This window comes from Dromiciops gliroides, chromosome 6, assembly GCF_019393635.1.
Source record: "Dromiciops gliroides isolate mDroGli1 chromosome 6, mDroGli1.pri, whole genome shotgun sequence".
NCBI classification, from domain to species: domain Eukaryota; kingdom Metazoa; phylum Chordata; class Mammalia; order Microbiotheria; family Microbiotheriidae; genus Dromiciops; species Dromiciops gliroides.
Window position 1 is genome coordinate 265,063,179 of NC_057866.1, and position 137,640 is coordinate 265,200,818.

The 137,640-nt window shown below is 43.1% G+C and overlaps 1 protein-coding gene across 2 annotated transcripts; it reads right to left on the bottom strand.

Annotated features, from left to right (window-relative positions):
- Window positions 1-3,784: 3,784 nt before the first annotated feature.
- Window positions 3,785-88,068, bottom strand: INTU (inturned planar cell polarity protein). 2 transcript variants are annotated; one of them, XM_043973136.1, is made up of 17 exons: window positions 87,841-88,068; window positions 70,790-71,316; window positions 65,209-65,294; window positions 54,397-54,600; window positions 44,239-44,357; window positions 38,434-38,523; window positions 35,946-36,023; window positions 34,534-34,717; window positions 30,599-30,652; window positions 28,376-28,438; window positions 25,642-25,863; window positions 19,745-20,236; window positions 17,892-17,989; window positions 14,998-15,187; window positions 13,732-13,734; window positions 7,916-8,073; window positions 3,785-6,160 (listed from the first exon to the last, which is right to left on the bottom strand). In XM_043973136.1, the coding sequence occupies exons 1-17, from the start codon at window positions 88,044-88,046 to the stop codon at window positions 6,049-6,051; spliced, it is 2,886 nt and encodes a 961-aa protein (XP_043829071.1). In that variant the 5' UTR covers window positions 88,047-88,068; the 3' UTR covers window positions 3,785-6,048. The 2 variants fall into 2 exon arrangements, with proteins under 2 accessions (XP_043829071.1, XP_043829073.1); XM_043973138.1 differs by lacking the exon at window positions 13,732-13,734.
- Between the last annotated feature and the right edge of the window lie 49,572 nt (window positions 88,069-137,640).

Below are 137,640 nucleotides of genomic sequence, written 5' to 3' on the forward strand. Positions count from 1 at the left end.
ATGAGAGGGCTTAATTCCAAGCAAACAAACTCTAAGGATTTATAAAAATATTTATACCCCTTTTTTGAGGTGGCCAAAATGGGTATCTGAGGGGATGTGTGCTCATAAATTGGGGAAACAAGGAATAAGTTATGGTATGTAAATGTAGTGGAATATTATTGTGTTGAATTCCTATCAGTATAATGACCAACTAGGATCCCATGGGGCTAATGATAAAACATGCCACCCACCTCTTCTTGACAGGTAAAGCACTCAGTGCAAAATGAGACAAAATTGTTTTTGGCATGGTCAGTGTAGAAAGTTGTTTGACTATACATGTTTGTAATAGGTTTAGTTTTTCTTGTAATGGGGGGGAGAGATTAGAATGGGAAGGAAAGGAGAATTTTGGCTGATTAAAAACAAAATATATTTTAAATAATTTTTGAAAAAATTTATAACATAAATTAACAATATAAATAAACTATAAATACACAAATTATTTATTAAGCATCTATTATTTAATTCTATTCATTTTAATCCTACAAACATTTATTAAGTGCCTATTATTTGCCCATTAGGGCACATTACCAGGTGCCCTCCTTGCGAGTGGCTTATTCTTTTAAACTCCAGAACACTTAGTCGGGAGGAAGAATCCACAGACAGAAACAGTGGAACATAGATAATATTAATCTGTGGTTTTCTAAGTCAATGTGCCAACAAAGGAACCCTTAAGTAATGCTTCGTGGCCCCCAGTTTCTGTGTGCATTTGACATCACTGGCTTGGGATGCTCTCTCCCTTAGCACCTTATTTGTGTAAATATATAGCAGGTGAATTATGAACCCAGAACAGGCATTAGAACAAGGAGACATAGGGGCGGCTAGGTGGTGCAGTGGATAGAGCACTAGCCCTGAATTCAGGAGGACCTGAGTTCAAAGCCAGCCTCAGACACTTAACACTTACTAGCTGTGTGTCCCTGGGCAAGTCATTTAACCCCAATTGCCTCACCTGGAAAAAAAAAAAAAAGAACAAGGAGACATGTCTCATTTTGACAGATACTACACACTAAAAATGGGGTGGGGCAGTAGAAAGATTAAAAAGTGTGAAACCCACTACTTTATTTAGAAATACGGTTGACTATTTGTTCATAGTGCTCTAAGATTTGCAAAATGCTTTCTACAAATATGATCTCATTTGATCCTCACAATACCCTCAGGAGTCAGGAGCAATATAATCCTAATTTTACAGTTGAGGAAACCGAGGCAGAGAGAGGTGAAGTAACTTGCTCAGGGTCCTGCAACTACTATGTATCTGAGGCTACATTTGAACTCAGGTCTTCCTGTCTCCAGGCCCAGTGCTCTATCCACTGAGCCACCTGATTGTCCCCCTTATAGCTTCACATGAGTTAGTTTTTGTTGCTTATAGAAATGTGCCCAAACTGTTGCCTTGCAAGCTGAAAAAAAAACTGTAGTAAAGGAAACATTTGATGAAGATCACATAAAATTAAATTCAAGCAAATGCATTTTTTTTGATGAACAAATCTCTGACTTTATTAAAAACAACTGAGAAAATATAAAAATAGCTTTTTATACAGGTTAGAGAAATAGAGCTATGCAAAATTAAATTATTTCACACACAGAAAGACATGGTTTAGAGGTAACAATTTATAATAACTTCTTCAAAATGCCACTTTTCTATTAAATATACATGAAAATATCAAAGTGGTTATGTTTTCTTCTTTTTAAAAAGTTAACCTTAGGGGCAGCTAGGTAGCTCAGTGGACAGAGCACCGGCCCTGGAGTCAGGAGTACCTGAGTTCAAATCCAGCCTCAGACACTTAACACTTACTAGCTGTGTGACTCTGGGCAAGTCACTTAACCCCAATTGCCTCACTAAAAAAAAAAAAGTTAACCTTATGGTTAAATTCCACATCATTTGTAGGTACTGAGGATAAAAGAGAAACAGTCCTTCACTTGTTCCCATCTTTTGGTGGTACAAGAAATCCAAGAACCAGCGGGCCTGACTCCTTGAATTTTAACTAGGGCCCAGGGAGCCAGAGGCCCTTACGTCAGTGACAAACAAGTGATTAACCACACCTGTCACTTCTGTACCTGCCAAAGAAATGGTACCAGCTTTTAGGCTTGGCCTCATTCTTTTCTACATTGTTCTAGGATGGAAAAACACTAACGCTGGGCTCATTTCTAGGCTCCTACATATTTATCAGTCTTCCCAAAGCCCAAATAAAACACAAGGACCTGCCTGGTTCAGGGTTGATCACTTTCCAGGGAGCAGCTCAGAGACAGGGGTAAAGAAGTAAATTACTTATGATTCTTAGATGGAAAAATCCTGATCTACGCTTAGCACTGCCCGATACACAAAGCTGCATGATACACAAAAACGAATGTCATGCAGTGTGTTTCTATGCAGTCACCTCCTTGGAGGTCCAAGCACCTGCTGGGGTGTCTAATATCTCAGTCTGAGAAGGTTTTCACATTGCCCAAAGGAACCACATGTCTCTCTTTCCAGCTAGAATGCACACTGCCAAACTGACCCTTTTTTTCCCTTGGATGAAGTGCCAGGTCAGCCAGAGCTGTAGCCTGGTTGTGACTGTCAAAGAGTTTTTGGTTTCAGGGGTCAATATGGGCAATCCATCTTCAGTGCTGGATACCCGGCAAGTAACCCTTTCACTGGCCCCTGGGAATCAAAAACTGAAATGATGCTGCCCTCACATACTGGTCTTCACTTGGATGCACTTGGGGATCCTTTTTTTTTTTTTCCTTTTTGCTTCCAAAAGCCATTGTGAAGAACAAAACTGCATTAAATAAATTTTTTAAGAAAAGGATTCTCATTGATACAATTAGAATGATTATAATTGTTGATCTTTATTTAGGTCTCTTCAGGGCACAAAACCCTTTACAAACATTATTTCATTTGATGCTCATAATTGCCCAGTGAGGTCCCTACTCCTGTTTATAGAAGAGGAAACAGGAGGCAGAGCCAAGATGGTGGAGGAGAGGCTGTGACTCCCACAAGCTCCAGATAAACCCATCCACTCACTCCCAAATAATGCGGTTAAAACAAAAAACCCAAAAAACCCCAAACCCAGAGCAGCCTAATGCGCACAAGAACAGAGTGAGACTATTTTTCAGCAAAAAAGGGCAACTGCGATCACCTACTGATCAGGCTGAACAGCTCAGTGCACAGTCCAGACCCAGCCAGGAACAGACAGGGCTTCTAGCGCCTGTCAGCGTCTTCAGCGCCAGCAGCTTCTGAGGCTTTGATCACAGACTTTCTTTGAGGGGGTTCGGCGGTAGGCCGGGGTGAAGAGGAGGCAGTCTCTGCTGGAGTTGGGGTGAAGTGCTCTGGTTCTGAACCAGTGGGCTGAATCGAGTGGTGGTGGCCCAGTGGGGGAGGGGCACAGGCACGTCAAGCTTTTGACCATAGAGAATCAGAGTTCAATCAAACTTCTGTTTCCGGGTCAAAGAGAAAGTGCAGTGGTTACTCACAGGCCAGGCAGGCTGAGAAGAAGCCCAATCACCCCCTGGGCTACCCTGTAGCTTGAAACTGTGTCTTGGAAGCAGCGCTACACTTTAAGGAGTTAAAAGCCAAGAAATAGTAAGCCAGGATGAACAGGCAGAGAAAGCAGCAGACCATCAAAAACTTCTTTGGGGGAAAGGTAGATCAGAATACACCCTCAGAAGAAGAAGATAATAGGGTCAAAGCTCCAAAATCCAAAGCTTCCAAGAAAAATATGAATTGGTCTCAGGCCATGGCAGCTCTCAAAAGGGACTTTGAAGAGAAACTAGGAGAGGCAGAAGGAAGATTTAGAGAGATGGAGGAAAGAATGGAAAGAGAAATAAGAGCAATGCAGGAAAGTCATGAGAAAAAAGCCAACAGTTTGAAAAGAGAAGAGAAAACAAGCTCATAGCAATACTGTCTATGGTCATATGCAGCCAATGTGTGTGTGTACACAGTCACCTGTGTACACGTGTGTGCATACACATATGTGCTCTGCATAGACACGCATAAATGACTGGCGTGCATAGACATACTGTAATGTGCATATATGTGTATACATGTGTGTATATGCACGCACAAACACATGCGGTGCATTTATACACGGATACTTATATGGTGTGTAATACACATGTGGTACGCACACAATGCACACACGTGTACATGTGTGTGTGTAACTCAAGTGGATCTCTTCTGCCCCCAAGGCCAGGACTCCCCCTCTACTTGACACTTTCCCATGGCCCGAGCTCTGCATGAGCTCAGACACGCGTCCGTGCCGTGCAGTTTGCTGCGGGCTGCATTCATCTGAAGGAAGACCCTGATCCTGACCCTGGCCAGCTAGTGGCCTCAGACAACTTCCTTAGGCCTCTGCGGTGTCTACCTTCCCCATCAATCCATCAGCAAGCACATGTGAAGTTCCTACTATGCACCAGGCACTAAGGATCCAAATATACGAAACAATCTGAATACACGGATATAATAGATCATCTCCAGGCTTTACTCCCCAGCTAATGAAACCCCATGGCCTGAGGTTCTGGAAGAGAAGCAGAGGGAGCTGCTGGAGATATGCGGCCCAGCGTGGGGGTCTTGGTAGCCCTTCTCTAGTTCCAGGCTATGAGGAAACCCAACTGGAGTCCCGCCCTGCGCCCCAAGGGGGCTGCGCACAGGCCACACAGCCATGCAGGGCTGCCACCTTTGCTAGGCTTCTTTACTGCCCCCCACACAGCTTTCTCAGTTAGGGGAAATTCTAGCATCAAGATTTCTTAATATTCTTTTCTACTAAAGGCTAAGATGAATCCTATAATACCATAAGAGTGTCTTAATTAAAGAAAACCACGTTGGAAACTTGCAAGACAGATGAATCAAAGGTGGATGCTTTTTTTTTTTTAAACCAACGGGATTAACTTTGCCCATGGGATTCCTATAACTGGGAATCATATTGTGTGTAATAAAGAACTTGGTTTTCAGAAAGCTGATCTATATGTGGCTTTTCAGGAAGGTGTCTACTGTGTAAAAACAGGATACATCTACTCAGGAAACAGAAAAAATCCTGCTCCTAGCAGGCAGTTTTAAAACCCAATGACTGGAGGGGTGAAGACTACGTGGTTTTTGTTCTGACCCTTTCCTGATTGTAGGGAAAAGGAGATTTGAACTGGTGAGGTTTTTTTAAGTGAGGCAATTGGGGTTAAGTGACTTGCCCAAGGTCACACAGCTAGTAAGTGTTAAGTGTCTGAGGCCGGATTTGAACTCAGGTCCTCCTGAATCCAGGGCCGGTGCTCTATCCACTGCGCCACCTAGCTGCCCCATTGGTGAGGTTTTAATACCTGCCTCGGAAAGAAGACTGGACAGAAATTACCAATATTCAAGCTTATGGGGAAACAGAGGCCCAGAAGGCTGCAAGGCGCATTAGAATCCAGTTAGTCCAATCCTGTGATTTACTCTCATGATAACAGCGCCTCAGGGTCTTGTGTGGAGACCTACTACTGCTCGGAGAAAAGCTGGGACCAGAGCACAGGCCGCCTGGCTCCTGGTCCTGCACCCGTCTTATCAATATTAGCCACAAGGCAAAGATAACATGATTTTGGAGATTTTCCATGATATTTTCTTCCCAAAGGCAATTTGATATTAAATTTTATAAACATTATTTCTTTTCTTTTCTTTTTTTTTTTTGGTGAGGCAATTGGGGTTAAGTGACTTGCCCAGGTTCACACAGCTCATAAGTGTCAAGTGTCTGAGGCCAGATTTGAACTCAGGTCCTTCTGACTCCAGGGTGGGTACTCTATCCACTGCACCACCTAGCTGCCCCATACACATTATTTCAAAATATACAACAAAACAACACATATAATACAATGACAATAAATTAACAACTCCATCTTCCTATACACATGAAGTATCCTTTCAAGCGTCCTGCATTTAATGAGAATGGCGAGTACCTTCCGGGACCATTTAAAGTTGTTTCCAGGACACATTAAAGATGCTGCCATCTCAGGGTAGGTGTCGGTGTTTCTGCTGATGGCTGCTCCGAGGCGTGCCTGGAGGACCGGGAAGGCGCATCACGTGGCCAAGCCGAAGGACAGTTTAAATGCCAATTCGACGGCGATTTCAGTGACCGAGTCATGAAAACACACATAGAGTTCTTGAGGTTTGGGCTCTAAGAAGAGTCTCCTGTGAGGAAAAAGAAGCCCAGGCTAACTCAGGAAGGACACATGATTTACTTTCACTCGTCTCAGTCTGTGCTTGGAAGGATTTATCACAGCTCAAAAGCTGCTACGAAACAAGAGGAAGGGGCAGGGGCCAGCAGACTTCCCTGAGACCATCCATTTCTATATTGGCTCAATGCTCTTCATCGCTCTGGAGGGGAAGGGACCCATTTTTACTGATATTTATTACTTATCCCCTTGGTTTTCTTTAAAGCATTAAACACGTAGCATGATTTCCCTTGTAGTAAAAATGATGAGTTGAGCTTCCCCCTCCAAGCTTCATCATATTAATTGGGGAATTTGTGTGACACTCCCTCGCTCGGGGCCGCGTTCTTGGCCTTCACTGTACAGTATCAGCCAAGTTCAATAATGTGGCCGGTTTATTCTCAGTTTTATGGTAGGAGGGAGGTTAACATTTTATTTGGATTTCTTTAAAGACCACCAATGAAAACCAGGACTTTCATCGCTCTAGCTGTAACAAGAGGTTCAGTCACAGATAAATTCAGAGCCCTGGGCTCCTCCAGTCCATTCCTTTGATTTATATGGCGGGGGGGGGGGGGGGGGCAAGGCCCTGAGAGCCTGAGGGACGTGTCTGAGGCCACCAAGGCCAGGTTTGGCTTTGGGTCTTTTTTTTTTCAGGCAATGGGGGTTAAGTGACTTGCCCAGGGTCACACAGCTAATAAGTGTCAAGTGTCTGAGGCCGGATTTGAACTCAGGTACTCCTGAATCCAGGGCTGGCGCTTTAACCACTGCGCCATCTAGCTGCCCTGGCTTGGGGTCTTTAAAGCCAGAGCTCTCTCTCTCCATCAAAGGACTTTGTCCTGGTTTGAAGGCCTCTGTTCTGCCTCCCTCTCAGACAGATGATTGGGTAACTCTCATCCAAGAAGCCTTTCTCTTACTTCCCTTCTGGGCTAGGGGCACAACTTCCTAGAGTTCTCCTGCCTCCTCTTCACACAGAACCTATCTGTGTCATGTCCTTACTCAAAAGTTTGGTACAAAATGACTAATATGGTAATGTTTTACAGGACTGCACATGTATAACCTATATCTAATTGCTTGCTGCCTCGGGGAGGGAGGGGAGGGAGGATAGAATTTGCGACTCAAAACTTTAAATAAAAATGTTTATTATTTTTTTTTAAAAAAGGAGTGTGCTGGAGTCAGCTTAGACGGATGGTTTAATTTCCAGCATGAACAATTACACTTTGGAAGTCAGTGAACACTACAAATCAAGGGTTTATTTCTCATTTTGTGGATTGCCTAGATTTTAAAAAGTGATAGGAAAATGTTAAAAAAAAAGTCTATGTTGGCTCATCCCTGCTGACAGGGAGGTGCCAGCACCAACAGCTACACCCAGGACTACTCTGGTAGAGGGAACAGCAAGGTAGGAATCTCTTTCTACCCATGGCTGGTTTGTAGCACATTCTCCGTACAGTCTAAACACTTGTCCCCTGGAGCACTGAGAGGTCACATCATTTGCCTAGGATCACATAGCCTACTGGCAGAGTTGGTCTCCTCTGTCCCTTCCCCTTCCTTTTCTTTCCTTCTTGACTTTGAATCTGGCTCTCCATTCATCCTGCCTCTCAAGTTGGGGTTTACACCCCCCACAAATTGCCCACTCTGGTAGACATGGGACGAGTCTCCTTTGTTCCAATTCATGTGCGTCCCCAAGCACCCCAAACCAGTTTCTAAATAGTTTTCCCAAGACATCATCTCCACTTACCCTACAACCCAGTAAGCCATAACTGGAGGTGGTTTTTTCTGATCTGTCCAGTTTTCAGGGGAACATTCGAATAAGACGCCATGTTCTTTCACAGGATTGAGGGAGGATGCAGCATGAGTAGACTCTGAATTATCTTTAACACTAAGGGCCTTCTTCTTCTGTAAGTCAATGGGAGAAGCATTTATTCATAAAAAGCAAATTATCCGCCCATGTACAGGGATGTTTAATGAATGAACAGGACTCACAGGACAAACGAGTGGCCAAATATTTCACAGAAGCAACTTCAAGAGGCTGATTCTCTAGGACATTTGAAGATCTAGCACTCTGAACATTATTCTCGTTTTCTCTCCCAAATGTTATTTCCAAGTTTCACTTTTTGAAGCCTGTTTGAAATAACACTTCATTTCAACCTTGGAGTGAATGCATGGTTTTAAACCCAACTTTCCTCTAAAGTACATACCAGAAACAGAGAAGGGAAACAGAAGGGAGGGTTGAGAAAACCAGCCATTTAGTTGTGTCTGATCAAGAAACAAAACAGATAAATCTGGTGAATTGCCACAGAACCAGAGAGGGGCCAAGGACACGTATATCCTGCAAGGGCTCTGTGTTAAGAGGCGGCGAGAGTGGAGGCATCCTGTGGGAAAGCTTGAGAATGGTCACAAAGTGCCAGGGAAAGAAAAGGCAAAGCTGACCATGCCACCCAGGAGCAGAACTGAGGAGAGACCACATGGGCCTGGAATAAACCCTCAGTCTGGAGGGGGGCATGAAGGAGAAGGGAATAAGCATTTATTCAACACCTACTATCTGGCCAGGCACTGTGTTAAGTGCTTTATAAATATTATCCCTGGGAGGCAGGTGCTACTACTATCCCCATTTCATGGTTGAGGAAACTGAGGCACATAGCATCGCACAGCTAGTAAGCATCTGAGGTTGGGTTGAAACTTTGGTCTCCTTGACTCCAGGCCCAGTGCTCTACACATTGTGTCACCTAGCTGTTTTAGAAGGTAAATAAATCAAAGAAAGTATTAACCAATATAAAAATTATAGTATATAATGAGCTTCCCCCAAAATAATTTTGTTGTAAAGACTCAAACAAAAAATACTGATTTTTCCTCAAAGACTACATGAATAGCTAGAATAAAGGAAGCAAGACATAAAAAAATGAAATAGAAGTTCTGGAGGAAAGAGGTAGAAGGAAAATAAAGACCAGAAGAGAAAGTGGCAAATCTTGCCCAAGAAATGGACTCTCTGAAAATTAGAATAAATCAAACAAAAATCAAAGACTCCATGAGACAACAGAAACTATCAGAATAAAAGAAAAAAGCTGAAAATACAGATGAAAAATTTTAAGATAGCTGATGTAAAAAACTGACCTACAAAGCATGACAAAGAGAGATGATTTATGAATCACTGGATTCCTTTTAAACTATGATTTTAAAGAAGCCTGTCTCCCATATTTCAAGAAATCATAAAAGAACCCAATTCTATTAGAACCAGAGAGCAAAGTAAAGAAAAACTCTACTAATTTATGCCTCCAGAAAGGAAACCCCAAAAGAAAAGTCCCAGGAATACCTATAACTAAAATCTAGAGCTCTTACATAAAAAAAATTACCATAAGCATCCTGAAATAAACAGTTCTAATACCAAGGAACTGTATTTAGGCTCACAAAGAATTTAGGAGCTTCTAGTAAAAACCAAAAGAGATCTTGGAAAGGCAAAAGTGATAGACTTCCCCTTTCCTTTTTTTTTTTTTTTGTTGTTGTTGTCGCAATATGGCTAATGTGGAAATATATTTTGCATGACTTCACATCTACAATGAGTATTATATTTCTTGCCTTTTCAATGGATGAGGGAGGGGGTGGAGGAAGGAAAAGAATCTGGAACTGAAAATAAAAAGAAAAAAATGATAGTCTCAGAATGAATACTAACTTAGTCTGCACAACTCGATAAAACCTTATAGGGAGAAAGTAGATTTTTAATGCAATAGAGTTCACTTTCAAACCTTCCTGCTGAAAAGACTAACTCTGAATAGGAACTCTGAAATTCAAACAGAAGAGCCAATGGAAACTGGGAAGGATAAATTGATCTGAGTAACTAGAAGGAGCTTGTGTGATGATGTGGTGCTAACAGTCTAATCGGGGGTGGGAAGAAGAAACACGTGTCCTGTCATACCTTTCATGTCTTCAAAGGGTACTGAGAGAGTTAACTAAGGCTGGGGGGAGGATTGGTTCTGCTTGGAGTGTTTGTAGATGAGAAAAAGAAGGGACAATAAAAGGAGGAATACGCTAGTGTAGATAGATGGAAGAAGAGGGTGGCACTTGGCTACTTGTCATAACTGGGGTGTGGAGAACATTAAAACAAGGAGAGGGAAGCAGGGACTGGGAATTAGGTGAACCTCCCTCTCATCTGAAGTGGTTGGACAGACTCTGATGTCCCCATACAAATATACAAAACTCATCAGGGAAATGTATGTAGGGGGTATGGAGGAGGGGGTAGTGATTAAAAGGGAAGATAAAACCGGGGAGGGAATAGTCACTATCAGAACACATAAATTTTTTTTAATTTGGTGAGGCAATGGGGGTTAAGTGACTTGCCCAGGGTCACACAGCTAATAACTGTCAAGTGTCTGAGGCCGGATTTAAACTCAGGTCCTCCTGAATCCAGGGCGGGTCTATCCACCCCCCCACCTGGCTGCCCCGGAACACATTTTTTGATCCCGAAGGAATCCCATTCTAAGAAAGAACTAGGATGTAAGGTGGGGAATACCTTAGATGACCTTTTTGAGAATTGGGAATGGCTGAATAAACTGTGGTTTATAAATGTAATATTATTGTTCTGTAAGAAAGGATCAAAGAGGCAATTTCAGAGAATCCTAGGCGATAGGAATTGATGCATAATGAAGGGAATAGATCAAGGAGAAGGGTTTATACAAGGGAAACAACGAGGCAAAGAAAACAGCTTTGAAAACCTTGGTGTCTTCAGCAGGAGTAATGTCAAAAAAAGTGATCCAATGAAAGAATGCACGGAGGAGAACAGAAGGAAATTCAGAAGGAAGTACAGAGGAGCAGCACAGGTTTGAGGCAAACGTGCATTTATTATCTACTATTTTTTTGTTTGTTTGTTTTTGCAGGGCAATGAGAGTTAAGTGACTTGCCCAGGGTCACACAGCTAGTGTCAAGTGTCTGAGGCCACATTCGAACTCAGGTCCTCCTGAATCCAGGGCTGGTGCTTTATCCACTGCGCCACCTAGCTGCCCCTGTTATCTACTATTTAAAAAAGCAAGAGGCATGAAATGGAGATTTATAGTTTCATACAGAATCCTCTTTGGGTCTCTGTCTTATGTTCAGTATATATACTCTGTCTTAGGTATTTAAGTTCAAAATTTAAAACATGAAAGAAAATAACCCTAAAACCCAAAAAAGTGTTTCTAAACAAACCCTGAAATTCTATGCACTGAATCTTAGAGCATTTGTTTAAAATAGTTATTATGCTCTTGCTAAATAGAAATGGGGCTTATGAGTAACAATGGAAATAATGTGACTTTAGACTTTTTTTTTGGCAGGGCAGTGGGGGTTAAGTGACTTGCCCAGGGTCACACAGCTAGTAAGTGTCAAGTGTCTGAGGCCGGATTTGAACTCAGGTACTCCTGAATTCAGGGCCAGTGCTTTATCCACTGCACCCTAGCCGCCCCCCGCCCCCGACTTTAGACTTTTAAGGGGGATTGGGGATGAGTTAAGGATGGTTAGGGACATTAATTACCTTGCCCAAAGTCACACAGTGAGTTAGGGACAAAATCAAGGCTAGTGCCCAAGTCTCCCTATTTCCCCGGATCTGGGAATTAGGACCACATTGCTCCAGGAGAGCCAATGAGCTGAGCTTGGCACTGCTTATACATATGCGCGCGCGCACACACACACACACACACACACACACACACACACACACACACACACACAGAGCATTGCACATAGGTTTAACTTTCCTTCTTGGGAGGCCAGACTCACTGTGTGTACATAGCCAGTCACAAAAGAACCTTTGGCTGTTTATCCTTTGTAAGCCGCAGAGGGCTGTTCTTGGCTCCGTTCATTGTCATTTAATAGCACTGTAAACAGCGCTGCAATTGCAGAGATGGCTTAGAAAGTGCTCCCATCCGGAGGGGCCAGAGACCCAGGCCTCAGTGGATTTGGATTTAAAGGCTTTATTTTGAAGCATGGCTCTGCCATTTCCTAACTCTGTGACCTTAGGTGAGTCTACACTCTTTCCCTTTCTGGCTCTCAGTGCTGTGGAGTGAGGGGGATGGCCTTCATGACCTCTGAGGTCACTTACAGCTCCTGCCCTCCCGCCAAACAGGCAGCAGGGCCTCGCTCACTTGTGGGTCAGACACAGTCTGGACAATGTGTTCCTTTCACACAAAGCATCCCGTTGTTGGGAGCGTGCTGCAGGCTGCCAGTGCCCAGCATGGGCGCTTCTGTCCACCTTTGGGCTCTCTGTCATTTCTATTCTTCCAGGACTCTTCTTTTATTGACTCCTTGGGAAGCCCCCTTTCAGTCTGCTGCCAGTCCTCACTATTTGGAAGGCAAGTATACGGTGCCTGTCTACAATCTCTAGCCACGTGACACCCATTTTTGGTGACTTATTTATTCAGGGTCCATTTCCCAGACGCTGCCGACCCCATCTCTTTCTCAGGGCAGTCAGCTTGAATGACTGTTAGATTTTTAGCTTGAGCATTTACACCTTGGAAATCAGCCAAAACTACAGATCAGAGCAGCTAGGTGGCACAGGATAGACTGCCAGGCCTGAAGTCAAGAAGACTCATCTTCATGAGTTCAAATCCAGCCTCAGACACTTACTAGCTGTGTGACCCTGAACAAACCACTTAACCTTGTCTGCCTCAGTTTTCTCATCTCTAAAATGAGCTGGAAAAGGAAATGGCAAACAGTCCAGTATCTCTGCCCAGAAAACCCCAAATGGGGTCACAGAATCTGACACCACTGAACAACAACACAAATCAGGGCTTGATTTATCTTTTTGTTGATTGTCTAGACTTATGAAAGTGATGGAAAACACGTTAAGGATGCTGATTAAACTTAGAAGTATATCCTACATACATTTTCTCCTCTGGAGCATTGATAATGAAGCACTTACCAACACACCACTATTCCTTCTACTTATTTCTGGACCCAATTTACTGCCCAGCTGTAGTGCCTGTATAAGATACTGACTGATAGAATAATGTGATGGACTACAGTCTTATGCCTGGTGACCTGTCTTTTTTAGTCCTCCTTGTTCTTAGTAAAGCTTGGATGGTTAAACCAATCTTTTAGGCATTGCTGTAGAAAAAGCTATTTATAGCATCTGGGATCAGAACAATTTATACTATGTTATTTTAGAAAAAAACAGATTTAACATTTTATTTGTAGGGTGGAATCCTTTGGTGGCCTGGGGAAGCCTAGTTCTCAGAACTTTTTTAATGGATAAAATAAAATATATAGAATTACAAAGGAAATAAATCATATTGCAGTAAAGATGTATTCTTTTTTTCTTGTCCAAGTTCACAGGAATCTGTGGACATTGGGTTAAAAATTTCTGAAATAAAGTACTAGACCTTCTCACCACTAATGGGGAATCCTTTTGTTTGGCTATTACCTAAAATGCCGTAAGGACATTCAGTGATGACTTGTTGTTAGTACTCAGCTGATCACTGAACAAAGTGCTCTGTGGTCCCGTCTGTCAGGAGAGAATGTTCGGGGCTACACTGCATTCCAGACAGCCTAATGCTATTCTAAAATCAGTGGGTGAACCTTCCTGGCTCTTACCTTCTCTACACATCTCTTCCTTAGGCACAAGCAGGTACATCTCACTCACTCACTCATATGGGGTGCAACCCCATATTGGGTCACCATGTAACTGAATGTGGGGGCCATGAAAAACTTGGCACCAGGACAAGGTTATGCATACCTATTTTATATACCCATATGCCCGGGATCACATACAAATTTCTCAGCAAAAAGGGGTTGTGAGTGGGAAAAGCTTAAGAAGCCCTGCCATAGAAAATCACCAGTGGAAGCCTGTTGGCCTCATCTTTCTTTAAGATTTTATAGAAATAAGAAAAAAAGGCATGTGCTGCAGAGGCTGCCGCATTCTTCTCCACTGTATTTTTGGGTATGATTTTCTTCATTCTTCTGGCATCTTCTTTTTGTGCTGTCTAGAGAACAGATCCCCCTGTGCTTTTAAAATCGTGTTGCCTCCAGCAGAGGGGCTTCTGCCCATGTGTGGACTTAGGTTCTGGCCTTCATCACTTTCTGGTGCCTCCCCATGCTATGCGCCTGATTCTCCGGGACTTTCTCTAAGTATGCCTTCAAGGGGGCACCTTCATCTCTTCCCCTCCCTCACCCACAGCTTCCTTTGATGTGTTGTCTTTCCCCCAGAGAATGAAAGGTCCTTGAGGGCAGAAGCTGTCTTCCTTCCTACTTGTATTTGTATTTCTAGCACTTAGGCCAGTGCCTGAATCAAATGAAATATTTAATAAATGTTCACTGACCAGCTGACCTTTCTCAGGTACTGAAGGGGATAGGTCCATACAGAGCGGTTGTAGTTTGCTACAAATGATGAAAGGTCACTATCAAAATTTCAGCAGATCTGTTCCACTTCGGGTCTGTTTGTTGTCCACTTTTTGTTTTGTCCACAAATGTTCTTGGTTTAATTTGTCTTGGTTTAGCCCATTTGCAGGCTCGTTTTCTCTTCAACTGCCTTTCACTATCTAGTAATATAATTCTATTTCTAGTCTTCTTTTATACATAAGGACAATGGAGACTGATTAAAGTACAACTGGATTTGACAATTGGGGGTCACTGATAATCTCAAGAGAGCATTTTCTTTACAGTGATGAGGACAGAAACCAGGGTGTATCTATACCACTTTTTCAGAGTTTGATAGTGAAAGTGGGACCGGGGATAGGGCACAAGGAGGAGGGGGAAGGAGAGGACAATCAATTCCTGCTCTTGGAGCATGTTGAAAAGGGAGAATATTGTGAGCTCTGAGAATCAAAGGTTAACTATGGTCACAAACAAGCATTAACATACCTCATGCATCAAGGACTGCTGGAAGATTGTACGAATGGAAAGACAGCATCGATGGAAATTCTTTATTAGTTGAGGGTGGATAGAACCATTGAGCTGTGCCACCTCTTCATGAGTTGGAGTGACAAAGATTCCTTGTACTGTTTCTAAGGCAACGTAATGAAAAAGTGTGTTCTCAGTGCCAGATGTCAACCTTGGAAAATAAAAAAAGAGGAAACAAGTGTATTTCTTAGAATCAGACAGTTAATTCTCTCTTCCCCTTTAATTGATGTTGCTTGATTTATCAGGTCATTTTAATCATGCAAGAACCTAAGGTTTAGTCTACAGTACGGGAAATTGTACTGGTGTCATTTGACATTGATTTGATATCTCTATCAAACAATACAAGTTGGTTAAATACTTTTTTTCCTACCACAGTTCTAATTAAAGATTTGCTTGAGCCATATTTACCTCTACTACCTATGAGACTACAGTGACTATAAGAAGAAAAGAAATCAATAAGCATTTGGCTAAGTACTACGTAGTGCCAGGGATGTATTGATGTCTGGGATGCTAGACAAAAATGAAAGTCTTTACTCTTAAGTATTGGAGGAAACAACAAGTAAACCTATATGTATACTTCTGTGTCTATATGAAGAAACAAATAAACATAACTGTAATATATGTGCATGCTCTGATTGTGGTTCCTTGGCACTTGAGCCTTTCTTTAAGGCTACTTTCACTATTCATCTTTGATCCAAAAGTTCTGGATTTTGTTTATGATGTTTCCTAAGGGTTTTCAGTTTGTGGTTTCTTTTAGGATTTTTCTCTCCTATTTTTCACTTTGCCCTCTGAGTCTAATAGTAGTTTTCTTTTATAATTTCCTGAAATATGATATCTTGTTTTCTTGTTTGGTCATCGAAGGTCTGATTATTCTTAAATTATCTTTCCTTGACTTGTTTTCCAGGTGAATTTTTGATAGTAGACAGCTTACATTTTCTCCTGTCCTCTGGAGTCATTAAGCTCTGTCTGCTCCATTCTAATTTTCAGAGAGTTCACTGCTTAGACTTGCATCTTTTGTTCTAAGTTGTTTATTACTTCCAATTTTTCCTCCAGAGACCTTATTTCCCTTTCATTTTTGATCTCTCACTTCATTTTTTCCAGACTTTCTTGCAGTCATTAAGGCTAAACCATTTTCCTCCTCTGTGGCTTGGCTTGCTATGAAATGACTGTCTTTGGGTTCACCTCTTGAGCTTCTCTCAGCCATATTATTCCTTCACTGTGCTTGGTGTTTTTTTCTGTCTACTCATATTTTTCCTTCATGGGCTTTTCTCGTGCTTATTGGGTACAGGTCCTTTTACTGAGGTTTGTACTTGTTTCCCTTGTGAACCCCTTTTCTTGGTCTCCTTTCTCTTATGGACATCTTTCAGTACAGTTCTGGTCTTGGGGTGTGTGTGTGTGTGTGTGTGTGTGTGTGAGAGAGAGAGAGAGAGAGAGAGAGGGGCAGAAAGAGCACGCACGAGAGTGAGCTGGGTTGCTCCACAGCTTTTAAGGTCACCAGCTTTATCGGAGCTATGAGATAAATGACTGTTAGTCTACAAAGTGTGTGCTTTAGGGAAAAAGGCCAGACACTTGGGCCTTGGTCATCTGACTGAAGCTCCAGGCATGTTTGGAGGGCGGCAGGTGGTGGATTAGGAGGAGGGTCCAGCAGGGCTGGCTCCTCTGGGCTGGCCATGAGGTCAGAGCGTGGAAGAGGGGGTGCCTGCCACGGATCCCTCCTCTGGGATTGGCCACAGCTGCTCCCAATAGAACCACAAACCTGGAGTTCTGCTACCCCAAACACATAGCAAAGCACTGATCATCTCCGGGTATCTTCTCTAGGTCCTGTCCTGTTTCCATCCCTCCAAACTGATTGTATTAAAAGGTTCAGAGGGCTGCTGTGTGAATGCCAAACTTCATGTGGACACCTGATCCACACAGTCCTGTATTGCGGTGGTTCAGAACTCCCAAGACCAAGAAACCTCAGCCTCCCCTACAAGGCGTGCGGTCCCTGCCCATCTGACTGATCCCTTGTTTTGTCCCTTTTGGGGCTCCATATCGCCTCTCTGAAAAAATACAAACTCCTCTTTGGGTTTTACCCTCCTTTATGATCGGCCCCAGCCTTTCTCCATGTACCCTCCTGGGGTACTTGCTGTTCCCTGTCTGGGATGCTCCCTCGCTAGGCCTCTGCACTAATGGCCCCCATGTCTGGGGTCCTCTTCCCCTTCTCCTCTGACTTACAGATTCCCTGGCTTCATTTAAAGCTCAGCTCAATGGCTGCCTCTTACAGGAAACCCGTCCTGATGCCCTCAACTGCTGGTGCCCTCCTCCTCCTCCTCCTCCTCCTCCTCCTCCCAAATGCTGCATCTACTCTGTACACATTGTCTATGTCTGTTTCTTCTTACAACCTAATAGAATGAATGTAAGCTTCCTGAAGGCAAGGGCCATTTGTTTTTTTTGTTTGTTTGTTTTTGTTTTTTTAGTGAGGCAACTGGGGTTAAGTGACTTGCCCAGGGTCACACAGCTAGTAACTGTTAAGTGTCTGAGGCCGGATTTGAACTCAGGTACTCCTGACTCCACTGCGCCACCTAGCTGCCCCCGGACCATTTGGCTTTCATTTGGTATTCTCCTCAGTGAAGGGTCACATACTTGGCAAGTGCTTAATGCTTGCTTGTTAAATGAATATTATGGATAGGATGATATGCTTGGTGGTGGGATACAATAAATTATTTCTCAAAGATTACCTTATTTTCTATCATCAATCATAGATACTGAAAAAAGCTAGACATTCTTCTGAATTCTGCTTTCTCAATTAGGAATTTTCTCACTCAAAGAAAGCAAAAAACTTAATGAAAATGAATAGTAAACATGTTTCTTACTTCGTGGCATCAAATAGTTCCATTTCTTTTTCTGAAAGGTCCTTTTTGAGCTTTCCTAAATGAAAAGGATTGGGAAGGGTAGCCTTCTTTTTAGTGGCCTGGAAAACAAACAATATTCCCAAATTTAATTGCTTCCTCTAGTGAACAGAATCAAACAGCCACCTCTTCATCACAAAGACAGCCCATCATACTCATACTGAACAACAACAACAAAAGAAAACACTCGTTAATTTGCAATAGGTATCTGAAAGTGAATGAGGTTTTTTTTAAAAAAAAGGCTATAATTTAAAATTGAGTGACTCGGTTTATTCTAAGCTAAAATAACTGCAGTACAGCCACAGGAAGTCAGACATCCACGAACATGCATTTGACTCAGTATTCCAATGCCAACTAAGAAGCTATGGAGCAGGCCAGGTACCAAGCCATGGCAAGGCAAGGCTGTTTCTCCAAAATCAGCCTTAAGGCTGGCCATTGCTTTTCTTAGGAGCCACATGGCTTTGTAACCCATGAATTGGTACAAATCCTTTTGGAACCTATTTGATTTGCTGCTGCTACTACAAGTTACATGAAGGAGTTCACCAAATCATGAAATATTAGGAGGGGGTGGGGGTGGGGGTGGGGTGGGAGGGGAAGGAGGAGGCTGAGACTTAGGATCGCAGCATTCCAGAGATCAAGGTATCCTTCTCTGTGCTAAACCTATCCACTGGCCTTAAGGCCAGATGACCTCCCCAACTCTGAGAGTCTCGTTCTGGGCTTCTGGAGATAACTCTGGTATCCTGGGATTTGGTGAGGAAATTCACATGCACTTCTTGCCTATAATTTATGGTTTTCTTTTTTTTTTTTTTTTTGGTGAGGCAATCAGGGTTAAGTGACTTGCCCAGGGTCACACAGCTAGTAAGTGTTAAGTGTCTGAGGATGGATTTGAACTCAAGTCCTCCTGACTCCAGGGCTGGTGCTCTATCCACTGCCCCACCTAGCTGCCCAATTTATGGTTTTCTGATGCTATTCCTGGGCCCTAGCTACAACATTTCTGAGCCTGTCCTTGTACGGCCCTCAGTTTTGGACCTTCCTGCCATGCCGGAGGAACCATTCCTTGCCTTCCTCTTTTTTATTTTTCACTCTTCCATTAACCTCCTCACATTAACTATGGCTTCTGGAAGGTGAGGCCAAACACCAATGTGGAAAAGTGTTTCCCAAATGGAAAGATTTCAGGCAGGGCCCAGGTGATAATGGGCCTCTTATCCCTGGACGGTGTCCGTGGGAACCAAATCCTGCCTGCACCTTTGCCACAGTGAGTCACTGGAAGCTTCATGCTGCCCTGCTGCTTTCTGAAACTTCAGCCTTGACAAAGCAGCCATGGGTGGGTCATTCTGGGAACCAGGCAGAGTTCCAGGAGCCATGCTTGTCTCGACTGGGCCGGCTCTCTTCTAGAGCTCCCTACCTTCCCTGGCCCTTCCTTTGCCTGTTCCACAACGCTGGGCTGAACAGATCAAGGAGAGGTTCAGCCAAGGCTCACTGCTCCTGGAGCACCCAGGAAGGCCACGGACCCTCTGAACTGCTAGCATTTCTTTTTCTTTTCTTTTTTTGGCGGGGCAATGGGGGTTAAGTGACTTGCCCAGGGTCACACAGCTGGTGTCACGTGTTTGAGGCTGGATTTGAACTCAGGTCCTCCTGAATCCAGGGCAGGTGCTTTATCCACTGTGCCACCTAGTTGCCCCTGCTAGCATTTCTTGCTAACAATACCATGGTGAACTTCCCCACCCACCCCCGGCCCCACCTTAAATGAGGTGTGCTCTACTGTTGCAAACCTCTGTGGTCACTGGGGAGGGAGAGCCTCGAGTGACCACCTTTACCTTGAGCAGGGCGCCGCTGGCTTGTGGCCCTCCCGGACTCTGAGCTTCTTCCGCTCCCTGCTTGCGGAGCGGATCTGGGGTTGTGAGCGGGCTGGGGCCACCCCCGTCCCCAGGACCTTCGATGCCCTTGTCGGAGCCCCCACTGCTTCTGGAAGGACTGAGCTTACGCGTCTTCAGCGAGTGGTCGCTGAACAGCCGCCGTCGGCTGGAAGGAGAGGTGATGGCTCTGGAGGTGTGTTGGAGCTTGGTGAGGAGAGGGGAGGAGGTCAAGCTTTCTAGCTTATCCCGGGAGGAGGGAAGGAACCAGTCCGCACAAGACAAACAGGGCTTGGAAGGAGAGGCCAGCCTCGCTTCTAGGCTGGCCTCTACTCCCTCCAGCCGCAGGAGAGTAGCTTTGACTTGGTCCACATAGATGCAATCTGGTCCGGGATGCCCAACTGCTTTGGAGGTGCACCCTCCAGCCTCTAGCAGCACACACAGCAAGTAATGCTTCTGTAGAAAAACAATTAGTGAGGCCAGTTATACTAGAGTGTGAGGGACTACTGGAAAAACATCTTTAGTAGAATGGCATTGTCTAATGTCACAAAATCTTGGAGCTGGAAATGCGTTTTGATTAGATTTGCAAGACTCACCAGGCAAAGACAGTCTGGAGCCGCCTTTGTGAGGGGCACTCCATAATTGGGTTAGGAATAACCTATAATCCCTATTTTATAAACCTTGGTCCTGAAGTCCAAATCCCTTTCTCTCATAACATTTACTTGACTTTTGGATCCTGACTATTAGGTGATATTATGTAATGTGGCAGCTTGTGTCATGGAAAAACCTACAAGCATTTTCTCTGGCTTCGTCCAAGTTGTTGAGAGAAATGTCAAATGACCCCAGGGCCAAGGACGGGCCCGGGAGCACTTCACCAAAAAACTCCCTCCAACCTGCCTTTGACCCAGTGGGGTCTAGTCTTTGGGACTGAGCATTTCTTCAGTTCCAAGTCTATTTTGCGGTCCTCTCCTTTACCCACTTTTCTCTCCATGTGGTCCACAAGGACAGCAGGAGAGATTTTGCTGAAATCTGGGCATGTCAATAGTATTCCCTTTATCTACCAGTCTAGAAACTGTAAGAAAAGTGAATGGATGCAGCCTGGCAGGACTGATTCTTGATCAGGCTGTGCTTGCTTTTAGTAGCCACTGACTAGTTTTTTCTAATTTTCACAAACTGTCTGTTTAGTCATGGTTCTAGGATGTTACCAACTTCAAACCCCTGTGTCCAGAGGCAGCGAGAACAGAGGACTCCCCTGAGGAAAGTGCAGAATGGTCAGAAAGCCCCAGGTTGGGGACTCTGGAGGTGATAAGGAATGGTGGCAGTGACCAGCCTGCCCAGATTGTGATGAGACTGGGACATCTCAGGCCCACAGGTCTCTTGGCATCTCAGCCCTGAGAGGCCGGCACTTAGAAATGTGAAGATCCGTAGGGGCCCAAGCATGGAAGGTGGAGGCCAGTTAAAGAGCCCAGGTATCTTGGGGCAGGCAATGCCAAGCAGTGCCAACCACCCACATCCCAAGGTACAGCAGGGGACAGAGACTGGTCCTGGAACAAAGCCCCAATTCAGGAATGAAAGCAGGAGAGAGAGGAGTGAATCAGAGAGATGAGAAGAGAAAAACTTAAAAAAACATCAACAGTAACAAAGAATTATTGCAAATATGTAGATCTCCTAAAGAAGGAAAGAACAATATAACAACTGCAAGGAGAGGCTCTAAGGGGGAAAAGAATGAGTTTTCCACAAGGACCACATAAATACTTGGAAGAAATGAAGCAAGAAATAAACAAGGAAATAAAAGCTCTGGAGGAAAGAACTAAAAGGAGAATAGATAGTTTAGAGGAGAAAGTGGGAAACCTTGCCCAAGAAATGAACTCCCTGAATAACAGAAAAGGCCAAAGAGAAATCAATGACTATGAGACATTAAGAAATATTAGAAGCAGATCAAAAGATTGAAAAAACAGAAGAAAACAGAAGATATCTATGACCAAAAAGTGACCTAGAAGAAAGGTCAAGAAGAGAGTAATTAAACATCCCTGGACTTCTTGAAAAGTATGATTTTTTAAAAAGCTTGGACATTTAAAATTTAAGACTTTTTAATTTAAGAAATCACAAATGAAAACTGCCCAGATCTATTAGAACCAGAGGGAAAGTGAAGATTCAGAGATCCACTCATTATCTCCTGAAAGAAACCCCAAATGGAAAAGTCCCCAGAAAGTCATAGCTCAAATCCAGAGCTTCCATTTCAAAGAAAAAATACTGGAAGCATCCAGAAAGAAGAGTTTCAAGTATCAAGGGGCCACAATGAGGACCACACAAGACCCGGCAGCTTCTAACCTAAATAAGAGGAGATCTCGGAATACGATATACCACAAGGAAAGAATAGGCTAGCAACAAAGAAGAGTTTACTCCTGACTCCAGGCCTACGGCTCCACCCACTGTGCCACCAACTGCCTCAGTACTATAAGACCTTTTTCTCTTTCTTTAATTTTTTTGGGGGTATAGTGCTATCACTTGTCAAAGGGCAAAGGCAACTTAATAACTTTGGGGGCATAGATCCAAATAGCTTCTCAGAATGACTGGAATAATTCACAGCTTAACCAACTGTGCATCCACACAGCTGTTTCCCCACAGCCTCTGAAAATTTGGCATCTTTCTTTCTGGCCAATTTTTCCAATCTGATGGATGTGTGGTAGAACCTGCATTTCTCTAATTATGGATTATTTGCAATCCTCTCCCCGAAATTCTTCCTTTGAAAACTGCTTTTCAAATACCACAGGGGGCGCCTCAGTAATCACACCTGCTAGAATGTTGTTCACCCAGGTGAGGTGACTTGAATCCATAGAGAGCTCGGTATGTTGTTGCTATCTCCTCAATCAATATTCTGATTCAACTCCCTGTTTTATTCTATAGTTGTTTTTTTTTTTTCTAGTTGGAGGCAACTAAGTGTCACAGTGGACACCGTGACTGGGCTTGGCATCAAGAAGATCTGAGGTCAAATTTGGCCTCAGACACTAGCTGTGTGACCCTGGGCAAGTCATTTAACCCTGTTTGCCTCAGTTTCCTCATCTGTAAAATGGGCTGGAGAAGGAAATGGCAAACCACTCCAGTAACTTTACTAAGAAAACCCCAAATGGGATAAAAAAAGAGTTGAACACGACTGAAAAACAACTGAACAACAATAACATGAATTCTCTGAGCAGTTGTCCCCTTTTCTCTTGTTCAGAATCATTGTACGTTGGTGTCTTTGGAATTTAATCCTGAGTGCTCTCATTCCTTCTTGGGCCCACTGCTTCTACACAGTATCCAATCACTGGGTCCTACCTGTTCTTTTTCTGAACCCTTGAAATCTGCTCTCCCCAAGTGTAGAGCATATGCCACACAACCAATCCACAAATATTTATTAAGTACAGCTTAAGTGTCAGGAAAGGGGCAACATGGGGCAGTGGATTCAAGTCCTGCTTTGTCAGGTACTGGCTATGGGATCCTGGGGAACCTTCTGTAACTGCCTGATCCTCTGAGAGGCAGCTCTCTAAATGGCATGGGTGCAGGGCAGTGGTCAATATGCATTGGTAGAATCCCTAGGCTGAGGATATCACAGGAATAGACCCCTACTCACCTTCCCTACTTGCCCAGAAAATTGATGCCAGGTAGTGTTTATGCCTGACTTTTCTTTCTTCCTGTGGCAGAGTGGTGACCCACCTCCAAAGTTTGGGTCATTTTAATGCCAGCAATTGATTCCTCCCCTTTGTCCGGAATCAGGTTGAGGGCAGCAGTTTCTCTCATAATCTCCTTTACCTTTTAAATAATGATCAGTAAGGTAGGACACAAAATCTATTGGACAGCTGAAGGGAGCCATCGCCATACCATGCCTCCTGTATCATGTTTCCTATCCAATTTATGAATCCATCAAATGATTCCTCCCTTTCTTCCTCCCTCCCTCCCTTCCTTCCTTCCTTCCTCCCTTTCTCCCTCCCTCCCTCCCTCCCTTCCTTCTTTCCTTCCTCCCTTCCTCCCTTCCTTCCTCCCTTCCTTCCTTTCTTCCTTCCTCCCTTCCTTCCTTCCTTCTTTCTTTCCTTCCTTCCTGAGTTCATTTACTCCCACAGTATTGCCTCTGCTCTGTGATCTCAATTCTACAAACTGACTCTGGCCACCAAGGCTCTGTCCTGAGTCTTCTTCTCTCCTGTCTTTACACTCTTTTGCTTGGTGACCTCACCAGTGTCTGTGGCTTCAATGATATCTCTATGCCGCTGATTCTTTATTTCCATTTCTTTACATGCAGCTCTAGGATCTCTCTAGTCCTGCACCAACTGATGACTGGATATTCCGAATGGCTGAATTATCCTAACTCAACATGTTTAAGACAGAATTTATTATCTTACCCCCCAAAATCATCGCTCTTCTGACCTTCCCTGTTTCTGTCAAAGGCATCACTTCTTGCCCCCTCTCCTCCTAACATACCCAGTAAGTTGCCAGATTCTGCTTCTACCTGCCTCTCCTTTATTGGCCAGAAGGGTAGGGGATCATTCAGACCCCCTCCCTTTGGCCAAAAGCGGAAACGACAAAATATTAGGAGACCTCCTGTTTTATAGAGCTAAGGCCCAGCGAGCAAGCTGTGTCCTGAGTTTGGCAAAACAACAATCCTTTGCACCCACCCTCTGGATGATCTCACCCTCTGGCAGAATCACATAATTAACCAGGTGTTCTCTGAGCTCGGATAAGCACTTGACAAACTTGGAAAGTCCTGCAATGAATCAAACTTGTCACACTCTTGCTGTTACCCCTCATTGTCGGGGCTACAGCTCACGGTGCAGCTACAAATGTAAGCACTGAGATCTCCCCACACTGCCTTGGGCCCCAACACATCTGTCCTTGCTTGCAAGCCATTTTCCTCACTTTGAAAATTAAAATTAAACTTCCCTTTGATTGCTGATTCTCCTGTCTCTAGCCCGCTGTGTCTGGCTCTGGCCATTCACAGGTTAGAGGCCGGTTCTGTCCAGCTGACAATACAAAAGGCTCATGGCTATAAAAGTGTCCTATTCATGTGAATAACAATAATTTTTCTTCCCTTTCCCTTCTAGACCCCACCAAGTACCTTTGGTTACTATTAGAAAACAATCCCAACCCAGCCCTGCCCTGACAGCGCTACAGGTCACCCAGCAAGACAACATGGTAGGGCAGTACCAGCCGGTGGCTTGGGTCCACCTCCTGGCTCTGCTATTCAACCCCTGTGTGACCAGGAGAAAGTCGTGTGACTTTGGAGTTTCCTTATCGGCACAATGAGGAGATCGGGCCAGATGGATCTAAGGTCTATCTGAGGACCCTCTTTGGAAGCCCAGTGAAGGCCTATGGACCCTTTCTCGACATGTTTTAGAAAAATAATCGAAGTAAATACTACATTTCAATCAGAAGTTAGTGAAAATCAAGATGTAATTTTTTTTCCCAAGCCAAAGTCATGGACTCCAGGTTTAGAACCCAAGATCTAGTCACTTGGGAACTTCACACAAATCTAACAAGAATTCTGAATCCCTTCAGCCATCTTCCAGACTCCTTACTTTGTGGTGGCATCCCCCATTTTCTGCTCTCCTGCACTTCCCCTCTTCTCGTGGCTCTCTTTACTGCCCAAAGGGAAAGAAGGTGTAGCTGGGGGACAGCTGCTAAGCAGACTCTAACGGGTCTGCCCCTCCACTTCACCAGGGTTCCCTAATGTTCATTGGAAGGCACGCAGTGACCATGTTTGTCAGTACTGAGCCTTTGGTCCGGTGAACATTCTGCATTTTCCTTTATGCTTAACCATCTGTTCAGAAGGGCAGACACCAGGAGGGGATGAGGGAGGTGATTCTAAGAGGAATGGAGGCATAGCTTACCAAACCAACGATTAATAAAAAATATCTTCCCTCGGGCTCTTGAAAGACTTGGGGATCTGGTTCGGAGGGAGGCTGAAGATGGTGCCTTGGGAACACTTCTCTCCATATGACCAAGTGACCGATCCTTTGTTCTGACACTAATGGGAGCAGGCAATAATGCCGACAGTACGTGGCAATATCAAGAAGGTCATCCTTTGGCAAGTGGCTGCAGACCAAATACCCCTGAAAGGGAAGCATGGAGGGGGAAAGTCACCTCAAGTGATGTCTCTCGAGCTGTCTCCTAGGTTGTGGACAATAGAGTTCAATCTTTTTTCTTTTTTCTTTGGTGAGGCAATTGGGGTCAAGTGACTTGCCCAGGGTCACACAGCTAGTAAGTGTCAAGTGTCTGAGGCCGGATTTGAACTCAGGTCCTCCTGAATCTAGCGCTGGTGCTCTATCCACTGCACCACCCAGCTGCTCCAGCTCAATCTCTTTTAAAGAACGGAGTCGGTGGTGGCTAGGTGGTGCAGTGGATAAAGCACTGGCCCTGGATTCGGGAGGACCTGAGTTCAAATCCAGCCTCAGACACTTGACACTTACTAGCTATGTGACCCTGGGCAAGTCACTTAACCCTCATTGCACCGACCCCCCCCCCCAAAAAAAAATGAACATGACTAAACAACAAATAAGGTCTATTTAGTTTGTAACTTTGTAACTCTTGGGGCCTACACTGGGTTGAACACCTACATAAAGTAATTTGACAGACTAGGAGTAAGTCCTCTCAAAGTTTCCTAGGCTGTTTTCCAGGCAAGGGTCCATTTTGTGGAGGTGTTTGTTAGATTTTCGTAATAATCTGTTTCCCTAGAGGCGGCTTGGTTTTAGCCAGAGGAAGTAGTCTTGCAGTCCAAAGAGCCTCGCATGCTCAGTAGTGGTGCGATGATGGGCAATCTACTCTGTCCCTTTCTGGAATGGTGGACTACCCACCTCACAAAGTTGTGAATCACGAGACAAAATACAAATGTGAGTTGTTCTTTAGTCCCTGCTATAGCCTGCCGGGTGGGGGCCTTCGGGCAACACCCAGGACCTGGTGTTTGGTCCTGGAGAAATAACATACCCTTTTCATGTCACGTTAATCATCATAATAGCCAACCTTTATATCGCCCTTTGAGGTAAGCGCACGGATATTTCTGGTCTCATCTCGTAGATGAAGAAACTGAGAGTGGGGAAGATTAAATGATTTGGCCTGAGTCACTGTAGGAAGCAAGATTAAACAAGCCTCCACCTCCTGGCAAAGACCACAGCTCCCTGCCCCGAGATACCAAAGCTCTGCTTGTTCTCAAGTCACCATAAGAAGGTTGTACGGCTAGGACACCTCCAGAAAATGGACCCTTGCCTGGAAAACAGCCTAGGAAACTCTGAGATGACTTACTCCTACCTAGTCTGTCAACCCAGTGCAAGCCCCGAGAGAAGTCTGACTGCAGAGTTCCTTAGGACGCCAAGTTTAGGGCTTTCCCCGCCGCCTGCTTATAATTAATAAATAAAAGCTTCCCTTGATAGCTCCTGTCCTGAATATAACGTGAGAATCGTTTCATTAGCAGACACATAGATCGGTAGTGTCCGAGGTAGCCCCAGCATCCTCTCTACTTTACCACACTAGTCCCCGTTTATTAATCTTATAAAATGTTGTGAAGTCCTTTTTTAAAATTTCTGTTAATGGCCTCCTCCTCTCCCTGCCCCTCCTCTCCCCTCCTCCTCCCCCTTCCCTCCTCCCCTTCCTCCCCCCTCTCTTTCCTCCTCCTTGTCTTCTAGCCCCAAAATCTCAGGGTCGTTTTTCTTCCTTCTTCAGTTCCCACATACAATCGTTTCCACCTTACTAGAATCTATCCTCTTCTTTCCATTCTCAGCACTGGTGCCCGGGTAGGTCTGGGCCCCTTAACCCAGACTCTGACATCGCCTCCTGCCTGGTCTCCCAGCCACCTTTCTCCCTCCAGTCTCTCCTCCACACCATTAGCACAATCAGCTTCCTAAAGCACAGTTCTCATCATGTTACTCCCCTTCTCCAAAGCCTTCAAAGGCTGTCCACCCCTTTTTGTTATTGTTCAGTCATTTCAGTCATGTCTGATTCTGGGGTTTTCTTGGCAGAGTCAGGAGTGCTCTGCCATTTCCTCATCCAGCCCATTTTACTGAGGAAACTGAGGTAAACAGAGTTAAGTGACTTGCCCAGGGTCACACAGCTAGTAAGTGTCTGAGGGTGTTTTTGAACTTGGGTCTTCCTGACTCCAGGCTTGAGCTCTGTGTACTGTGCCACTAAATATACCTTAATGATACCTCAATTTGCTTTACTTAGAATATCACTGTTTTATTTTGATTTAATATTTTTTTTTCAATTTTAAAACAAAATAATGAATACTAGCAGTCTGTCCTATCATGCTAAAAGATTCAGGTTCAAGGCTTTGCACTTTTGCACAAAAGAGCAGTTTCACACACACTCAGCTCTTTCAAATCACAGACCTTCCCCATCTTCTACTTAGTTCTGATTTTTCAGAATAAGAAAAAATATAAACCATTGATTACTGTCTATATGCGTATAGCTACTAATACTTCATTTTACTAACATTGTACCGATGTTAAATGAAAAGGATGAAATAATTTACAAATGTGACAAATTCTGGTAAAAGTTATTTCAGGTTTGTCTTAAGATAAAAACTATGACATGTTACAAAAATTTCCAGTTTTAATCCCGCAGTTTTCTCACCTTATAAAAGAGAGAACACCCCAGTATTGTGTACAGACGCCTCATGTCGTAGTAATCTTCAGACTGAAAACAAGACAACACACCATTGCAGTCAATTTAAGGTTTTGAGCAGTTCTTTGTCTCTTCCTGCGTCTTACATTGATGCCTCAATGGTGTGGAGACAGCTCTGGCCTCAAGAAGGCTTAGCACATAGCCGGCACTTCATGTCTACTGACATTGGATGGGGAGCAGAGGAAGCGGGTGGAAGGTATAGTCCAGGGCTGGGGTTTAGCAAGGGATATGGTCCTAAGACTGGGGGGCCAGAGGATTGAGATTAGAACTCAGTTTAAGAGTTGAGCTGGTAGGGGCAGCTAGGTGGCACAGTGGATAAAGCATGGGCCTTGGATTCAGGAGGACCTGAGTTCAAATCCAGCCTCAGACACTTGACACGTACTAGCTGTGTGACCTTGGGCAAGTCACTTAACCCCAATTGCCTCACCAAAAAAAGAAAAAAAAAAGCTGAGCTGGTTAGCTACAGGGCGAAGGCTGAAGGGTAGAGAGCCCTCCCAATAAGGAAGAAGAATACATTTGGAAGGAGTGGGGCCTGGAGAGACGAGATGATAGGAGGGGATGGCGTCAGATGATAGGAGCGTCAGAGGGACCCACGACAGAGCCGCCCCACATGTGGATGGATGTGGAATGGAGGAGGACATGGTGAAGAGGAGCCTGAGGAAGTGGAAGGCCAGGGTGCGTGAGGGGACAGTGAAACCCCTGGTGCAGGGGCAGGAGACGGGACGAGGGGGTGCTGGGCCCCCTGAGAAAGGAGAGAGAATGACCCCCTCTGACCTCAGAGGGACTGGTCCTTCTCTGAGACACTTCACGCATTCCAGTTTGTGTTGAATTGACTTTAGCACATACCCTCTCCTCTCTGTCAGCATCTAAGTCCTGTGAGGGAGAAGAATGTTTCACTGATCCGTGGACCCTGAGGGCTTAGCACTTTGTATTTATTTCATGGGTTCTTCAGGCCTGAAGAACCCTCATTCTTCTGGTGCTACTCAGCCGGTCTGCCTCTCCAGTCTTCATGCTCTGGCAAGCAGGCTGACAGCGTGGGCCCTGAGGCCCTGAGGGAGCTGCCCTCCCTGCCCCTGCCTCCTGCAGAGACTCCATGGGCACTCCCAAACCCTGTCCACCTCCTCAACTCTGCCCAGGCCTGCCATGAGGAGGAAGACACCAAACACCAAGCACCATTTCAAAGCCGGTCCTCAAAATGGGAAGAAATCTCTGGAGCACATTTCTCTTATAAAAGTCTAATTTCTTTTCTTTTCTTTTCTTTGCAATGGCGGTTAAGTGACTTTCCCAGGGTCACACAGCTAGTAAGTGTCAAGTGTCTGAGACAGAATTTGAACTCAGGTCCTACTGACTCCAGGGCCGGTGCTTTATCCACTGAGCCACCTAGCTGCCCTCAAAAGTCTAATTTCTAAAACAGAATGCCCAATTCTGAAGAAAAAGACGACTCTGATAAATGGTTAAAGGATTGGATAGAGTGCTAGATCTGGATTCAGGGAGAAACTTATCTTCCTTTCTTTGAATGTTACAGAGATGATGAGAGGAGGGGGCTTCAGGGAAACCTGGGAAGACCTGGATGAATCAATGCAGAGGGAAGTGAGCAGAACAACTTAAACAGTAACAAGTCTTGTCAAGACAACAGCTTTTAAAGACTTAAGGTTTTTTTGTTTTGTTTTGTTTTCCAGAGCAATCAGGGTTAAGTGACTTGCCCAGGGTCACATAGCTAGTAAGTGTCAAGTGTCTGAGGCCAGATTTGAACTCAGGCCCCCTGAATCCAGCACCACCTTGCTGCCCCCAGATTTAAGATTAATGAAGTAATCAACCGTGATTCCAGAGGACTCAAGATGAAACAGGAATCCCACCTCTCAGCAGGGAGGTGAGAGACTCAGGGCACATACACACAGGCATATGTGTATACATGTTTGCACATATGAGCACAAGCATACATATAAACACATATAGGATATGACTGATGGGGGTATTTGTTTTCCTTGAAGATATACATATTTATGTACATACACATAGATTTGTTATAAGGGTTTTGTTTTTCTTTCTTTTTCAGTGGGGATGGGGGTGGTGGGAGGGAGAAAAGGTGGGTTTTCATTAACTGGAAAAAATAAAATGAAAATGGAAAAAAACCCAACAACTCCATGAAATTGTGTCAATTTCTTCTCTCACCAGTTCTGCAAAGTCTGCCGCCTCGAAATCATTTAGTGCCATGTCAATTTCCATCTGAAAAAAGAGCATAATATAAACAGAACCCGAAATTATTATAAATACATTCACTGGCAAAATCGCTGAGGAGGGAGGTCAGAATGAATCGGTATTTTCCCCTCTCCATTACTTGTGGAGAAATACTACACCCCTTTCCTTTTGGTAATTATAAAACAATTACTGGGTAGTCTTTAAAATACAGGCACCATCAATAAAATACTAATTAGGAGAAGTAGGTTTCAACCTGCATTCAACGCAAAGCAGTCTAACCTGCTCATGGAGTTCTAAATAAACATGTTTTTTTTAAAACATTTTAACAATGTTCTTAAGAGCAAACAATCCTTCAATCTGAATCGCCTCAAAGGCCAAGCAAAAATGTTAAATTTCTATGTAATTTTCCATAGTGTAGATTTTTTTTAAAGGTAAAACACCAATGTCCCCATGACTGCCCCTTCCGCAGAGCGTTTGGTACAAAAACCACGCTGAATGGAGGAAGAAGAGAATGAAGCTCCCTGGGGATCTGGCACAGGATGACGATACAACTAAGCCACTGGGAACTCTGCCGTCATGTAGGATTTAGGTTTTGTTGCTATAGAAATGTTCCGGAGTGTCTGACTCATTCTCAGAGGCGTCCAAACTGCAAGGAGAGCTCAGGAGGAGTTTTATTTTTGTTACACGAATTTAAACCGACTGAGAGGCTAGGAATGAGGTTGGTTGACAAATGTGCTGCGTGTTGGGCGGCAACACTTCTTAAAAAGCCAAGACATTCATTCCCTGCAGAGCTAAGGGAAACACAATGTTGGCCAATATGATAGAATCTTCTGAAACATTAGTTTCAGCTCTTAACACGTCCACACTCATGGATGACCCATAGTTCTCACCATCTAGCACAGACTCTGTAGGTGTGTGTGTGTGTGTGTGTGTGTGTGTGTGAAGGAGAGTCCTGGTTTCAGACACTGGCTAGTGGGTGTGCTGCCCCAATTACTGAGCTATGGCACAATGCCCCGGCATTTCTCTGGTTGGCCTTTGATGTCTTTTAAGAAACAACGTGATGGGGGGCAGCTAGATGGCAGCTAGATGGATAGAGCACCAGCCCTGGAGTCAGGAGGACCTAAGTTCAAATCCGGCCTCACACTTAACACTCACTAGCTGTGTGACCCTGGGCAAGTCACTTAACCCCAATTGCCTCGAAGAAGAAGAAGAAGAAGAAGAAGAAGAAGAAGAAGAAGAGAAAAGAAAAGAAAAGAAACAATGTGATGGGGGCAGTTAGGTGGTGCAGTGGATAAAGCACTGGCCCGGCAGTCAGGAGGACCTGAGTTCAAATCTGCCCTCAGACACTTGACAATTACTAGCTGTGTGACCCTGGGCAAGTCACTTAACCCTCAATGACCTGCAAAAGAAAAAAAAAAGAAAAGAAAGAAACAATGTAATGTTAATGTTGGGTTAATGTTTCTTCTCCAATCTACTCCAGCATATCCCAAGGGGGGAAAAAAAAATCAAAGTAAAACATTTACATGATTGGTGAAAAGTGCCTATGCCTCACTCATCCAGATCAGAGTAACAGGTCTCAATTCTGAAGGACGTAGGATGAAGGTGCTGTCCATCTCCAGAGAAAGAACTGGTGGAACCCGAATGCGGATTGAGAATACTTTTTCTTAACTTTCTTTATTTTCCTTGTGGTTTTTTTGGGGGGATCTGTTTTCTTTCATAGCCTGACTTACATGGGAACGTGTTTGGCATGACTACCCATGTCAAACTGAATGCCTTCCCAATGAGGGAGGGATTGGAGGAGGGGAGAGAATTTGGAATTCAAAATTTGAAAAAAAGGATATTAAAAGTATTTTTACATAGAATCAGGAAAAAAGAAAATATTAAATTAAGAGTAACAGGTATAAAGGTTAGCCCCCAGGTCATCTGGGTCTAGACAACACGTGAACACAAGTATTTATACAGAATTGCTTTTTTTTTTTGGTGAGGCAATGGGGGTTAAGTGACTTGCCCAGGGTCACACAGCTAGTAAATGTCAAGTGTCTGAGGCTGGATTTGAACTCAGGTCCTCCTGACTCCAGAGCCAGTGTTCTATCCAACTGTACCATGTAGCTGCCCCTAGAATTTCTTTCTTTCTTTCTTTTTTTTTGGTGTGAGGCAATGGGGGTTAAGTGACTTGCCCAGGGTCATACAGCTAGTAAGTGTCAAATGTCTGAGGTCGGATTTGAACCCAGGTCCTCCTGACTCCAGGGCTGGTGCTCTATCCACTGCGCCACCTAGCTGCCCCTAGAATTGCTTTCTTAAAACAGGAAGCTGTAGAGCTGGTATAGCCCTACTGTCTAACATAGCCAGAGCGGGAAAAATCAGTTTTTTTAAAAGTAAACAAAAATCAGGGGCGGGTGTGTCTATGGCCTTTAGCTTTTAACTTCTTTGTGGGGAATTTCAAGACATCCTGTCAGAAGATAAATAAGAGTCGCTGTTTAAAGGAGAAAATACTATACCTGCTTATCTTGTCCCCCATACTTGAAGACTTGGCCCTACATCTTCTTTATTATTTGCCATAGGATCAATCCAATCCAATAAGCATTTATTAAGCACCTACGGAGTTCCAGCCACCGGATCGCTGGGGGTACAATTAGTAAAAAGACAGGAGCTGGAAGGGACCCTGGAGTCCAGCACTGGCATCTCAAAGGTGAGGAAACTGGGGCCCACACAGAGCATAAGTGTTGGAGCCTTCCTTGAGTCCCGAGTCCACTTTCTCCTGACGCCCCATCTTGCCTCCCTCACCAGATCTAGAAGTTTCTAGAGGGTAAGGTTCTCCTGTTCCCCACCCCCTTAGCATCTGATATAGTGATGAGCTGGTGGCACAGTCAGGAATTTTCCCGACAGGGAAAGAGCCAAGGCGTCTTGTAGACGTGAGTTCCATGACAGAGCAAGACGTGCGGCCGGACTTACGGAATTCCCAGCGCACGGCCCTGTTGATACATAGCCCTCGAAGTATGAAAAGTTACAACCTCTCATAGGGAAAGACCAGTTAAGTGTATAAGATGAAACTCTGAAATGAACTGGCTAAATCCAGACATGTCTGTTATCACGAGTTAGCTCGGCACTGAGCAGCTCCACTCGTAGAGGGTAAATAGGGGCTGACTCCAAAGAGGCCACAGCCTACGAAGAGCGCACCTGAGCCCTGAGTTCCAGGGAGGGGCTTTCACCCAGACACAGGGTCAGGGAACGGTGACTGTCTTCAGGAGGGATGTGTCAGGACTAAGGTGACCGGCCTTACTGTTATTGGTCCTACTGTATCTCTGGGTGGAAGAATGAGGCCTGAGTCAGGCAGGTGTCTAACCTGGACAGACACCAGGAATCCTCCCGTTTCAGGAGTAAGGCCGTTAATAAATGCCGTGGTTTAGAACAGGGTGATGGTGAAGGCTAAACCAAGTAAAGCAAGTTCTGTTTAATTTCCTTCTTCTTTGTAGCTAAGATAGTGCTTTAAGGAAGGACCTTCCTCAGGCTGTCTCCTTTTCCTAGTTAGCAGCACAATGCGTCATAAACCCCCAAGCTCCCACAATGTTTTGCTCCCCCGTAATGTATTTGCATAATGCAGTAGTAAGCCTGGCCACAGAAGTACAACCTCATTTGAAAAGTCTAAATGACAACCTAGAACGATAAAGCCAGAGTCAGTCGCTCGTTGTCCGATTCTTCCCTCTTCCCTGATGGAATGTCAGTGAGAAAGGGTTGCTTCTTTCCCTGAACTAATGTTCCCCTGCTCCCAGCTCAGTGTCCAGCACAGAGAAGGTGCTTAAGAAAACACTCCCTGGCTAACTGATTGATCTCACCCTCCTACCCATAACTGCCTGAGGAGAGAAGACGGACTGGTCATGTTCTTGACTATTTGGGGAGCCCAAGGTTACCTGCGTTTCCTGTGGAAGGGTGAGCCACTGGACACCAGGCAGAGTGTCGATGAACAGGGAGCTGGAGGCATCGTAGGACTGAGCGCCAGTCCTGGAGTAAAGCAGCTCAGGCTGAATCGCTCTTTGGAAGAACAGGTTGAAAAAGTGATCCAAACGAGCGACGTTCTCGGCCTCACTGAAGGCGCTGCAGAAATGTGAATGTGAAGTCAGAACGACACTGTCTGTTACGTGACACTGAAGTCAGCAAGCTCGATCTCTCGCTTGAATTTCATTTCCCCTATGATACAGGTGACTTCTGGTCTTCCCTGAGTGGCAGGGACTGAACACATGGGATCTACCACCATCCCTTTTTAAAAGGCTTGTATAAAATTCTGCTGGAAGGAGGCTTACACTATGAAGGTTACAATGATGTTATGGCCAATTTTCAAGGGTCTATAAATGCATGATGCTGAAAAGTAGGGGAGAGGGAAGGAATAAGCATTTATTAAGCACCTATTAAGTGCTTTACAATAATTATCTCATTTGATCCTCACAACAACCCTGCAAGAGAGGTGCCTTATCCCCATTTGACAGGAGGGGAAACTGGGGCAAATAGAGGCTAAGTGACTTGTCCCAGTGTGTGAAGCTGAATTTGAACATAAGACTTCCTGACTCCAGCTGAGACACCAGCTGCCTAGGTACACAGAGGACCTTTTCTTTGATTTCTTTAGGTGTACAGGGGTATCACTGGATCAAAGGGTACAAACAGGCTAGTAACCTGGGGATCAGGAACTTAAATTTTTTTTTTTGGATAACTGCATTTCTTTTTGTTGTTGTTTTGGTTTTGTTTTGTTTTTTTGGTGAGGCAATTAGGGTTAAGTGACTTGCCCAGGGTCACACAGCTAGTAAGTGTTAAGTGTCTGAGGCCGGATTTGAACTCAGGTACTCCTGACTCCAGGGCTGGTGCTCTATCCACTGTGCCACCTAGCTGCCCCTTGCCCCTGCATTTTTTTTTTTTTTAGTGAGGCAATTGGGGCTAAGTGACTTGCCCAGGGTCACACAGCTAGCAAGTGTTAAGTGTCTGAGGCCGGATTTGAACTCAGGTACTCCTGACTCCAGGGCCGGTGCTCTATCCACTGCGCCACCTAGCTGCCCCGCCCCTGCATTTTTAAACCTCTTTTTTTTTCTTTTTAGAAATTAAGAAGTGAAGTTTTTTCCCCCAGGTTAGTAAAGGCAAATATTGATAATAATGACAATTTTGGCATGGGGTTGGGAGTAGAAACGATTCAACTACAAGCAGAAACAAGGAAGGACACTAAGCCTTGCCACATAAGTTCAGTGTTATCTCTAATATACCTTTTTGCCTTTCAAGGGCAAAGAGTGATCTGGTAAAAAAGTCACAAAGTTAATTATTCAACGCATACAGTATTTACCTGTTTAAAGAACCATACATAAACTTTAAGGTTTGGGCAACATCTTCTATCATGTTCCGTAGCTGAGGAAGAGGAACCCTAGAAAAGCAAACAGTATTTATTCATTCACAGGTCTATGTCCGGTTTTTTTTTTTTTCAGCCCCTTAGGTTCCTGGGGGAGCAGGATCTTAATGTCCTAAGCCAGAAGACCACCTGCTTTGCTCTTTCCTGCAGTTATTTGCATTTGGGGTGACTGTGAGCACCATGGGGGGGGGGGCTGTGTCTGATGTAATCTCTGTATCTCCCCCGGACCCTGCACACAGACCTCTGCACAAAGCGTATGCTTAATTGGGGTGGCCTGCAGGCAGCTGACCACCAACTTGGCTTTTGCTGAGGAGCCTCCACTCCATCTCTGAGTAGAGACCCTCCTCTAAGATCTGCTCTTGCTACATTTCCTTCCTCTGGGCTTGGCTTCATTTCCTCTGTTTTGGTCCTGCTCAGTGGGCTATTTATCCCAGTCCATTCACTCCGGACCAACTCCCACTGGCCTTCATTCGGTTCTTTCTGAATCCACAATTTCACTAAAGAGCACTTTGCTTCTTCACAATTTCAGCAACCAGAACCCTCCTGGGCAGTCCAGGTGGTGGGAAGACCTGCCACAATCCCTGGGTTCATTCCCCCTGCCTTCTGCCCTTGTCCAGGGTGCTGAAGTGCCTCCACTGCTTGGGTGAGATGGAGGTCCTCCCAGCCTGCCAGCTCCCTTTCCTCTACTGCCCCCCAGACCCCTCAGCCCTGTCATCTTACCAACTAATGTGATCTGAGCACCCCTGGGCCTGTAGGACTACCAGAAGCTGGACTCAGATTAGAGCGTGGCTCCTGGCGAGCCAGGCACCTCAATTTTCCTTTTTATGTGCCAGGCTCTGCGCAAAGGCTTTTTACAAATGGCAACTCATTTGATCCTTAACTACTGGGGATGTGTGTGTGTATGTGCTATTATTTCCCGTTTTACAGTGGAAGAAATGAAGAAAACAGAGGCTAAATGACATGCCCAGGGTCACACAGCTAGGAAGTATCTGAGGCCAGATTTGAACTCAGGTTTTTCTGACTCCAGGCTTCATTAGCATTGATGTGAGCTTGGACAGAGTAAGCCACCATTTTTCCTGGGAGGTTTCAGCAATGCCTTTCCTCAAACAGTTTAAAATATTTACCACCCCCCCACTCCCACATATTTATATTTTATCACATCCATCTTTTGTCTCCCCTCTCTGAAGTTACTCTTTGATCACTTTTTTGCAGAAGGGACGCTTTCCCCAAAACCTCCTCTGGGAATCTTGCTATGTGATGAAAGCTTTGTGATCAACAAGGTCTCTGTCATCTCTGAATAATTAACAGAAAAGAACTCTAATCTCACCTGCATTATCAAAACTAGGCTAAAAATGCAGCAATCGCCACTTTGGCCAACCTTTCTCACCTAAACACTTGGTAGAGTAGAGAGTAGAACATTTATCTGTCAATTGGGTTCTCAAAAACTGTATTACTTGCATAAAATCCCCATTTCTGTGTGTCTCTGATCACCCTCTGGAAGATGAGAGGTGATAAGGTTTCTGAGGCTGGGCTGCTAGAGGGAACTAGAGATCAGCATTAATGGGGGTGGCTAAACCCACTTCTCTGGGATTACTCTCAACACCCCAACTCCTCTGGCTTCCCATTTTCTTTTTCTTTTTTTAGTGAGGCAGTTGAGGTTAAGTGACTTGCCCAGGGTCACACAGCTAGTAAGTGTTAAGTGTCTGAGGCTGGATTTGAACTCAGGTCCTCTTGAATCCAGGGCTGGTGTTCTATCCACTGCACCACCTAGCTGCCCCTGGCTTCCTATTTTCAATGCTGTTGTAAATTATATAACAGAAATACAAAATACCTTAGTTAAGCACAAAGAGGGTACATACCCAAATATTAAGGAATAGTCTCAATTTGAAAGGAAAGGATAAGATGATGTGATGACTCATGGCGTTATTGCTGTTGCTGATACACATCTGGACAAGCCAGTCCATGGGCAAAGGGAGTCTTCATCCTTCGAAGATGTCGAAGGCCAATATGACATGATACGGCCTCTGCATTTTACTGCCTCCCCACCCCCATATAGAAGAGAATTTAAAGAGGAAAGAATTGGGGGAGAATTAGGACTAGTCAAGATGCTGAATTCACATAACAAATAATGTTTGACAAGAGGATTAGTAGGGGTCCAGGTTGTGGCTGGGGAAATCCCTGCAATGGGGTTATCTTTGAAAAAGCAAGTCATGCCAGGCTTAATAACTAAAACATGGATTGTCTTAGTCGGGGTATACCTAGTATGTTCTAACAAAACCACATGCAATCTTGCGGCCTCTTTGCCCTCTGCACAATACCCTTCGACACCACGCAGTTTAGCTTTCGAATGAAAACTGAATATTTCAAATGAAATGTCTTTTGCAACCGATTTCAAAGCATAAAAGAAAAGAAACACCCAACTCACTCTTCAGCAGGAAGTCCAATTAATAACAATTTGTCATCTTCCTTCCAGTAAGCCACATGTACTAATTTGTCATTTAAAGAAAGTGATGAGCTAGAAAAATCAAGCCAGAAGGTCATAAAGATTATGAGGTGATAAACAAGTTATCTTACTCATCTAATATTACGTATGGTGTGTTTTGTGGGTTACGCGATGAATGAGCAGATTCCCTAAAATATGACTGTGACACAGGAGAAATGAGATATTGGATGTGAATAAAAATGTATGAAAATACATTATAAATTTTTTCAGAAATACATTTTAATAACAGTCAGATGCCAAATAAAACTGTCGAGTGGAAGCTTCTTGTTAAGCATTTACCCAAAACATTTCTAAACAGAGAGCTTTCAGATGAGTTAACAATATTAAAATGTTGTAATGCTCTTGCTCAGAAATGGAAAAATAATACATGAGATAATTACCCTTACAACTCAAGAGGAAAAGCAGATCATATTTACTGAGCCTCTTCTGGGTGCAGAATATTGGATTAAGGTCCACAGGATTTCCAGCGAGCTGGAGCCTTGGAGATAAACTCCCTCATTTTGGGTTTTTGGAGCCCAGAGCCCAGAGCAGGCAATGATTGCAGGCAGATGCATGTGTGTTTTAATGTAAGCTGGAATTAATTAATAGCACGGCATTTGTGCAGCATCTGTTTCTTTGGACACTCTCATGCTCTGCGGTATGCGGTCATAATCTGATGCTGATGGCCTTCTTCCTACTCCACTCCTCTAGGATCAAGGCCCAGGAGCCCTCCTTGGCTTTTCTCTCCCCTCCTCCCTCTATTGCCCCTCAGCTACAAGTTTTGTTTCTCGTAGTCCCTCAACATCTCTCCATCTGTCCCCTTCTCTCAGCTCACACATAGCCTTATCCTCTAGTGCAAACCCTCAGAACCTCTTGCTGGCTCAATGGCTTTGTAGTTTGGTTTTGTCGTTGTTGTCTCTTCCTTCTTCAATCTCTCCTTGACACAGCTGCCCAAATAATATTTCTTTCTTTTTTCCTTTTTTTTTTTGGTGAGGCAATTGGGGTTAAGTGTCTTGCCCAGGGTCACACAGCTAGTAAGTGTTAAGTGTCTGAGGCTGGAATTGAACTCAGGTACTCCTGACTCCAGGGCCGGTGCTCTATCCACTGCACCACCTAGCTGCCCCTACTCAGTACTTTCAAGGTCCTAGCTTTAAACTTTGCGGGTAACTATTTCTACTTATACAGTAGTTTATGAGCCCCCACCAGTGTCATTTCCATGAAGAGAGTTCTTATTAATACTTAATTAGCAGTAGCAACAACAACAAAAGGTAACCAGAAAAACAGCAACCAAATGATACACAATATTTATATAACATTCTATCTATTAGCCTGAATCACCTTCCCTCTCCAATGTGTTGTGTGTGTAGCGAGAATGGTCATTACACTTAAAAGTTCTAGGGTAGTAAGTTATACATGTGGCCAGGACAACTCCCAACTTTGGACTGCAGACTTCAATACCATCTCTAAGGAACTGTCCGTAAAAGTTCCTTGATGAGACCGGCTTCTGGGTGAACAAATGTTTATGCTATTGAGATCAATCAATTACCAAGTGTTTATTAAGCACTTCCCATCGCTAGAGTGCTAGAGATACAAGTACAAAGAATTAAGTCACACACACTTGCAATGAGCTTACATTCTAACAGGGGCTTTGGGGGCGGGGTGGGAATGATTCATGCTGTGTTGGGAGCTTAACATGCTGCCACACACAGCATTTTAGCTGGATGCACAGATCTACTAGTCTGAGGCTTCTCGAATGCTCTGCTTTGCATGCTGCTCCACTTCTCAGCTGGACTTGCTCTTGGACAGCAACTCTGTAACCATCACTGCGGGCTTCAGACTTAGATGATGCCTTTGGCTGAAACAGTGTTATGAACTTTCAGGGAAAGGTAGTAAACCCTCATCCCCACACTGGCAAAGGCCTCTTTAGTTCTGCTCCTTTGGCAGGATTTGTCCTCTCCTCCACTTCTCAGCCACAACAGGCACAGTGGAGAAATGTATCTTCTGTCTTTTCTGCTTCTCTTCATCTCAGCAGCAAATTGGCAACAGAAAACAAAACATATTTTCTGCATGCTTCCTTCTTCTTAGCAAGTGGTGACAGGGAGCAAAGGATAGGCTCTCCAGCATTTCACAGGCAAATAAGCCAGGGCAGTGCCAGAACACTCAGCAGAGGTAGGCCGCAGAAAGGTGGGCATCAAAGGCCACCCATGCCACATCCTCAGACCCTGTATAAATGATACGCTCTCTCCTACCTGCAGGACACTGCACAAGGGTTACTCCGTGTCTGGAATGCATACCCTCCTCCCCTCTGTAAGGACCCTCAACCTTCTTCAAAGCTTCCTTCACAAGCCCTTTCCCGACTCCTTCCAGTTAGGATTTTCTTATTGACTATGACATTACTTTGTCTTCTATAGACTTCAGATTTACTTACTGGAGTACAAGCTGCTTTTTCCCTTAAGTTTCTTGAAGGCAGGGATTGTTTAACTTTTGGTTGCATTCTCAGTGCCTGACCCAAGGCCTTGCACTTAGTAGGTGCTTATATTGCATGTTTTTCTACTTATAAATTCAATTCCATTAAGCATTTACTAAGCACCAGCCCAGCACCAGATATTAACACATCATTAATAACTGAAGCTTGGAGTGCATCATTTCAGTTGAGGATGAGGTCAAAAGTAAGGCTTCAAGGGATTGATGTTAGTGTGAGATGAGAAAACAGAGTATATCTGTGAGGAAAGCTTTTAGTGGCTCTGAAAGAGAGGAGGGATGTAGCTTGAAGGGCTAGTAGGTAGAGAGATAAAATTTTTTAAAAAATTTATTTTTGCAGGGCAATGGGGGTTAAGTGACTTGCCCAGGGTCACACAGCTAGTAAGTGTCAAGTGTCTGAGGCCGGATTTGAACTCAGGTACTCCTGAATCCAGGGCCGGTGCCACCTAGCTGCCCCCTGATAAAACATTTCTTAAGAGTGGGCACTGTTGTAACAGGATTAATGCAGAAATAGGATTAATGTTATTATGTGTATATATATATGTGTGTGTGTATATATATGTATATGTATATGTATATGTATAGAGATATATAGATATAACCTATATCAGATTACCTGCTATCTAGGGGAGGGGGGAGGGAGGGGAGGGAGGGAGAAAAATCTGAAATTGTAAAGCATGTATAAACAAAAGTTGAGAACTATCTTTACATGTAATGGAAAAAATAAAATACCTCAAAACCTGAAAAAAAAAAAGAGTGGGCACTGTGCTGAGCACTGGAGATACAAATACAAGTAAGCAAGACAATTCCTGCCCTCTGAGAACATATATTTGAAGGTGATAAGACAATAGACAGGGGGCTAGAAAGGGGAGGAAGGAAATGCACCCCACACAGCGGCATGGACCGAGTTGCCTGGGAAGTAAGTGTCACGGAGGCCTGGTTCTAGGAAGAAATGTCAGAAGTTCACCTATCAGAGCCTGGCTTCCCAGGGGCAGAGCTAAGATTCTAGTGGGAGAGCCAAGGACGACGGCATGAGTGTGGGCAGTATGGCAAGGAGATGGTCAGACTTAAAATAAGAAGACTACCCATACTTCTTCTTTACCTTATAAGGTTCTAAAGAATGATACAGACAATTTAAAAATGATTTCTGTTCTTAATGAGGGCATGAAGCAGTGGCCCACCACAGAAAGGAACAGCTGAATAAACCAAATAGTGCCCAAGTTATGCTTTCTGGGCAATGACTTAAAATTCTCATGATAATTTGAAAATTTGGGGTCAGTATAACTTTATTAAAAATCAAGCTTTCTTCTTTATTACAAACTTGACAACCATCAACAGACACAAACATTTCCGTATTTAGAAAAAGAGGCTTTTATATGAAATTGTGTATCTCTATTGTGCATGACTTTTTTTTTTTAAGTGAGGCAATTGGGGTTAAGTGACTTGCCCAGGGTCACACAGCTAGTAAGTGTTAAGTGTCTGAGGCCGGATTTGAACTCAGGTGTTCCTGACTCCAGGGCCGGTGCTCTATCCACTGCACCATCTAGCTGCCCCTTGTGCATGACTTTTTAATAATAATAGCTAACATTTACATAGCACTTATGCTGTGCTAAGTGCTTTACAATTATTATCTCATTTGAGCCTCACACTGAGATTATTATTCTCATTTTACAGATGAGGAAACTGAGGCAAACAGAAATTAAGTGACTTGCTCTGTGTCACGTAGCTGTCTGAGGCCAGATCTGAACTCAAGTCTTCCTGACTGCAGGCCCAGAATCTATTCACTGTGCCACCAAGCTGGCTCCTGCATTGCGTGTTTGCCCGTGACCCCTTCTGGACTTCTTATTGCTTCTCTTCCGAGTTTTAAAATGTTTCAATGACGTTATTTCTCTCCTTTTTTGGCATCGCTATCTTTAGTCTATCACTTCTCCCGTCGTTAACTACTGACTCCCTACACCCTGTCCCCAAATGCCCTCCTTTGTTGGAAAAAAAGAAAAAGTATAATCAAGGAATACAAACAGATACGTTGGTCATGCTTGAAGATGTATGACTCATTCTGCCATCCATAGACCATTTACCGCTCTGACAAAAGGTGGAAAGTAGGACTGAATCACCAGTCTTCTGGGATCCTATTTGGTAACAGAAATGATCTGATTTCTTAGCCTTTCAAGGTTGTTTTCCTTTACAACATTGTAGTCATTCAGAGAGGTGATGGATTCAATAAGCAAAGTGAGACATACATGTTTGAATGCACACAATGTAGAAATGCACTTTGTCTCGCTATGCACAGGTTACAAGGACTGTATTTTTCTTTTAAGTTGGGGGAGTTGGAGAGAGACAAAGAAAACCTTCTTAATTAAAGATAAAATGAAAATTTATAAGATTGTACTCAGTGTGTAAATTGCCTTCAGGCTTTGCTCACTATATCAGTTCATAGAAATCTTTCTGGGTTTCCCTGAATCCTTTCCCTTTCATTACTTCTTATGGGTCAATAATATTCCATTACAATCTATGGCCACAGACTCCTGGCCCACTCACCCCCTCCCACTCATGAGTGTCAGGAGGTGGTTTCCAGAGCCCTCTGAAGACCCAGTAGAGGAGTCTGCACATTATCCTATAGGCAACAGGAGTCACTGGAGTTTCTGAAGAGGAAGGGGGCAGACCCGTGTGTCAGGAATATCAGTACAACAGGTGTGTGGAGGAAACACCAAGGAAGGGAGAGACAAGAAATGAGGGGCTAGTTCAGAGTGGTGTGTGGGGGGTGCTGGCACATGTGCCCGGAGGTGGGAGAAGGCAATGTGGGGGATAAGTAGAAAGTCCTGAGTCTGGAGTCAGAATCTCACCTCTGACCTTTATTCCTTATGTGACCTTTGCCAAATCACTTAGACTCTTTAGGTCTGAAATGAGGAGCTTGGACCAGGTGACCTAGTAGAAATGTTACATCCTCTGATCCGAATGGGGAAGAATGTGAAAATGAATTGGGAATGGTGGAGAGAACACTGGACCTGAGTGCAAATCGGATGAGTCATCTTCAAGTGGGCTTCTCTGCAAAATGAAGATACGCTCTGTGCGTTCTTTTGGCTAGACATCCCCTGATCCTACTTTTTAAAAGGCCTTATCGATGAAAGCTTCTTGGACAAAAAGACAGGTGCAGGTATTTTTGCTAATACAATTGTTCCTTTGCTAGCATTTTTCTCAGATCAACACTAAGAAAGACAATTTGCAAAGCAGAAAAAAAAGTACAGTTAAATACAAATGGGTTATTACCTGGTAACTTGTGTCCCAGCCACATTTTCCAGCATGTCACAGAGGGTTAGAAATATTCCTCTTACACTTTTAAGTTTCTGAGATGCTTCAGACGTTGGGTAATGGTAAAGAATCTCCTGCTGTTTAACGGACAAGAATTAAAGACGTCATCGGTGATACTTGAAATTTCTAAGCCAGTATCTCCAACTTTGTAAACGTCAAAATTTTAATAGTTCCATAGAAAAAAGTCAGTCATTTGTTTTTTATTCACATCAAACTGAGATCCAAACTTGGAAATTCAATCTTTGTTTTTTTCGTATGTTTCACTTAAGACTTTTGCTCTTAAAGGTTAGGGCAGGTCTCTAATCTAGAAAGAATCTTGAGAATGGATGACCTGGTACGTGTGGGTGTGTGCGCCCGTGAGCGCATGCACTAAGAACCAGCTTGGTTCCCTCAGGAGAGAGTCACTGGCAGGTTGGCTTCAAGGTAATAATGTTTTGGACCACAACAATTCCTCATGAACTCTACTGAGTTATGGAAGTGTTGAGATCAGGACCGGTAGGGGAAATATCCACACATCCTTTAAGTATTTCTAACAGACAAAAAAAATCCACTTGCAAATTAAGTTAAAGTCAACAAAACTGTATTATGATGGAGATGTATACTAATTAGTGATACTATATGGGAAGAATTCACATTTTAACAAGTATCATTTAAAATTTTCTTTTCTTTTTTTTTTTTGGTGAGGCAATTGGGGTTAAGTGACTTGTCTAGGGTCACACAGCTAGTAGTGTCAAGTGTCTGAGGCTGGATTTGAACTCAGGTCCTCCACACTACGGGCCTGGTAGCTGCCCCTATTTAAAATTTTCAACTCCTTTTTAAGTCTGGATGACATTCTTGACCAAAACTTTACTTTTTCTTCTTTACACTTGCATTCTCATAGAGCTGGAACTACCTTAGGGCAGTCAGGGATTTGTCTCAGATGCAGATATACTGAGAGGCATGCTTTCCACTTCCAACTCCCTGAACGGCCCCCTCCTTAACCAGGCTGGGGGCTGTCACAGCCCAGAGTCCTGTGGCCACCTTCTCAATGTGATAGTGTGATACATGCCACCCCCTGCTGCATGTGAGATCAATACCAAAGGTGACACGGCTACTATTGCCAAGCCTCCCTCCCTCCCATGGTAAACTGATCCCCTGCCTTCTCCACTTGCCATCCTCTTCGGTTCTGCCTTTCTATTGTACCCTGTGAAGAACTTCATTCAGTTGTAGTATAAAAGTCTGGCAAAACTGGCAGATTTATTGTAAAAGGACCTAATACAGGGTGGGTCGACAGTCACGAAGGGGTCTTGATATTAATAACTTCTTCACTTTTTGTTTTTAATTTCCAATACCAAAGCATCATATAGAGTCTACATAGGGAATGAATTACATTATGCATGAGTAAATAAAATCTCATAAGTGGTGAAAAATAAAGTGCACAAAATGATTTAAACATGGTGACTTTTGGCCCTCTCTGTATTTGCTCTGTTGATTCTCTGACCTGTGAGACCTTTTTGGGCCTCAGGCTCTTCACCAGTCACTGGCTAGAAACCCTCCAGGGTGCCTTCGGGGCTTAATCTATGATCTTAGATTTCTTCCTTTCACGTTCCTTTCACGTTCCTTTCATGTTCTGGGGCTCACAGAAACCCCGCTCTCCTCCTGATGACCCCACGGCATCAGAACTCCTTGGCATGCAGGCGGCACCCCCACCCCATGCCATTTGCAGACCCTTCTGCTGCTGCCCTCGCTCAGCCACCAATCTTTCTTTCAGTTCCCTCCATCCTGTCCAGATGCCTGTTGTGTTCATCTGAGGAGCCAAAGGTCAGACTCCCCTCCCCTTCCTCCCCAGTAAGCAGCTGGCAGGCTCACGGCCTTCTCCTGCCCTCCCCCCCTTCCCAAAGCACCCAAACAGCCCTCTAACAGCTCTTAGGTCTTCATCCTGAGCCTCCACGTCCTCAATAATAGACAGGAAGTCATACCTTGGATACCACCCTTCTCCTAGGGCTCAAATAATTTTGCCCCAGGTGCTGGAACTCCTGTTAACAGTCTGGATTTTCATATATAACTCCTAGAAATCATTCTGAGGGGCAGCTAGGTGGTGCAGTGGATAGAGCACCGGCCCTGGAGTCAGGAGGACCTGAGTTCAAATCTGGCCTCAGACACTTAACACTTACTAGCTGTGTGACCCTGGGCAAGTCACTTAACCCCAATTGCCTCACTAAAAAAAAAAAAAAAAGAAATCATTCTGAGGCCAAATTGGACCTCAAGGCCTCCTGACTCCAGGCCCAGTGCTCTAACCACTGTACCACCCAGCTGCTAGGCACACCACAAATATGTCACTGCATCAAAAGACCTAGAGTCTGGAGAACTGGGTTCAAAATCCCTTCTCAAACACTTAACTAGTTGTGTGACAATGGACAAGTCATTAAACCCTTGAGAGTCTTAGTTTCTTTGTAAAATGGGCATAATTCAATTCAATAAAGACTGATTAAGAGTCTATCATGGGGGCAGTTAGGGGGCACAGTGGATAAGGCACCGGCCCTGGAATCAGGAGGACCTGACTTCAAATCTGACCTCAGACACTTGATACTTACTAGCTGTGTGACCCTTATTGCCCTGCCCCAAAACTCCCCCCAAACCAAAAAAACAAACAAAAAAAGAGTCTATCATGTGCCAAGTATTGTACAAGGGGATACAAAGACAAAAAACAAGTGGTTCATGCTCTCAAGGGATCCATGTCCTGCATCATCATACTTGTATTACCTGGTTGTTGTGGGAAAGTGATTTGCCCACCTGAGAGTGATACAGAATCTGAGTCATCGTCATTCTCATCACTAGCAATAGTGGTCATACTGTGCAAGGATGCACCTGTTTTAAAAGCACAAGTACTTTTCATGAAACCAAGGTGTGAGATTTAAAATTGGATATACGAGCATTAAACTCCCCCTTTTAACTTTTCCCTTATATATCTCCCAAACCACTAAGAAAAAAGAAGCCTCTGAGTTTTAATCAGTGAGGGATTAGTTTTTATTGTTTGGGAATTAATTAGACAACAAAAGGTGATACCAACTAGGGAAATGGGAAAGTAGAAATACAAATGAATAATCTTAGATTTAAGCTTAGTCTATATTCCTTTATAAAACTCACTGAATCCCAAACTGCCCGCCAGGCCGAGAACCAGCATCAAACACCAGACGCGTGCGCCAACGGCTAAGCTGAAAAGCCAGAGAGGCCAAACTTCCGGTCTGCCTTCAGTTTTAAGCTGGCGTGCTGGAAGTTCGTCGCAGACTCCACCCCAAAAGGACGGTCCTTCAAAAGCCGCTTCAGTAGTGTGCACTCAACTCTCAAGTGATTCAGCTCAAACTTCCGCTTCTTACCACAAAGGGACGACAAACCGTACACTTACTGATCTGTTTGCATCTTGGCTGAGGAAGCAAGGGTACCTTCTTCTATCATGACAACAGTTAATAATAAGGAAAATAAACCCTTTCAGACACCCATGGGAAATCTGTTCTGCGACAGGACTTTTCCTTTTATGTTTAGAGTTCTAGGGACTGGATTTGAGATTTTCTGGCTATCAGGGACACCTGGGTGAGGAAACTTCCTCTACCAAGGCAGGTTGCTTCCTTTTGTGACTCCTAGTCTTAGACAGTCAGTCATATAGAGCATTGAGGGGTGAGTCATTTGCTTAGCATCCCACAGCCAGTGAGAGCCCAAGGGAGGACTGAACCCAGGTCTTCCTGGCTTGGAGGCCTGTTATCTATCCATTCCATCACACTATTAAATAACACTATTAAATCCACAAAAAAGTTATTGTGCTGTCCATAATTAAACAACAAAATAACCTTATTTATTTTTCGGCTAGATTTATCTAATTCTGAGAGGGGGAGCTTCAGATCCCCCACTAGTATAGTATTACTGTCTAATTCCTCTTGTAACTCGTTTAACTTCTCCTCTAAGAACTTGGATGCTATACCACTTGGCACATACATATTTAGTATTGTTATTACTTCATTATCTATAGTACCTTTCAGTAAGATGTAATTTCCTTCCTTATCTCTTCTAATGAGATCTATTTTTGCCTGCGCTTTGTCTGAGATAAGGATTGCTACCCCTGCTTTTTTTACTTTAGCTGAAGCATAATATATTCTGCTCCAGCCTTTTACCTTGACTCTGTGTGTATCTCTCTGCTTCAAATGTGTTTCTTGTAAACAGCATATTGTAGGATCCTGGCTTTTAATCCACTCTGCGATTCGCTTCTGTTTTATAGCAAAGTTCATCCCATTCATATTCACAGTTATTATTACTGTCTATTCCCTTCCATTCTATTTACCCCCTTTGTACTTTCTCCCCTTCTTTCACCCTATTCCTCCTCACCAAAGTTTTGCTTCTTACCCCTGCCTCCCCCGATCTGCCCTCCCTTTTTATCACCCCCCTCCCTTTTCTTTATCCTTTTCTCCCTTGCTTTTGCCCTCCATTCTATCAGTCCCCCCTTTCCCTTCCCCTTTTACTTCCCTAAAGAATGAGCTAAGTTTCTTTATCCAAATAAATGAATATGTTATTCCCTCTTTGAATCAAATCTGGTGAGAGTAGGGTTGAAACAATGTTCACACCTCCCTTCTTTCCCTCTATCATAATAGGTTTTTTTCACCTCTTCATATGATGTAATTCACCCCATTCCACCTCCCCTTTCCTCTTCTCCCCATATACTCCCTTTTTAACCCCTTAATTTTCTTTGTATCATCACATCAAACACAATTTATATTTATACCCTCTGTGTATAGTCCTTCTGTCTGCCCAAATACATTTACATTTCTCAAGAGTTATAAGTATTATCTTCCTGTGTAGGGATATAATCTGTTAAGGGCTAAAATTCTAGCTAATCTGTCTAAAATATTCAATGAGTGGTCTCCAATAAATTATAAGCTTTAGCAAGAGTTAGACTTTTAAGAATTTATTAAGGAGAATAAGAATTTGGTAAAGAGAGAGAAAAGACCTAGATTCCTATCTATTAAAGGGAGAGCACATTTCTAGCTCCGCTCTCCACCAGCATCCCCAGGAAAGAGCCTGAGAGCGAGCGCCAGTCTCTTCCTTCCTCCTCCCACCAGCCTGCGTCACTTCCTGACACCAAAGAAAAGACTCCTGGTCTTGCCCTCAAAGACCTTCGCTTCATGGGCAGAACTCTTCTACAGTAAGTCTCCAGCAAGTGGCATCATTCCAATCGTTACAAAACAGTTTAACCTAAATGAGTAATTTTTGTTTCCCCTCTGTTTACCTTTTTAAACTTCTCTTGAGTCTTGTATGTTAAGACTGAATTTTCTATCCAGTTCTGGTCTTTTCCTCAGGAAATCTTGAAAGTCCCCAATGTCATTGATTGTTCATCTTTTCCCCTGAAAGAAAATGCACATTTTTGCAGGGTGATAGATTCTTGGCTGCAATCCAAGCTCCTTTGCCTTCCGGAATATCATATTCCAAGCCTTGCAGTCCTTTAATGTTGAAACTGCCAGGTCCTGAGCAATCCTGACTGTGGCTCCATGATATTTAAATTGTTTCTTTCTTTCTGCTTGGAGTATTTTCTCCTTCACCTGATAATTGTAGAATTTGGCTACAATATTCCTTGGAGTTTTCCTTTTGGGGTCTCTTTCAGTGGATTTCGGTGGATTCTTTCAATGACGATTTTATCCTCTGATTCTATAATATCAGGGCAGTTCTCCTTAATAATTTCCTGGAATATGGTGTCTAGATTATTTTTCTGATCATGGCTTTCAGGCAGTCCAATGATTCTCAAATTGTCTCTCCTGGATCTGTTTTCCAGATCAGTTGTCTTTCCAATGAGGTATTTCACATTTTCTTCTATTTTTTCATTCTTTTGATTCTGCTTGACTGATTCCTGGTGTCTCATGGATTCCTTTTCTTCCAACTGTCCAATTTTAATTTTTGAGGCATTGTTTTCTTCAATGAGATTATGCACCTTTTTTTCCATTTTGCCAGATGAATTTTTTAAGGAATTGTTTTCTTCAGTCAATCTTTGTGCTTCCTTTTCCAAGCTGCTGATTCTTTTTTCATAGTTTTCTTGTTTTGCTTTCATTTCTCTCCCCATTTTTTCTTCTACCTCTCTCAATTGATTTTTGAAATCCTTTTTGAGCTCTTCTAGAAAAGCTTTTGTTCTTGAGACCAATTGACCTTCCCTTTGAGAGTATTGTCTTCATCTGAGTTTGTGTTTGCCTCTTCCCTGTTGATACAGAAGCCCTCAATGGAGAAGGCTCTTTTTTGCTTCTTGCTCATATTGCAGCTTATTTACTTATATATTTATTTATTTTTGGGGTGAGGCAATTGGGGCTAAGTGACTTACCCAGGGTCACATAGCTAGTAAGTGTTAAATGTCTGAGGCCGGATTTGAACTCAGGTCCACTTCAATCCAGGGCCAGTATTCTATTCACTACGCCACCTAGCTGCCCCTTTATTTATTTTTTAAGTTGAGGTCTGCTCTGGGGGCACCATGGTCCCTGTTTTGAGCTTCTTGTGCTGGGGTATAGGTGCTATGTCACCAGCTTTTTACACTGAGGCCTTTATGGTGTGTGGAGTTCCCCCCCCCTCCCCCCGTCCCGGACTTCCTGTCTGAGCATGCTGGGATCAGTGGGCCTAGTCGCGCCTATCCTGTTCATGGCCCTCTAGCTGGCTACCTGCCCTCTCGGCTGGTGCAGGTGGGTTTCACCACTGTCCTTCTTGGCCACCAGATTTTTGAGCCAGGATCCAGGGGCCTCAGCTGCTCAGCTGTGGCCCGCAGCCTCCTGCTGACTTACCCCGACCCCCTCAGTGCTATCCACTGCGCTGCGCCTCCCTTTTACCTGAGCCAGACCGACCTTTCCCGAAGTCTTCTAAATTATCTCTGGTTGAAAGACCGTGTCTCTCTGTCTCTTTGCAGGTTCTGTAGTTTCAGAATCCGTCCAGAGGCTTGATTTAATGTTCTTTTTGAGGGAACAGAAGGAGAGCTCAGGCAGCTTGCTGCTTCCTCTCCGCTATCTTGGCTCTGCCTCCCATTCTCCAAAATAATCTTATAACATATAGAGTCACACAATTTCTTTCAGGTTTCACTGGTTTTTTTTATTTCTCAGCTTGGTCTCTATGGACTGCAAATAACTAGATGTCATTGAGTGAATGGCCAGCCAGCTCTTACATATTTATAAAGATAAAAATGTATTTGAAACACATTTGTTTTGTTGTGGTTTTTTTGTTTGTTTGTTTTTTGGTGAGGCAATTGGGGTTAAATGACTTGTTCAAAGTCACAAGGCTAGTAAGTGTCAAGTATCAAGTGTCTGAGGCCGGATTTGAACTTAGGTCTTCCTGAATGCAGGGCCAGCACTCTATCTACTTTGCCACCTAGCTGCCCCCTTTTACCACCTAGCTGCCCCAACACATTTGTTTTGAACATGTATTAAGTATTCTCACAAGGTGATATATTTTGGATGCACATCACCAAGCCCTGCTTAATAAATGATTTCTTGGAATGCTTCTAGAATTTAAACCAGGAGTATTATAGATCAACATAAGTAAGCTGCTTTTTTTTTTTTAAACCAAATGAATGCCACCCATCTGACACCTGACTGAGAAAGAAGGATAGGCTACCGTTAGCCAGAATGCTAAAAACCAAAAGAATAGGAAAGCTACCTCCTCCTCAATGTAGCCCTGAAGAACACCTGCTGTTGATCAGTGGTCAAAGCATCCCAAGCTAAAAAGCAAAAATACTAAGAAAATTTTAGTTAGTTAGTATCCAAAATGGCCCGGTGACATTCTTTAGCAAGTAAGTCATGCCAAAGCTTAGCAAAGGTAACAAAGACAGTTAGGGAAATTCCTTCTTTCAAATGTATTTTTAAAAAGTCTCCTTACTAAAAAATTTGGCAAGTGCTATAGCCTTTAGCTCTTAGCCAATTTAATTAGCTGGGTTTTGAGGCGCTTGTTAGAAGTGTGACAATTAGTGGATTTTCCACATTCACCAATCTCAACAATGAAAAGGCGCCTCTACTCAACTCTGCTGTTGTGACAGGGCCAAGAAGAATCCTTTCTTGATCTACAAATAAAAATCTTCATGCTGTTCCTATGAGAAACATCTATAGACTTTCCCATGGAAAGACATTCAAAGATGACAAAAGATCTCAGGCACATTTTACCCACCAATGAGCTAGGAGGTTTAAGGCTGTGCTTGCCAACCCCAGCTAGAAAGTGTTTGTCTTCCTTGTGTATCTTACAATGATAGAATTGAAGGCCTTAGGTCTTGAAGCCTTCTCTTTCCCAGAACACAAAAAACCCCAGTGAAAAACAAGCATGAACAAATCTCTCCTTTATCATTTCAGTGATTAATCTCATATTGATACAAAAAACACACAGAAAAAGAAGCCTTTCTCTCTGATCAACCTAGGACTTCTGGCGAAGAAGCATCTATTAATTACTTTGTCAACTACTCAATGTAACAGAAGCAAAGAGGCACCATTGAACTCAAATTGCACCATTCCAGTGGTTTACTAAATAGCCTTTCAAAGAAAAAATGAGATCTGTCCGATAGTTATAAAATTAATACTATTATGTAATAAACTATAAGCAAATCAATTACTTGGAAGGGTGAAATTTATTTTTATTAGTTAATGCTCTAAGAGATAGGGTTGGAACTTGACTATGTCCTTATTATGCCATATTGGTAAGGTAGGCCCTTAGAGTTCCCTTTGATGGCTCACTGCGGCTGGAGGGGACCTGGGTTTTCTAAGGCTGTGCAAGTGGAGCACCTGTTTGCATGCAGGCTCAGGAATGGACTGCCATTCAGGACCACCCTAAGTTCAGAGAGATTGATGATGAGGATTGGCAACCAGACAATGAATTATTTTGGTCATAAGAACTCATTCAGGGGGCAGCTAGGTGGCACTATAATGGATAAAGCACCAGCCCTGGATTCAGGAGGACCTGAATTCAAATGTGGCCTCAGATAATTCACACTTACTAGCTGTGTGACCCTGGGCAAGTCACTTAACCCTCATTGCCCCACAAAAAAAGAAAGGAAGGAAGGAAGAAAGAAAAGAACATTCATTCCTCCCCCAAGGCACTATGGGGCTGTAATCCGAGTTGGTAAGGACCCTAGACCAATGAAATTGTGGTTCCTTTAAGTAACAACATGAGATGTGACAGGCTAAAAGGTGGCCTAGACAACTACACTTAGAATAAGAACACAGGAAAGTCCATGTCACCCTGAAGATAACTACAACCAAGGACTATCTAATTCTTCACCTAGGAACCAAGACACCTTGGAACCCAAGCACTTAGATTTATAATTGTTCTTAGCAATTAAGAACACTGCTACACTTTGGGGTTTCTATATTATCTATCAATTATTTATACTATCTCTGGCCTTTTGGTATCAAGGGGTCATTGAAAGGGAGATGTGTAATCACCCTAACCATCATGCATTAAGAAGACTAGGAAAAGATCATTGACGATAAATTAGCTGTGAAATGTAGACTCAAAGCTTCAAGTTAACTCTATGTTCCCTAATTCTCATTTATTAAATGCCCCCAAATGGGTACATTTTCTAGGCTTCACAGGCTGTTCTAGTTTTCACTCTATGCATTATCAGCTAGAAAAGAATCCAACTATTCTTTTCAAATGAGAATATAAAAGCAGAAGATTTATTCCTTCTGAAAGGAATTCATCTTTGGGGCTCTGGGATCAGTGCTAATCAGGCCCTCACACTCCCATGCTGGAGGTCATGAAAAATCAGGCTTCCAATGAGACACTCAGTGGACTATAAAGGTATTTAGGCAATTAAGAAAATGCTGTTCTGGGGCAGCTAGGTGTCGCAGTGGATAGGGCACCGGCCCTGGAGTCAGGAGTATCTGAGTTCAAATCCGGCCTCAGACACTTAACACTTACTAGCTGTGTGACCCTGGGCAAGTCACTTAACCCCAATTACCTCACTAAAAAAAAAAAAAAGAAAAAGAAAATGCAGTTCTGGTAACAGTTCTCTTCCTCCTCCTCTGTTACTGAAAATGATAAAAAAGTGAATTAGCTTCCAGCAATGACTAACTTACACCCTGGCAAGTGCCTCTTGAGAGGCTCATTATTTTCTTCCTGTACTTGCTCCAGACCACCTACCTCATCCTTCGATGTCTCCGAGTCCAGCTGGAGAGTGAGGTACATGATGATGTGAGGGGTGCTCTGGAGATTCTGCTGAAGATCCTGGACCTCTTCCCCCCAGAGTAGTCTGACTAAACCACTAGACGTTGTCTGGGCCTTCTTCTGTTTGGGCTGAACGACTTCTTTTGACCCAGAGTTTGCAATTTCAAATGTTAGTTTCACCTGTTAATTAAAATAACGTTTCAATTTTTTTGTCAGTTGTGGTTTCCAAGAACATATAGTGTATAATACAGACATGCATAATAGGAACATGTGCTGTTTATATAATGCACACAGAGCACATATAATTGATTACCGGGAGGCACAAATAGAGAAATTTTCTGTTCCTGAAAGGACCTAGGGACTCACACTTCTCCATCACACTTCTTGACTCCAAAGTAAAAAGGATCTTCTCTAAATCTATAATCTGCTAATCTAGCACATGGTCTAACAAAGGATACCACCAGATCTGGATTCAAATCCAGCTCTCCTACATATCATGAGTAATTCTGGGTAAATCCCTTAACCTCCATGGGCCTTAGTTTTCTCATTTTTCAAACCAGGAAGTTGGCTCAAATGATCTTTCTTTAAGGTCCCGTCCAGATCTTTGATTCCATTTTTGTTCAACTTCCAAGTTTATGAAAAAACATTAATTACAAATAAAAACCAATAATGAACACCTTTCAGCGCTCAGACATCTTTCTAAGATTTGCCCTTGGTAAGTGGTAGGAGAGTAGGTAAGGAGTATCCTCACCTGGGAGATACCTATGCCAGTGGATCCAGTCCCTATCCTTAATAAATTATATGTAGCAATTCAGCAGTTTTATTTTTAAAAAACAACAGAAACATAACTTTCCGTTAAGACAAAATATTTGGATGTGCCTCTCTTCTGATTTTTTATTGGTTTTTTTTTTTTTTTTTTTTGTGGGGCACTGGGGGTTAAGCGACTTGCCCAGGGTCACACAGCTAGTAAGTGTCAAGTATCTGAGACTGGATTTGAACTCAGGTCCTCCTGAATCCAGGGCTGGTGCTCTATCCACTGCGCCACCTAGATGCCCCCTCTTCATTTTTTAATGTTATGATATTAAATATTCAGCTTATGGGTCTATTTTGAATTTGTCATGAAACATGATCTAAGATGTTGGTGTAAACCCAATTTGTGCCAGACTGCTTTCTATCCGTTTCCATCAGTTTTTATTAAACAGGTAGTTCCCCCCCTCCCAAAAGACAAAATATTTGGGAATAATGAAACAGACGGCAATACTTTCATGAAAACTTAACTGGGATCAATGTAATGACCAACCACACAATTCCAGAAGGCTCGGGATGAACTGCACAAATGAATTTTTATTCATAACCAAAACCTCAGAAAGGAAGATTTTAGGGTTTTGCTTCCCCTAGTATTAATGCTTACGGACAGCTATAATCAATGCTCAATGGCTAGGGCAATAGTAGACATCTCAGAGGATTACGTTATCACTATGCAGGGCTAAACAGAATTTAGTTTAACAGCCTTTCCATTGTCAGGCCTTGATTTAGGTTCTAAAGACAAGGAAAGAAAGGGAAAAAACTGGGTTGGGACTTGTCTTCATGCAAAGTGAGGGAGAAGTGGGTCAATCCTAGCAGTAATCAATATCTAGCTGTTAACAGCTTGCTCAGGGCAGGAGAAGAGCTGGGCAGGGTGTCATGGGCTGCACAAGACACTGGGATGTGGGTTGACAGTTCTCTGAAATCTCTTTCGATCCCTAATCTCCAGCTCAGCTTTGAGTCTGCCCTGGGGCCTTTGGCTTTTAGAAAGCTTTTAAAATAATTTTAAATTAAAAATAATAAAACAGCCACATGGTGGCTGCTTCCCAGCCATCTTCAAGTCACCATGTGCCCCCCTCCCCTCAAGTCCTGTTTCTACACAGGCTCAACACTAGAGCTCCATCACTGGGCTTGTGAGTGGTGAGTATTCTCCCTTTCTAGCTTGGACCAGATCCACCATCCCCAGTCACAGCTGCGTATATACCCCTTCTTCTGTCCTATCCCACCTCTGACTTCCTTTATATGTGCTGTCATCTTCTTCTTTTTTGTTTCTTTGGGGGGGGGTGAGAGAATTGGGGTTAAGTGACTTGCCCAAGGTCACACAGCTAGTGTCAAGGGTCTGAGGCCGGATTTGAACTCAGGTCCTCCTGAATCCAGGGCCAGTGCTCTATCCACTGCGCCACCTAGCTGCCCCTGCCCTCATCTTCTGATCAAGGTATTCTTACTCCTTGAGGGCTGGGACTGTTGGCTTGTATTTGTACACCTTGTGCCTAGTAGACAGTAAGTGTTTAATAAATGCTTCTTCATCAAAGTGCTTTATTTTTTCAAATTTCCCAATACAGACCCATGAGCAGGCAGAGCTGCTTGTCTCCACATTCCACAAATGAGAAAACTGATGCTCTAGGATACACAAGGGAACAACAGGACCAGGCCTGGCACCTGCATCTCTTGATTGACAGTTCCATGCTCTTTCCAAGATCAGAACCCTGTCTTACTTATTTCAATCTAAAATCAGCGCTCTACAAGGAGGTCCAGGATCTTCTAGTCCAAAATTCCATTTTGCAGATGAGGAAACAGGCCCGGTGAAATAAATTAGCTTGCTGAAGTTCCCACGGGTAGGAAGGAGCAAAGTAGATCATACAACAACCGCCCCAAAGAGATCAAAGAAAGAGGAAAATGATCCAAAAGTACAAAAATATTTAGGACAGCTCCTTCTGTACTGGCAAAGAATCACAAATTAAAGGGGTGCCTTTAATCTCTCTGACTGAACAAAGTATATGATCTGTGAATAGGATGGCACACTGTTGTGTGAAAAGAAATGGGACGGTGATCTTAGTGAAACATGGGTTGAACTGATGCAGAGTGAAGCAAGCAGAAGAAAGAGAACCATAGGTACAAAAATAACGGCACTGTAATAACAAACAGCTGTGAAAGACCTAAAACCCTGACCCGTGCAATGACCAACAATGACTCCCAAAGACCAGTGCTATCCACCTCCTGATAAAATGAAGAAAGAGACATCCGTTTTGGGGCATGACCAAGGTAGGGATTTATTTTGTTTTTTCATTTTTGTTACAAGGATTTTGTTTTTCTTTTTCCATTGGCATGGAGGTGGGAGAGAAGTGGAGTTAGGGATAGCCTCCTCCCACCCCCGAAAATGAGTAGGGAATGACAGAAGGAGGACCAGAAGGACATCTTTAAAAGCTACATGTTGAATTTATTATGAATCTAAGAGGAAAAACAAGATCTGCATAACAGAGATTTGCGGTTTCATGTACAATCTTTTCCTTCTGTTGCACAGTGAATACTGAAATGCTCATTTTATTTGGTGCTTGTTAGGTTAAGAATGAAAAAAAAAGAAAGCAAATTGGGGAAAAGGGCAATACAGTACACAAAGAGCAACCAGCTCTAGGTTTTCTTTTCTTTTTTTTTTTTTTGATGAGGCAATTGGGGTTAAGTGACTTGCCCAGGGTCACATAGCTAGTAAGTGTCAAGTGTCTGAGGTCAGATTTGAACTCAGGTCCTCCTGACTCCAGGGCCAGTGCACCACCTAGCTGCCCCTCTAGGTTTTCTTAGAGCTTAGGGTTAGGATGGTTACAGTCGGAGGGAGAAAGGGGAAAAAGCCAACTGGGGCAAGAGCTCTGGGTTTTAAGGTAGAAAGGTATCATGGGCTAGTGATCTCTGAAATTGGAATTGCCAGGTCTGTCCCAGTTTCTTTGCTCAGTCTTTATAGGTTCAAAATTAGACTGGAGGGGCAGCTAGGTGGCGCAGTGGACAGAGCACCGGCCCTGGAGTCAGGAGTACCTGGGTTCAAATCCGGCCTCAGACACTTAACACTTACTAGCTGTGTGACCCTGGGCAAGTCACTTAACCCCAGTTGCCTCACTAAAAAAAATAAAAATAAATAAATAAATAAAATTAAATTAAGACTGGAGGCACACGAGGATGCTGGTGATAAAGTAGGGTGAGTCCTGTCTGGAAACAGGGATCTGACAAAGGAGTGCCCTGAGAACGGAGGGGATTTCTTTGATAAAATTATTTGTTTCTTTGACTCGCTAATTCTTTAGGATTACATTATTTAGTCTCCATTTAAATTTAATTCCTTTCTTTAAATGTGCTTCATTGACTATAATTTTCTCTGTTGTGGTTAATAAAGAATATGTTGAATGTTTTTGGGGGTTTGCATCTGCTTATGAGATTTTTATGCCATAGCATATGATCAATTTTTGTATAGGTGCCATGGAGAGCTGAAAAAGAGGTATGCTCTTTTTGATTCACATTCTGTAATTGCTAAGACCAATCATAACTAACTCCTCTAAAATTCTATTCAAGTCTTTAATTTCTTTATTGTTTATTTTTCTAATAGACTTGCCTAAGTCTGAAAGGGATACTGTGAAGTCCCCAACCATCTGCTGTCTGTTTTTTTCTGCAATTCAATGAAATACATGCTGTGTTAATCAATGCTCATGTGTTAAATACTGATATTATTTCATTGTCTTTACCTTTAAGTATAATGCAGTTTTCCTGTTTATTTCTTTTAACCATGTCTATTTTTATTGTTGTCATGTTGGGATCATCACTTCTATCCCTATTTTTTTTAGGTCACCTGAGGCATTTTCCTCTAGCCCCTTATTGTGTGAATATTTTATGTTTCAAATGTGTCTTAATGTTGGGTTCTGTTTTCTAGTCCATTTTGTTATCCTTTTCTGTTTTAAGGTTAAGTTCATCCCATTGTTAATTGTGTATTTTTCTCCATCCTTTTCACTCATGCATTTTCCTCTTTGCTTCTCACCTCTCATTATAAAGAAGATACTGATTACAGAGGAATGAGATTGGGGCAGCTAGGTGGCGCAGTAGATAGAGCACTGGTCCTGGATTCAGGAGGACCTGAGTTCAAATCCAGCCTCAGACACTTAACACTTACTACCTGTGTGACCCTGGGCAAGTCACTTAACCCGAACTGCCTCCCCCCCCTCCCCCCCCCAAAAGTAATAAGATTGATGCTCATGATCTATAAATGGAATGACTGGCTTCTGTTTCACTGTTCCCTTGACCAAATTCTGATCCCTAACTCTTTATCTTTTGTTTTTCTCAGTGGCAGAGTGGCCAGGGCATTGGACTTGACGTCAGGAAGAACTGACCTTTATGACCCCTGAAGACACAAAGATTCTAAGGTGAGTTTTGATTCTTCTCCTCCTATCGGGAGAGAATTACTGTACCACGGTAGAGCCCCTTCCATCTGCTCAAATACATTTATGTGGGGAGGTTTTTCCTGATGCCTGTTTGCCTCTCATGGTTTCTTCTGAGCGCAGGCTTTCAGATCAGGAATGTTTACGAGTTCTCTATCCCTTTAAAGTGCTATTTTCCCCTGTAAGTTTATACTCAGTCCTGCAGGGTAAGTTATTCTTGCTTGTAATTCTTTACCTTTTGCTTTTTGGAATATTATACTCTCCGTTCCTCTCTCTTGGTAGCTGTCAAGACTTGTATGACTGTGGTTGTTCCTCGGCACCTGAATTCTCTCTTTAGTTGATCTGTCCTCTCTATTTCCACTCTGCCCTCCACTTTGTCATTACCACCTTCTTCTTGTTTAGTGGGGTGTTTTCTATCGTGTCTGACTCTTCATGATACCTTTTGGGGTTTTCTTGGCAAAGATACTGGAGTGGTTTGCAAGTTCCTTCTCCAGCTCATTTTACAGATGAGGAAACTGAGGCAAACAAGGTTAAGAGACTTGCCTAGGGTCACACAGTCAGTAAGTGTCTGAAGTCAAATTGGAACTCAGGTCTTCTTGACTCTGGGCCCAGTACTCTATCACTGTGCCACCTAGCTGCCCCACTAACACCTACTTAGACTACTTAAAAGCCCCTTATTTTCTCACGACCGCTTGCTTTCCTCTATAACCCATCCTTCATACCACTCTCACCTGATCACATTACTTTTGTGCTCAAAACATGTACAATGGCTCTTTATAACCTACTAATAAAATTCAAACTCCTTGGTCAGACATCAAGGCCCCAGCAAGTGGATATCATTCTATCTTTCTACCCTTATCTCATCATTCTTAATCTCCTGATGCGCCCTGTGATTCAGAAAACCCGGACCTCTTGCCATCATCCGACATACATGGCTTGTATGTTTACACCACAATGTATTTACTCACTCCCTTGATAAATCTGGACCACCATCTTCCAGATCCATGTGTTTGCTCCAAGAATGAAGGCTTCACTGCTCTCCCTAACTGATAAATGATCTCTGCCTCTCCGATGTCACATTGTGATTTGTATGCATCTCTCATGCAATCAGGTACATCTTTTAATATAGTTTTCTGTACATGGGTCACATACTCCCCAAGAACACAGGAATCTTGACTTGTCTAAATTCTCTCCTTCCACTGATCCGACCATTCTGGAGAGCAGTTTGGAACCACACCCAAAAGGCTATAAACCTGTGCATATCCTTTGACCCAGCAATACCACTACTAGGTCTATATCCCAAAGAGATCATAAAAAAGGGAAAAGGACCCACATGTACAAAAATATTTATAATAGCTCTCTTTGTGGTGGCAAAGAATTGGAAATTGAGGAAATGTCCATCAATTGAGGAATGGATAAACAGGTTGTGGTATATGAATGTAATGGAATACTATTGTGCTGTAAGAAATAATAACTAGGGGGCAGCTGGATGGTGCAGTGGATAGAGCATCAACCCTGGATTCAGGAGGACCTGAGTTCAAATCCAGCTTCAGACACTTGACACTTACTAGCTGTGTGACCCTGGGCAAGTCACTTAACCCTCATTGCCCTGCAAAAAAAACAAAACAAAACAAAACAAACAAACAAAAAGAAATGATAACCAGCTAGATTTCAGAAAAACCTGCAAAGACATGAACTGATGCTGAGTTAAATGAGCAGAACCAAGAGAACATTGTACACAGTATCAACAACATTGTGTGATGATCGAGTGTGATAGACTTAACTCTTCTCAGTAATACAATGGTCCAAGACAATTCCAAAGGACTCATGATGGAAAAATACTACTTTCACTTTTGTTGCTGCTTTTTTGTTATTGTTCTTGTTTATTTTTTCTTGTGTTTTTTTTTTCCTTTTGTTCTGATTCTTCTCTTACAACATGACTAATGTGGAAATATGTTTAACGTGATTGTAATTCATAACCTATGTCAGACTGCTTGCTGTCCTCAGGAGCGGGGAGGGAAGAGGGGGTGGGAGAAAAATCTGGAACTCAAAAAAAAAACTTTATATGTAATTGGAAAAATAATTAAGATAAATAAATGAAAAAAAATAAATTCTCTCCTCCCCAGAGCTCAGCACAGTGTTCTCATAGCCCTTGATAAATATTAACCGCCCAAGTTCATAGGTTGCCAAAGACAGGACAAGGATGAGAGACAGGCCATCTGACACCTGAAAGAGTCCAGTGCTCTTTCCATTATATGGCCTTGTCTCCCTAGAACTTGTTTTTGTTTCATTATAACAACACTCCAGAGACTTTTTTATACATTTCCCTATTTCGGTATAAATTGTGAGATGATAGAGATTTAAGAGTCAGAAGATAGGTTCAATCCTGACTCAGCCAGAGTGATATTGTGCAAGTCAACTCTCATCTCTGCAGCTCAGTTTCCTCTTTTGTGATATGAGGGGTTATACTATTACACTAAAGTTTGCTAAGCTATTTATGTATATTATCTCATTCTTAGACATCTGTTTTCAAAGCTCCCAGTCAGCCCTAGATCCTACGATCCCATAACATGTAGCTATTTCCAGATCAAGATGTGAAAGGTCTATCCATGAAACCCCCCTCTACAAACCGTAGAGCTATGAATATGTCTGTCATCATCCTCACCATCACCATTATCACTTATACACAGGCACCATGTGGTTCTCCATTGCCATTAGGGTAAGAGGCAGCTTTGGTTCTCCTAAGATCATGGTGCCCCATGATCAGGAGCCAGATAACATTACCAGGAGAACGTTGGTGTTTAAAAGATGAGGCCTTACATTGGGGGAAGTACATCTACTAAATGCTAGGGTATCTGCTTGTAAGAAAGGATACAGGTGGGGCAGCTAGGTGGCACAGTGGATAAAGCACCAGCCCTGGATTCAGGAGGACCTGAGTTCAAATCCAGCCTCAGACACTTGACACTTACTAGCTGTGTGATCCTGGGCAAGTCACTTAATCCTCATCGTCCCGTTCCCCCCCCCCCCCCCAAAAAAAAAAGTAAAGGAAGGATATAGGTGATCTTTGGTGAAAAAACAAACAACAAACCACCATGGTCATATAGGTGGGGCAAGAGAATTCTCTCTACCCACCCCCACTCCTAATGCTCTTTTCCTAAGTAGCTGCTGGTCAGTGGTTGGGAGGGATGTGCTCACTGGCTTTATTTTCAGCTATAAATTTCCAGGGAGAACCATAGTAGAATTTGGACCTAATAGAAGAAAGAAGAGTACCATGAAATGGAAACAATTCTCCAAAGACAAGGCTAGAAGGTCCAAAGGTCTGTATTTGACCAGGATTACCCAAGGAAGAATTATAGGCATCCAGTTGTTGGAGGGGCTGGTACACTGAGGCATTGTTGGTGGAGTTGTGAATTGGTCCAGCCACTGTGGAAAGGATTTTGGAATGATACTCAAAAGGTCACTAAACTGGGCATATCCTTTGACTCAACAATACCACCAACTAGGCTTGTGCCTAGATCAAACTAGAAGGAAAAGGTCTCACATGGACAAAGATACTGGTAGCAGTTCTTTTCATATTGAAAAAGAACTAGAAGGTAAGGGGAAGCCCATCAATTGGAGAATGGCTGAACCAATTACAGTCTATGAATGTAATGGGATATTATTGTGACATAAGAAATTATCAGAGGGGGGTTTCGAACAAAAACTTGTATAGTGAGGTGAGCAGAACCAGGGGAACAGTGTATGGAATAACAGCAACACTATGAAAACCAACAACTTGGAACGACTTAGCACTTTACCCAATGCCACAACCAAGCAGGCATCCAGAGGACTGCAGATGAAGTGCCCTCTCTACCTCCTAACAAGAGGCCATGGGTTCAAGATACAGAATGAGAGGGTGCAGCCGATATATATTTGTCTGTTTTGCTTGATGATGCTTATTTCTCTCAAGGATCGTGCTTTTCATGGATTACTGTGCATGTGGGGTGTCAAGCCGCCATCAGGGTTGCAAAAAAAAAAAAAAAAGACAAGGAATAAAAAAGGCCATTGAAGCATTTTACAGATATGCAGAAGGGAACAGAAGGCAGCCTGGAGGGAAACAGAGACAAGCGCAATAGCTCTGGAAGGGACACAGAACATTTTTACATGATTTTTAAAAAAACGTTGCATGCAATTCGTGGTTTCCCATACTCTGGGAGGATAGCGCAGTAGAGAGCACTCCCCTTTCAGCTGGAAGCCCTGGGCTTGAATCCTGCCCCCGACACTTGCTGACTGTGTGACCCTGGGCAAGTCAGGGATGAACCTCACAGGCTTTTGTGTGGCTCAAGTAAGATCACATGGGTAAACTATTCTTCAAATCTTAAAGCACAGTAGTCAGTTATGATCGACGACTAGGTGGTGCAGTGGGCAGAGGGTCGGGCCTAGAGTCCGGAAGGCCCGAGTTCAAATCTGCTCTCAGACACTTGTTGGCTGCGTGACTCTGTTTGCCTCGGTTTCTTCATCTGTAAAATGAATTGGAGAAGGAAATGGCAAACCACTCTTATCTTTGCCAAGAAAATCCCAAATGGGTCATGGAGAGTCAGACGCGGCTGAAAAAGGGCTGTACAACAAGAAATCAGTTTTGATTGTCACTTAATGTCTCAACCATCAATTAATGTGGCACTCCAAATTATTTGGGAGGAAGATTTAGTCTACCAGCCAGTTAAAACTAAATATTTTCCTCACATCCAACCAGCTCATCAGGTACTCTTACACAAGAGGGAAGCTAAATAAATGGTCTCAGGTCTTGGTCACAGTCATCATCAGGACAAGGGACAGCAACCCCATGAAAATGGACTCTGTGACCTAAATGAGGTCACCTCTGGAGTAAAATGCCGAAGCTCAGGCAAGTGGGAACCCTGTACAAGGTATGAAAACAACAGGTACCCAAACAAAAGCCTCAAGGGTGACAACATTAAACTATGTGATAGACACCTAAGAAAACAGTAATTAGGTGGAAAAGACCCCAAGCCATCTGTTAGCATAACTGACACTGTCACTGAGAGCTTATGTCGGAAAAGAGCACCTGTGTGTGCTTGCTTAAGACGACAGTTTCTATGGATTTGGCATGACTTTAACAAGACTCTTGTGTGCAGCCATAATGGATTTATTTCCCGGTTGTCGCTTCCCTTAAGAACAGTTATATTTGTAGAAATAACACCCCTCTTCCTTTTCCAACACCACTGATAAAAAGGGAATCGTGCTACTCAACTCTGAAATTTTAAAACTTCCAGAAAGCAAAAGGTCAGAATGTGAAGGGGATATGTTGGGCTTTTTGGCATCACTGTATCTTTAAAAGACAGCTTTAAAAATAAAAATCAAGGGGGCAGCTAGGTGGTGCAGTGGATAAACCACTGGCCCTGGAGTCAGGAGGACCTGAGTTCAAATCTGGCCTCAGACACTTAACACTTACTAGCTGTGTGACCCTGGGCAAGTCACTTAACCACAATTGCCTCACTTAAAAAAAAAAATCCAAGCTCAGAATGTATGACATGTTAAGCTTTCAGAATCAGTCGCTGGACAGAAAGAAGGACGGTACCTGCATAGGACCCGGGATGCAAGATAAAACTCTCTCTATGTTCTCTGAGGTCACGTCCACATCGTTGACAGCGGCCAGGGTATCACCTAAAAACAAGAATGGGAAAGGAAATGAGGAAACCCACAGAAGTTCAGGGTCTGGAAGCTGGAAAGGACCTTGCAGGTGACTTGGTTCAGCCCTCCTCACTGTACAAAGGACAGAGAAGTTCAGGGACTCACAGCCCCCTTAGCTCCCAGGCCAGGGCCATTTTCTGGTTCGCCATGACCTCCTCACCTCCTCCCCCACCCCACCTCAGCCACACACAAAGACGGTCAGGCCCACGATCTTGTCACTCCACGTTCACAAACCCTGAGACTCTGATCTGATGACAATCTCTCGTCCCCCTCCCCACATCCTGCTCTTTATCCTCACCAGGGCTTCCGCTGCCCCCTAGCCCACACTTCTTTCCCAGGTCATCTCCCCTACACTGGCTACATTCTCCTTATGTTTCTGCCTTGATAACATCTCACATCTGAGGCCTTCTCTCCACTCACACATTTGGCCGCCATCTTAAAGACCCAAGGCTTCACTAACTCCCCATGACACGACTACAACTGCGTCTTCACTGGTCTTCCTGCAACAAGTTTCCTGCCGCCTGGTCCCTCCTACACCCTGCTGACAAAGTGAGATCTCCCCAGATCAGTCCGTTCTGGGGTCCCAATTTATTGTCTCTAGAGGATAAACACCAAGGGACCCTGCTAAGCCTTTCATTTTATCCTGTTGTGTTTTTTAAAGGGTTCGAGAGACATAATTTCTGGGTAATTTAATTACACTATTAATAATGCCAGCATTTTAATAAAAGGATGGTTGTTGGGGCAGCTAGGTGGCGCGGTGGAGAGAGGATTGGCCCTGGATTCAGGAGGTCCTGAGTTCAAATCTGGCCTCAGACACTTGACACTTACTAGCTGTGTGACCCTGGGAAAGTCACTTAACCCCAACTGCCTCACCAAAAAAAAAAAAAGAAAAAAAAAAGAAAAAAAAGGATGGTTGTTCGGTTGTCTCTCTCTTAGACCAAAGACCACCTCAGGATGGTGGGCTCACAGTTTATATGTCCTTCGAAGAGTAGGTGTTCCCCAGGTTGGTAATCAACTATGATTAGTTAATAATTAATGAGATAATGAATATTACAATGAGGGGTAGGCTATATTGTAATATATATATATTATAATATATAAAAATAGAGGGTCTTGGGGTATGTGCCTTGGATTACCCAGATCTTAGTCAAAGAGATTTATCAATTTCCATATCACCTGTCTGACAACAAGGAGAATCAACACTTCCCCCAGACCTGTCTCAGCAAAGACAATGAGCAGGAATGCATCCATTAGCCCAAAGGTAGAATTTCTTTTATTGTCTGATTAGATCTTGGCCCAGGTAAATCTCTGCCTAAGATTTCTCACACTGGTTGATTTCTGAATGAAGAAGTAGAAAAAGGAAAAAACCTTGGTTCTAATACAATAATTATTATAGTTATTCAGACCAGAGAGAAATAATGCTTTCTCACCAACCTCCAGAGCTTAATATGGTGCCTGGCACATAGTAGGTGCTCAATAAATGCTTGTTGATTGACTGATAAAGTCAAAACTCTTCTGCTTAGTTTTTGGGGTTTTTTTGGTGAGGTAATTGGGGTTAAGTGACTTGCCCAGGGTCACACAGCTAGTAAGTGTTAAGTGTCTGAGGCCGGATTTGAACTCAGATACTCCTGACTCCAGGGCCAGTGCTCTATCCACTGTACCACCTAACTGCCCCTTTCTGCTTAGTTTTTTGTTTTTTTGTTTTTATTTTTTTATTTTTTAGTGAGGCAATTGGGGTTAAGTGACTTGCCCAGGGTCACACAGCTAGTAAGTGTTAAATGTCTGAGGCCGGATTTGAACTCAGGTACTCCTGACTCCAGGGCCGGTGCTCCATCCACTGTGCCACCTAGCTGCCCCCTTTTCTGCTTAGTTTTTAAAGCCCAACACAACCTGTTCCCAACCTACCTTTCCAGCCTCCATGGGCATGACTTCCCCTCTTGCGCTCTATGAGCAAGACAAAATGAATGGCCTTCTCTTTGTTTCTCACAGAGGACATCTCCCATCTTTTTGCCTTTGCACTGGTTATCCCACATTCCTCATCCAGTCCCCCCCAGAATGAGAATGTGACCTATGACTCCACAGAAAAATGTAAGTACCTTGAGAAAATGTAAAGAGCCAAAGAAGCTCCCACTACCCCTGGGCCATCCTGGTACTGTGCCTTCCGTGCTCTGCTTCTATGTAACACCTGACCTGGCCTGGGGTTGATGCCACCCAGGACAACTGGCCCCTTGTGAGTCAACTCCCTTAGAAAACCCAACTAACCCGATTAACCTGATAAACCTATCGATAACCGAGCTGGCTCGAGACCCTCTTTCCTTGGCATCTCAGCATTCTCTTGGAGGGCATGCCACCCTACGATTGCATCATTAGGGTAGGACTGTCTGCCCCCTTCCAACCAATCACTCCAATTCCTAGGGTATCCCCTTGTAAATCAGCATAGATGTCATAACTCCTCTGTCTGGATTGGCGTTTGTTCACTTTACACTGACTCTGTTATATGTACCTGCTGTTTTCCTGTCAGCATGCAGGGACTGTCGCATTCTTTGTACTTGTATCCCCAGGGCTTAGTACACAGCAGGCACTTAATAAATGCCTGCTGATTGACTGAAAGATAAATACCACAGGGTTTCTGTCCTCAGGGAGCCCACAGTCATACAGGGAGTGGGTGAGTGTGTCCCCTGATCAATATAACACAAATTGGAATATGCTTATGACTAGCATATAAGCAAGTGGAAAATGATTTGAGACGAGATAAGGAGAAATCAAATTAATAGAATTATAAACAGCACAGAAGGCCAACAGGGTAGCAGCACCCGTGAGAATCAGGCGACTTTTAGAAATAACACCTCTCCTTGGAACTCCGTGGTTCTGAGGGACTTCACAGTCACCCTTTAAATTTAGCTTTTAATCTAATCTTCACCTCGGCTTTATGAGAAAAAAGAAAGGACAGAAAGAAGTGGAGCTCAGCTCAGCAGGGAGGAAATGAGTCATAACAAATGGCTTGTCCAAGGTTACAGACACATGGTCGGTACAATCTTATGCCACAAAAATCTGTCTTGTGCTATTCATCTATCTGGAAAAGCAAGGTGGCACAGTGGATAGAGCACCGGGCCTGGAGTCAGGAAGACTAGAGTTCAAATCTGGTATTAGATACTAGCTGTGTGACCCTGGACAAGTCACTTAACTCCGTTTACCTCAGTTTCCTAATCTGTAAAATGAACTGGAGAAGGAAATGGCAAATTGCTCTAGTATCTTTGCCAAGAAAACCCCAAATAGCATCGTGAAGAGTCAGACATGACCGAAAAACGACTGAACAACCACAAATTCATTTATTTATTCAGAGCACATTTATTAAGCCCCTGCTTTGTGCAGCCTGGTTAAGGCATGAGACTTCCTCCAGGGCAAGCCTGCAGTTCTGTTACCTAGACCCCAACCAGGATTTGGATCCTGGAAAGAAAAAAGGGACAGTAATTGTACTGTGTCCAACATAAGACCACTTAGTGCCCACTGAATTTACATTGCTGTGCCTGTGATGCTTGAAGAAGGACTCGGTACCCACAGAACTTAGGAACAGAACCCAAGGCAGACCCAGACCCCACAAGACCAAGGAGTTCTCTAGAACTGCAGAGTTCCTAGCACCAACACAAAGCTGTAAGGCTGGGAGGAGAAAATAAGAAAAGACTCCCATGAAAAAGAACTGTTAGGGTGCTTGTGTATACAAGACCCAAACCCCAAAGACGAGAATCATTGTAAAACCCTTGTAAGTGAGGGGTCAAGGAAAAAAAGCCTGACCACAGCGTCAATATGAAGGTCCAGAAGACATGAAGCAAGAGTGAAAAATATGACATGAGAGCAGCAGAGGAAAGAACTGGAAAAGAAACAAAAGTGTTAAAAAGAAAGTCTGAAAAGTGAGCAGATTGAGGAATACTCTGCTTGCTAGTTGCCAGACTGGGTAATTGTTTACTTTTCTTTTTTTTCTTCTTTTTGGCAATGTGGGTCAAGTGACTTGCCCAGGGTCACACAGCTAGTAAGTGTCAAGTCTCTGAGACCGGATTTGAACTCAGGTACTCCTGAATTTGGGGCTGGTGCTTTATCCACTGCGCCATCTAGCTGCCCCCCAGATTGAGTAATTGTTTAGAAAATCTAATCAGAAAGACTACCTAGTGTAGAATTCTGACTTCGCCCAGGAGAAAGCCAAAATGCCAACAGGGTCCACAAGGTTTCTGTTCTTCACCTGGGGCTGGTACCTGTCAGAGACAACATCACCAGAGCTCGCAGAAAAGAAACAAAAGCCAGAAACAAGCGCAAATCGCTAAGTACTTTTTAGATGTCAGAGTTCCTTCCCTCCCATCTCTGAAGCTGAGTCACTCTGTATAACTCCTCACCTTCCCAGCCCTACCATCAGGAAGAGACCTCCTTCAGCTTCTAGTGGGCAATGTGGCTTCTGCCATGATGGATGCCCGAGACTCTCCATCCATGGAGTGAGGCGAGACGATGACCATCACACGTGCTCAGAAGGGTCTGCGGATTCTTCCTTTCAATCTGGGATCAGCGGGCTTTGTTCCTCCAGACGAGCATCCTGAAAGCTAACCCGTGGCTAACACTGCTGCTACAGGGTGCGTACGACCCCTCCAAGAACTCAGTACTCACTCTAGGGCGGATGTCTAATTCAGGAGTATTTCTATTCACAAATGACACATTTTCTATTGTCTAGTACTGGGCCAACCTGAAACTTTTCCTGGCTGTTAGTGGGTTTGGCTTGTTATGTTGGTATCATAGCCAGGCTAAGATCATGGCATCTGCAGACTTGGAGAATGGCATTCCTAGTTAAATGATTCCTTGTGTGACAAATCACATGGAAATGTGCCTATACAACCCACGTGTCACACACAGGTACATGTATGTATATACATGTATGTACACACCAATATACATGATATGTATGCACGCACATAATACATACTTGTATACACACATATACATGCACACATTCACATGTAGGGTCCCGATGCCCAACATTATTCCTCACCATGGGGTGGTGGTAACCCTGGATCCCTAAAGCCTTTACCAAAGAGGTCTGACCCATGGCTCTCTACATGGTGACAGCCCCTTTGCACTGCCCAAAGACCAGCCTAATTGAGTTCTGAGAGGCATATAAACCAGAGGACATACCAGAGGCTACCCCAGCTTCTGAAGAACCACGTACCAGGCTAGGGAGGGGTTTGACTCTCTGTTGGCAGAAGCATGAGTGAGGCATGGAAACATCCATCGTTTGCACACATACCCTGTCTCTGCCATGCCTCCTCTGCTGCTTGTCTCTATTTTTGTTTCAGAAGCCAGGGCTCAGACTTGCAGGGGGCATCTCTCTTCCTGGCGCTCCCTGGTCCTGGCCCACAGAAACATTCATGCACACTGCCCAGGAGCTCTAGGAACTCCATCTTGCCCAACATCTGCAGAGGGAGACTTACCGATCAGTACTTGTCCGCTCTTCATGGCGGGGCCTCCTGGCAGTAAGCCGTGCACTACAAGTCTTGCTCCATGGGTGCCTTCGCTTTTTCTCTTCCATTTAGACTGGTGAATAATCCCCAGCAACAATTCCAGAAGTCTGAGATGTTCCTTTGCTTTCATGACTGCCGCATTTTTGGGGTTTACAAAGACAGACACGTCCTTGTACCGCTGCTGAAGAAGGACGCCCATTTTCTGAGTAGGCTGATGTTTCAGGATCGATACTGGTCCATTGCTGCTTTTTTTATTGTAACGTTTTGGCAAAAGTCTCCGACTTTTCAAAATTTTGGAAAACTTCTTAAGTCTGGGTTCACATTTTCTTCCTTCTCGGAGATAATCCTCGCCAAAGATGATTTCATTTTCACTGAACCTGACGTGGTTCACAGCTGGTGTTTCTGGAAGGAGACTTTCTTCTTCACTGTCACTCAGCTCTAGATAAAATAGCTCCCCGTATTTCTGCACACTGTTCGACCACTCAGCCTCAAGGTCGCTGCGAAAAAAAAGAAAAGATTACACCTGGAGAACATCCAAGAACAAGGAAAAAAACTTTTCCAGGTGTGTCTCGGAATCTTGCAGATTCCACTGACCCCCAGAATTCTAATTTATTGTGAACATACCTAGGATTCCCTGAAAAGGTTTTGTGTGGAACCAAGGGAAATTTTTTTCCAATTTTTTAACATTTTAATTTAAAGTTTTGGACCTCCAAATTCTAGCCCTCCCTCCTTGAAGTAGTAAGCAATCAAATATAGGTTATAGATGTGCAATTATGTAAAACATTTCCATATTAGTCATTTTGTATAAGAAGGCTCGAATAAAAGAAAAAAAATGAAAGTGAAAAATAGCATGTGTTCAGTCAATATCAGTGCTTACTCTCAAGGCAGATAGTATGCTTCATCATTAGTCCTTTGGGATCTGAACCTGGGGAAAATTTAAGAAAGGGAGAGAAACACTCCCTTCTAGGAGGTTAAGTGATTTTTTTGTAGTGTCTTAGTATTCATCCATTTCATTGAACCAGAGATGAATACACATCTCTTTCCATCCATCCAGAGGCAGCTGTTGTCACAGTGCACAGAGCCTGGAGTAAGGAAGACTTGAGTTCAAATCCTGCCTCAGATACTTACTGGCTGTATAACCCTGGGCAAGTCACTTAACCTCTGTTTGCCTCAGTTTCCTCAACTGCAAAATGGGGATAAAAATAGAAAAAGGTTGTTGGGAGGATCAAATGAAATAATGTTTATAATGCTCTTTGCACAGTGCCTGGTACATTTAAATAGCTGTAAGTTAACTGTATTAAATCATATATATATATATATATATATCTCAGCTGTATTAAATAACTATACATGCTATTCCCTTCCCTCCTCCCCCCTACAGAAATAAGGTCTCCTCCTCCTTTGGAAATCAAGCATTCATTTGAATTCATATCTGCCTTACACTCTTCAGCAATACTGTCAGTCTGATTTGATGTTTACTTGGGGCACACAAAACAATGACCCTTCAGTTAACCCCTATAAACATTAAGAAATGGCTTTTAGGGGCCGCTAGATGGCGCAGGGGATGGAGCGCCAGCCCTGGAGTCAGGAGGACCTGAGTTCAAATCCGGCCTCAGACACTTAACACTTACTAGCTGTGTGACCCTGGGCAAGTCACTTAACCCCCATTGCCCTGCAAAAAAAAAGAAAAAAAAAGAAAAGAAATGGCTTTTAGGGGCAGCTAGGTGGCGCAGTGGATAGAGCACCGGCCCTGGAGTCAGGAGGACCTGAGTTCAAATCCGGCCTCAGACACTTAACACTTACTAGCTGTGTGACCCTGGGCAAGTCACTTAACCCCAAATGCCTCACTAAAAAAACAAAACCAAAAAGAAATGGCTTTTATTGGTGAGGTGGCAGGGTGATGCAGTGGACCTGGAATCAGGAAGATCTACAACTAAATCCTGTCTCAGCCTCAGTTTCCTCATCTGCCTCACAAGGTCGCTTGTAAGGATCAAATGAGATAATTCATGTAACGTGCTTTCAAACCTGAAAAAAAAATTACATGATGTAAATCCTCTCCAAATTCCAGTTTCCTCATCCATAAAATGTGGTGGTTGAACTACTAGATGATTCCGAACGTCCCTTCCAGCTTTAAATGTATGGTTCTATGAGCCAGTTTGCCTTCACAAGAATGAGACCTATAATTTGTTAGACAGCTCTCATGGATGACGGTAGGGGGATGGTAAACCACATATTTCATAATTCATCATGTGAATCAAAATATCTTTCTGAGAAGCAAGGCAATGAAAAAAAGCATAACTTCTAGAAATACAGGGGAAAATGCTGATTTTGTAGCATCATTTAAGATGAAATCAATCTACCCAAAGCAAAATTTCCACACTGCTTTCACTTTAATAAACACTAGATATGGTAAAATCATCCAGGCAGAGTCCTTTCAGAACCATGATCAATAATATGTGGGCATGAAATGTTATACTTGGTATTCAGATCATTCAACCAGACAGAAAATATAACTACTTTCTGCATCAGCCATTAGCAATTCTACTCAAGCCCAAACAGAAACATCAAAACTTTTAAAAAAACAAAACCCATAAAGAAATCAGAGAAAGTGGTCATTTAGCCATGGTTGCCAACTACTGCAGTGGTCAGTAGTCCCATCTTTTTCGTCACACTCAGAATGCTAAGTCTGAACCTCCCAAGGCCAAAGAGTCCCCTCACCATTTCCCCTGGTCATCACTAACAAATCTTTAGCCACAGAATCTCAGCGGGAGGAGGGGAGGCTCAGTGACCGTCAGTCTAGCCCATACCTGATCACAATCCCCTTGACAACACCTGGACAAGAATTCCTCTAGTCTGTGCTGGGGCCCCTCCAGGAAGGCAAACCCACTCCCCTAATGGGGAGCTCATTCAGACTTGGGGCAGCCCTAATTTTTCATGAATTTTTCTTTGTATCAAGACTAAATTTGCTGTTCTGCAGCTTCTACTCATTTCTCGTAGTTCTGTCCTCCTGGGTCAGGCAAAATAAATCCAAGCCTTCTCCACAAGAGCCTGAAGACCAACATCCCACCCTCCTGGTGCTTCTCTTTCCCAGGCTGGCTCAACCCATCCTCATACAGCATGATGTTGAAGCCATTCACCAGCCTGCCTGACATTCTTTGGACAGGCTTCAGTTGATTTAATTCCTCCCTAAAATGTAGTCCCCAGGCCTAAACACAAGATTCTAGGTCAAAGCTTCTTTTCTTTTCTTTTCTTTCTTTCTTTCTTTTTTTTTGAGTTCCAAATCTATCCATTTTTCCTTTTCTTTCCTCTCTGTGTTCCAGGGCGGTAAGTAATCAGATATAGGTTATACACGTGCAATTATTTAAAACATTACCATATTAAGTCATTTTGTATAAGAAAACTTAATTAAAAGAAAAAACAAAAGAAAGTGAAAAAGAGCAGGCTTCAGTCTGTGTTCCATCAATATCAGTTCCTTCTTTGGAATTGGATAGTATACTTCATCAATAGTCCTTTGGGATTGTCTTAGATCACTGTATTGCTGAGAAGAGTTGTCACTCACAGTTCTTCATCAAACAGTATCTCTGTCTCTGTGTACAATGTTCTCGTGGTTCTGCTCACTTCACTCTACATCAGCTCATACAAGTCTTTCCAGGCCTTTCCGCAGTCATCCTGCTTGTCATTTCTTATAGCACAATCATATTCCATTCCCATCATATACCACAGCTTGTTTCGCCATTCTCCAACTGATGGGCATTCTTTTGATTTCCAATTTTTAGCCACCACAAAAAGAGCTGCTATAGATATTTTTGTACAAATAGGGTTTTTCCTCTTTTGGGTGATGTCTTTGGGTTATAAACCTAGCAGTGGTATTGCTGGATCAAAGGGTATGCATACTTCTATAGCCCTCTGGGCATAGTTCCAAATTGCTCTCCAGAATGACTGGATCTGCTCACAACTCCACCAACAGTGGATCAGTGTCCCAGTTTTCCTACATCCCCTCCAAGACTCAACATTTTCCTTTTCTGTTATATTTGCTACTCTGATAGGTGTAAGGTGATTAGGTCAAAGCTTCTTAAACTGTTCTCCCTGTTCCTCTCTTCTTTTAAGATCATCAAACCTCCTCCCAGGCCATCTGTCTACTTAGATTTCCTCTGTGACCCTTGATGATAGGGTTCTGAGGGGACACATAAACCAGCCCTTTACATAATATAATCAGTTATCCTTGTGTAGTCCTACTGTGGGTTCCCCTTTGTTCTGGGATTCCTGCCCTGAATGTTCCACTATGGGCTTGCGACTGAGCTGGAGGCTGGCCCTGAAGATGCTCTTGGGTCAGAAACACACAACTGTTGCTTAGTGCTGCATTTTCTTCCTTCTCATTGTACCGCCTAAGACCCTGGACCTGTAATGATTGGAATGACTCCAAGGAAAAGCCACAATGCCTCTGAGGCATTTTCCTCATGGTGGAGCTCTCCACAGCAAGTCTCCAGTAGGTGGCGTCATTCCAATCGTTACAGTCCCCCCTGTTGTTCCTCAAGAAACAAAATGTTTCCTTGACGGAACAGTAAAAACACCTCTGAGGCATTTTCCTCATGGTGGAGCTCTCCACAGCAAGTCTCCAGTAGGTGGCGTCATTCCAATCGTTACAGACCACAGGTCCCCTCCTCAGTCTACTCTGGATCTGTGACCTGAAACTGGATAGAGGCCCACAGAAGGGCCGGGCTTCATTTAACCTTTTTGCTCCTCCCTGCTCTGTGAAGCCTGTACCAGCTCAACTCCAAGCCCAGGGTCTGCCGATCTGAGCTAGAAACAGGACTCTGATTTTTTTCTTTGACAAAGAGGTGGCCCTTCTAGCCAAAGTCAACATCTCTATAAGCATCTTCAATCCTATCTTCTTCAGCAGATACCCCCTCAATCATACTCCTCTCCCCATCTATTGGTTCCTTCTCTATTGCTTTCATATATTTCTGTAACGATTGGAATGACGCCACCTGCTGGAGACTTACTGTAGAAGAGTTCCGCCCATGAAGCGAAGGTCTTTGAGGGCAAGACCAGGAGTCTTTTCTTTGGCGTCAGGAAGTGACGCGGGCTAGTGGGAGGAGGAAGGAAGAGACTGGCGCTCAGTCTCGCTCTCTTTCCTTTGGACTCTAGTGGAGAGCGGAGCTAGAAATGTGCTCTCCCTTTAATAGATAGATGAATCTAGGCCTTTCTCTCTCTCTTTACCAAATTCTTGTTTTCCTTAATAAATGCTTAAAAGCCTAACTCTTGCTAAAGCTTCTAATTTATTGGCGACCACTCATTAGATATTTTAGACAGACTAGCTAGAATTTTAGCCCTTAACATTTCCAAGTCAGTTCCACCCTTTAAAAAAAAACAACAAAAAAAACCTTTTGCTAAGCTCAACCTCACATTATTGTCCTCCACTTCCCTTCCCTTTCTCACTCAAAATCCTAGCTGTCTACACTTATTTACTCTACTTCTCCTTTCACTCACTGCAAAATCTTTGAATTCTGTTTTCCGATTCCTTTGAGACTTCTCTCTTCACACACACACACACACACACACACACACACACACACACACAGCAAAGGTGCTGTGAAGGTAGAGATACCAAGATTTGCCAACTGATTGGAATAGGGAAAAGTGAGGAGCCAAGGCTAATCCTGAAGTTGTGGAGCTGAGAGCCTAGAAAAGTGGTGTGGCTTTTACAGAGCATGGGTGTAGGTGTATGTGTGTGTATGTGTATGTGTATGTAAAATTTTCTTCACCTGTTTCTATTTATTAGTTCTTTCTCTGGATACAGAAAGCATGTATCTTCATATGTTTTTTGTAGATAATTTGTGCATTTGTAATAGTCAAAATGACTTAGTTGCTCAAAGTTGTCCTTAAAACAATATTGTTTTAACTATATATAATGTTCTCTTGGTTCTGCTCACTTCACTCTTCACCATTTCATGTAAGTCTTTCCATGCCTTTCTTTTTTTTTTCTTTTTTTTCTTTTTCATTTGTTTGTTTGTTTTTGCAGGGCAATGAGGGTTAAGTGACTTGCCCAGAGTCACACAGCTAGTTAAGTGTCAAGTGTCTGAGGCTGGATTTTCAACTCAGGTCCTCCTGAATCCAAGGCCGGTGCTTTATCCACTGTGCCACCTAGCTGCCCCCTTTCCATGACTTTCTAAGATCACTGAGCTCAATAATGATCTCTCTGTGGGCAAATCTGAAAGTCTTTTTCTCAGTCCCCAACCTTCTTGCACTCTGCTGACCCCGATCTCGTCCTAGATACTCTTGCTTCTCTGGGTTTTCATGGTACTTTTCTCTCCTGGTTCTCTCACCTCTATTGACCACTGGCCACCTTTTCCATCTCCATGTCTGTTTTACCATCCATAGCACACTCATAGTTAGAGGTTGCCTTGTCCTTGCTGTACCACTAAAATTCAAAATAATACCCAGAGCAGACCAAAAATATCCCAGGAAGATTCTGTAGCTGTGTAAGAACTGCTTAACTGAAAAATTTTTATCAAGCTAGCAATTTCCTGGTATACAGCTATTTTTATCTGGTAGTTTTCTACCACTAATGCTTCTACTTTTTTCTTTTTATATAAAAAAGCCTTTTGCCATTTACCTAGAGACTCGGGGGCAGCTAGGTGGTGCAGTAGATAAAGCACAGACCCTGGATTCAGGAGGACCTGAGTTCAAATCTGGCCTCAGACACTTGACACTTACTAGCTGTGTGACTGGTCAAGTCACTTAACCCTCACTGCCCTGCCAAAAAAACCCCCAAAAAACTAGAGACTCAGTCTGCTGGCTCTCTCTCTGTGTATGAATTATAATATATTCCTAATATGATTATTCATGCCTCCCAATAGTTCTTTGCTTTGCAGCACAGTCCCCCAAAATTTCCCTGACAACACCCCCTAATTGTGGATGCCATCCACTGTCCTAGGCACACTTCTCTCTCAGTGACCCCATTGTTCACGGTTTTAATTGGCATATAGATGATTCACAGATTCATATACCCATCCCAAGTCTATGCTTCAGGCCTGGTTTATCAATTGCCTACGGGACATTTCAAAATGGATGTCTCATAAGCATCTCAAACTCAACAGAACTTCCTTTCTGTCTATTGAACATCTCTATGTTAGTGGGAGCCACACCCTTTTTCTAGGCTCTCAGATCCACAACATCAGGGTCAGCCTCAGATCCTCACTTTCCCTCACTCCGATCTCAGCATTTCTACCTTCACGAGACCTTTGTCCACCTACTGCTTCTCTCTACTCACATGGCTGCCATCTTAGTCCAGGCACTCATTGGCTCTCAGCTAGATATCTGCAATGTACTCCTGCCTAAGGTCTCTTCTCTATCCAATCCCTTCTTCACATAGTTGACAAGAGTTTAATTAAGGGGCAGCTAGGGGGCGCAGTGGATAGAGCACCAGCCCTGGAGTCAGGAGGACCTGAGTTCAAATCCGGCCTCAGACACTTAACACTTACTAGCTGTATGACCCTGGGCAAGTCACTTAACCCCAATTGCCTCACCAAAAAAAAAAAAAAAAAAAAAGAGTTTACTTAAGAGAAGATCTGACTCTGACAGTCTCCTACCAGTAAACTCTAGCTCACTATTGCCTCTAACGCAAAATATAAATTCCTGTTTGTTTTTAAAGCCCTGTATAACTTGATCTCAATCTATCTTTCCAACCTTATTATACATTATTTCCCTGGACTTCTCTGTGTTATTTACATACAGCAGCACATCTCTCATCTCCAGGACTTTGCACTGGCTGTCCCTGATGCCTGCAATGCACCCCCTCGCCTCCCACCATTCAGTATGTCCCGCTTTCTTCATGACAAAGCCTTTCCTCATCCCCCTTCCTATGGCTGCCTCCACCTCTACCTTGTGCCTACACTGTGTGCATTCATTTTGAACATATTTATATGCCTACATGTTGTTTCCCCGATGGATTAGAGGTTCCCTGAGAGCAGTTGTTGTTTCATTTTTTGTCTTTGTATCCCTAAGTACCGAGCATAGTGACTGGTATGCAGTAGGTGCTTACTGCTTGCCATCCTCTTTTTCACTCATGTATCTCCCAGCTGACATTCCTCATTCTAGATGTTAAAATCCAGTTAATGATTTCCTTCAGACCACAAAGTACTATGAACTGCAAACCTTCTCTTGTACACATGCCCTCAGTTTTGATGACGACCATTTCTGCTCCCTGGGTACTAGATGGAGCGCTGGACGTGGAGTCGGAAAAACTGAGTTTGAGTCCGGTCTCCGTCATTAGCTTTGTGGCCACAGACATGATGCTTAATCCTTCCCAGTTCTGGCTTCTTCATCTGTAAAGTGGGGATAATTATAGCCCCTACTTCGAGGGGCTGTTCTAAGGGTCAAATGTGATCAAATGTGATGGTTGCTTTGCAAACCTTAAGACATTATATAAATGTCAGGATTTATTGTTATTGCTCTTACACCTGTGGTCAATTTGTTGGTCTGTAAATCTGGGCCCGGATGTTTGGTGATCTGGCCATCACATGCCTGTCTGCCCATCAAAAGCTCTGAAAGCTGGGTACAACATCAAGAGAATCAGTCCTCTGAACTTTTTTTTTTTTTTTTTTTAGGCAACGGGGGTTAAGTGACTTGCCCACGGTCACACAGCTAGTAAATGTCAAGTGTCTGAGGCCGGATTTGAACTCAGGTACTCCTGAGTCCAGGGCCGGTGCTTTAACCACTGCGCCATCTAGAGTCCTCTGAACTTTAATCCAGATGCACTAAAGAAACACTGATAGGCAGAAGAAAGGCATTCTAGACCCATTTTAAAATAATTTAAGATTGTTTATTCACTTTATGCTTGTCTCTGTGGGGAGTACCCAAGAGGATATAAAGGCACAGTTCTCGTGTTCTGAAAAGTTGAGGGGAAAATGGATTTGTCCGGTCTTCCCCTTAGTTTGCAATAAAGAAACAAAAACATGGCCCAATTTGGACTTTTAAGAAGTGGAAGAGTCCAATGATATTATTGAGCAGTAGGCACACACATTTCATGTGCCTGATTAAAATGCAGAAGACCAGACTGGTGGGCAGAAAAGACAGAAACAGAATCCATCAGAATGGTCACCCAGTGCTTTGGCAAACCAAAGAACCTCCAAATCACTTGGTGTGGAATTCCTTTGTTGATAGGAACTTCTGGGGAAACTGGAAAGCAGCTGGGTAGAGATTAGGCTTAAGCCACATACTTTTCATTATTAGGAGCAGGGGAGGAATTTTTATCCAAACAAGGATAGAGGACATCAGAAAAGATAAAAAGACAATCCTAGTGGATAAAGCACTGGCCCTGGATTCAGGAGGATCTGAGTTCAAATCCGGTCTCAGATACTTGACACTTACTAGCTGTATGACCCTGGGCAAATCACTTACCCTCATTGCCCCACCAAAAAAAAAAAAAAAAGAGTATATAAAAAGACAATCCTGACTATATAAAACTGGAAATTGTTTGCATGATAAAATCAAAGTTTGAATTAGAAACAAAATGGTAGAGGGGAGAAAGTATTTTTATTAATTATCACCAAGAAAAGTCTGATGTCCAAAATAATGGGAATTCATAGAAATTTAGGACATTAAGAGCCATTCCCCAATAGATAAGTGATCAAAGGATATGCATAGTTTTCAAAAGAAGAAATGTCAAACTATAAATAATTACATGAGAACAAGTTCCAAATCACTGAAAGGAAGAGAAAGGCACATTTTGGGCTCAGGTTTCATGTAGCACCCTGCCAACTGGCAGTGATGAAGATGGCAGCAGTCAATGACGGGTGGCAATGAGACAAAAAAAAAGATGAGAAAGGGATGCTCCAAGAAATTCCACTGGCATGCCCATTTCCTGGGATGCAGACAGTTCCGGTGTCCTGAGAAGTATGGGCAAGGTGTCAGAACTGGACTGCTTCTGTCCAAAACCCTCTTAAGCCACAATGTAAGGCTGCTTGGCTGAGGCTGCAAACGACAGTAACTAGAAGTTCTGGGCCACAGGGAAGGCTGCCTTGGTGATAAAAGCAGGGCAAGGGGCAAGCTCAATGGTCAGGTATCACCTTATACTTGTTTCCTAGAGTTGACACCTTTAAAAGGTCCTAGTGTGCTAGGACCCGGGTTCAAATACTGACTTGGATACTTATTCCCTATATAGCCACTGGCAAGTCCCCCAGCCTCCAGAGGCCTCAGACTCCCCATGTGTAAACTAAAGAGGTTGGACAAGAGGACGGTCCCCTGAAGAACCTGCTAACTCTATCATCTCTGATCCTAAAAGCATTAGAAGACAAGAGAGGGGCAGATAGGACCTGAGTTCAAATCCGACCTCAGACACTTAACACTCACTAGCTTTGTGACCCTGGGCAAGTCACTTAACCCCAATAGTAGGAGTAATAGTAGTAGTAGTAGTAGTAGTAGTAGTAGTAGTAGTAGTAGTAGAAGAAGAAGAAGAAGAAGAAGAAGAAGAAGAAGAAGAAGAAGAAGAAGAAGAAGAAGGAAGAGCAAAAATACCCCCAAAGAGCTGGAAACCATAGCCCCAAATTTCTTTTGTTTTCTTTTTTAAAAAAATCTTACTAGGGGCAGCTAGGTGGCTCAGTGTATAGAGCACAGGCCCTGGATTGAGGAGGACCTGAGTTCAAATATGACCTCAGACACTTAACAATTACTAGCTGTGTGACCCTGGGCAAGTCACTTAACTCCAACTGCCTCACAAAAAAAAAAATCTTAATAGTATTTTTTTTCCAGTTACATGTAAAGATAGTTTTCAACATTTGTTTTTGTAACATTTTCAGTTCCAAATTTTTATAGCCCCAAATTTCAATAGCAAACAAAATTACAAGGATTGTCAAATAGATTCCAATAAAATTTAAGACAATTTAGTATTCAATTCAAGGCAACAAGCATTTAGTAAATGCCTCCTTTATGTAAGTACTCAGAACACAAAAGGCCTAAACCAATCAGTGCATGAAAAAAAGCCCCGCAAAGTACAAGATCTCAAGGAGAAGTGCTTTAAACAAACCCCAGTGATTTAACTGGCAAAAGGACTCAGTAAGGACACCACTCTGCCAATACAGATCTGCAGCTCATCCCCTTAGAGAAATGCCCAGGATAGCATGAGGGTAAGGGACTTGGCGAGAGTCTCACTGGACCAATATGGCAGAAGTAGGATCTGAATCCAGGTCTTCCTGACCCTGGGAACACTGTACTAATGTGAAACTGCGTGTTTACTCAAATCCCAAGTAAGAAATCAGGCGATATCAGATGTATTTAAAATGTTCATGAGAGGTCAGGAGCAGAGGAGAAAGACTGAGAGCAACCCTCTTTCTATATATCCCCAAGTAAAATCTGTGCTCATGGTATGATGTAGGAAAAGGCTAAAAAATCCCCTCAATTCAGAAAGGTTTTTCGCAGAAAGGGAAAGTGGAGAAAGATTTTCCAAATGAGATGATGCCTTGATTCAGGGCCAACTACTGTTTTAGGCCTACTGGATTATACCAAAGAAGGTGGGGGTTGGGGTGTGGGGGTCTGACTTAGATGGGAGAATACATACAAGAATCCATGGATTCCCTTGTAAAAGCCTTCGAAGGCCATGAAGATGAGCAAAAGTAACCCAAAATCCATGAAGACCAAGTGGAAGATTTGTACTATGAAAACATTTAGTGAGGTAGAGGATAGAATCCTGGCCTTGGCATTGGGAAGACCTGGCTTCAAGTCAGCCTCAGACACCAGCTGTGTGACCCTGGGCAAATCATGAACCTCTCTGGGCCTGTTTACTTATCTGCAAAATGAGAGGGGGCTGGATTTGATGACCTTTAATGTTCCTTTCAGCCTTAAAGCTGGGGTCCTGTGAGTTTAATATTTGTGACAGATTTCTCTCTGTACAATTTTAGATCAGGGGCAGCTAGGTGGCACAGTGGATGAAGCATCAGTCCTGGATTCAGGAGGACCAGAGTTAAAATCTGGCCTCAGACATTTGCTGTGTGACCCTGGGCAAGTCACTTAACCCTCATTGGACTGCAAAAAAAAAATTTTTTTTTAGATCGAAAGCTTCTAAAAATGTGGGTATGATAAACAGCACCTGACGATAACGATGGCACTGCCCTGTGGTGCTCCCAACCGTCAGTGGAGAGGTACGAGGTAAGCAGAAGACACAACCAGGGACAACTTAGAGAATGAGACCTGGGGCAAAAGGCATTTTTAAGAACAGGTATGATGGGGAAAAGGTGATGGGCCAAGCTTGAGGGGAAGAATAATTCATGAGAGATGAACAGTCTAAGTCATGTTCTGGAACCCATGAAATTAATGTTAATTCTCTTAGGAAAAGCAGTGAGGGGGAAGCTAGGTGGCACCGTGGATAAAGCACTGGCCCTGGATTCAGGAGGACCTGAGTTCAAACCCAGCCTCAGATACTTGACACTTACTAGCTGTGTGACCCTGGGCAAGTCACTTAACCCTCACTGCCCCCCCCCCACACACAAAAAAGGCAGTGAGAGGAAGGTCTTTTCCTGTTAGTAGCTAACATTTACATAGGGTTGCAAAGTGTGGGGACCAATTTTTAATTGGGGAGTGTTAGCTAAGCGGCTCACCACAATATTGGGGTAAGGAAGGAGACCAGCAGTCTCCCTCAAAACAGAACAGGAAAGGGCAGCTAGGTGGTGCAGTGGATAGAGCACCGACCCTGGAGTCAGGAGTACCTGAGTTCAAATCCGGCCTCAAACACTTGACACTTACTGGCTGTGTGACCCTGGGCAAGTTACTTAATCCCAATTGCCTCACTAAATAAAACAAACAAACAAACAAACAAAACCAGAACAGGATTTATTTTAACAAGAACGAACTTAAAAAAAACAAACCACAAACAGGATCAGTAGGATCAAGGGAAAGGAAATAAAATGGGGAAAGGGAAATTATACAACCTGAAAAATACTACCACCCAGACCATCTGAGAATACACAGCAGAGCTCCTGTCACTTTCCAGCTTCCAGCTAGAATGGCGAATTCTCCCTGTTCCCAGAAACCCCACATAGCCCCCAACCAACTGTCTGGCTGCTCTGACAGTCACATGACTGCCCTCACTAGGCTTCCAATCATTATAATTTTGCCAGGCCCATGTAGGTGTCAGCGAGTGGTGATGATGTGAGGTGCCAGCACCATGGCAATGGCTACAACCAGTGGGTAGAGCCCCAGGCCAGTGTGTGCCAAGGCATAAAAACCTCAAATAACAATTAATTCTTTACAAAAGTGACTTACAAATATCTTCTTATTGGATCTTCACAACAACCCTGCAAGGTTGGTGCAATTATGAGCCTCATTTTACCTATGAGGAAACTGAGATAAACAGAGGTTAAGTGACTTGCTTAGGGTCACACAGCTAGTAAGTGTCTGAGGCTGGATTTGAATTTGGATCTTCCTGACTCCTGACTCTACCCAGCTGCCTAATGATGATGGGATTTCTTTTTTTTTTTTTTTGGTGAGGCAATTGGGGTTAAGTGACTTGCCCAGGGTCACACAGCTAGTAAGTGTTAAGTGTCTGAGGCCGGATTTGAACTCAGGTACTCCTGACTCCAGGGCTGGTGCTCTATCCACTGCACCACCTAGCTGCCCCGATGATGGGATTTCTTGACTGTGCAATCACCTGTGCTGAAAAAAGGCTTCTGTGACATAGTCCCTGACACAAAATGTCTTCTTGCACTGGCTTTGGTTACTACAAGCCTACTATTTCATCTCCTCAGTCTCACCCTCAAAGGGTTAATTAGGGAGGCAACCAAAGCAGTTACCATCACCCATTAACGACAGAAGGCAGATTCCCAGACCCCTTCAAACTAGACCAGCCTACAAAAGGTACAGTCAATGCAGGGCTTAGATGAGTCTCCCCTCATCGATTCATCCTTTCGTCCTCACCCTTGAGCCACTCTCCCCCTGCCCGCCCTCGGTCCTGGAGCACTCCCAGCATCCCCTGCCTTTGCTCTTACAACATGCGGCTGGAAGGGAGCTGGAGAATCATGCTCAGGGGGTCCAAGAGCCTTCTGCCGGACCCTCAGGGCAATGAGGCAATCCTCTAACGCCTCCCCGATGAACTGGCTATCCCACTCACCAAAGCAGCTCTTCCCCTTCTCTCCATCCCTCTCTCCCAACGTCCCATGGCCGGCCTTCCCACCCCCTCTCAGAAATGGAGGCCACCCCCAGCGAGCTCCTTCTTCTCCCCTCCTCCTCCTCCTCTCTCATCTCCGCCATGCCACCATCTCCGCCTTCCTGTCTCCCAGAATGGCCGTGCTCCTCCTCCCCCTACAGGAGTGGTCCCATTCCATCCTGTCTTCTCCAGCAGACCGCCCCCTCCATCGAGTTCATTCCCACCAATCTTCAGTCTCTCCCAGTCTATCGGTGCTTCCCTACCGGCTACCAACATACTCGATCTGTCCGGTCTTCAAAAAGCCTTGGTGCATCTGTCCCTGCTAACTACCACCTCAGATCTCTCCACCCAAACTGGCCAAGAAGGTGTATCTCCAAAGTTACTAAATTATTGAAATTATTAAGTCAATTAAATTAATTATTAAGTAATTAGTTATTAAATTATTAAGCTACTCCATTGTGAAATCCAACGGCCTTTTTCTCGGTCTTCTTCCTTCTTGACTTCTCTGGTCTCTGACATACCAATCACTCTCTTCTCTCTAGATTTTCTGGAGAGCCCTCTCTTGGGCTCTGTCTGACCGCTGGCTCTTTCTCAGTCTGCTTTGTTGGCTCTTTAGCCAGCTCATTCCCATTTGCAGTGGGTGTCCCTAGGGATGGCCTGGGGCCTCTTCTCCCAGTAGTCCCTTGGATTTCATTTGGTGATCTTATCAGTCCCCATGGATTCAATGATCATCCATCTCTATGCTTTGATTCTCTGATCTACTCATCCACCTATAACCTCTGCTGACTTACAGTCTGACATCTCCAACTGCCCACTGGACTTCTCAGACCGGATGTCCTGTGGACCAAAGCTTCTTAAACTGTGTGTTACTACCCCATATGGGGCTGTCCAACTGAATGTGGGGTTTGTGAAAAATGTGGCGGTAAATGTTTGATTTGTATATCTATTTTATATTTTATATACCTATGTATACCTAGGGTTGTGTAAAATTTTCTCAGGCAAAAAGGGGTTGTGAGTAGAAAAAGTTTAAGAAGCCCTGCTGTAGAAAAATTCAACTCAACATATCCCAGACTGAGCTGATTATCTTTCCACCTGCCCCTCCCCTCTCCCTAACTTCTTTATTATTATTACTGAGAACATCACCATCCTCCCAGAAGCCTAGGCTCCCAACCCAAGTGCCATCCTCAACTCTATCCTCTCTCATCCTCCTTATCTAATCAGCTGCCAAGGCCTGTGGATGTTACTTCTGGGAAACCTCTTGCATTTGCCCCCTTCTCTAGGCACCCCCCACCCCGTGCAGGTCCTCGCCACCTCACGCCTGGACTACCGAAGTAGCTGCTGGTGGGTCTGCCTGCCTCAAGTCTCACCCCACTCCCATCCAGCCACTAAAGTGATTTTCCTAAAGTGCAGGTCTGATCACCTATCCCCCTTACTTAACAAACTCTAGCGGCTCCCTAAGGCTTCCGGGATCCAATCTAAAATTCTCTGGCATTCAAAGCCCTTCACGATCCGCCTCCTCCTTTTACATCTCCCCTTATTCAGCGATCTCATCCTTGCTATTCCTGGCAAAAGACTCTCCTTCAGTAATAGTCAGAATTTCAGTTGGCAAAGACCTCCGAAGCCCTCTGGTCCAACCCATCCAGGAGAGGAAACGCCATCCCCAGCCTTCTCTTCACCAGGCTGGCCTCCTCCCAGTTCTCTCAATCAATATTCACATTAGGCGAAAAAAGGATATTCTTTGCCTCATTTCTTACCTAATCCTAGTCACCAAATGGTGCTGCCTGGGGGAAACTGAGACCTGAGAAAGGCCTTAGCTTCAAGAGGCCAAGGCCTCCCACTGGACAGGCCTTCTCTAGCCATCCAGGTCTATATCTTGTCGCTGGACCCAGATGGCTCTGGAGGAGAGAGTGAGGCTGGTGACCATGCACAGCCCTCCCTCCAATTCACTTCAGTGCAAGTCATGACATCCCCCTGAAGTCATGGTCCTCCCGAGGAGGAAGGACAAACAACAACACACCAAGCCTACAGGTCTTCCCCTTCGGCTGCTTTCTCCGAGCCCTCCTCAATTTATCAATGGCCCCATGAATGAAGAGGAGGCTCTGATCAGGGCAGAGGGCAGTTGTGCCCCATATCCTGCGGCCCAAATTCTCATCTGAAGTTTTGGGTGACTGGTTGAGCACACAGCCTCTTAACTCCACCCCCAAATCTCCTTCAGAACAGCTGCTGTCTTTATGAAATTCCCAGATCCCTCTTACACTCCCCAGACCCCGGGTGGCCTGCTGTGCACACAGTAGGCGCTTTTGTCTGACTCCATCACCCCGACATTCCATTTACACCCGGGGCAGAGGCCGCCTCCCCAGGATGGGCCTCCACGAGGAGGGGACTAATCAATCTCCCTGGGTCCTTGGCTGGAAACTTTGTGTCTCTTTCAAGGCCCCCCCCCGCACGGGAGCCACGCACATGCGCACTCGGCCGGCACAGGAATGATTTACTAAGGAGCTCGGATCCCAGAGCCGTCAACAATCCGCTAGAGTGAACACCGCTGCATCTCCAGGGAGGCCTACGGGGTGGAAAAGGAGCTTCCCTGGGCGGTGGAGGACCTGAGTTCGAATCCTGACCGGACCCTCCCTGTGTCACCTTGGGGAGTCACCTCGCTCTGGACCTCAGTGTGCTCGGATGTAAAAGGGGCTGGATGCCGGGGCTTCTGTGTCACTCCCTCCCGGACCACCCGCGGCCGAGGCCTGATGAACGGCCGCCCAAGGAAGCCTGACCAGATCCCGCTCCCTCTCCCGGCCCCCGCGCTCCCCCCTCCCCGCCTCCATCACGTGGTCCTCTTTAGGGCGCGCAGCGGACGCACAGAAATGTCCCTCTTTGCGACTCTTACTCGTCACTGCCGGAGGAGTACGAGGAGCCCCAGCTCCCGCCGTCGCCGCTCTCCCCGCTCTCGGCCTCCTCTTCCTCTTGCTGCGAGGTGGGGGCGCCGCCCGGCCGGGCCGCAGCCGCCCCATCCTCTGTCCTCCTCGCAGGCAACGGAGGAGTCTGGCTGCGCAGCACTCCGGGCCGGGCCGTGGAGATGCTCCCGCCCGACATGTCTAGGAACCTTGGCCAAGAACCTGAGCTGGGGGTGGGGTGGGGCCTCGGGACCACGTGAGAACCACCAGCTGTTCCTATTGGCTGCTCCCGAGGTCGCCTAGGAGACCGGGAAGCTTCTAGGCTCTGGAGCGAAAGAGGAGGGAGGAGAGAAGGGAAGAGGGGGGAGGGAGAAGGGAGGGAAACAAGCTAAAAGGAAGAGAGGAAGGAAGGGGGCAGGGGAGAGAAGAGACGGTAAGGCAGTAAGCGAGAGAGGGAAGAGGAGGGAGGGAAAAGAGAAAAAGAAGGGCGAGGAAGAGAGGAAAAGGAGGGAAGGGGGAGAGGGGAAAGAGGAAGGAGGAGGGTGGAGGAGAGGGAAGACGAAAGAAAGGAGAAGGGGAGGAAAGAAGAAGAGGGCAGAGAAGAGGAATGAGGAAGAGGAGAGAGGAGGGGCGCAAAAAGTAGGTAGAGGGAGGAGGGGGAAGAGAAGGAGAAGGGGGAAGAAGAGATGGGGGAAGGTGAAGGAGGAGAGAAGAGGGATGGGGGAGGAAAGGGAAAAGGAGGGAGAGGAGGAAGGGGGAAGAGAAGAGAGTAGAGGAAGAAGGGAGTCGGGGAAGGAGGCAATGTGATGCACTTGAAGAGGCACGATTGGAAGTCAGGAGAGATCTAGATTCATTTTCTGACTCTGCTCTTTACAAGCTATGTAACCTTGGGCAAGTCCCTTCACCTGGCAGTGCCTCAGTTTCCTCATCTGTAAAACGAGGGGGCTGGACTAGAAGAGGAAAAACAAGAAAGGGGAGCCCCTTCTGAGGGACATCGAATGCTGCTCATTTCTCCTGTCCGCTGCTCTTGGCTCCCTGTCATTCTTAGCACATCCTGAGAAGAAGCAGGACTCATGACAAGCGATCAGCCAGTTTGTGCTTGAAAGAATCCAGTCAGATCCGGAGCTTAGGGTCAATAAGCCCCTGTGTTCCTGGGCTGCAGAGAACAGGCACGGTGTAGTGGGCAAATCCATCCTCCTCATCAGGGATAATTGCCCACAATTTTATAACTTCACCGTTTACAAGGCGCTAGCTTTCCTCGAAGCTACCTTGTGAGTTGGTCAGAAGATGCAGGTTCACCTCCTGGATCAATCATTTATTAACCCTGTACTGTGTGCTAGGTCATCGGTATACAAAGAAAAAGACAGAATAGTCCCAGCCTTCAAAGAGCTTCTATCCTATTGGGGAAGAGTGAGACGTAACATGTGCACACAGAAATAAAACTTGTGCTAAGTACATAGACATTCTGAGGCCACCTCTTAGCTATTTGACCAGGCACAGTTCACAGCCTAAGACCTTAGGATTTGGGCTAGAGGGGGCTTTAGAGGGTGTTTGTGCATATGGGTATTATGGAAAGGTTGCAATCTCTCCCGTGAAGATTGCTTTGTTTTCAGTCTGTCCTCTTTACATTTCCCTCCTGAACCCAAGAGTGGGATCATTGTGGGGTTCGCTGGGGGATCCCCCTCCCCTGACTCTCACAATTCAGGTTCCTCAGAGGATGATTGTGCCAGGTTCAAGATACACCTGAAATCACAGTTCATGAAATCCTACGGAGTAGGTTTTATGTTTCAATAATATCCAGCTGATACAATTAGGAAAAAACAAAGGCATTTGCTGGAATAGCAGGGTAAGATTTACAAGAGAACCCTCCTCCAAATTTAGTACACCCTTTCCCATAAGTATACACACTAGCATGTCATAGGTAGAGTGAGCAAGTACAGGTGTGGGGAATGCCTGTGACTCCCTTGACCCTTCGGGGTTCCTGTTGTCTCTTCTGCTATCCCTGTACCCTCCTCCCTGGGCGACTTGGTCTGCTGGGCATGTGGTATGGACTTGGCTTTGATCTGCAGTCTCTAGCTTCTGGCTCAGCCAAAGTCCTTGCCTGGGGCACTGCTGTGGGCTTTCAGGATGAATTAGAAGCCCTAGCATTGGACAAGCAAGAAGCCGCCTTGGCTCTGAGGCCTACCATCCCCTGAGCCACGGTTCCAGGTACCTAGAAAAGGTGGGGTTCAGGAAACAGCACCCTTGAACCTCCCTCTCAAGTTAGGTGCAAGCTCTCCCAACGACTTTGCCAATGGGAGGAGATGGGAAGGAGGGGTGATAGAAATATCTGCACACACACTCCCTTGCTGTTCTCTCCCCACCCCCCCAATTCTGTACGCTACAAAAAGTGCAAGAGAAACCTCTGGAGCTCAATTTCTCCTCTATAGCTGACTCCAAGAGTTGATTGACTTTTCAACTGACTCAAGGGTCGATTTCTCAGTTTTAAAAATCTCAATCTCTCCTGTTCCTGCCTATCTATGAATAGACAAAGAAAGGCAAAAGATTGTCAATACCCAGTAGCAAGTTCATTGTCTCTGACAAGTATAAGGTCATAGATTTTGAAGTGGAAGGAGCCTCAAAGGTCATCTGGCCCAACCCTCTCATTTTATATTTGTTTGTTTGGTTTTTGCGGGGCAATGAGGGTTAAGTGACTTGCCCAGGGTCACACAGCTAGTAAGTATCTGAGGTCACATTTGAACTCAAGTCCTCCTGACTCCAGGCCTTGTGCTCTATCCACCTACCAGCCCTAAGTACTATATACAAGTTATCTATTTATGATGGTGCTTAATTTTTTCCCCATTCCCCATTCTTTTTTCCCATTGCCTCACACTGCTCCAAAAGGAAATGATTGAAAAGAAAATTCTAACAGAGACTCCAAAATAGAACAAACTGCCTCAGGGGAGAGTGAGTCACTACAAGATGGCCATTAGTGAGGTTTTCCACTGCCAAGGACCGGGCTAAATGATTTCTTAAATTCTCCAAAGCTTTGGGATTCTCTATTCCAACTCCCCCATTTTACAGATTAGAAAGATGAAGCCCAGAAAAGAGAAGTCACTTGGCCAGGGCCCAGAGTCTCTAATTATCATGCTGCCTAATAATAATTGGCTACAGTCCTGCCAAGGTCCCACAGGTGAACATAACAGCACACATGTGGGGAATGCCTGTGACTCCCTTGACCCTTCCATGTCCCTATTGTCTCTCCTGTAGTCCCTGTACCGCTCCTCCGCTCGGCAACTCGGTCTGGGTTCTTGGCCTTTGGGTGCCATGGACCTCTTTGGCAGTCCATTGAAGCATACAGACCCCTTCTCACAACAGTATTTTTAAATTAATAAAATAAAACACATAGGATTATACCAAGGAAACCAATTAGATTAAAATACAATGAACAGGGGCAGCTAGATGGCGCAGTGGTTAAAGCACCGACCCTGGATTCAGGAGTACCTGAGTTCAAATCCGGCCTCAGACACTTGACACTTACCAGCTGTGTGACCCTGGGCAAGTCACTTAACCCCAATTGCCTCACTAAAAAAAAAAAAAAAAAATCAACAAAAAAAAATACAATGAACAACATTTTAAAAGTTCAAACCCTAAATTAAGAACTTCAAAAGTGGATGATCCCTGGGGCAGCTAGGTGGCGCAGTGGGTAGAGCACCGGCCCTGGAGTTGGGGGTATCTGAGTTCAGATCCGGCCTCAGACACTTAACACTTACTAGCTGTGTGACCCTGGGCAAGTCACTTAACCCCAGTTGCCTCACTTAAAAAAAAAAAAGTGGATGATCCCTAAGAACTCCTTCAGCTCTTGCCTTTTAAGATACAGTAATTTCCCAAGTTTCCCTTTTCTATTCAGGCATCCCAAGTTGGCACCCTCCTTCTCCTCATCTACTCTCCTCTGAGGTCCTTTGAACAAAGCTGTGAAGGGACTGACCTTCCAGCTGAAGAGACAAGTCACTTAATTCTTTCTGAGCCTTGGTTTCCTTATCTAACAAAATGGAAAGAATAATAAATGCCCTTGTTAATCTCTCAGGATTGTGGGGAGGAGGAAGATATTCTGTAGTTCTCAGAGGGCTATAAATATGAGAATGAAAATGAGGTGCCCTGTCCCAGCTGCAAAGAAAACATTCCTTATGGGTCAAGGAAAACCATTCTTCATTGCCCTGCAGGTAGATAGCACAGCCAAATAGCTCGCTGGCTTAGTCGGTGACAGACAATTCTATCCACAGACGTACATCCAGGTACTTGTAAAGGTCAATTCAATTTTATTTGGTTTTTGCTTCTAAAATAGAAACTTCAAAATTGCTTGCTAAGAGCAGACTCATCTCTCCCAGAGGGAATTTAAAGTCATAGTATAGAAAATAGTGAAGAAGCAACCTTCTCCTTCCCCAATCAGTAATCATGTATTAAGCACTTACCATGTGCCGGACACTGTGCTAGTCACTGGGGATAGAAACACAAAATGATAATAATAGCTAACATTTATATAGTGGTTACTGTATGCTACCACCTTGGGAAATATTACTGCTATTATTTTTATTTATTTTTTTCAGGGCAATGAGGGTTAAGTGACTTGCCCAGGGTCACACAGCTAGTAAGTGTCAAGTGTCTGAGGTAGGATTTGAACTCAGGTCCTCCTGAATCCAGGGCCAGTGCTTTATCCACTTTGCCACCTAGCTGCCCTACTGCTATTATTAATGGAGGAACCACTAGCAGCTGGGGGCAGGGGGAGAGGACTGGTTAAGAGTTCAATGCAGGAAGAGTTGACTTATGAAGAAGACTAATTCTAAGAGTCAGAAGTTGAGGAGGGGGTTCAGCCCAGGCATGGGGTGGGGTGGTCAGGGCAGAGTCCCAGAGACAAGAATGTCATATAAGGGACAGCAAGTAGATCTGTGTGGTTGGATTGTAGACTGTGTGGCATCACATGCAATGAGATTGTGAGGGGCTTTAAATGCTCAACGGTGGAGTCCCCCCCAGTGGACTCCTTCTCTAACCAGCACTAGAGGGTTGGTCCCCAGAGGGGTGACCACTCAACATTCAAGTAGGACTACCCTCCAGAAACTACCGTTTGTGACTTCCCCTTCTCCATCAGGTAGGGTTCCCTTTAACAATCAGCCACCTGTCATGATTAGCAAAATGGAGAGCTACAAAACAACCCCTCACAATCTTTGGGGCATACTCTCCCACAAATACACAGTATCTAAGGCAATGGGAGTGAGGCAGACATAGAGGAGAACACATGTGACCAAGGCATCTCCAGAACCACGGGGCCTCCAGAGTCTTCTCTGTTCTAGAATCCTCCTGAAAAACTACCCAGGTTGTTCGTCCGGCTGCTCCTCCTAGCGGATGAGTCATCTCTCCTGGAAGGTTCAATCCACTGCAGCCCCTGGGCTTACTCATGGATGGGCAGCTAAAGTCTACCACATCCAGCTTCGACCTTAGCAGTGATCCTTGGCTGGGGTCTGCTGTGGTCTCCTGGAAAGAGTAGGATGACCAGAAGTCTCTAGTTCTGAACCCTCAGGGCCAGAGGTGGGAGACCAAAGGTTTAGCCTTGCCTTTTGGCCGCCCTTTCTGAATCAGGGCTGGACCTCTTCAATGAGAGACCTCCCCCTAACTTATGGTGACCAAGTACTCCATTCATCTCTCTGAGCTAGGCCCCATCTAGGCAATGATCATTTGCCTAATAATTACCAAATAACTTTAGGGTTCCGAGTTCTCTAATTTCTTTTTCTTTCTTTTTTTTTTTATGAAGCAATTGGGGGTAAGTGACTTGCCCAGGGTCACACAGCTAGTAAGTGTTTAAGTGTTAAGTGTCTGAGGCTGGATTTGAACTCAGGTACTCCTGACTCCAGGGCCAGTGCTCTATCCACTGTGTCAGCTAGCTGCCCCTCTAATTTTTCTTTCTTTTTTTTTTTTTTAGTAAGGCAATTGGGGTTAAGTGACTTGCCCAGGGTCACACAGCTAGTAAGTGTTAAGTGTCTGAGGCCAGATTTGAACTCAGGTACTCCTGACTCCAGGGCCAGTGCTCTATCCACTGTGTCACCTAGCTGCCCCTCTAATTTCTCTCTTTCTTTTTTTTTTTTAGTAAGGCAATTGGGGTTAACTGACTTGCCCAGGGTCACACAGCTAGTAAGTGTTTAAGTGTTAAGTGTCTGAGGCTGGATTTGAACTCAGGTACTCCTGAATCCAGGGCCAGTGCTCTATCCACTGCGCCATCTAGCTTCCCCCTCTAATTTCTTTTTAAACTTTAAGGTTTTCCTGTCGATTTTTGTAGTCAGAAGAGAGGCAGTCTCTACTCTGAAGGCAAGATTAGTGTCTCTGCTGGTCTTTACAAAATGTTTTGTCCCCACTCTTCATTAAACCTAACCCTTTCCCCTGTGTTGGAGTAGGAACAGTATGCTAGGAACCATCCTTGAACCGCAATAGGCCTGGGGCACTGATGCTCAGACCACTGGCCTAGCTTCCCGGAGGTCCAAGTACAAGGGCCAGAGGAGGAGGAGGAGTCAGGAGCTCCTCTCTGTCAGAGCAGCACGGCGGGGGGCCGACCCAGCAGCAAGAATGCTCTCTTCTGAAGCAGTGCTGTGTTCTTGCTGCCTATCTTTTCCATGCTCCAGCTAATTATGTTCCCTTCTGTTAAGCCTGAGGTGGTCTGTGAGTCTATTTCATTCCCATCAGACTCGCCTAAATCAGGCCTGGCCTACAATATGTGTCCTTGACCTCATCCCCTCTTGTGTCCATGATTCGGCTCCAGTTGTCATGCCTTTCCCCTCACAGACCTTCAGTCTCTCCCTTTCTACTCACTTTCTCCCCTCTGCTTAAAAGTCTGCTCAGGGGGCAGCTAGGTGGTGCAGTAGATAAAGCACTGGCCCTGGATTCAGGAGGACCTGAGTTCGATTCTGGCCTCAGACACTTGACACTAGCTGTGTGACCTTGGGCAAATCACTTAACCTTTATTGCTCCACAAAAAAAAAAAAAAGAAAAAAAAGGAAAAAACGTCTGCTCAGGGGGGCGGCTAGGTAGCGCAGTGCGTAAAGCACCGGCCCTGGATTCAGGAGGACCTGAGTTCAAATCCGGCCTCAGACACTTGACACTTACTAGCTGTGTGACCCTGGGCAAGTCACTTAACCTTCATTGCTCCACAAAAAAAAAAAAAAAGAAAAAAAAGGAAAAAACGTCTGCTCAGGGGGGCGGCTAGGTAGCGCAGTGCGTAAAGCACCGGCCCTGGATTCAGGAGGACCTGAGTTCAAATCCGGCCTCAGACACTTGACACTTACTAGCTGTGTGACCCTGGGCAAGTCACTTAACCCCCATTGCCCCGCAAAAAAAAAAAAAAAATTAAAAAAAAAAATTAAAAAAAAAAAAGTCTGCTCAGGGTTTCCCAGTCCTAAAAATGCCTTCCCTCAACCTTTCTGAGACCATTAAGCTGATGTCTCGTCTTTTTTTTTTTTTGGGGGGTGGGGCAATGAGAGTTAAGTGACTTGCCTAGGGTCACACAGCTAGTAAGTGTCAAGTGTCTGAGGCTGGATTTGAACTCAGGTCCTCCTGAATCTAGGACTCAGGTGCTTTATCTCCTGTGCCACCTAGATGCCCCCTGTCCCATCTTTCTTGTCCCCATCACTGCCAACCTTTTTAAAAAAAATTGTCCATACCCAGGGCTTCACTTAACAACTTTTCATAGTCTCCTTAATCCCTTGCAATCTAATTTTTACCCTCATTCACTGCTTTACAGAAACTGCCCTCTAACATTCCAGATCATAGGATCATAGATTTAGAAATGGAGGGTAGCTAAGAGACCCAGGCCAAAGCACCGCTTAAACACTTTTATTGGTGACTTAGGTGCCTTGCTTTGGGCACAGGTGAGGAAACTGACACTCATCCCTGAAGATCAGCTCAAAGCTCACTTCCTCTTATTTCTGGTCAGTAATGATCTTCCTCACATAGCTGTCTGCACATGGTACTTTGTTTAACAATTGTCTAATGCTCTTAACTACGGTGAAAAATAATTCATGATCTTCTGCTAAGCTTATACATTCTGTGAGGGTAGAAAAGTTTATTTTATAAACTTTTTATTCCACACAATACCTAGCACAGTTATTTATACAAAATAGGTGCTTAATAAATATTTGGTGAATAAATGCATGAATGAACATAAAATACAAAAGAAAGGATGAAGAGGATAAACAGAAATATATATTGGCCCACTGCTAAAGTCTGGTTTAATGTTAATTTTTGGCTACTTGGAAGATCTTTCATAACTAAAAGAAATCATGATCAGCTAAAGTACCTCTAGAAAATTCCCAGACAATTGTGGTCTTTCTTTTATTCATTCTTTTCCTTCCCATTTTCCTTTCCTTTCTTCTTTTTCTTTCATTTTTTTACCTCCTTCCTTCCTTCCTTCCTTCTTTCCTTCCTTCCTTCCTTCTTTCCTTCCTTCCTTCCTTTCTTCCTTCCTTCCTTCCCCCCTCCCTTCCTTTCTCTCCTTTTCCTCCCTCCTTTCCCTTCTTTCTTTTCATTTATGTATCCATTAATTTTATTATTTATTTACTTAGCTTTTTAGCCAATTGTTCATTCATTCCTTTACTTATTCATTCAGTTATGTCCCTGTCTATTTTTTATATGTCTTTGTCTATTAATTACTCAGCTCTCTTCCGATGCTTCATAGTAGTATGGGGGTGACCTTGGGTTCACAAGGGCTGTAAGCTCTGACTCTACCAAGCTGGAAAGGCTTCAAGCATGAGCTCACTCTTGGATTCTATGTCTCGTGTGGCCATAAACGCCACCAGCAAAAACGATAGAAGACTGAGGATAGAGGGTCTCACTTCTAGCAAGGGGAATTTTGTAGTCACCTACAGGGAATGCACAATGCTTGTCTTTTTCCCATGGCTCATAGTCTAGACAGTGTGGCCTAGAAGAAGAGATAGTTTTCTTTTCCTTTCCTCTCCAGGTTATCAGGGAGGCTCAAGTGTTCCTTTAAAAATGAAAGAATGGTTTCCAGGTAATAAACAAGAGAAGAGGGATCTGAAGATATTGAGGGAGTGTTATAACAAGAAGTAAAAGAGGAGGAAAGACATTGAACATGCAAAGTTATATCATGGACATGAAGCTCTCTGAGTACAGGAGGATGCGGGAGCTCCAAAGAGGATAAAGCTGCTTATATTCCTAGGAGGGAAGATGTGAACCCCACAAGTATCTGGCAGAAGAGAGGTTGTTCAGCATGGGACAGAGGAAAGGAGATGAGTAGTGGTGGCTGATGTCTGCTGCCAATCTACCTGTTAACATTACAGAGGTCTGCTGTCTTTCCAGCACATGGATCCAGGTGAGTTGGAGAAACTCCCATTGATGTGTATTACCCACTTCTGGGGATTCACATGGGGGCAAAGGACATCTCAAGAAGGAATCTGCATGGTACTGGATCCCATCCATTGGCTGAACAAATCGTGTCATGCGAACCTAATGGGATATTATTGTACTATAAGAAATGGTGAAGGAGGCAGTTTCAGAGAAACCTCAGAAGACCTGAATGAAGTGAACAGAACCAGGACAACAAAGTATCTTATAATAACAACACCATAACAACAAACATCTTTGAAAGACCTAAGAACTCTGACTGATGTAGCAACGAGCCATAGTTCCAGAATACTAAGAGTGAAGCACACTATCCACCTCCAGACACAGAGGTGATAAACTCGAGATGCAGAGTAAAACACGCATTTTTGGACGTGGCAAATGAGGGAATTCATTTTGCTTGACTATGTATATTTGTTACAAGGGTTTTGTTTTTCTTTTCTTTTTTATCATCTGTGGAGAGGGGAATTGGGAAAGAGAGAAAATACATACTTTTTTTTTTTGGAAGGGCAATGAGGGTTAAGTGACTTGCCCAGGGTCACACAGCTAGTAAGTGTCAAGTGTTTGAGGTTGGATTTGAACTCAGGTCCTCCTGAATCCAGGGCCAGTGCTTTATGCACCGCACCACCTAGCTGCCCCCATACTTATTAATTGAGAAAAAAGAAGTTATAAAAAGAGCATGCATGGATTTGGAACCAGAGGGTCTGAATTCAAATCTTGCTTTTCACACTCCTTATTTGTATGACTTTGGGTGTGTTCCTTAAAAATAGTGGTAATGCTTCCTTTACATCTATCATTTGAAGACAGTGGTCTTCTTGGTTAACCTCCCCTGAATGTTTTTCTCTTACTGGCATTTTTTCTAAAATGTGTGACCTTAGACAAGTCACCCAAACTCTCAGAGTCTTAGGTTGCTTACCTATAAGATAAGGGGCTTAAATAAGACAACCATAACTATATACTACACTTATAACCATAAGAGCTAAGTTATTCAAGACTTCATTTGTAACAGAAAATGTTTTAAGCACCTCTAAAATCATCTTTGGAGCAAAGTTTTTAGAAATTAGAAATCAAATAAAGATACACAACGATGATATTTCCTTTCTGTGTACTCATGCTTGTTGTCTATTACTCTTTTTTTGCAGGGTAAGTAGGGTTAAGTGACTTGCCCAAGGTCACACAGCTAGTAAATGTCAAGTGTCTAAGGCTGGATTTGAACTCAGGTCCTCCTGACTCCAGGGCCCGTGCTCTATCCACTGTGCCACATAGCTGCCCCTACCTCTATCATTCTTAAAGCAAGGGATAATACACAGAAGAGTTTCTCTTAAGACCTAATTCTTTATATCAGATATTTCCATCCATTGTGTCAAATTTCCTGAAGTTCAAGTGTTGGTTAATCATCTCCATTGGTTAGGGTTGCTAAGTGATGGAAAAGGCCTTATTTGACCTTCTAATACATCATGAAAGAAAAAAAAACCTGACAAGAAACTGATTCTCTTCTGTTTTTATTTTTTTCCATGATTAAGAATCTACTAACAAGGCTTCCTACTATTTCTATAATATTTAAGTTAGTTCTATCTTAATACTTATGAGTCTTAAAAAGAAGGAAAAGTAAAAATGCAGTTAAATACTTTAAATAAGTAATACATTTTCTCTTTTGTTGTTCTTTAAAGATTATTCATCTCTGTACAGTTAGCAAGTAGAAAGGGGCCTAAAAGATTTATACTGAGCAAGGCTCATCTTCCATTTTCCACTACATAAGAGGCCCAGTGATGTGCTAAGCGGAACTGAATGAAACATAAGTGCCTCACTTCCATGGATTACAATCTAAATTAGGCAAACAATACAATTCTGACATAAAATACACCAGATAAGCATAATTAAATATTTACTATGTTTAGCAAGTCCAAAGAGTCCTTCCCTTGTAGTAAGAGAGACTAGCAATAATAACTTAGTGAGACTAGGCTCACTAGAGGTAATTTTCATTTTATAATAAAAGGATATAAACATGCATATTATTAAGGTCTCTCAGGGACTAGTTTATATGATCTTAGACACTAGTTATGTGACCCTGGGTAAGTCACTTAATGCTATTTCCCTCAATTTCTTTATCTGTAAAATGAGCTGGAGAAAGAAATGGCAAACCACTCCAGTATCTTTGCCAAGAAAACCCCAAATGGGGTCACAAAGAATTGGACATGACTGAAAAATGACTGAACAAAGAGTTGGACACTATAGCGTGTATTATTTTAAAAAGGGATTAGGGAACTGATGGTGTCTCAATATAGATTGAAGCATTTTTTTTAACTTTATTATTCTTGAGTTTTTCTTGTCGGTTTTCTTTCACAACCTGACTAATATGGAAATGTTTTGCATGACTACACATGTAAAAGTTATATTGAATTGCTTGTCTTCTTGAAGGTGGGGAAGAAGAAAGAGAATTTGGAACAGGAAGTTTTAAAATGGATTTTTTTGACATGTAATTGGGGAAAAATAAAATTCTAAATAAACCCCCCCAAAGTGGGGGGATTAAGGTCTTATCCCACAAAATTTTTAAAAAATTAGCATTAAGGACATTGTAGCAGTCATTTCCTTGCCACCCCTTCTAGTCTGCAGAATGCCTTTATGGTGTAATCATCTATTTAAAAAAAGATCTGTAACAAATGCCTCACTTATTTAGCAGTTTTAACTATCTGAAATACAGCAGACAGCCCAGGAATATGCAAAAAAAGGGCTGAACAGTCAAAAAATGGACTAGACAACACTAGGATTTGTAACTCAGATCAGATCCCCACAGGCCCTCATTCAAGCAGAATCTCACTTACTCTGAAATACACAGTACTCAAAAATCTTCCTTATTTGATCAGCTAGTCCATAGCCACTGAGAAACAGCCAATTAGGGCAGCTAGGTGGCACAGTGGAAAAAGCACTAGCCCTGGAGTCAGGAGGACCTGAGTTCAAAGCTGGCCTCACACACTTGATACTTACTAGCTGTGTGACCCTGGGCAAGTCACTTAATCCTCATTGCCCCGGGGGGAAAAAAAAAAGAGAAACAGCCAATTACAATGAGAAAACTTTTTAAAACTTCTTTAAAAAGATATTTCTTAGGGGCAGCTAGATGGCGCAGTGGATAAGCACTGGCCCTGGATTCAGGAGTACCTGAGTTCAAATCTGGCCTCAGACACTTACTAGCTGTGTGACCCTGGTCAAGTAACTTAACCCCAATTGCCTCACCAAAAAACAAAAACAAAAAAACAAAACAAAGATATTTCTTTAAATATATATGTATATATATATATATATATATATATATATATATATATATATATATATACATCCACATACATATATACTTTTTTCCTTTTACATTTCCTAAATTTCCCCCCCATATCCTTTTCCTACCAGAGAATAATTCCTTATATAAATTTTTTTGTTATCTTCTTTTTAGTTAATCGGGCAATTTACCTAATCTCTCTGACTCTCAGTTTCCTCTGTATAAAATTGGGGCAATGACCCTTACCCCAGAGAATTGCTCCTACGTGTATAATGAGGAAGTAGTCAATGATGCATCAGTTTGTGGGGGGCAGCTAGGTGGTGCAGTGGGAAAAGCATTGGCCCTTCATTCAGGAGGACCTGACTTCAAATCTGACCTCAGACACTTGACACTTACTAGCTTTGTGACCCTGGGCAAGTCACTTAACCCTTGTTGCCCTGCAAAAATTAAAATAAAGAATAATACATCAGTGTACTCTATCCTCACCTGATGCATCTTTCCAGGTGTAAGAGGCTAATGCACCTACTTCCAGGAGATGGATGGAAGTGCCTTAGAGAGACTTTGAAGTAGGTGTAGATGTTCTATGACTACTTCCAGTCTGCTAACCACTCAATCAATGCCAACCTCTTTGAGTGACTATAGCTGAAGAAGTGAAACCGGAGGAACCTTCCAAAGGCCTTGGTTGGTCTTGGTCCTCCCTTTTGGTAGCACTTCTGCTCTTAGTTTGATTCTGTTGCTATCCAGTGAGAGACAATGCTCTAAGACATGAGACCTTGGGCCCATTCCCTTGAAGGCTGACAATCTGGCCCTAAGAATATATTAAGGGTGTGTTGGTAAATATTTAACAACTGTTTCTCCAAGAAAAAAACAAAGTACTTTTTCTTTTTTTTAGTGAGGCAATTGGGGTTAAGTGACTTGCCCAGGGTCACACAGCTAGTAAGTGTTAAGTGTCTGAGGGCTGGATCTGAACTCAGGTCCTCCTGACTCCAGGGCCGGTACTCTATCTACTACGCCACCTAGCTAAAAAACAAAGTACTTTAAAGCACACTTTTAAGTTTAATTTATATTATTAGTGTTTCTTCCATCACTATTTTTTTTTTTTTTGCAGGGCAATGGGAGTTAAGTGACTTGCCCAGGGTCACACAGCTAGTAAGTGTCAAGTGTCAAGTGTCTGAGGCCAGATTTGAACTCAGGTACTCCTGAATCTAGGGCCAGTGCTTAATCCACTGTGCCACCTAGCCGCCCCCTCTTCCATCACTATTTTAAGTCTAGAGAGTCTACAAAGCAATAAATCAGGCCTGGATTTGTAGCATTTGCTGGTTTCTGAGATAAAAATGCTCACAATGAAAATTTAACAATCAGTTCTTGAGGTCTGAAACCACAAACAGTCCTTGTTTGTTTGTTTTGTTTTAGGTGAGGGACATTAATTTGGAGGTCACAACCTCTTGAGTGTCTAAAGTTCAGGAAAGCAGGCTGTCCAGGAGCCTGTAACGATTGGAATGATGCGACCTGTTGGAGACTTACTGTAGAAAAGCTCCGCCATGAGGAGAAGGTCTCTGAGGGTAGGACCATGCGTCTTTTCTTTGGCATCAGGAAGTGAAGTTTGCTTGTGGGAGGAAGAAGGGGGGGAGGCTGGCGCTCTGACTCGCTCTCTTTCATGTGGACTCTGGCGGAGAGCGGAGCTAGGAATGCTCTCTCCCTTTAATAAATAGAGGAATCTAGGCCTTTCTCTCTCTCTTTACCAAATTTTTATTCTCCTTAATAAATGCTTAAAAGTCTAACTCTTGCTAAAGCTTATAATTTATTGGTGACCACTCATTAGATATTTTAGACAATATAGCTAGAATTTTAGCTTTAACAAGCCTGCGGAATCCTTGTGAGTGAGTTCAGGCTGAGGTTTTTGGCCAGCCTAGCATCCATGCCCCAAGGAGGAAGAACAAATCTTCAGGATGCAGTCTAGTGGTAGCTGAGAATCATCTGGTAATGATGCTGCATTTGGACATGAACTTGGTGGGATCAAAGGTATAAAGAAACTAAGCTCAGACTTAGCTTGCAGTGTGTGTAAGGAAGTGTCTATACTTCTGTTCTTGCTACATCTTCAAGGTAACTATCCCTTTGTAGAAGCAAATTGATTTTAATTGATGGAACTGATGAAGTAATTGAATGGAAATGAGATACTAGTCACCGATGGCTAACAGTGGTAGGAAAGCGTCTGGAATGGGGGCTTGAGCCAAAGGTATTAGGTAATTAGGTACCCAACCCCTCTGGAGTACCCCTAGCATCTTGAGGGGAAGATATAGCCACTGGCTGTGGGATAGTGAATCCAGGCACACGTCACAAGGTTGTTATGAAGATTAACTAAGAGAATGTAAATGAGTTAAAGTGTTTTGCAAATATTAAAGTAATGTAATAATAATAATTTATATTTGTATAGATATATATGCTGGCACTTAGCACAGTATCTAGCACATATAAGGCACTTAATAAATGCTTATTTATATATATATGTATGTACACACATATGTTTATGCATATATATGAACACATAATTATACATATACCTTAATATCTCTAGCTCTTAGCACAGTGCTTGGCATATAATAGGCACTTAATAAATGTTTACTAACTGACTGTAATGAGAATCCTGAGTCCTCAAGAAAAAATCACATTCTGTTCCATATAGTTTAAGAAGGAAGATTTTCCCCAAAGTTTCTAAAAATACTTTTTCTTTCTAAAAGTGTGAGAACTTTTTAAAAAAAATTTTTTCTGAATAGAATTTTCTTTTCCAAAATATATGTAAAAACAACATTTTAACATAAATTAAAAAAACAACAACTTTGTGTTCCAACTTCTCTTCCCCCCTCCATTACCACCCCCCACCCACAAGAACTCAAGACTACTCATGTATAACTTATTTTGAATTGCTTGAGCGTGAGAGCTTTAAGGGACTGAGGTGTGTGGGGGGGTGAGTTTCAGTTTTCTTGAAAATATACTTTTGCAGGGGGCAGTTAGGTGGCACAGTGGATAAAGCACTGGCCCTGGATTCAGGAGGACCTGAGTTCAAATCCAGACTGAGACACTTGACACCGACTAGCTGTGTAACTCTGGGAAAGTCATTTAACCCTCATTGCCCTACAAAAACCCCAACACCCCCCTCCCCCAATGAAAATATACTTTTGCAGATTGACCAAATTCCCGGCTGATGCCCCCTAAATGTGGGGTTACTTGTGTTTTTAGTTGGCATACATTTATGATCTGGGCCGACAAAGTGCAGGGGCCCCTCTGCATTGAAGTCAGCTTCAAAGAGCACCTTCCCTTTTCTGGGTGTTGAAGACTGTGGGAGCGGCTCGGGCGTTAGTTTTGCACAGATTTTCCCTATTAGGAAGTTATGAGGACTAACTCACATTTGTATGATATTCTTAAAGATAAAAGTACATAGAGCTTTAAAATGGAAACAGAAAAGATTAATTGTTGTTATGGCAGGTTATTCAATAAACATTCCATCCTTGATTCTCCCCTCTCTTTCACGCCCCCCCCCAACCAGTTGCTAAATCTTGTTGCTTCTACTTCTAAAACTATTTTGTCCATTCCCCTCTCTCCATTTACATAAGCACCATCCTAGTTGAGGGCCTTATTAACTTTTGCCAATTAAGAAACCCTCAATTAGTCCTTTAGCCTACAGTCTCTCCTCTCTTCAGTTGCTGGTGAAATCATCTTCCTAGAGCCCACTGGTCTAACCATGTCACTCCTTGGCTCAGACACCTCCGGGGGCTTTTTCTTGCTTCTAGGAAAAAAGACAACTCCCTGGTCTGACATTTGAACCAAAGAACAAAGCCAAGCACTGACTCCTTTGATCTGACTTCACAGTTTGGACCCTGCCTGTCAATCTATTTTTAACTCACTTTACTTCTTTTCACACACTCTATGTCCAAGCCTGGTTTCTTGAACTTGACTTGTTATCTCTTGTCTCTGCACATCTGACGTTTAAGAAATGTGAGTGACATAGTTATGGGGTAGTAATTTTATGAATAATTCTAGCATTTTATTAATAAAAGAAGTCAGTTGGGGTAGCTAGGTGGTGCAGTGGATAGAGCACCAGCCCTGGATTCAGGAGGACCTGAGTTCAAATCCAGCCTCAGCCACTTGACACTTACAAGCTGTGTGACCCTGGGCAAGTCACTTAACCCCAATTGCCTCACCCAAAAGAAAAAATAATAAAAAAAAATAAAAAGAGGTCAGTGGCACTCTTGAATGCCAAAGACCCTTCATGGAACCCACTCAATGTTTATATGCCCTTGGAAGGGTGGGTATTCCTGAGGGTGTCAATCAACTCTGATAGGTTAATAATTAATGAGAGAAGCAATACTATAAGGAGGGTCTTGGGGGTATGTGACTTGGATCATCCAAGTCTTGGTCAAAGAGACTTATTAATTTCCATATCAGCTGTATGACAAAAGGAAGAACCCACAATTTCCCAGATCTGTCTGAGTAAATACAATGAGCAGGAATCTATCCATTTGCCTAAATTTTGAATTTCTTTTACTGTCTTTGATTAGATCTTAGCCTGAGTAAGTCTTTGCCCAAGATTTCCCACACCTGTTGATTTCTGGATGAGGAAGTAGAAAAGGGGAAAAACCTTTGTTCTAATTTAATAATTAATTATTAAACATAAGAGAGAAATAATCATTTCTAACATTGCCATGTCTGGGGTGAACTTCCTTCTCATATTTGTCATTCAGCATCAGCTCAACCTTCCCTAATGCCACCGTCCTTGTCCCTCTAACCTGAAAGCTTTCTCTCCTATCTTAAATACTCCTAAAGCATTTTTTCTGGATTCCCCCATTTGCCTCCAGAAGATGTGTCATATCTTCCCCTCCCCACCAGTAGAACATGAGTTCCCGATGACAGGGCCAAAGAAGTTTCTATTGATCTGTCATCAGCAGCTAGCATATGACTCTGCCCAGAACAGGGACAGGGAGAGGAGCTGCCCTTGGGATCTCATTGATATAGGAGCTCCTGTTTGGAGAAATGCATTTTAGCAAAGCAGATCAACACCTCTACAACTCATATTCAGAGAGAACAGCTCAGAGCCCTGGGAGATTTAGGGACTTACCCAGAATCATACACAGGTCTTGGCTTGGAGGCCAGCTATCTATCCACCATGCCATGGGATTCAGAGTAAGAGCTTTTAACAAACACTTATTGAACTTGAAGTTGACTTTAAGAAGAGCCAGGTAGATACTGGATAGTAGGTAGTGTACTGAGCACTGGACTTGGAGGCAGGAAGACCTAAATTCAAATCTGGACCTCAGACTCTTACTGGCTGTGTGACTCTGGACAAGTCACCTAATCTCTTAGCCTCATTTGTAAAATATAGTTACCCAGGGGGCAGCTAGGTGGTGCAGTGGATAAAGCAGTGGCCCTGGATTCAGGAGGACCTGAGTTCAAATCTGGACTTGGACACTTGACACTTGCTAGCTGTGTGACCCTGGGCAAGTCACTGAACCCTCGTTGCCCCGAAAAAAAAATAGTTATCCTTTTTACATTATAGGGATTAGAGGTGTAGCACCTCCTCCATCTGGAAAATCCTCATAGAATTTTTTGGCCCTCCCTTTGTACTAGTGAAGAAACCTGAATTTTTCTTTTATGTGCTGTTTACAGTATTAAAAGATAAAATATGTTGATATTATAAAATACTATACATGTATTTCATAAATTTCTTTTTATTTAAAAATTTTTTACATATTTCTGAGTTTCTAAAACTTTTTCTGTGTTGTCTGCTGGCCTTTGTGTGTCGTCTGCAGCTTCCAAAAATCTCCCCTAAAATTCCCATTTAATTTCTTATGCCAATCTGATATATCAAAACTGAGATTATGGGGAAAGTAGCAATGTAGAAGGGATAACTGAATGACGATAATAGCACCTGTCTCCCAAGGTTGCTGTGAGGATCAAATGAAGTTCATTTTAAAGTACTTTGTAAACTGTGGAGCATTTTATAAATAGTAGTTATTATTAGCTATTATTATTGTTATGTGTGCTGGGGAAAAAGAAAGAAAAATGCTGCAATCCTTGGCCTCTATTTAGTAGAATATGAGACATATATACAAAGTAGAATGTAAAAAGTATGTAGAATATATCAAAAAGGCACAAGATGCTCCAGAAAGAGGAGTTTCTTCTCATTAAGAGAGTCAGAAAAAGACATTGGGAAGATGAAGCCCCTGACCCTGAAGGAAGGAAAGGATTTCACCTGGACATTCTACCAGTCATTCCAGAGAGGTGAAACAGAGGACTTCTCGTGAAGTGTGCTCAGGTTTGCTCTTCCTGCTTCTGGGAGGTTTGGGGGTTTGCTTTGGGGAACACTGAAAGGACTCATCCTTTTGATTTGTTGGGGAAGTCTTGAGTGGTTCCTCATTCCTCCCCCTGTGCCATACTAGGGGTGCTGGGCCAGTTAGAAGGAGAGAGAGCTTCTGGCTTGCTTTCTTGCCTTGACTCTCCCCTGTGGCCAACAGCGTGACTCGGCCCTAGACTCCCTGACATCCCTACTCTTGCCCCTAGGCAGGACACAAGCTTGTCCGGGCCACCTTGCTGCTGGGTCTTTGGCTGCCTTTTCCACTTTGGGCTTCCTTTCTTGATTAGATGAATGAAAACCATTCTACAGGTGGATGCATCCAGACTTAGAGGTGACCTTTTGAATTCAAGAGGTCTAGAGGTTCTGGGTTTAATGGGTAAAGATTACTGGTGGCAAGGAAACCTTCTACATTAGAAGTTGGTCAATGTCAAGAAGAAGAGCTGAAAGCAGGCCTGACCATACTAGGTCAGCCTCGATCTCCAGAAAATGAGGCAGGCAATGTAGAGCCAAGCAGTCCTACTGTAAAGTGCTACACGTTAAGATGGTTCTATTAATCCACCTCCGGGTGAAGAAACCCACAGTTATCACTGTCACTTGTTGGGTCTGTCTTCCAGTCAAGTACACATTTATGAACCTTTTGTATTTTAGCATATCTTTTGTGTGGGGAAAATAAATAGCTGTCCCATACCTAATTACATTGAATCCCTTTCTACTCTCCCTCCCCCTTTGGGGACACCTTACTTTAAATAATTTGTTCCCAGTGACACTAGGACTAGCTGAAGAGTGTGAGTAAAGGGAGTCTAGCCTCTCTCATTAAAGGCCAGGCTCTTGTGGGATTGAATGGTGCCTGGGTCCAGAGCAGAGGGGCCTCTTTTGGAAAAGATATAGGCTAGTGTCCCAGCCTCCTTGACCCAGAAGTGGTTCTTTTAATGTTATATAGGATAATGCCCACAAGTTAACAGAAAAGGGAAAGGAGAAAATGAGAGTGAGGGATAGTTTGTAGTTCAATTTGATTGGAAAACAGATAAGTAATATGAAAAGAGAAGAACAAATTGGAGTATCCTGGATCCTTGAGTAAGGAGTCTGTGTTTTATATCGTAGGTAGTGGAGAATCAATCAAGATTTGATTAAACTTGGGCATTAGGAAGATTACTCTGAAAAAGGAAATGAAAAGATTATTTATTTTGGAAGCAAGACATTCATTTGGAGATGTCCAGCAAGTAGTTGGAGATGAAGGATTGGAAAGGGAGAGAGAGAGAGAGAGAGAGAGAGAGAGAGAGAGAGAGAGAGAGAGAGAGAGAGAGAGAGAGAGATAAGGGCTGGATAAATATATTTTGAAGTTGTCTCCCCTATTTTAGATGTAGCAACTTTCCCCATCCTTGTGGTAGGATGTGTGTGTGTGTGTGTGATACTTTCCCAATATATCACCACCGTGAAGACATACTATGCACTTAGTAAATGCCTTAGTAATCTATCTGCAAAAAGGTGAGGTCATGAAAAGGAGCAATGTAAAGAGAGAAGGGAAGAAAGTCTAGGATAGAGACTTGGGTTGTTGTTCTTGCTCGGTCATTTTTGACTCTTCATTACCCAGTGGACCAAACCATGGAGTTTGAGATGGAGCAAAAATACTTGGAGTGGTTTGCCATTTCCTTCTCCAGTGGATTAATACCAACAGAGGTTAAATGACTCACCCAGGGTCACATAGCTAGTAAATGTCTGAGACGGGATTTGAACTTAAGCCTTCTTGATTCCAGACCCAGCACTTTATCCATTGAGCCACTTAGCTGCTTCCTAGCAAATAGAGGTTAAGTGATTTGATCAAGGTCGTCCAGCTACTAAGTGTCTGAGGCTGGATTTGAACACAGGTCTTCTTAACTCCAGGCCTAGTACTCTATACGCTGTACCTTCTAGCTGCCTCTAAGAGACTTGATGGGAACCTACAATTGGTGTGGGGTTGAGGGGGAGGGGAAATGGATGATGAACTAGTGAAGGAAAAAAACAAAGAGAAGATTTGAAATAGCCATTATAGAGACTGAGATGGAGACTCAATCTGAGATTAATACAAGGACTGCCATGCAGCAGTATGAGCCTTGTTGAGGTTAGAGAAGATGAATTTGTAGGAATTACAGGAGGTTTTTTTTTTTTTAAAGAATAAGATCATATTTTTAAAGTGGCATTTTTACCTTGAACTTGTTAAGATGGAAAGTGTGTCAGCCAATTAGCAAGTGTTGACAGTTCTTGCCCTCAGGGAGCCGACAGTCTAATGAGGAAAACAATATGCAAATACATACAAGATATGTCTAGGTTAAACTGAGACAATTCTAGAGGCAAAGCAACAGCAGTCATGGTGGTGGAGATGGAGATGGGACCTGGGAAAGGCTTTTCAAAGAAAGTGGGATTGGAGCTATTTTGAAGGAAGCGGTATGTAGTGTTGCAGCCTTATTGTTATTATTTCTTTTTGGTTTGTTTGTTGTTGTTGTTAGGTTTTTGTGGGGGGTTTTTTGGGAGGGGGCAGGGCAATGAGGGTTAAGTGACTTGCCTAGAGTCACACAGCTAGTAAGTGTCAAGTGTCTGAGTCCGAGTTTGAACTCAGGTCCTCCTGAATCCAGGGCTGGTGCTTTATTCACTGCACCATCTAGCTGCCCCCAAAGCCTTATTATTGTCACTTAATAAGATGTGACTGGTTTTGGACACTTATGTTGAATACCAGAGCAAACATGTACTCTGTGATTTTTTGTTTGTTTGTTTAAACATAAGTGAAGGCATTTTGTTTTCTTACAAAAGGAGAAACTGAGGTTCAGGTTATTTCTCAAAGTCACAGAGCTTGTAAATTGAGGAACTAGGCTTGGAACCTCAATTAATACCTGGATGCAAAGGGTAGTATTCTTTTTTCTTTTTTAGTAAAGGGTAGTATTCTTTCCATTACAACATGCTAACATTCTTTAATAAGATTCTTCTCTCGATAAGGTTTCCCCAATCTTTAAAAGAATCTTTGCAAAGTTTTGAGAAATCCTAGTATAATTTGCTTAGTCACCTAAATTGAGATGATGGAATATTAAATACTTCTCTCAAATTAAATTAGCTGAGCAAACATGACTGAAGCTTGATACATGGCCAGGAGATAGTCAGACCAACGTTTCCCCAAAGCATTTCGGGTGACTTTTCTGCTTTGCCATTGTTATGTTCGAAGGGACATATTTTTGAAGCTAATACTTCATGAAGAAGAGTTTGCAACTTTGGTTCAATTACGGTCTGGCTTCACCAGCTTTCTCCAAAGCTCAGCAACTTTCTGCCTTACATTTTGAAATTCATACTAGCAAAGAGAAAATACACAAGTAATTAAAAAATAAACACCCAGAAGTTTTACTCTTGGAAATTAAGGAATAACATAAAATCAGGTTTTCTTCTATTCTTTCCTTATCCCTGTGAGTTCCCATTGCTTGAGGCTGTTGGGGTTTTTAATGCAGTTGCCAAAAAGTCTGTGGAAGACTGATGAGGGGCTTTTCAAAGGAAAACATAACAAAATGTTGAAACGATCATATAAGAAATAGATGAGGCATTTTGACTCCCAAGAAAATGGGTTTGTTTGGACTAGTTTCTAGGCCCTCTAATCTTTGTTGTTGTTGGTGAGGCAATTGGGGTTAAGCGACTTGCCTAGGGTCACACAGCTAGTAAGTGTTAAGTGTCTGAGGCCGGCTTTGAACTCAGGTCCTCCTGACTTCAGGGCTGGTGCTCTATCCACTGCGTCACCAGGCCCTCTAATCTTAAAAAAAAAAAAAAAAAAAGATTTTTCTTCTGGATGTTTCTTTGTAAAGTAACCGTTCCATTAAACGGCAAAGAAACCTAGAGAGATGGCATTTACTGTATCCCAATTTTCAAAAAGTAAAGAAGAAACTATGTGAAATATGTTCAAATTTATGCTCCAAAGAACACAGCTCAGTGTGCTTACACTGACTTTTAAACTATAATGTTAACAAGAGAACACACATTGTGCTGAGTCTTCTCAAGAAAATATATTTTAGTTTCTCAGGTTCCAAGGGACCCTAAAGCATCTGGGAGCATTTATTTATGACTCAGATAAAGTTTTGTTCCAGAAATATTCTGCTACTCGATGCTGCCACCATTGGAGTCGAAGCCCACTCACGGCTTCCATAGGAAGTGTTCTGTGCTGATGATCAGGGTGGATGCCTCTGGGGCTTGACACTTGTTCCATGAAGAATTTCTGTTGGGAGTGTGGATGTATGTGTGTGAATATTAAGACTTTTAAATATTCAAATGAACACAGCCCTTGCTTTACCAGAATTATGTTGTGCACCGAATTTCGGTCAATGTTTCTGGATGTTCATATCCACACTGTAATTTGGGGTTCTGCATGAGGGGTCCTTTTGATTCAAGGCCAAGGAAATTCCAGTGCCCCCCATTGCTGTTTGGTGGTTCATCTGACAGCATTTTATTGGGCACAGCAGGGCCTTTCTTTGGAAGAAAACTGCCAAATTGCACGCTTCACAAGGGATGGCGGAAAGAGATTGTTTCTGTTTCGCACACTTCTAAGGCAAGAATTCTGTTCTTTCCATGTGGTTTTGCACAAAGATTTAAAAGGGTCGCTTGAAATTTTTACAGATGAGAGGATTCTCATAAACTCCTTGAAAGACCCTTAGTCAGTTCTGTTTGGGCACTTCCCCTCTCCCAGCAAACTGCTCAAGAACTACTTAGCACAGATCCCCACAGGATTTGCTGCCGCCTCCTCTGCCAGATAGCAACACTTCTTAGCGCTAAAGAGCCCAGCGGGAGGACTTCGGGGTCAGACACTCTCCTTTGGTTCCAAGATGAAGAAGGGGACTCTGTTCAACCCAGTTCTATGATTCTGCATTCTTCATTCGCCAGGAGACGTTTCCCGATCCCTGGCAACCCCAGGTCCTCCCTGAATTTGCTCTTAGCAGGGATGGGCAAACGCCCTAGTGCAGCTAACACAGGGATGCCAGGCTCACTCCAGGGGCCTGGAAGGTTGTGTTCTTCTTCTATTTAATGAACCCCTAAATGTGGCTCTTTGAGTGTTTGTGGGTAGATTCACAGCAAGTGTAAATCATTTTTTAAGCCGTTATTTCTTTGGCTCGCTATCACAACATATCCTTTTTTGGGGGGCGGGGGACGGGGGAAGAAGGGGTTGCTTTTCTTTCTGGAAGAAAATTGAAGTTACTGGGCAGCTTCCCTCCAGAGTACTGAATTATCAGGGTGTATTGGGAAGCAGGGTGCGGGAATTGGGGTTACTACACTTGCTGGGAGTCTAGACTCAGGGGAGGGTACGGAGAGGACACAGCGAAGGCACATCCTAGAGCCCAAGTCTGGTATGCAGAACCAGGAATAACCAACCTTAGGGCCCGCACCGTGCCAGTCAATTTCTTGTCTACATGCCCTGCGGGTCGCGCAGAGGGGATCATTCCAACCTCCCGCCCCCTGCCTCCTTCCCAGTGCACCCCGACACTAACCTGTGCATCAGGACGCGCTGTACCGAGTCCAGGTCCTCCAGGTTGCGCGGGGCAGGCTTGGGGATGATACTGGACTTCCCGACTTGGAACATGTTGCCGAGAGGGCGAAGGAGGGACTGCCCAGGGCGGCTGGCTCTCTTTCTCTGCAAACTCTTCCCGGGGGAGGAAAAAGAATGAGCGAAGAGGGGGCGGGGAGCCGGCCCCTGCTTTCTCTCAGTCCTCCTTGTCCCTGGGGTGAGGCGGGATTGGGGTGCTTGGAGTCTTTCCCGCTCTGGCTTTGCAAAACCGAGCGCTGCCCACTCTCCTAACCCGCTCCCAGCAACAGTTGGGGGTGGGTGGGTGGTAAGGGGGGCTGCAGGTGGAAACGGTTGTGCTGCTGCACTCCCTGGCCGAGCTCGTCCCTGCGGCTTTCTTGGCCCTGGCTACGTTTGCCTGGGGCTCTGTAGGTCCACTGCGCCAAGGGGGCATGTCCGCCGCCTGGCAGCCCCCGGGCCGCGGCCGGTGGGTGGCCCTTTTCCGCCGCCTAGTGCAAGGTCCATCTCCCAACACCATCTTTCTGCCAAGGGGGAGGAGGCTTTCTGCCTATGGCCCGAGAGCCTGAGAGCCCGAGTTCCAGCTGCTGCCCTGTGCCAACGAAGGTGCCTCTCACCTGAGCACTTCAGGATTGTTTAGAGGGTAGGAAGGAAGGAGTACCCAATGAAATGTGGTGTACCCAACAAAGAGCTCAATCTGGTGTGACCCCTCTGCGTCTCTGTTTCCTTTTCTGTAAAATGAACAGTGTATGAACATGCGGACAGGCTCTTTTTATTGGTATTAAAAGAAAATAAAAAGAAATGGGGGGGGGCACAGGCTGGATGAGAACCTTCCCTTCCAGTCTTTTTTTTTTAAAACCAATTCAGTAATTCTGATGGCATAAGACCTGTTAGTGCCTCAGCATCTTAAAATTCCAACTTCCTTCCAATCTCAGCTTAAGCACCCACCTCCTTGGCAAGCTCTTGCCCGATCTCCCAGCTCTTACTGCCTTTTCCATAACCTTGTCTTTACTTTGTATATATAAACCTTAAGAGAAACAAAAAAATGAATATAATGGGGGCAGCTAGATGGCGCAGTGGATAAAGCACCGGCCCTGGAGTCAGGAGTACCTGAGTTCAAATTCGGCCTCAGACACTTAATACTTACTAGCTGTGTGACCCTGGGCAAGTCACTTAACCCCAATTGCCTCACTAAAAAAAAAAAAAAAGAATATAATGAATAGCAAGACAGCTGAAGATGCAAGATCATTTTGGATAACGTGGACTTGACTTGAATAACTGACTCCTAAGTAATGAGATTTCCTTTGCTTTAAAAATTCAAGTTTTTTTGTTTTTTAAAAGTGAGGCATTTGGGGTTAAGTGACTTGCCCAGGGTCACACAGCTAGTAAGTGTTAAGTGTCTGAGGCCGGATTTGAACCCAGGTACTCCTGACTCCAGGGCTGGTGCTCTATCCACTGTGCCACCTAGCTGCCCCCAAAAATTCAAGTTTTTTTAAAAAATGGGAATAATCGATACCTTTTCAAAAGGCTTCTAATGACAACGCCCTAAATCAACCTATTTGGAAAGGCAATGTGGTACAGTGGAAAATTCATTGACTCTGGATTCACATCCTGTTTCCCAACCTCTCTGGGTCTCAGATTCCTCACCTTAAAAGGGTTAGGGTGGGGAGGGTTGGGTTAGCTGCTCTCTAAGGTCCTTTCCAGTTGTAAATCTGTGGTTCTAAGACTGGTTTTTAAGTCCTATTCAATCAATGCCCCAAATTACAGTGTTTAAAAACTTGTATCACCCTGCCTGCCTTTGCTTAGACTCATCCATTGCTCTGGGACAGGCGCTTCATCAGACTGAGTGCAGACCCTTGTATGCATCTGTACAACATGAGTACAACAAAATGAGACAAGTCTTTCTAGTCCTTGGAGCCTTGTTGCTTATCTCATATTAAAGTTCTGCAGCCTGACTCTGGACTCAGTCCTGGCGTTCTGTTCTTGATCTTGATTCATTTCCCACTTCTGATCCAGACACTGCTCTTCACTTTCCACTTCTGGCTCTCATGCTCCATGCCCCTAATCCCAGAATCTGGTTCATTGGGCAAACACTTCTGACCCTGAACTGTGCAGGAATTTTCTAGCCATGACCTTTCCTTTTTCCTCAGACAGGAAGGCTTTAACTTATACCACGGACAGAACCATGACTAGCAGTTTGGGTGCTCAGAGAAAGCAGCATAAAACAGACCTGCCTTCCCCCTGTCAACTTAAATTCCATGATTTGAAAATACAATAAGTAATGAAGATAATTTAAGTTGAATGGGAGGAATGGTTAGTTGCTATGGAGGCTTAGGGGGTCAGGCTCTCAGGATTGGAAGGGAGCTTGGAGTTCCCATGTGATGTGGTGTTCCATGCTCTTTCTTCTCTACAAAAGAAGTGGCAAGGAAACTTTCTTTAACACAGCACCTGGGAAGGTGTTCATCCTTGAGGCAGCTAAGTGGCAGAGTGGATGGAGTAGATAGATTGTTGGACATGACGTCAGAAAGGTCTGAGTTCAAATCCCACCTAAGTCATTTATTAGCTGTGTGATCTCTCTGTGCCTCAGTTTCCTGACCTGTAAAACTGGGATAATAATAGCACCTATGCCCCACGATTGTTGCAGGGATCAAATGAGATAATATTTGTAAAGTGTTTGCAAATCTTAATGTGCCATGTGAATGGTAGTTATTATTTTTAAAAGGAAATGTTGTTTGCAAAGGGAAGGTAAAAGAGAGGCTCGTTCACTTGGAAAGGAGAAATGGTATAGAAGGGATGGGATGAGGGACCTTGGCGAATTTCTTCATAGGGTGAGGAAAGGTAGAGAGGTTACAGTCTGCACTTCCCACAGCCTCCTACCACCCAAACCTTCTTTTTTCCAGCTCCTTTGCCAGAGTTTAAGCCTGATGAGGGTCTCTGAAGGAAGAAACCCTGTCCAGAACAACGTTTCTTTCTTTCTTTTCTTTTTGTGGGGCATTGAGGGTTAAGTGACTTGCCCAGGGTCACACAGCTAGTAAGTGTTAAGTGTCTGAGGCCAGATTTGAACTCAGGTCCTCCTGAATCCAGGGCCGGTGCTCCATCCATTGCTCTACCTAGCTGCCCCCCCAAAACAACATTTCTAGTGGTAACCCCAGTGCCCCCACTTCTTTCTGCTCTGCTACAGGAAATCAGTGTTCAATTTCTGGGTGCCTGGTGGTGGAGCCCTACCATCCTTGCCTTAACCGTACCTCTGATCATGGAATCCACTCATGTCAGGTCCCAGAAGGGGCACTATGTCCTAGGGCTAACACATCAACCAAATACAAAAATGTCCTCCAGGTACAGAGAGAACATTTCTTTCATGATATGGGAAGCAGATTAGTAAGAATGATAGAATGGACCCTCAAACACATCTTTCAGCAGTGGGCTTTTTCAAGAATTAAAAAAAATTAAATCTGTTCTTTTGCTAGAAATTGAGTATAAATGGCAACCTGTAGTTGAATTCTCTTAGAGTTCTCCCTTAGCAATTCAGAGTGCTTTATATATAAGATACTAGAATGATACCAATAGTGCATCTAGAAACTTTAATAGTGATCACATTTGCATGATTTAATTTTTTAAATATATTAATTTTTTCAATGGACTTTTGTCCATTAATTCTCTCTCCCTTCCATCTCTCCCCCACCATGGGAAAAAAAAGAAAACCAAACTAAATTTGTAACAAATATACCTAGTTAAGCATTGCTATTTCCAATGGAAGCTTTAAGGACCTTTTTATTTAATCCTGGAGGTAATAGGAAGTAACTGGAGTCTATTGGGAGGAGGTGACATGGTCAGATCTATCTGTACTTTAGGAAGATCATTTGGCAGCTGAGTGAAGGCAGGACTGGAATGGGGAGAGACTTGAGGCGAGGAGACCAACCACAAGACTATTCCAATAGAACAGGTATAAGAACCTGAGCCTGCATGGTGGTTATGTGAGTGAAGAGAAGGAGATGTATAGAAGAGAGGTAGAGATGACAGGGCTTGGAAACAGATTGGCTGTGTGGGGTGAATGTGAATGAGGAGTCGAATATGACTGAGGCTGTAAGCCTGGGTGACTCGGGGTAGGAGATACTGGTGCTTTTTTTTTTTTTTTAAGGCAATGAGGGTTAAGTGACTTGCCCAGGGTCACACAGCTAGTAAGTGTCAAGTGTCTGAGGCCGGATTTGAACTCAGGTCCTCCTGAATCTAGTGCTTTATCCACTGCGCCACCTAGCTGCCCCACATGGTGGTGCCTTTTGAAGTAATAGGGAAGTTCAGAAGAGGGGAGAATTTTGGGAGAGAGATAATGAGTTCTGATTTGGACATGTTGAATTTGATACATCTAAGGAACATCCACTTTGAGATATCCAAGATGCAGTTTCTGACTAAGTGTCATTTGAATACATATGATAATCAAGTCTATGGAAGCTGATGAAAACACCAAGGGAGATATGACCTACGAAGAAGAGAGGAAGATCCAGAACAGACTTAGAAGACACCCACAGTTTGTGGGCATGACCCAGGAGGAAAACAAGGAGATAACAGTGTCATGGAAACCTAGAGAGGACGGAGTATCCAGGAGAAGATGGTGCTAAACCAGACATCAAGGATTATAGAGAGATCAAGGGGGAAGATTGAGAAGGGGACATTAGATCTGGCAATCAGGAGATCACTGCCGATTTTGAGAGGACAATCTCAGTTGAATGATGAAGTCAGAAGCTGTATGAAGGAGTTGAGAATAGAGTCAAAGGATGTGAGGGCCTTGATATTAGATGGTTTTCTCAAAGAGTTTATCTATGAAGGGAGATATAGGAGAGATACAGTGTAGTTAAGTAGCTAGGATCAAGTGAGGATTTTGTTAAGACTAGGAAAGACATGGCCTAGTTTGTAGGCAACAGGGAATCTTTTTTTTTTTTTTTTTGGTTTTGGGTGAGGCAATTGGGGCTAAGTGACTTGCCCAGGGTCACACAGCTAGTAAGTGTCAAGTGTGAGACCGGATTTGAACTCAGGTCCTCCTGAGTCCAGGGCCGGTGCTCTATCCACTGTGCCACCTAGCTGCTCTGGCAACAGGGAATCTTAAAGATTAATGAGAGACTGGGTGTGATAGAGGTGGAAATCTGTGGAAGAAGGCAGTATAGAATCAAGGGTAGGATCAAAGGTTCATGTAAAGGGGTTTGCTTTGGTAAGGAGAAGGGCCACTTCCTCATGGGAGACAGGAATGAAGGACATTGTAGAAGAGAATGTCTGGGTGAAGTGAGCTGAGGAGGGGAGAAGAGAGAATGTTCAGTGACTGGCCTCCTTTTTTAGGTTAAGTATGAGGCAAAACCCTTAGCTGGGGGGATGAGGGGGAGGCCTTGCCATGGGAAGCTGTGATGAGGGGGATAGTGAGTCAATGAAGGATTTCTAAGAGGATTGCCTTGCTTCAGTGAGGGCCCAGTTGAAATTATGTAATGTAAATTTGCAGTGTATGCAGTCAATGTGCCACCAGCTGCCCAGAAGAATAGATTTCAAAGCATTCAGAAAAATGACTTAAGGTTTTTATAAATTTAATTTTATTATTATTATTTCCAGTTAATAAGCATTTATCCTCTTTACTCTGTCCTCCTCTATTAGAAAAAAAAAAACACAAACCCTATAACAAACATGCATAAGTAAATTCCCTCATTGCCTATGTCCAAAAAAATCTATGTCTCATTCTGTCAGGAGGTGGGTGCCATGTTCCACCTTCATTCCTCTTTGGTGGTTTGTCATTTCATTGATCAGAGTTCTAAACTGCTTACTTTTTTTTTTTCTAAACTAGAACTCTGATTGGACATCACTAGGTGACCCAGTGGAGAGAATACTGTGCATGCAGTCAGAAAGATATGAGTTCAAATCCTGCCTCAGAAACTCGCTAGCTATTTGACCCTGGGTAAGTTTGCCTCAATTTCTTCATCTGTAAACTGGGGACAATAATAACACTTACCTCCCAGGGTTGTTGTGAAGATCAAATGTGATAATATTTGTGAAGTATTTTCCAAACTTTAAAGCATTATGTAAGTGCTAGCTGTTATTATTCTTAAGTCTTTCAAATTAGCTTTTCTCTTTTCTTTCTTTCTTTCTTTCTTTCTTTCTTTCTTTCTTTCTTTCTTTCTTTCTTTCTTTCTTTCTTTCTTTCTTTCTTTCTTTCTTTCTTTCTTTCTTTCTTTCTTTCTTTCTTTCTTTCTTTCTTTCTTTCTTTCTTTCTTTCTTTCTTGGTGGGGCAATGAGGGTTAAGTGACTTGCCCAGGATCACACAACTAGTAAGTGTCAAGTGTCTGAGGCTGGATTTCAACTCAGGTCCTCCTGAATCCAGGGCCTGTGCTTTATTTACTGTGCCACCTAGCTGCCCCGAAAATCAGCACTTCTTAAATCAACACTTCATGCCCTATTATGTCCAACCTTCCTCTCCTTTATCGTGAATCCCAAGATGATGCCATCTCCTTCCCATGTCCCTCCCAGGTATTTTAGAAACTTCATTGGTTAGAAGTGGGTCCAGAATGGCAGTTCTCCTCATCACTTTTTCCAACTTTTGAAGGATGAGATTATCATTAAGGCAAGTCAGGCATATATAGATTCTTTGCTTTTACCAAGGAGAGCCCTTCAGCAAATGCCTAGATAATTGAAGTACCCCACCACTACTATTTCATGTTGCCATACTAGGCTGGTTATCCATTTCCTGAAGCTCTCTTCTCCTTCTTCTTTCAGTCTAGATGGTCTGTGTTTATCCCCACAATGATGCTTCCGTTTTTTCCTGTTGTTTGACCTTTAAATGCTCTACATCAAGGAAAACAGACTTCCTTTTCTAGACCCTGAATTTCTTTAGTTAAACCCTCACGGGTCCCCATCCCATGAAGTCTCTGTGACACTCCATGAAATAAAATTTCCTTTCCTGCATTGGGATTTCTAGTTTGACATGTTTATTAACCATACTGTACTTTGTAATCTGTGTGTAAAATCTGAGGCCATTTTTTTATTGCTGTCTCCTTTCTTTATTTTTTCCCCCTTGAGTCTCTAGGTTTCTCTATTGGTACCTTGAGTACTCAGAATACTCTAATGTACTCTTTGCACACTGCAGCTTCTCTCTGTGATATCTGCCTTAGCTAATGCCCTCCCACCACCTCCTTTTTAATTTAAAGTCCTTTTGATTAGACTTGCAAACGCTCCAGGGAAATATATTTTTACAAGCCCTCATTAGATGCATTTGCATTGTATAGACCATCTGCACACTCCAGACCACCTGGACAAGAATTACTTGAGAAGTTCTGGTGAAAAACCTGGCACAGGTGCAGGATACTATATGATGGCAAGCTTCAATTATCCAGACATCTGCTGGGGGTGTGTGGGTGGGTGGGTATCACTCTGCCAAAAGTATTTCTTGCTGAATGAACTGGGAATCAGCCATTACCAGAACTTTATGGAAAAATGACCCCTCAGTTGTAGAATTTGTGGCTGAAAAGTCAAGACAGACATAATTTGAAGTGTGCCCTGGGTTCTGGAAGAGTAGATTTCAAAGGGGTTCAGAGAATACATTGGTAGAATAGAATAGCCTAATATTCTTCAGCAGATGAAGGATAAATGTAAAATTTGCACTTGGATTTCAAAAAATTCACAGGTACCAAATATGGAAATCAGGGTTAGACAATAATCTTTGTGAAAAGATACCCAGAGATTTTAGGTTATGGGACACATTATAAATCACTGGATCATAGATTTAGAGCTGAAGCCATCAGGTATAAACCCTCTTATTTTATAGCTAAGGAAACAGTTTAGGAGGGTAACTTTCTCAGGGTCACACAGCTAATAAGTGCCTGGGGCTGAATTCAACCTGAGGTCTTCTAGTCTCTAGAACGGCACAGAACTCTATCCCTTGGTCACCTAGAGGGACTGTTGTTTTTGTTTGTCCTTTGTTCTCAAAGAGGACCATGATAGGAGGGTGACGTCATGACTTGCTGTGAATTGGATTTAAGTGAGGGAGGGCAGTAGCTGACTCAGGGACAAAGCACTCCAAAAAGGTAGCTATCCTCAAGTGCATGAAGAGAAGCACAGAGCCTAGAATTCTGGAGGTGATAAATCTCCTGTAGATCTTTGGTCTCTGGTATGGCCCACATCTGGTTCAGATGTGGGAGCCACATTTAGGAAAGACATAGAAAAGCCAGTATCTATCCACGAAGCAACTAGAATATCAAAGTATAAGATCATGGGGAGCACTGGTTGAAAGAAGTGGGGAAGGTTAGTCTGGAGAAGAGAAAACTTATGGGGAACATGATTGTTGTATTTAATTAAAGGGGATAAATCTCGTTCTGCTTGGACCTGAAAGAACTAGGAACAACTGGAAGAAGTTGCAGATGGCAGATTTAGGGGTGATATGTGTGTCTGGGTAAAACTGGGAATGACCCATTTACAGCTTGTAAAGGAAGTGTAACTAAGCGTCTACATTAAAAACAATTTTTTTTTCTCCTTTGTGAGCTTATCTGGAAGTTCCTCCATCAGTGTGATGGACTTTTAGGGTGGATAGCCAGTGGCGGGCTGAAATCAAACCCCTGGTGGCCTTAATAAAACCAGCTGACTAGCTCTGAATTCAAGATACTCAGGTGAGAACCAAGAAGCTCTCTCAAAGAGGGAGAGTCCTCTCTCTCTGTCTCTGTCTCTGTCTCTCTCTGTCTTTCTCTCTCACAGTTGAAAAAAGAACTAGCTTCCTATGGAGGAAGAAGGAAAAAAGGGAAGGAAGGGAGAAAGGAAGGAAAGAAGGAATAACAGATGGAAAGAAGGGAAGAGTAAAGAAAGGAGAAGGAAGAAAAAGGAAGGAAGGAGGGGGCAGCTAGGTAGCAGTAGGATAAAGCACCAGTCCTGCATTCAGGAGGACCTGAGTTCAAATCCAGCCTCAGACACTTGACACTTACTACCTGTGTGATCCTGGGCAAGTCACTTAACCCTCATTGCCATGCAAACCAAAACCAAAACCAAAAAAAAACAAAAAAACCCAACCAAAACCAAAATATTGTCTCATATATTTAATTTGATCCTTAACATGATCCAGTGAAGGAGGCATTCTTATGCTCATTTTATAAGTAAAGAAACCGAGGTGAGGAAAAGTTAAATATTCTTGTGTGTCAGAGCAAAATTAGGAATCCAAGTCTAGGAAACATCAGGGAAGCATCTCTGATTGGTGAAAAGAATGGGGGGGGGGGCAGCTAGGTGTCGCAGTGGATAAAACACCGGCCCTGGATTCAGGAGGACCTGAGTTCAAATCCGGCCCCAGACACTTGACGCTTGCTAGCTGCGTGACCCTGGGCAAGTCACTTAACCCCCATTGCCCCACAAAAAAACCCCGAAACAAACAACCCAAAAAACAAACAAAAAAAAAAGAGAAAGAAAAGAATGGTGGATTTTAAGTCATAAGACCCGAATTCAGATTTCAACCACTCAACTCCCACATGGCCTCTCTAGGCCTTATTTTCCCTATGATAGAATGAGGGTTTAGGACTAGATGTTTTTTAGAGACTAGATGTCTCTTACATATAAGACCCATGATCCTAAATACATGATACTAATATTGTAAGTGAACCAGTTCAGGTCCTAGATTGGGCAATTCTAAGGACAGTCCACTGATACTGAAAATCACTGCTTTTAAGGAATCCAGAACAACTGAGCTGTAGGGACAGTAATGAAGGACTTTAGGCAATATTTGCCATCTGAGATAAAAGGAAGGAGAAATAGAATTGCTGGGCTGATGTTTGTAAGGTTGCTCTATAGCACTGATGTTGCAGACTTTGGAAGGAAGGAGAGCCAGGTGAAATCTGTTTATGGGATAGTAGTCAAGTTCTCACAGGTCCCCTTTTGCTTGGGGGATTTTCCCCAGTGTCCCTTTGTTTCTCTGTGTTGTGTGTGTCCTTGAGAAAGTCTTTTGGAATGAGCCTTGCTGGGAACTCCTCAGTTTGGGACACTGAGGACACAAATTTAGTGGTGGTAAAATCTGTGTCACGATGTTAATATCAGCTTCATCCTTGGCAACACCTTTGGAACCCATCCACCCTATGGCTAGGTGGTATAGTGAATAGAGAGCTGGGCCTGCAGTCAGGAAAACCTGAGTTCAAATCCATACTTATTAGCTGTGTGACCCTGGGCAAGTCACTTGGTCTCTGTTTGCCTCACTTTCCTCAACTGTAAAATGGAAATAATGATTGTACTTACCTTCCAGGGTTGTTGTGAGGGTCAAATGAGATATTTGTAAAGAGCTTAGTTCAGTGCCTGGCACATAGTAGGTATTCAATAAATGGTTGTTTCTTCCCTTCTTTCTTCTGAGTAGGTCTTTATCAGAATCACAGGACTCTATAGGTCACTCTAATTTGAAAAGATAGTAGGAATTCAGAACTAGAAGGAAATCATGTTGTCTAGATATTCCTTTTTTGCGTATATATTCTTTTGATTGATTTATTTATTTATTACTAATTTTTTTTTTAAATGGGGCAATGAGGATTAAGTGACTTGCCCAGGGTCACACAGCTGGTGTTAAGTGTCTGAGGTCAAATTTGAACTCAGGTCCTCCTGAATCCAGGGCCAGTGCTTTATCTACTGTGCCACCTAGCTGCCCCTTTGAGTACATATTCTTAACCTCAGGTCAGTGAATTTGTTTCAAGAAATTATTTCGATAACTGTCAAAAGAATTGGTTTCCTTTGTAATCCTATGAATTTTCATTTTATGTGTAACCTGGGGCTCAAGTCCATTTGCATTCTGTGCCTGTGAAGGATGTGAGAGCTTGGGAGAGGAGAGATGTTGGAGAATTCTAGGCTGAATTCTTTAGAATTCAGAATTCTAGAATTCTCTAGAATTCTTTGGAGAATTCTAGGCTGTCTTCTGGGAAAGGTCCAGGGAGGGAGAGAAAGATTCTGGGAAGAAGCTAGCCTTTCAGTCATGTCTCCATCCTCACCTGACCACACTAGAAACTGAGGAATTTTCCTTTGAAATCTGGGACCCTCTTATGACTAAGCTGAGGTATCTTTCTCCCAGTGGTAGAACTCATTCATGCTGTATATTGTCTGGTATACTCTAATCCATATAATTGCTCTGACTTCTGTGTGTGATTGGCTTGAATAAAAGAGTTTATTTGCTGCTTACTATGTCTTTGTTTAACTGACATTTGGTGGGAAGGGAGTCAAACTATTGAATATAATTTGGAGCACTCCTTCCCTATTAAGGGATAGCAAGCAGGATTTCAGCTTGGACCTAAAATGATGTCCCCTAGACTAATGATATTTAGTGAGAGGGGAGCTAGGTGTAATTCTAGCCTTCTCAGGAGCTTATCTCTGAAGACAACAGAGTGGTCAGCCTTGTAACCCTAACCCCCTTCTCCCCTGCTGGTATGAATCAAAGTATGTGTATGTTGCCCATGTAGGTGACATGTGTCTACATAGGTCTGTCTAGATGTGGCTCACAGAGAGGTGTGAATAGATATCTCTACCTTCCTCCATCTACCCTTTCCCAGGGGAGATTGATTTCTCCCAGGAGGAGAGAAGGGTGATTGAAGGAGATTCTAGAGATATCTATTTATTCATGCCTTGCTGTGAGCCACATCAAGACAGACCCATGTGGATCCAAGTACCCTATACCAACACATTGGCAAAACTCAAGAAATCCACCCTTCTGTCCTGTAGGGACCCGAGTCCTTACACAATTTTTCCATAGCTCCCGAACAAATTGAGTCGTTTTGTCAGCGACAAACCTCAATACTCCAAATAGAGGCCCATTTAAGTGACCTGATGGGTCAGCACTGTTACCTTTAGCTGGCCCTCTTGGTACATTCATCTGAGGAGATGTTTTTTATCTGGTCCTCAGAACAACCTGTGTCTCTTCTCAACATTTTATCCGAGACTGTGTTTCTTCAAAAGTGCATTTCGTCATTTTTCTTTACACAGATGTTCTTATTGTGCCATTTTCAGCAACTATGGTATTCATGTGTGAAAGGGGCAAGACCTGACTTATATGGCCTATGAACCTTGTTTTCCCAACATTAAAAGATTCAAAGTGCTTTGAAGGTGGACACTAGGGCTTATACTTTTTTATAGTTCTCACAGCATTGGAAAACAATAGGTTCTCTATACTTTGGGATTGACTGCATTATGGATCTAGCTTTGACTCCAATCACAATTTTGCTTCTGAATGATTCATAGGTAAGATCCTAAATTTGTGGCATTGATAACCTAACTTTACAAAAAGAGCATTGAGGAATTGTCAAAGAGGATTTTAATTTTTTTCCCTCTTTGACAATTCCTCAATCTGAAGTTTTGGGGTTTTTTGACTGTTTTCTCTCATAACCTAGCTAATGAGGGAATGTTTTCCATGACTACTCATGTATAACTTATTTTGAAATGCTTGAGTTCTAGTGGGAGGGGGGTGGGAATGGAGGAGGAAGAGAAGTTGGAACACAAATTTTTTAAAAATTGATGTTAAAATTTGTTTTTACATATATTTTGGAAAATAAAATTCTATTCAAAAAGAGCATTGATAAAAAAGATCAATATTTAATCTGAACAGAAGTCTCTGGGGGCAGGTCATTGGATTGTGTCCTTTGCTTGGTCCTACTTAACATTTTTATCAGTGACTTAGGTGAAGACATAGAAATCAGACTTAAATTTGCAGGTGACTAGGAACTGGGAGAAAGCATCAGTATGTTGGCACAACAGAACAAAGATTCAGAAAAATCCCAGCAGGCTAGAATAATAGCAGTAATAACCACAATAATAATAATGACAACTAAAATTTATACAGGCTTATTTTGGAGACATTGCAAGTTCAGTTCCAGATCACTGCAATAAAGCAAATATTGCAATAAAGTGAGTCACATGAGCTTTTTGGTTTCTCAATGCATATAAAAGTTATGTTTACACTATGTTATAGTCTATTGAGTATGCAATAATATTATTTCTAAAAAACAATGTACATACCTTAATTAAAAACATGGCTAAAAAATGCTAACCATCCATTACCTAAGCCTTTAGTGAGTCATAATCTTTTTACTGGTGGAGAGTCTTGCCTCAGTGTTGATGGATGTTGACTGATCAGAGTGGTGGTTGCTGAAGGTTGGGATGGTTGTTGAAAGTTGATAGTTTTTTAAAATAAGACAATAATGGGGGCTGCTAGGTGGCACAGTGGATAGAGCACTGGCCCTAGAGTCAGGAGGACCTGAGTTCAAATCCGGCCTCAGACACTTAACACACACTTACTAGCTGTGTGATCCTGGGCAAGTCACTTAACCCCAACTGCCTCACTAAAAAAAAAAAAAAAAGACAATAATGAAGTTTGCCACATGGATTGACCCTTCCTTTCATGAATGACTTTTCTGTAGCATGAGATACTGTTTGATAGCATTTTAACCACAGTAGAGCTTCTTTCAAAATTGGAGTCAATCCACTCAAACCCTTCTGCTGCCTTAGAAACTAAATTTATGGGGCAGCTAGGTGGCACAGTGGATAGAGCACCGGCCCTAGATTCAGGAGGACCTGAGTTCAAATCTGGCCTCAGACACTTAACACTTACTAGCTGTGTGACTCTGGGCAAGTCACTTAACCCCAATTGCCTCACCAAAAAACAAAAAACAAACAAACAAAAAAAGAAACTAAATTTATGTAATACTCTTTAATATCGTTGTGTCTTGCCAGATAGGGAGGCCCAAGGAGGAGACAGATAGGGAATGGCCAGTCAATGGAGCAGTCAGAGTACGCACATGTATTGATTGTTTACCTTCTTATATAGGCACAATTTATGGGATCCTGAAACAAAATTACAATGATAACATCCAGGATCACTGATCATATATCACCATAACAGATATCATAATAATGAAAAAGTTTGGAAATATTGTGACAATTACAAAAACATGACACAGAGACATGCTGTGAACACATGCAGTTGGAAAAATGGTGCCAATAGACTTGATGTAGGGTTGCCACAAACCTTCGATTTGTAAAAAAATGCAATTTCCACAAAGTGCAAAAAAATGAGGTATAACTATATAGCACTTACTATGTATCAGGCAGTGTGCTAAGTGCTTTGCAATTATTATCTCATTTGATCCTCACAATAACCCTGTGAGGGAGGTACTATTATTATCCCTATTTTAGAGATGAAGAAACTAAGACAGAGGTTAAGTGACTTGGTCAGGATAACACAGCTAGCAAGTGCCTGAAGACTAGATTATTATTATTATTTTTGCGGCCCCAGAATCCTTTTTAGGAAAGGGTGTGCTGGAACCAGCTCAAAGTCTCTCTCTCTCTCTCTCTCTCTCTCTCTCTCTCTCTCTCTCTCTCTCTCTGGGGCAATGAGGGTTAAGTGACTTGCCCAGGGTCAATGAGACTAGATTTTTTTTTTTTTTGTGAGGCAATTGGAGTTAAGTGACTTGCCCAGGGTCACACAGCTAGTAAGTGTTAAGTGTCTGAGGCCAGATTTGAACTCAGGTACTCCTGAATCCAGGGCTGGTGCTCTATCCCCTGTGCCACCTAGCTGCCCCTGAGACTAGATTTGAACTCAGGTCTCCCTCCTTCCAGGCTGGCAATCCATCCACTGTGCCACAATTAAGAAGATAAAAATTTAGCAATGCTGTTTGAAGCCTCTTTATTTTTCTAAACCATAGCTTCGATTTGTGACTTATTTATTTATTTATGTATGCATGTATTTATTTATTTATTTATTCATCCATCCATTTATCTATCTATCTATCTACCTACCTATCTATCTATTATTTATTTATTTTAGTGAGGCAGTTGGGGCTAAGTGACTTGCCCAGGGGCACACAGCTAGTAAGTGTTAAGTGTCTGAGGCCGGATTTGAACTCAGGTACTCCTGAATCCAGGGCCAGTGCTCTATCTACTGCGCCACCTAGCTGCCCCATCTATTATTTATGATGTTAGAATCATTTCCCAATACATAGATCCCTTTTCCCATTAAATCATTTTATTTAGCAGAGACAAATTTGAGCAACCCCCAGATTTCCATTTCTATGATCCTACATGGGAGTTAGAGTTTTATTGAAATGGTCATTCTTTTCCTTTGTCAGTCAAATAGTATTTATTAAGCACCTTTGGTACCTGGAACTGTGCTAAGGCCACCTAATACCAAGAAAAGCAAAAACTAGTCCCTGCTCTCAAGGAGCTCAGTTAAGCTTCTTATAGAAGTTCTAAGAAAAGTTATTTTTAATGATTTCCCTACATTTTTAGTAGTTTTTGTTATTGTTTAGTGTTTTCAGTCATGTCTGACTCTCTGTGACCCCATTTGGGGTTTTCTTGGCAAAGCTACTGGAGTGGTTTGTCATTTCCCTCTCCAGCTCATTGAACAGATGAGGAAACTGAGGCAAATGGGGTTAAGTGACTTTGCAACTAACCTCTTATAGCATTATGTAGAAAAAGACTAGACTTTTGTGTTGTATCTCACATAGCATGAACGCACATCATCCCAACTTAGTAAAAACTGCAGAAGCTATGAAATCACCAATCTGAAATGAGGTCAGAGGAGGGGTTTTTCTATCTAGTCTTTACATCTTCTTTAAGAAGTAAAAGATCGCCACCTGGTGTTCAATATGTTTAGGCACAATTTCGATTCACCTGTTTTTTGATCCTGATTGAGATTTTTTCTTCTTTCCTCCAGGATCATTAAAAACATCTCCAAATGAAGTGAACATAGCTTAGACACAAACCTCTCTTTTGAAATTTATTTGAAGGCTCTCCCACACCTTCTTTTCCTAGGATTTAAAAAACATGTACATTCTCATATGTACATGCTATATATATATATATATACATATACATGTATGTATATGCTTTGGACAAAGAGGGATCGACAACTCATTTTTAACTTAGTCTTTGATGTTTGCATGGGACCCTGAGAGATAAAATTATTTTCCCAGGGTCACACAGCTGGTATGTGTTACAGGAAGAATGTGAACCCAGGGCTTCCTGACTCTGTGTGTGAGGCAATGTGGTATAATGGATAGAAGGCAGTCCTTGAAGTCAGAAAGTCTTGGGTTCAAGTCTCTATGAACATATAAAACATATGGCAGAGTTGACGTAATGATGGACTTCAAGTTAGGAAGAACTAGGTTCAAATCCTTTTTTTTTTTTTTTTTTGCGGGACAATCGGGGTTAAGTGACTTGCCCAGGGTCACACAGCTAGTAAGTGTTAAGTGTCTGAGGCCGGATTTCAACTCAGGTCCTCCTGAATCCAGGGCCGGTGTTTTATCCATTGTGCCACTTGGCTGCCCCCTCAAATCCTACTTCTGACACTTAGTTGTATGACTGAAGATGAGTCACTTAATTTCTACGATTTTCCAAGGATTTAACTACCAAGTCATAGATGGGTTTGTAATGTGCATAGTTGAAGAGGGGGTGGAGGTGGAGAGATTTTCTTTTGTCTTCAGAATTTCATACTTTATAGCTTTCCATTCTTTAAGGGCCGATTTCCTTACAGAATTCTAAGTCATGGAATTCTACCTGTCCTTGCTCTGAACTCTTTGAAATCTGCCCTCCCATAATCTAGGGTACTACATGTCAGTCAGCTTTCCTTGCCTTCACTATCAAAGGTGAATGAATACTCCACACCCAGGTTTGCATCATTTCTACCTCAGTAACCCACCGGGGAATCCATCGCTCCCCACTTTTGCCTATCTTTTGGAGTAAGGTGTGGTCTCATTGAGTCATATCCCAATCGTGAGTCATTTCACCAAACCTCAGGGATAGCCACAAGGTCAAATCTGCTTCCTAGAACTAGAAGCACCTGGCTTCTTTTCAATAGTCTGTTGATTTGTAAATTGGCAGCTGATGCCGTGTATAACTGACCACCTTGGTCCCTACTGCCTAAAGGGTAGGCATGTTATGTTTGACACCTTTTCCAGGATTCCAGGGGGTTGGGAGCATCTAGGTTCTCTACCAGTAATTCCAACTCCTATAGATGGTGTTCCTTCAATTTTAGGGGATTCTCTACATCGCAATTCCATTTAGTTTTTTTTTTTTTGTTTTTTTGCACAGGGAAATTGGGGTTAAGTGACTTGCCCAGGGTCACACAGCTCGTAAGTGTCAAGTGTCTGAGGTTGGATTTGAACTCAAGTCCTCCCGAATCCAGGGCTGGTACTTTATCCACTGTGCCACCTAGCTGCCCCCCATTTAGCTTTTACAAAGAAATATTTATTAAGCAAGAATAAACAAACATCCCTCTCTCAATACTTCTTGGACATAATTGCTCCCTCATCCTCTCCTCTGGGGAGGAGAAGAGATTAGGTCTAGTCTAGCTCCGCCCCTTCAAGGTCAAAGTCCAAAGCCCTTTGCCCCACTCCCCTTTGGGCTTGAGTCCCAGGCACTCTGACTTCTCTAGGTTTCTTTGCTGGGCTGGCTAGCTATACATCTGGACTGGAACCTTGTCTCCAAAGTAGCCGTGGCTGGAGTGCCCGGCTCTAGTGGGGATTCCACTGCCTTCATCTAGAACTTAACAGGACAAATGAAATAGGATAAATTTAAGAAGAAATTTAACTTGGGGCAGCTAGGTAGCACAGTGGATAGAGCACCAGCCCTGGATTCAGGAGGACTTGAGTTCAAATCTGGCCTCAGACACTTAACACTTACTAGCTGTGTGACCCTGGGCAAGTCACTTAACCCCAATTGCCTCACAAAAAAAAAAAAACCCAAAAAACAAACAAACAAACAAAAAACCCAAAAAGAAGAAGAAATTTAACTCCAAGCTGGTTTCTCAGGGCCATGGTATAAAAAGGTGGGAGGAGGGGAAGGTAGTCCTTCCCCAATCCATTTAATTCATGGCACCAGAGCTGTTGGTAAACATGACCTTAACCCTTTCTGAATATGTGAAAAGAGGGAGAGCTATCACTATAATCTGTATGCTGGTCTGAGGGTGTGTCCCTCAGAAGGTCTTTGTCAACATACTGATGTAATTCAGCATCCTCTTTTTTTTTTTGGTGAGGCAATTGGGGTTAAGTGACTTGCCCAGGGTCACACAGCTAGTAAGTGTCAAGGGTCTGAGCTGGATTTGAACTCAGGTCCTCCTGAATCCAAGGCCAGTGCTCTATCCACTTCGCCACCTAGCTGCCCCACAGCATCCCTTTTAATATTAATCGAAGATGCTGATGTACTTTATGTACTTCAATATTTCAACCAATCTGTGATCTCCTCAATGTAAGTATTCCCTCCATCAGAGTAGATTGTCACTGTATCCACTGCTTGGGTGCCTTGACTACCCTAAGGGACTCATCCAGTTCCCTGATACTGACTGTATCTACTGATTCTGGACCCTGAGGGAGATGTTCACACAGTGCAGAGTCGAGGTAAAGATGAGATGTTGACTCAGAATTCTCACAAAATGTCTCATGTTTTGATCTTTTAAAATATTAATTTCCTGGGAGAGTCATATAACAGTAGTTATAAGTGACAGTTTCATGTTTATAAATATGTGCTCATGAGTCTTTTGAGTTTTAAGTAGGCTTTTTTTGGTGGAGAATATAAATAGCTTTCCTATACCTGGTTTATTATACATGGAGTACTTTTCTACTTCCCCTTTTGTGGAGACTATCAATATAAACCTAACTCAAGCTTTAAATGATTCTTCCATAGCTTCTGGGGCAAGGGGTGTAAAGAATAACCTCTACCCTACAATCAAGAAAAAAAGTCTGGCCCCTTTCATTGGTGCCAGACCCTATAGAAGTAAAGTGAGCTGCAGGCTTCTTTAGAGGAAGAAAATTAACACTCTCATCCCTCAGGGCCCAGCAGTGGTTCTGTGTTGTTTATTTTGTACCCAACTAGGATTATTATTTCTTTCCTTGGCACTTGTAGAAACCTACTAATATGAATGTTGAACTTTTTCCTACAAACCCTCATTAAAAAATTAACTGAAAATGTTATTAACATAATAAAATATTGTAGGCATATTGGCAGTCTGTAATCAAAATAGGACCACTGAGCTTTGTGGTTCAAATTTTTTTATGATGTTATTGTGATAACATTTTAATAATATGAAGTAATTTAGGCAACTAACTCCCGGGGCTTATATTTATTATATATTATGTGTGTATAACAAGAATATAACCAGAAAACTGTAGAATTATTGATTGACTACACATATGCACAGATATATGTAAATACATATTTAAAGAAAAGTGAACAATTTGACCATTTTCTGTTACCCACACATGCATGTGGATATGTATCTTTTTTTTTTTTTTTTTGTTTTTTCTCCTGGGCAATGAGGGTTAAGTGACTTGCCTAGGGTCACACAGCTCGTAAGTGTCAAGTGCCTGAGGTTGGATTTGAACTCAGGTACTCCTGAATCCAGGGCCGGTGCTTTATCCACTGTACCACCTAGCTGCCCCCGATATGTATTTTTTATATCAATGTAAATTTCCTTTTAATGTTTTTCTTTTGCTGTCAAATCATTTAAGAGTTCAATTTTAAAATGTCTATTAATTTATAGTACTCTGTGGCTCCACTGACAAGTAAACAATATTTATCCAGCAATTTGATGCACATACATAGCCCAAAAGAATAAAATCACAAAAAGAAACTTACTGATGGTAAATACTGAAACATAGCAAAGCTCATAGATTTGAGTCATAGGGAAGCATATGTTAGGCAAATGTCCATGACTCTTTCCAATCAAGTTCCTGTAGGTCTTAGGTCACTGACTGATAAAAATGACCCTGCTCACCTGGCAAGCCAAGTGATAGAAAGGGGAGGGCAGGAAACACATCGAGAATCCTGCAGCCTAATTGTGGATACATATTTTTTTTTTTGTGGATACTTATTTTAAAGAAAAGTGAATAATTATACTATTTTCTGGTTAGATTCCCTAAGAAGTAGCTTTAGAGAAGGAAGGGAAACCTAGAGATCACACTGAGGCCAAGGATTCTTAACTTTTTTCTACCCTTGTAACTCTGGTAGAGTCTTGGATCCCCTTTCAGAATAATATTTTTAAGTGCACAAAATAAAATTTATAAGCTTGCAGGGAAAGCAAAGGTTAGTGAAAATAAAGAAGTCACTTTTTCCCCCATCCAAATTTATACATCCCCTGAAATCCATCAATGAACCCCAGGTTATGACCCCTTGATTTAGTCCCAGCTCTAAAGTTTACGGATGAGGAAAAGGAGCCTCTTGGGGGTGCAGTGATTTACCTGAGGTTGTAGAGATAGTAAAATGCTAGAGTGGGATTTGAACCGAGATTCTCTGCCTTGAGATGTAGGACTTTTCCCACTGTACCATGCGGTTTTAATTTGCAGTTGTAAATATCATATGTATATTTATTTCACTTTGCTCACAATGACTTCATCTTTAAAATACATGGAATGAACGAATGAATTTATTAAGCACTTTTATTATTATTTATAAATCTATTTATATAAACATTATTTATGATGATGATGCACACTTAATAAGCACCTACTCTGTGCAAAGCATTGTGCTAAGCACTAGCGATACAAATAGAATAGCAAGGAAGGTAAAGAACTCTCATTCTAATGGGGGAGACCACACATATGGAAATATAGTCCTAAAATGAAAAGGGTTATTTGTGTTTTCTTTAAATTCTGATTTAAAACACTGGAGGGCAGTCATTGTTCTCCTCAAATGTATCTTTTGCTCTTCATGATGATCCTTCTTTGCCTGACTTATCCTTGGGGAAGAAAACATAGAAGATTTTCACTTTCATCCTCTGCAGGGCTGAATTCATGGAGGTTACTGGGTAATCAGAGTCACTAGACTGATTAGGAAAAGAAAACCTCAATTTTCCTTTGCATGCCTTTTGTGTATTTTATAGTTTTCTCCTACATTCACTGAATATTTTATAAGTATTATAAGCAGATATGTAAAAATACCATTTATATGCTTGTGTTCCTTTGATACTTATCTTAGGAATTATTATTATTATTATTTTTTTTTAGTGAGGCAATTGGGGTTAAGTGACTTGCCCAGGGTCACACAGCTAGTAAGTGTTAAGTGTCTGAGGCCAGATTTGAACTCAGGTACTCCTGAATCCAGGGCCAGTGCTCTATCCACTGCGCCACCTAGCTGCCCCAGGAATTAATTTTGAAAGATTAACTGTCTAGAATTAGAAACCTCTGGCAAAGGGACAGGATCTTCTACCTTAAAATGCTGTTGATCTATCTATTTTAAAATAGCACAGGGATAAGGGACCTGACCTGGGATTTCTTTTGTCCCAGGTTAAAAACAAACAAACAAACCTTCTGCAAATACAGGGCAGTACCTGGTTTACAACTTAGATTTTTTAAAGAGCTGGATCTGAGGGGAACGCTGAGAGGTTAAGTGATGTATATTCAGGGTTGTGCATCCAGGATGTGTCAGAGGCAGTATCCAGGTTTTCCTGGCTTCTAGTCTCTTCCATTATGCAGTCTCCCACTGCTAAATCTGTCTTTTCTTTCTTTCTTTCTTTCTTTCTTTCTTTCTTTCTTTCTTTCTTTCTTTCTTTCTTTCTTTCTTTCTTTCTTTCGGGCAATGAGGGTTAAGTGACTTGCCCAGGGTCACACAGCTAGTAAGTGTCAAGAGTCTGAGGTCACATTTGAACTCAGGTCCTCCTGAATCCAGGCCAGTGCTTTATCCACTGCACTACCTAACTGGCTCAAATCTGTCTTTTTCAATGGACTGCCTTCTCAATCATCCTATCCTGTGAGGCTGGATTTGAACTCAGGTCCTCCTGAATCCAGGGCCAGTGCTCTATCCACTGCACCACCTAGCTGCCCCTATATCTATATTGAGGCACATGTTAATTACTGAATGCTTCTATTTTATTATTTTGTTATTTATTCTTTTTTGTATGGAAGTGAAATATTGGCATCCTAAATGTATAAGTGAAATTAAGCAATGTATAACATTTAACATGGAACTTACTAGGCCTCTAAGTTTTAAAAGCAGCTTGCTGGTAATCAAAACAAAATAGTCTGAGTACAGATGATATCAGAAGATGCTAATATTTTTTTCCCTAACATTTTAATGTATACGATATGGTAGGATTTAGTTTATTCTCATAAAACTGCTATTATTTGAAATCTTTGTGACTTGTTATATCTTTACTTCAACCTAGAAGTCCTTGAAGCTGTAGGATTCTGTTAATTTTTTTGGGGGGCAGGGCAATGAGGGTTAAGTGACTTGCCCAGGGTCACACAGCTAGTAAGTGTCAAGGGTCTGAGGCCGGATTTGAACTCAGGTACTCCTGAATCCAGGACTGGTGTTTTATCCACTGTGCCACCTAGCTGCTCTCCTCTGTTAAGTTTTAACATCATAAAATGTAACTTTGACTTGTTTCCCTTTTCTGTTTGACCAACACTCTTCCTAACTTGTAACTTTAATGTAAAACCCTCCAGTATGAAGTTATTTCTAGAAGAGTGGTTCTCAAACTTTTTGGTCTCAGGACCCCTTTATACTCTTAAAAATTAGTGAGGACTCCAAATAGTTATGTGGGTTTGGGTGTATAGTCAATATCTATCTATCTATCTATCTATCTATCTATCTATCTATCTATCTATCTATCTATCTATCTATCTATCTATCTATCTATCTATCTATCTATCCATCCATCTATCCATCTATCTATCCATCCATTCATCCCTCCGAGCCTCCCTCTCTCCATCATCTGTCTGTCTATCTAGCAACTAGTGAGTTTGGCTATCTGCCATATCTATACACATACATATACGAATACATACATACATGTATATACACATAGATATCTATGTATATATACACACACACTTATGTATATAAGTTAATTTTACTGTACTTGAAATAAAAATCTTAGGATTATTATTAAAATAGTTTTTACTTCATAGACATCAGGAACCCCTGAGACTCCCTATCACACTTTCCCCCATTATATAATTTTATTTTTCCCAATTACATGTTAATACAATTTTAAAGCATTCAAAAAAAGTTTTGAGTTCCAAATTCTATTCCTCCTTTCGCCATCACACTTTGAAAACCTTTTTTTCTAGAAATTTCTAGAAACTTCCATGAGAATTTTTACATGAGTATATAAGATGCAAACTTCTTATATCAAAAAGGTGTTTGGTTGATATAGAAGATTCTCTACTGGGCAACTATCCTCTAAAAACCTGTTTGACATAACTGATACAAATATTGTTCTTAACCGACCTGATGACCACTAAACATCACCTTGAGTGGCTTAGTTTGCTTCCATCAATATGTGCTGCTATTGTGCATGTAATGCAATTACTTCTATCAGCAATACATTATTTTGGTGTTTTTTAGCACGTATGCTAATGATCATACATGCTTGTTAGAATATAGTCCAAATAGTTATCATTCCTGCTAGCTGTGCATTTTTTTTTGCTCTTTGTGATGATTTGCTTATATACTGTATATCTGCACTATTTTAAAATGAGAGTACTATTACCTTGCGCCTCCCTCATGCGGTTGTTGTGAGGCTCAGATGAGGGACTTTGAGTGTTACATAGTTATCAGCCACTGCCTCTGCTCTAGCTTGCTCATTTGCTTGTTATGTTAAAGAAGAGAAATGGAATCCTAAGGGAGGTAGGGAACCAACCTAGAAAGTTCCCTGGACGTTTGCTGAGGAAACTGTGGTTCAGAGATAAGGTGACTTGTTTAAGACTACACTGTTAGCGAGTCGTTGAGGTCAGGGTGGCCTCACTGGTCTTCAAGATTACCATGAACCATACGGCTGTGACGTCATCAATGTGAGGACTCCTTCCATTCACTTAGAGTATGTGTCCTCTAGCAAATGGGTGGGTGGTCTCCACGGCTGAAAATCCACCAGTTTGGGATCCCTGGGGAAGAGCCACTCTGGCAAACTTGGTTGGGTTGGTTCTTGGGAAGCTGGCTTAGATAGGAAGAACGTCCCTGGGTCTGTACTTAATTTGCTCGAGCCTTTGGAAGCTCCCTTTCCCCCCTTGGCCTGTGCTTCACTGGCATAACCTTGAGGAGTCTAACACCTCCATGTCCCCATGATGAAGTCCAGGAGATGTTCTTATCCTTGCTCACGTATCCTAAATTACAATGAAATAAGGTTGCTTCCAAATGAAGCTACTGAAAGACTAAGGGGGGGTACTTCTATCAGTAAAAGACATTTACTTAAGAATTATTAGTCGATGTAGATACTGGAGAAAAGACAGATGACAGCTAATTGTGCACATTGTGTTCTTCTGCCAAGAATTCTTCCTAGGGTTGTGTTTCCCCCCTTTTTTCCAGATGTGACATTTGAAAGCAAATTCTGAAGAAAGACTTCAAGGGATAAATTCTTTGGGGAGAAAAAAAATCTAAGCAAAATAATCTGGGCTATTAATACTTATTAACACAATATGTAGCCCACAATCCCCAAAGAAAATAATATACATTTATGGCATTCCATGTTTTTTTGGAAAGTTTTGTACTTTGCTTTATTTGTCATGAGCTAAGAGGCCATTATGGTATATTTGCTTATTTGCTTATAATGAAAAATACTTACTACCCATGAAAACTTGGACAGGTTATTTCATTTCTCACAGACTCAGTTTTCTCATTTGTAAAATTGGTGGGAAGGAAGAGAGGTTGGACTAGATGATTTTTTTTTGGGTGAGGCAATTGGGGTTAAGTGACTTGCCTAGGGTCAGACAGCTAGTAAGTGTTAAGTGTCTGAGGCTGGATTTGAACTCAGGTCCTTCTGAATCCAGGACCTGTGCTCTATCTACTGCGCCACCTAACTGCCCTAGGACTAGATGATTCTTAAAGAACCTTTTACTTTTAAAAATCCTATGATCTTCTTTCTCATGTGTTAGGAGGGTAGTAACCCAGATGTAGTACTAGAAAGAACAGCAAAAGTCTTTAACCCCACCATGTCCTTCTATTGTTTTGTTTTGTTTTTTGGTGATGCAATTGGGGTTAACTGACTTGCCCAGGGTCACACAGCTAGTAAGTGTCAAGGGTCCGAGGCCGGATTTGAACTCAGGTCCTCCTCAATCCAGGGCCGGTGCTCTATCCACTGCGACACCTAGCTGCCCCTGTCCTTCTATTGTTAAGTAAAATTCCAGGGTAATTTTTGTGACCCTGGGGCCAGATGCCAGGGGAATGATGGAGATTGAAAGATATTAATTCTCCCTAACTGAAATATCAGGCGGGATCCAGGGGTGTTTTCACAGAAAGAGAACAAGGTTGTTAAAAGAAAAAAAAGGAAAGAATGAATTAAAGAAAGAAAAAGAAAGTAAAAGGGGGGAAGGAAGAAAAAAAAG

Excerpts from the sequence above, each read along its gene's own strand:
- INTU (XM_043973136.1), bottom strand. The coding sequence starts at position 88,046 with ATGTCGGGCGGGAGCATCTCCACGGCCCGGCCCGGAGTGCTGCGCAGC. Across the intron at positions 28,439-30,598 it reads CGGCAGACTTTGCAGAACTG|TCTGAAGATTACTACGACAT; the intron begins GTGAGAGAAGAA and ends TCTTGTTTTCAG. Across the intron at positions 6,161-7,915 it reads ATGGCTTACTGGGTTGTAGG|GAGACTCTTCTTAGAGCCCA; the intron begins GTAAGTGGAGAT and ends TTTTCCTCACAG.